This window comes from Erinaceus europaeus, chromosome 21 (assembly GCF_950295315.1).
Source record: "Erinaceus europaeus chromosome 21, mEriEur2.1, whole genome shotgun sequence".
NCBI classification, from domain to species: Eukaryota; Metazoa; Chordata; class Mammalia; order Eulipotyphla; family Erinaceidae; genus Erinaceus; species Erinaceus europaeus.
The window spans coordinates 26665946-26777944 of record NC_080182.1 but is presented as its reverse complement, the minus strand read 5'-3'; the positions used below and the strand labels follow the sequence as shown (position 1 = coordinate 26777944).

At 48.7% G+C, this 111999-nt stretch overlaps 3 protein-coding genes across 9 annotated transcripts; 1 reads left to right on the top strand and 2 right to left on the bottom strand.

The window, feature by feature from the left end:
* Positions 1-13366: 13366 nt before the first annotated feature.
* Positions 13367-19100, bottom strand: MYD88 (MYD88 innate immune signal transduction adaptor). Of its 2 annotated transcripts, none has more exons than XM_007517069.3 (5): positions 18625-19089; positions 16898-17032; positions 16156-16336; positions 15906-15997; positions 13367-15657 (listed from the first exon to the last, which is right to left on the bottom strand). In XM_007517069.3, exons 1-5 carry the CDS (start codon positions 19004-19006, stop codon positions 15503-15505), a joined length of 945 nt encoding a protein of 314 aa, XP_007517131.2. In that variant the 5' UTR covers positions 19007-19089; the 3' UTR covers positions 13367-15502. The 2 variants fall into 2 exon arrangements, with proteins under 2 accessions (XP_007517131.2, XP_060036597.1); XM_060180614.1 differs by having other exon boundaries at positions 15499-15657; positions 15906-16077; positions 18625-19100.
* Positions 19101-22441: 3341 nt separating this feature from the next.
* On the top strand, positions 22442-33236 carry ACAA1 (acetyl-CoA acyltransferase 1). 4 transcript variants are annotated; one of them, XM_060180620.1, is made up of 12 exons: positions 22443-22731; positions 22840-22970; positions 23904-23961; positions 26368-26447; positions 26734-26776; positions 29549-29647; positions 30582-30662; positions 31707-31897; positions 31989-32168; positions 32431-32486; positions 32576-32617; positions 32938-33236. In XM_060180620.1, the coding sequence occupies exons 1-12, from the start codon at positions 22523-22525 to the stop codon at positions 32995-32997; spliced, it is 1230 nt and encodes a 409-aa protein (XP_060036603.1). In that variant the 5' UTR covers positions 22443-22522; the 3' UTR covers positions 32998-33236. The 4 variants fall into 4 exon arrangements, with proteins under 4 accessions (XP_060036602.1, XP_060036603.1, XP_060036601.1 ...); XM_060180618.1 differs by having other exon boundaries at positions 22444-22731; positions 32576-32721; XM_007517067.3 differs by having other exon boundaries at positions 22445-22699; positions 22877-22970; positions 32576-32721.
* Positions 33237-33462: 226 nt separating this feature from the next.
* DLEC1 (DLEC1 cilia and flagella associated protein) lies at positions 33463-107095 on the bottom strand. 3 transcript variants are annotated; one of them, XM_060180615.1, is made up of 36 exons: positions 106659-107095; positions 104621-104765; positions 92193-92303; positions 89216-89400; positions 88776-88999; positions 86956-87034; positions 73245-73332; positions 72238-72411; positions 71491-71627; positions 69752-69844; positions 66660-66750; positions 65479-65641; positions 63227-63419; positions 62071-62129; positions 60277-60445; positions 59723-59816; positions 58880-59010; positions 58631-58789; positions 53932-54071; positions 48556-48709; positions 47314-47424; positions 45660-45790; positions 45152-45343; positions 43361-43431; positions 42890-43041; positions 41066-41184; positions 40590-40660; positions 37203-37402; positions 37035-37115; positions 36816-36941; positions 36640-36734; positions 36437-36521; positions 36066-36260; positions 34622-34783; positions 33660-34055; positions 33463-33582 (listed from the first exon to the last, which is right to left on the bottom strand). In XM_060180615.1, exons 1-36 carry the CDS (start codon positions 107040-107042, stop codon positions 33580-33582), a joined length of 5163 nt encoding a protein of 1720 aa, XP_060036598.1. In that variant the 5' UTR covers positions 107043-107095; the 3' UTR covers positions 33463-33579. The 3 variants fall into 3 exon arrangements, with proteins under 3 accessions (XP_060036598.1, XP_060036599.1, XP_060036600.1); XM_060180616.1 differs by lacking the exons at positions 104621-104765; positions 106659-107095 and adding an exon at positions 92509-92619; XM_060180617.1 differs by lacking the exons at positions 33463-33582; positions 33660-34055; positions 34622-34783; positions 36437-36521 and having other exon boundaries at positions 36091-36260.
* Between the last annotated feature and the right edge of the window lie 4904 nt (positions 107096-111999).

Here is a 111999-nt window from a genome sequence, read left to right as displayed (position 1 = left end):
ACCCAGAACTTGAACCTTAATCCTTGTGCATAATAGCATCTGTGTTCAACCAGGTGTACAACTGCCTGGCCCCTTTATTTTTTTTCTAGCAGGAATAAATTTCAAGATCTGGACCATCAACAGAATTGTCCCTGGAGGAGCCTAGTTTACATGAGTCCCCCTTTACCTCTCAGATCAGGGCATGCTTTTCTCTCTGTGGGGCTGAAACCATACCTCTCTGTAAGGTCCAGACCATGAGAGCCTCTGTCCTGGTGGAAAAACAGGAAAGGGAAGTAGACGTAACACTTGCTGTTTTCTGCTTGCTGACCTGTGGACAGAAGAAATCTAAGAGGGAAGACAAGGACAGCAGGCAGGCTTCCACGCTCCTAGTTTTTCGGTTAGGATCTGGTGGTTACTAGTGACAGGAGAACCAAGTGCACTAGGATGCAGAATCGCTGTTGTAATACTTGCTAAAACCAAGTTTTGTTTCTCCTTGACATCGAAGTCTAAGCATAGACTGGGGAAATAGCTCAGTCCATAGAATACCGAGTCTCATGTTTGAGATTCTCCAGTGAGATCACCATCATCATACATACCGCAATGGTGGTCTGTTTCCCTCTCCTCATGTGACACTCTTTCTCTCATGTGTAGTAAAAAATCTTTTTAAAAATATCTGAGAATAGGGCAGAGGGTAGACAGCATAATGGTTATGCAAAGAGACTCTCATTCCTGAGGCTCCAAAGTCCCAGGTTCAGTCCCCTGCACCACCGTCAGCCAGAGCTGAGCAGCAATCTGGTTAAAAGAAAAAAAAAAAAACTGGGGGTCAGGCGTTAGCTCAGTGGGTCAAGTGCACGTGGTGCAAAGTGCAAGGACCAGCATAAGGATCCCGGTTCGAGCCCCCGGCTCCCCACCTGCAGGGGAGTCGCTTCACAGGTGGTGAAGCAGGTCTGCAGGTGTCTGTCTTTCTCTCCCCCTCTCTGTCTTCCCCTCCTCACTCCATTACTCTCTGTCTTATCCAACAATGAATGACATCAACAACAACAATAACCACAACAAGGCTACAACAACAAGGGCAATGAAACGGGGAAAAATGGCCTCCAGGAGCAGAGGATTCATGGTGCAGGCACTGAACCCCAGCAATAACCTTGGAGGCAAAATAAATAAATAAATAAATAGATAGATAAATAAATAAATACACAAGCAAAACTGAGAACAGAGGGTCAGGAAGTGATGCACCCAGTTAAGTGCACACATTATCATGTGCAAGGACCCAGGTTTGAGCCCCCATCCTCACCTGCAAGTGGGAAGCTTCAGGATCAGTGACGCAGGTCTGCAGGTGTCGCACTTTCTCTCACCCTAACACCACCTCCCCTCTTAGTTTCTCTCTCTCCTATCTAATAAAAAGAAAGAGAAAAATAAAGGAAAAATGAGATATTTCAGTGGATAAAGCATTAGGCTCTTAAGCATGAGGTTCCAACTTCAGTCTCTGGTGTTGCATGTTACAGACTGGTGCTCTGGCTCTTTCTCTTTCATTGATCAACAAATAAGTCTTAAATAAAAGTCTGGGGGCTGGGCAGCAGTGCAGCTGGTTAAGGGCACATGGCACAATGCACATCGATCGGCATAAGTATCCCGGCTCAAGCACCCAGCCGCCCACCTCTAGAAGGATCGCTTCACAGGTGGTGAAGCAGGTCTGCAGGTGTCTGTCTTTCTCTCTTCCTCTCTGTCTTCCCCTTCACTCTTGATTTCTCTCTGTCCTATCCAGCAACAATGACAGCAATAACAACAACAATGATAAACAATAAGGGCAACAAAAGGGAAAAAATAGCTTCCAGGAGCAGTGGATATGTAGTGCAGGCATTGAGCCCCGGCAATAACCCTGGAGACTAAATAAATAAATAAATAAATAAATGTCTGAGTTGAAACAATCCTAGGACCAAGTGGTGTCTCTCTGTCCCTTTTCCTCTCTATCTCCTCCTCCCCTCACAATTTCTCTGTCTTTATCTAATAATAAATAAATAAATAAAATTTAAAATTTTGGGAGCCGGGCGGTAGCACAGCGGGTTAAGCGCAGGTGGCGCTAAGTGCAAGGACTGGCATGAGGATCCCGGTTCGAGCCCCCGGCTCCCCACCTGCAGGGGAGTCGCATCACAGGCGGTGAAGCAGGTCTGCAGGTGTCTTTCTCTCCTCCTCCCTGTCTTCCCCTCCTCTCTCCATTTCTCTCTGTCCTATCCAACAACGACGACATCAACTACAACAACAATAAAAAGACAACAAGGGCAACAAAAGGGAAGATAAATAAAATTACAAAAAAATATTTTTTTAAAAAAAAATATTTTTAATCCTTTTTTTTTAAAACTTTATTTTTTACTGGATAGAGACAGAGAGAAATTGAGGGGAAAGGAAGATAGAGATGGAGAGAGACACCTGCAGCCCTGCTTCACCACTCGTGAAGCTTTTCCTCTGCAGGTGGGGACAAAAAAAATTTTTTTTAATTAAAATTTTAATTAAATAAGCGAAGAACAGGCCTAGGCTGTCAGTTCACCTCCATGGAGTCCAGAGCCCAAGCGTTGCCCACATCTGTCTGCCACCACCAGCTGGGTGGATCCTCTAGCTCCCGACACACCCACATTCCTGCAACATGAAGTAATTGGGAAAGTGGAGGGTACACACCTTTTTGTTAAGGTTACTATCCAAGAGTAGCTTCTGCTTTCCTCCTGTTGCCCAAAACTCCATCACAGGCCATACGTAGGGCTTCAGTTAGCCATTGCTATAAAATACCGGCAACAATGCTAAGCACTTACTTCTTGTTCACATGCCTGCAGACCAGCTGGGGTTTGGCTAGTCTCTGTTGGACTCAGCTAGCTGGGCATGACTCCAGGATGCACTGTGAGTTAACATCTGCTCCATTTTTCTCTCATTATCTTGCCATCAGTGAGCTACCCAGGGTATTGGCTCCCGTGGCAGCGACATTGATGGTAACAGAAAATGGTGGGGGCTGGAGGTGGCACACCAGGTTAAGCGCACATAGTATGAAGTGCAAGGACCCACACAAGGAATCCTAGTTTGAGCCCCCGGCTCCCCACCTGCAGGGGGATCTCTTCACGGGCGGTGAAGCAGGTCTGCAGGTGTCTCTCTGTCTCTTTTTTTAGATGACTTGATTTTTTTATTATCTTTATTTATTTATTGGACAGAGACAGCCAAAAAAAATCCAGAGGGGATGACAGAGGGGAGAGAGACAGAGAGACACCAGCAACACTGCTTCACCACTAGCAAAGTTTTCCCCTTGCAGGTGGGGACCAGGGGCTTGAACTCAGGTCCTTGTGCATTGTAACATGTGCGCTCAACCAGGTGCACCACCACCTGTCCTCCCTTTTTAAAATTTCTTCAAATATGTTCTCTTTTTTAAATTTTCACTTATTATTGAGTAGAAACAGAGAAAAAATGAGAGGGGAGAGGTAGAAAGAGGGAAAGAGACAGAGAGACATCTGCAGCCCTGCTTCAACATTCATGAAGCTTTCCCTGTGCAGGTGGGGACCAGGGGTTTGAACCTGCGTCCTTGTGCACTGTAGTGGGTGCACTTAACTGTGTGCACCACCACCTGGCTCTTCTCTTTCTCCCTGTCTATCTCCCCTTCACCTCTCAATTTCTCTGTCTCTTTTCAAAATAAATAAAGATTTTTTTTTTTTAAAGGAAGGACCATAGAAGTGAAAACAAATGGGCAAGATAGATGATAGCTAGATAGGTAGATAGAGATAAACAGATAGTCAACCCATGGCTATGACCTTGGGAGAACTATTGCAGCTTCTGCTGGAGGGGGATGGGTAACCTTGGGAAGCCAACCACCCTAGATCCAAAGGGTCAAGGAGACAAGAGGATGACTGGAATCAGAGAGGAGAGGTGAAGGAGAGAGCAGCTTGTAAGCAGGTATAACTACTCATTACCAGGAGAGAGTCAGCCCTCAGCAACACCACAAGAAGGATGGCAAGGGAAGAAATATTCTCTTCCTGTTTTCTGATCTATGGGTGCCTCCCATTGGCCAAGGCCAACAGCAAAACAATGAGCAAGCAGAACCTGTTGTAATCTCTGAAGGTCTGTGTCTTAGGGTACAAGGATTGGTGGAGAACCAGGGGAGGAGATGTAGAGGAGAAGACAGATTGTATCTGTCTAGCACACTGGCCCCAAAACGAGTTCAAACAAACTGGGGATTTATGAGCTTACATATCTGAGAAGGCAGAGTGTAAATGATATAATCAGCACCTTGCTTTTCCCTCCACTCACAAGCTTCCTGTACCAGTCAAGCCATTTCCCCAGCCACAAAGGCAAATATTCACCTCATTTATATATGGGCTCTAAACAAGCAAACAAGTAGCCAGACTTATCGAAAAAGAGATCAGGGTTGGTGAAATAGCTCACTTGGATAGTGCACTGCTTTGCCATGTGCAAAACCCAGGTTCGAGCCCAGCCTCCACAGTACTGAAGGAAGCTTTGGGGCTGTGATCTCTCATTTTCTTTCTCTCTGCCTCTGTCTCAGTGAGACAGAGAGAGAGAGAGAGAGAGAGAGAGATACAGAGAGACAGAGAGATGAGCCAGATTTGTGGTTACCAGGGGCAGGAGTAGAGGAAGGGAATTGGATAAAGATAGTCAAAATGTACCAGGTTATAAAATAAGTTAAAAAAGCACTAGGAAATAATGTTCAACATGATGGCTACCTGTTGTAGCACTTGCTAAAGGGATCCTGGTTCGAGCCCCTGGTTCTCCACCTGCAGGGGGGTCACTTCACAAGCAGTGAAGCAGGTTTGCAGGTGTCTTTCTCTCCCCCTGTCTCCACCTTCTCTCTCAATTTCTCTCTGTCCTATCCAACAACAATGACAGCAATAACAGCGATAAAAAAAGGGCAACAGAAGGGGAAAATGGCCTCCTGGAACAGTAGATTCATAGAGCAGGCAGGCACCGAGCCCAGCAATAACCCTGAGGCAAAAAAGAAAGTTATTAGGGTAGATTCTAAGAGTCTCATCACAATAAGAAAAGCTTTTTTTGTGTATGCCTGTACAAGATGATAGATGTTAATCAAACCTATTTTATTTTGCCACCAAGGTTATTGCTGGGGCTCAGTGTCTATATGACTAGTCACTCCACTATTCCCTGGTGGCCATTTTTATTTATTTATTTTTTATATTCTTCTTCTTCTTCTTCTTCTTCTTATTGTTGTTGTTATTAATCTCTATCTGACGGTCAGAAATTGAGAGGGAAGGGGGTGATAGGGAGAGAGACACCTGCAGCACTGCTTCACCACTTGTGCAGCTTTCCCCCTGCAGGTGGGGACTAGGGGCTCGAACCTGGGTCCTTGCACACTGTAACATGTGCACTCAACCAGGTGCACCACCACCTGGCCCCTCCAAGTGACTAAGTACAGTTTATAGGAGGGACCAGGTGGTGGCACAACAGATTAAGTGAACACACTACAGTGCACAAGGACCTGATCCCCTGGTGGCCATTTTCCTCTCTCTCTTCCTTTCCTCTCTCTGTCTCTCTGTCTCTGTCTCTCTCTCTTTTCTGCCACCAGGGTTATTACTCGGATTCGATACCAGCACTACGAATCCTCTGCTTTCAGCAACCATATTTCTTTATTTTTTTAATTTATTTTTTTAAATTATCTTTATTTACTGGATAGAGACAGCCAGAAATTGAGATGGAAGGGGGAGAGAGAGAGACACCTGCAGCTCTGCTTCACCATTCATGAAGCTTTCCCCTTATAGGTGGGGACTGGGGACTAAGGTGGGGACCGGGGACTGGGGACTAAGGTGGGGACCGGGGACTGGAACCTGCGTCCTTGGAAACTGTAACATGTAACACTACCTGGCCCCATTTTTTCTTTTCTTTCTTTCTTCCTTTATTTATTTTTATTTTTTAATTGGATAAGACAGAGAGAAATTAAAGGGAGAGGAGACATAGGAAGAGAGAAGGACACCTGCAGATCTGCTTCACCACTCATGAAGCATCCCTCTACAGGTGGGGAGCAGTGGGGAGAGGGGGTTCAAACCTTGATTCTTGTGCTTGGTAACCTGCACAATATTTATTTATATTTAATATTTATTTATTTTCTCTTTTGTTGCCCTTGTTGTTTTATTGTTATAGTTATTATTGTTGTTATTAATGTCATTGTTGTTGGATAGGACAGAGAGAAATGGAGAGAGGAGGGGAAGACAGAGAGGGGGAGAGAAAGATAGACACCTGCAGACCTGCTTCACTGCCTGAGAAGCGACTCCCCTGCAGGTGGGGAGCCGGGGGCTCGAACCTGGATCCTTATGCCGGTCCCTGCGCTTTGTGCCACGTGCGCTTAACCCGCTGCCGCCGCCCGACTCCCGGTAACCTGTGCACTTAAGCGGGTGTGCTCAGCCCCCTTTCCCTCTCTTTTCTTGACTGAGCTAGAGATTCAGAGACAGAGAAAAGGAAACACAGCCGGCAGCACTGCCCCAGCATTCAGGAAGCTCTTCCCCGCCCCGCCGCCCCGCCGCCCCGCCGCCCCGCCGCCCCGCCACCCCGCCACCCCGAACAGAGATGTGTGGGGGTCAGGGAAGGGCCTAGGGCCAGGGCCTTGAGTGTCATGAGGTGTGTGTTCTGTCTGCTCTTTTTTTGTCTCCAGGGTTATTACTGGGGCTTGGAGCCTTCACTACGAATCCACTGCTTCTGGAGGCCATTTTTCACATTTTGTTGCCCTTGTTGTAGTTATTGTTGTTGTTATAGCTGTTGTTGTTGTTGGATAGGACAGAGAGAAATCGAGAGAGGAGGGGAAGACAGAGAGGACAGAAAGAAGATACCCGCAGACCTGCTTCACCTGCACTACGAATCCACTGCTCCTGGAGGCTATTTTTCCCTTTTGTTGCCCTTGTCATTGTTGTTATTATTGTTGTCATTGTTGTTGTTGGATAGGAGAGAGAGAAATTGAGAGAGAAGGGGAAGACAGAGAGGAGTAGAGAAACATAGACACCTGCAGTCCTGTTTCACTGCTTGTGAAGTGACCCCCGCCTCAGGTGGGGAGCCAGGATCCTTATGCCAGTCCTTGCGCTTTGCGCCATGTATGCTTAACCCACTGTGCTACCACCCGGTCCCCAAGTTTATATATATTACTACTATGCTATTTCCCCAAATGGAGGTTTCATTTTCACATCACTTATTTATTTTTTTAAAGATTTTATTTATTTATTAATGAGAAAGATAGGAGGAGAGAGAGAAAGAACCAGACATCACTCTGGTACTTGTGCTACCAGGATTGAACTCAGGACCTCATGCTTGAGAGTACAATGCTTTATCCACTGCACCACCTCCCGGACCACTTTTTTATAATACGTATCTTGAAAAAATTATAAATTCACAGAAAGTTGCAAAACTTCTACAGAGAAGTTCCTAGACCTTTCATAAAATTTGTCCCAAAGGATGATGCATCTTCTATAATTAGCACATTATCAATACCAGGAACATGACATTAGGACAATGTGTGTACAGGCCTTTGTCAGTTTATCATATATGTATATCACTGTGCCCACTACAATCAAGAGACAGAACTCTTCCAATACCTTGAAAATCCTTTTCCACTATCTATAGCATACCCACTAATCTATTCTTTTTTTTTGCCTCCAGGGTTGTCACTAAGGCTTGGTGCCTGCACCTCTAGTCCATTGCTCCTGGTGGCCACTCCATTTTTATTGGATAGAACAAAGAGAAATTGAGAGAGAAGAGGAAGATAGAGAGGGAGAGAGAAAGATAGACCCCTGTAGACTTGCTTCACCACTTGTGAAGCAGCCTCCCTGCAGGTGGGGAGTGGAGGGCTCAAACCCGGATCCTTGCGTGGGTTCTTGCACTTTGTACTATGTGTGCTTAACCCCATGTGCTACTGCCTGCCCCCATGAATAACTATTCTCTATTTCCATAATTTTGCCCACTTTCAGTATGCTGTCATTTTGATGTGTTTGTAGAGAATCTCTTTTTATCCAGTGTCTGCTCTAGGTGTAACGTTGTACGCACATGGGGGCCAGCTCGTGGTGCACCTGGTTAAATACACATATCATAAGGTACAAGGACCTGGGTTCGAGCCTCCATTCCCCATCTGCAAAGGGATGCTTCATGAGTGGTGAAGCAGGTCTTCAGGTGTCTCCCTCTCTCCCTCTCCATCTCTCTCTCCTCTTTCAATTTATCTGTCCTACCCAATAAAATAAAAAGGGGGGAATATGCCAGGAGTGGTGGATTTGTGTACTGCCTGAGCCCCAGCGATAATCCTGGTAGAAAAAAAAAAGTATGAACACAGTTTATTTTAGGTCTACTTGTGTCAACACTACCTGTCTCCATGAGATATAGAAACTTTTCTTCCCTTTAAATCCCTTTTTTTAAAAAAAAAAATCGTATTTTATTCCCTTTTGTGGCCCTTGTTGTTTTATTGTTGTAGTTATTATTGATGTTGTCGTTGCTGGATAGAACAGAGAGAAATTGAAAGAGGAGGGGAAGACAGAGAGGGGGAGAGAAAGACACCTGCAGACCTGCTTCACCACCTGTGAAGCGAATCCCCTGCAGGTGAGGAGCCGGGGGCTTGAACTGGGATCCTTACGCTAGTCCTTGTGCTTCGTACCATGTGCGCTTAACCCACTGCTCTAGCTCCCACTCTAGCTCCCGCCTCCCTCCTTTAAATCCCTTTACCCCCCTCCCCCATTTATAATGCATAATGGGACATAGCTCAACTGTTAGAGTAAAGGACTTGCATGCCTTGAGACCCAGCGTTACACCTACCGGAGTATTGCCCCGGCTTGTCCCTTCTCCGACCTCTGTCTCATGTGAAGCATTCTCTCTCTCTCTCTCTCTCTCATATGAAATAAGCAAATCTTTTAAAATAGCAAAGCACAGTGCAGTTATCTTAAATATTTCCTCTCCATAAACGGAGACGCTCATCAGACATTGCATGAGTGCTTAGCTCACTGAGCTGAGCTGTGCCTGGTGGGCTTTGATGTTCTGAAGGAGAGGAAATTATGGAAACTACAGAGTTCCTCCTCTCACTCAGCAGTCTCTTCATCCTTCCTCTTTATTTGTGTAGTTGCTTCAAGTAGAAACTTGTGCTTATCAACTTCCTTAATCTATCCTGCACACAACCACTACTAATTTTTTTGCTTAAACCATCGTGTACAGTGTACATTTATGTATTATTTATTTTTCCCAAACTATTTTTTTAATTTGTGATTAATAGTGGCTTACAAGATTACAAGGTATAACTATATACCGCACCCACCACCGAAGTTCTGTGCACCGGCTCGATCTCCCAGCAATAACCACCATTGCTCCCACAGTCTTAGAGACAGTTTATTTACTTCCCAGAAGGTATAATTTTTAAGACTCAAGTGGCAAAGGGATCATCTAGCCTACAGGCTTATTCTTTTGTTCTTCTTTCTTTCTGTTCCAAGATTCCTCTTAAATTAATTTTATCTATAGGCTACTTTCTTTTTTTTAAATTTTTTCTATCTATTTTTTCTTTTTTAAAAATTTTTTAAATTTTATTTTTAAGAGAGATGCAGAGAGAGAGAAACACCAGAGCACTGCTCAGCTCTGGCTTATGGTGGTGTGGGGGATTGAACCTGGGATTTAGGAGGCTCAGGCATGAGAATCTGTTTGCATAACCATTATGCTGTCTCCCCCGCCCTATAGGCTACTTTCTTGTTAACGTAGAGAAACAAAGTGAGGGAGAAACACCAAAGTACTAGATAGAACTTCTTCTACTGGGGGCCTGGCGGTGGCGAAGCGGGTTAAGCCCCACGTGGCGCAAGTACAAGTGCCCGGCGTAAGGATCCCAATTCGGGCCTCTGGCTCCCCACCTGCAGGGTGTTGCTTCATGAGCAGTGAAGCAGGTCTGCAGGTGTCTATCTTTCTCTCCCCCTCTCTGTCTTCCCTTCCTCTCGCCATTTCTCTCTGTCCTATCCAACAACGATGGCAGTAATAACAACAACAATGAGAAAAAAACAAGGGCAACAAAAGGGAAAAAGTAGCCTCCAGGAGCAGTGGATTTGTAGTGCAGGCACTGAGCCCCAGCAATAACCCTGGAAGCAAAAAAAAAGAAAAAAGTAAATGGTAGGGACTGCCCCACTCTCTGAAGAGAGGCTGGGTCAGTCTATTTTAAAAAAAGAACAGCAGCTGGCAAGGAAGTGGCTCAGTGTGGAGAACATAGGCTTTGTGAACACACGGCCCTGGGCTCCATCGCCAGCATATGTGACTGAACAGTATTTTGTCCTCTTGTGTCCCTCTCTCATAATTTTTTTTTTTTTTTACCAGAACATTGCTTAGTTCTGGCTTATGGTGGTGCTGGGGATTGAACCTCGGACCTCAGAGCCTCAGGCTTGAAAGGCTTCTGCATAACCATTATGCTGTTTCCTCAGCCCATAAAATAAATTTTTTAAAAGTATTTTATTTATTGGGAGTCAGGCAGTAGCCCAGCGGGTTAAGCGCACGTGGCGCAAAGCGCAAGAACCAGCATAAGGATCCCGGTTTAGCCCCGGCTCCCCATCTGCAGGGGAGTCACTTCACAGGCAGTGAAGCAGGTCTGCAAGTGTCTATCTTTCTCTCCCCCTCTCTGTCTTCCCCTCCTGTCTCTACTTCTCTCTGTCCTATCCAACAGTGACATCAATAACAACACCAATAATAACTACAACAATAAAACAACAAGGGCAACAAAAGGGAATAAATAAATAAACATTAAAAAATATGTTTGATAGGTAGGACAAAGAGCAATTGAGAAGGAAGGTGGACATAGATGGGAAGAGAGAAACAGAGGCACTTGTAGTGCTACTTCACCACTTGTGAAGCTTCTCTTTTGCAGGTGGGGACCAGGAGCTCGACCCTCCATCCTTACACATTCTAACAGGTGCACCACCACCGGCCCCTCAACGCTTACTCTCTGTGCCCATTGGTTTCTGGTTTTCTGATTTCTGAGATACAGGAGATTCCCTGCATGTCTTGCTGTGGGTCCCAGAGTCCCTGGTCTGTCTGTCTGTCTGTCTTCTCTCTACCTTTCAGGATCTCTCTATGCTTCTTTTGTATATAAGCCCCCCTGGAATTTTTTAAATTTTATTTTTATTTTTTTATTGTCTTTATTTACCTATTGGATAGAGACAGCCAGAAATTGAGAGGGAAGGAGGAGATAGAGAAGGGGAGAGACAGAGAGACACCTGCAGCCCTGCTTCACCATTTGTGAAGTTTTCCTCCTGCACAAGGACTGGGAGCTTGAACCTGGGTCCCTGCACATGGTAACATGTGCACTCAACCAGATGCACCACCACCCAGCTCCAAGGATTTTTTTTTTACTTGACAGGTAAAAGGGAGCTGTGTACATGCTTGTTATTATCTCAGAACCAGAAGTTCCCAAAGGCTTTTTTTTTTTTTTTTTTTTTTTTTTAGCTTCCAGCGTTATCACTGGGAGCTTGGTGCAAGCACTACAAATCCACTACTCCTGGTGGCCATTTTTTCCATTTTATTTGTTAAGACATAAAGAAATTGAGAGGCAGGTGAAGGGTAGATAACATAATGGTTATGCAAACAGCCTCTCATGCTTTAGGCTCCAAAGTCCCAGGTTCAAGCCCCTGCACCACCATAAGCCAGAGCTGAACAATGCTCTGGTTTAAAGGGGGGGGGGGGAGCACAGAGTGGTAGCACAGCGGGTTAAGCGTGCAAAGACCGGAACAAGGGTCCCAGTTTGAGGCCCCTGCTCCCCACCTGCAGGGGTGTTGCCTCACAAGTGATGAAGCAGGTCTGCAGGTGTCTATCTTTCTCTCCCCCTTTCTATCTTTCCCTCTCTCTCGATTTCCCTCTGTCCTATCCAACAACAGTAATGACAACAATATTAACAACAACGAGGGCAACAAAATGGGGAAAATTGCACTGAGCCCCAGCAATAATCCTGGAGGCACAAAAAAAAAAAAGAGAGAGAAAGAGAGACAGAGAGAAATTGAGAAGGGAGGGAGGAGATAGAGAGCGAGAGAGGAAGATACACACCTACAGATCTGCTTTGCTGCTTGTGAAGCTTCCCACCTGGACATGGGAGCCAGGGGCTCAGACACAGATGTTTGCACGAGTCCTTGTGCTTAGTACTGTTTGCGCTTAACAGGGTGCGCCACTGCCCTTCCCCCCCTCCCAAAGGCTTTCTAGATAATTATTTCTGCACTGCCTGGCAAACAACAGCCAGTGAGAGCAATGCTCCCCTGAACAGGTGTGAGCCCCTCCTCCCCGACCTCTCTGCCAGTCCAGCGGCACTGCTTGTGTTCTTTCTGCAATTCTTGAATTCTCCTTCTGGAATGTGAAACCATTCTAGTCTGGTTCACACCGGCATCCTCCAGTTTTCAAACTATTGCCAGTTCTCAGTTAGTCACTGTTTAGAATGCTTGGTGAATTAAGGTTCACAGAAAGTGCTCTCACAATGTTAAGGGTGAGAATTTTATAAGCCCCCCCCATTCAACCCCCAAGTCACCATTACTAGGAAACAAGGCTTTGAGCATAACTGCTAAGCATGACCATTCTTGCTAACAACTCATTTCAGAGGTCTCTGAGGTGGAATTAGGGTTCGCTAGATTCTTTTTTTTTAAAAATTTTATTTATTTATTCCCTTTAGTTGCCCTTGTTGTTTTATTGTTGTAGTTATTATTGATGTCGTTGTTGTTGGATAGGACAGAGAGAAATGGAGAGAGGAAGGGAAGACAGAGAGGGGGAAAGATAGACACCTGCAGACCTGCTTCGCCGCTTGTGAAGCGACTACCTTGCAGGTGGGGAGCTGGGGGCTCCAACCGGGATCATATGCCGGTCCTTGCTTTGCGCCACGTGCGCTTAACCTGCGGCGATACCACCTGACTCCCAAGGTTCGCCAGATTCTTATTGGAGCCCAGAAGAGCAGCCCCTGCCCACTGACAAACCAAATCCAGGAATCTGGCACAATTCAGAGATTACCAAGTTTGACAGGGGTGAGCACTGTCTCCAGTATATGGAGTTAAGGTGACCGACTAGTCCTGGGCCTGCCTGCAGCCCTGGGGCCTGTGAGGAGGGGGGCCCAGCCTCCAGGAAGTTCCTCTCAAATTTAGCAGAGCCAACCTTATGGATCAACTTCTTCTCTCCTCCTCCTCCCCTTCCTCCTCCTCCTCCTCCTCCTCCTCCTCCTCCTCCTCCTCCTCCTCCTTTTTCACCAGCCAGGGCTCTGCTAAACTCTGGTGTCTGATGGTACTGGGGGTTTGAACCTGGAATCTTTGGTGCCTCAGGAATGAAAGTCTCTCTTCATGACCATTATGCTATCTCCCCAGATCAGTGTCTCAGGAGAGTCGTATTCCAGGTTACTGCTTCCAAACACTTTCCAGACACAAATAAACCTGGCTGATTGCAAAGTAGAAAACCCTTTATTTAAAAATCTACGATATGGAAGGAGAAATATGAGACAAAGGTGTTTCTCAGTAACTGGAAACTCTTGGGGGATGGGTGGTAGCACACTGGGTTAAACACACATAGTACCAAGAGCAAAGACTCGTGCAAGGAACCTGGTTTGAGCCCCAGGCTCCCCACCTGCAGGGGGGTTGCTTCACAAATGAAACAGGTCTGCAGGTTTCTATCTGTCTCCCTCTCTATCTTCCTCTGCTCTCTCTATTTCTCTGTGTTCTAACCTATAAAAAAAAAAAAAAAGGCAAAAATGGCCACAGGAGCCAGTAGATTTGTAGTGCTGGCACCGAGCTCCAGTGGTAACGCTGGAGGCAAAAAAAGAAAAAAAAAAATAAAGAAAGAAACTTTCATAAAGCATAGAAAATAGATAGGCGTGAAAGAGACTTTCTTGATAAGACTCCGGGGTGGGGGTGGGGAGGAAAGTACAGGTCCAAGAAGGATGACAGAGGACCTAGTGGGGGTTGTACTATTGTATGGAAAACTGGGAAATGTTATGCATGTAAAAACTATTGTATTTACTGTCGAATGTAAAACATTAATTCCCCAATAAAGAAATTAAAAAAATAAAAAATATTAAAAAAAGACACTTTCTTGAAATTGTCTAGGGTGGGGGAAATGGTATAACAGACTCTCATGCCTGAAGCTCCAAGGTCCCAGGTTCAATCCCCTGCATCATCAACCTGAGCTGAGGAGTGCTCTGGAAAAACAAAACAAAACAAAATTATCTAGAAATCCTCCCCAGTATCTCCAAGTTGGTACAGAGAAGTGCGTGACAGCTAAATGCTTCATTCATTATGTGGTGGTGAGGGTCTCCAGTTCTTCCTGAGACCCCAGGAAAGCCATTTTGCTAGCTGGAGGTGGAACAGAAAAGACATGATCTCTATGAGATCTGGGGCCCTGAAGTTGACCCTGGGACATGGAGACTTGAGAACTTGGCACTTCCTGGAGGAGGATTTGCGGTAAGAGATGAACCCTGCCAGGAGGGAAAAGCAGCAGTGTCTGCGGTTCACTTGCTGCATGAGCCCAAGCAACTCTCTCCCTCACTGTGCTTTACAGAGGGCAACACATGTTGGCACATCAGGTTCTGTCCAGAATCTAGTTTCAAAGCAGAGAAGAAAAAGAGAAAAGGAACCTGGTTATAACCCCTCCCTCAGTGGTGAGACCTTCCCATCCAGCCATTCCCAGGGGCGGCCCCAAGGCCGCGTGCACACGAAGGCATCTGTGTGAGGGTATAAGGCTTCACGTGTCCGTGTAGACACCTCTCTGTGTGTTTGTTATGTGTCGCGTACCAGCAAGCTTGGGGGCATCGAACTCCTACAAACTAGTCTCAGCTAACAACTTTACAAGGTAATTAAGGCTGAGATGGATAGTGTGAAGGTTCCTTGTGAACATCCCAGGGAGAACAGTGCCCAGCTCACACTTCCAAGATGCCCTGGCCACAAGCCCAAACTTGACAACAATCCCAAAGACCGGGATTCCATCACAAGTCAAGCATGGGGACCATAGGCATCTTTGGAGGGAAAACAGAAAGCAGCCCCAGACACTCAGGTCTGCCTCCTGGGGATTTGTCAAAAGGATGGTGGGCAGAGTCTGGGAGGAGTCAAAGAGGTAGATGGGAACTGGATCCACTGGAGAGTCAGGCTTGAGACGAGGCTGCAGGAGGAAGAGGGATGTGAGCTGGGCAGGCAGCTCTATGGAAGCAGCTGCCATGCAGTGCTGTGGTCCCGGCAGCAGACAGTGCGTGGTCCACGCAGCCAGCCAAGATCTACCTCTCTGGGAGGCCCAGATCAGTGGTTTGAACACAGCTCCTGCCTGCTCTCTTCCTTAGTTCTCAGGTGGAGGAAAAGTCCTCAGATGCTCTCTCTCTTTGCCAGTTGGCCCTGATTTTTGCTGTCCTGACTGACAACCCAGTAAGAGGACACACAGCCTCCAGTTCCACGCAGGAACCAAGCATTGCACAAGTGCCTCTGGTGTTGGCTTCTCTGGGCACTGATGGGCAGCAGAGCCCCGGAGGGCTGCAGGAAGTGGTGTGGGCAGGCAGACGGATGCATGCACACCCTGGGACCTGGGGCTATCTTCAGGGCAAGGACAGGGCCTTGGCGAGGCGGGACCAGAACCAGGACTTGGTGCAGGGGTTGGTGTAGTCGCAGACAGTGATGAACCGCAGGATGCTGGGGAACTCCTTCTTCATTGGCTTGTACTTGATGGGGATCAGGCGCTTCTGATGGGCACCTGTGAGCCAAGGGGAGGACAGCTGGCATCAAGCCCTGCTCCACAGTGGGGTGGGGCCAGTTTCCAGTAACAAGCCTCCACCTTTGCCCCCCACTAAGCATGCAGGCATGTACTCACCCACACACTCAGGCAGGAGAGACCCAGGGGCTTTCCTTGGGCTCCCTCCAGGGCCCCCAATGAGGCAAGATGGTCACCCTGTGAAGCCTAACTCACCCAATCCCTTCTGGCAAGGGCAGGGCTCATTTTACCTGGAGAGAGGCTGAGTGCAAACTTGGTCTGGAAATCACACTCCTTACTCTGCAGGTAATCATCAGAGACAACCACCACCATTCGGCGGCACCTAGGGGGAGAGGGGGCATGTTGCAGGTGCTGTGGCATCTGTGTTGGCACCAGGAGGGATCTGCTGTGCTCAAGACCTGGCTGGGAGAAGCCCAGCATCTGGATCCCTGAGCTGGGCTTTGTGATCCCACCCACTTGCCCCCCTGCCACCTCGCCAACCTCTTCTCAATGAGCTCGCTGGCAATGGACCAGACACAGGTGCCAGGCAGGACGTCTCGATCGGACACGCACAGTTTTAGCCGGTAGTTGGTCTGTTCCAGCTGCTGAATCATCATCTGCACAAACTCGATGTCGCTGGGGCAGTAGCAGATGAAGGCGTCAAAGCGCTCGGGCATGTGCCCTGGGTGGGGAGCACAGGGTGGCGGTCAGAACTCTGCCTGGAGCCTTCAGCCCAGGCGGTCCTGGTTTAGAACCCTACACCAGTCATGCAATGGCACAGCTCAGAGAAAATGCCCTCTCCAGGAGATAAAAGGTGAGTATTCATATCCTCACTACCCTCTGCCTGGGTGGACCGTGAGGCACAACTGTGAGAGTGGCACAGCAACCCGGAAGTAGGCTCTTCTTCCCCTTTTCTGGGGAAGGAAATTGAGTCTCATGGAGGTGGACTCTGCCAAGGTCCCCAAACCCACATGCTTTCAGCATCCATTGCTTCTCTTTCCTCACTGGAACAATTTCACTGCTCCAGGACAACTTTTTGTCTCAGAGAGAGAGAGAGAGAGAACACAGCACTGAAGCTTACCTTGGTCTGTAGTGCTCCCATGTGGTGTACTAGGGCTCAAACCTGGATCAAGAATACTATGACAAAGCAGACACCCCACCAGATGATCTATCTTGCCAGCCTCTCAGCATCCATTCCCCTAATGCCACCATAATAGCCAGAGGAGCAGCACCGGGCACTTACCCAGGGGGTCATCGAGTATGGTAATGCCCGCCAGCTCTTCAGTCCGTGGCACACTGCTGTCTACAGCAGGCACCTGTAAGGGCTTCTCATTCTCCTCCTGCTGCTGCTTCAGGAGGTATTTCTGGCAGTCCTTTTCTGTGGGATAGAGGCGAGATCTGGCAGGCTTCCCAGGAGGGTCCAGAACTCTCCCCGAAGCCAGGTAGAATCCCAGCCTCTGCTGCACCTTCCTGGCCACTCATGTTTTTTTTTTTTTAATATTTATTTATTCCTTTTTGTTGCCCTTGTTTTATTGTTATAGTTATTATTTTTTTGTCACCATTGTTGGATAGGACAGAGAGAAATTGAGAGAGGAGGGGAGGACAGAGGGGGAGAGAAAGATAGACACCTGCAGACCTGCTTCACCGCTTGTGAAGCGACTCCCCTGCAGGTGGGGAGCCGGGGGCTCGAACCGGGATCCTTACTCTGGTCCTTGGGCTTTGCGCCATGTGCATTTAACCTACTGTGCTACTACCTGACTCCCCCACTCAGATTTTTTTCTCTAACCCCCCTGGTGCTTTCCACAGTTGAAAAGCTGAGAAGAGGAGAGCTCTTGCCTGTCTCTGACTAACAGGCAGGAGGTCAGAGGTGTTCTGGCTACCGGCGAAGCCACTGAGAACAAATTGCGCCTCTCTGATGCCCCCCCCAACCCAGCCCCCACCAGCAGCTCCTGAGAATGGAACAGAAGGTCTGTTTATTTATTTACTGGATAGAGACAGAGAGATAGAGAGGGATGGGAAAGATAGCGAAGAAAACAGAGAAACACCTGCAGCCCTGCTTCACTACTTGCAAAGGTTTCCCCCTGTAGGTGGGGACTGAGGGTTTGAACCCTGGTCCTTGCATATTGTAACATGTATACCACCACTTGGCCCCGGTAAAGTCTGTTTCTAGGGTCCACAGTTGACATGAGCAGGGGATTGGACACACAAGAAGGGAGGGGCGGGGGAGGGGCTGGTAGCGCACCAGGTTGAGCGGACATATTACCATGCAGAAGATCCTAGATTCGAACTCCCGCTCCCCACCTGCAGGGGGTTGCTTCACAAGTGGTGAAGCAGGTCTGCAGGCTTCAATCTTTCTCTCTCCCTCAGTATCTCTTCCCCTCTCATTTCTCTCTCTTACCAAATACAAAAAAATGGTTCAAGAGATGCTGTGGTTATGTACACTTCATGAGTGTCTCTTTCTCTCTCCCTATCCCCCACTCCCCTCTCAATTTCTCTCTATCCATCAAATTAAAAAAAAAAAGGCGGGGGTACCCAAGAGATGCCAAGGACAGACGTTTCAAGCAAGCAGGAGCCCCTGCACCCACACCTGGACACCTGCACTTAGTGTCAGCGGGAGGCAGGTACCTGCATTTCTCCGGGACATCAGTTTTCAGTCCCTTGCCTGCCCTGCTGATTTCCCTGGGTACCTCCCCACCTAGGACACCCCCCAGTTCTGACCCTGGCCCAATATCACGGCTTTCACCTACACGGTTTATCCCCCTTCTCTGGCTCTCTGGGCCTTCACCTCCTTCCTCCTCCAAGCCCTGTCATTCCGGCTACTGAAAGAGGGAACTGGTTTCTCACGGTTGCTACCCCACCCCCAGGCCTCCCCTAACACCTTCAGGCAGGAAGCACTCTCCCAAGTGCTCCCCAATCTGCCCCTGACCACCTGCCCAAAGTGGCAAGGAAAGGGGGGGGGGGCGTCCTCACCAATGCTGGGCCCCAGCTCCACCAGCACGTCCTCACGGCCCAGCTTGGAGAGCAGCTCCAGCAGGCGCGCCACCGAGGCTCCGGGGCGGCCCTGCCAGGCCTCCAGCAGGCTGCCCGTGGGGTCGGGCCGCGCCTCCAGCTGCCGGATCTCCAGGTACTCGAAGCCCATCTCCTCCGCCAGCGCGCTCCAGTCGGCCGCCACCGCGGTGCGCACGTTCAGGAACAGCGACAGACGGCGCCGCACGCGCATGTTGAGCGCAGCCAGGGGCAGGGAGGCCGCGGCGGGCGCGGAGGGCGCGGGGGCCTCGGGGGTCGTGGGGGCCGCGGGGGGCGAGGGGGCCGCGGGGGGCGAGGACCCCGGCTCCGGGACTGCGGCTGCCATGGCACAAGACTGCCCCCGCTTCCTCTTTCCCCTCCCAGCACACACACTATTCGATCGGGTTCCGCCCCGCCCCGCCTGGTCGGGTTTCGTTTTCCGAGAAGTGTCATCCCTCCCCACCCTGCAATCTGGAGCCCCAACTGAGGTGCGGAGGAGGGGCGCCTGCCCCTGGCCTGAGGTCTTAGGGGGAACTGGGCATCCCAGACCCGCCTTTGGAAGTCTGGGGAGCTCCACCGACCTAGTTTAAATGGTGGGAGAGAAAGTTTGCTGGGGCAGGCCTGGGCACCACTCCACACACCCTCCCTCCAAAATCTCTTGGGAGCACACAATTCTGCCCCTGTCAGGATATGTGGCCCTTGTGGTGGCACAGAGGATGTAAGTGTTGAACTCCAGAGCATGAGGACCTGAGTTTGATCCCTGATATCTCAAGTGCCAGACTGATGCTCTGATGTTCTCTCTCTCAAATAATTTATTTTTAATGAAAGAGAGACAAAGAGAGCAAGACTAGAGTGCTGCTCAGCTGTGGTTTATAGCAGTGCTGGGGACTGAGCCTGGGACTTCAGAGCCTTAGGATTTAAGGTATTTTGCATAATCACATGTTATCTCTCCAGCTCTCTGGTTCCTTCTTGTTAATAAGTAAACAATAAAAAATAAACAAGCATGAATAAGAGCACAGGGGCAGGGAGAAGGAGGTGAAAGTAGCATAACGGTTATGCAAATAGATTCAAAAGCCTGAGACTCCAAAGTCTCCAGGTTCAGTATCACACACTACCATAAGCCAGAGCTGAGCATTGCTCTAGGTAAGTATGGGGAAGCGACTGCTGTTCACTGCCAGGTGGCTGTGGAAAGGACATATAGGGGGCTAGGGAGATTGCATAATGGTTATGCAAAAAGACTTTCATGCCTGAGGCACCAGAGTTCCCAGGTTCAATCCCCAGCACCACCATTAGCTAGAGCTGAGTAGAGCTCTGGAATAAAGGGGGGTGGCAGGCGGTGGCACACCTGGTTAAGCGCACACATTGCAGCGCACAAGGACCCAGGCTCAAACCCCTGGACCCCACCTGGGTGGGGGGGAAAGCTTCACATGTGGTGAAGCAGGGCTGCAGGTCTCTCTCTGTCTCTCTCCCTTTTTATCTCCCCTCCCTCCTCAATCTCTCTCTGTCTCTATCCAAGAAAGAAAGAACATACTGCTTCCAAAGCCTAAGCTAACCATTGCCTTGCCCTCAAAAGATGGTGACCCTGACCTTGCCTTCCAGGATTGGAGGTCAAACTTGGCTGAAGAAACCCAGCATTACTCTCCAAGACCCAAAGGCGCACAGTGCCATTGGGACTCCAGGTGGCACAAAACTTTGCTCTTTGGGGCCGGGGCCAGGGGTAACACAGTTCTGACCTGGAGAGCCCTGGTTCATTCACCTTGCTCATTAATTCAACAGGTATTACCAAGTGTCAAGCATTTTCAGACACTCGGGACACAAAAGTATTTTCCTTGGTGGAGATACTAGTCTACAGGGGGAAGGACACTTAATAAAATATCCTAAATGAGTGTAAAATTGATTGTAAAATCTATGTAGTGCTCTCTCTTCAGATAGGGAACTTGTCACATTACTGTGCCTCTGTATATGACGCCTTTTGCTCTCCCACCTCTCCCATACCCTAGTTCTCTTCTAGACTTTCCAGGATAGCCCAAGTACATTGAGGGGAAGACTCAAGAGCACAGGGGGCATTTAGGCACTTCAGCTGGGTTTCAGAAGACTGGGAAGGAAGAAGATGTATTAGGACTGAAAAGATGACTCAACAGGTAGATTTTCTTTCTTTCTTTCTTTCTTTCTTCCTTCCCTTATTTTTTTTCTCCCCTCCAGGGTTATTGCTCCACGAATCCACTGCTCCTGGAGGCTATTTTTTTCCCTTTTGTTGCCCTTTTTTTTAAAAAATCTTTTTTGTGGTTATTATTATCGTTGTTATTGATGTCATTGTTGTTGGATAGGACAGAGAGAAATGGAGAGAGGAGGGTAGACAGAGAGGGGGAGGGAAAGAGACACCTGCAAATTTGCTTCACTGTCAGTGAAGTGACCCCCTGCAGGTGTGGGGAGGGCTCAAGCCAGGATCCTTACTCTGGTCCTTGCGTTTTGCGCCATGTGTGCTTAACCCGCCTGACTCCCTCTTCCTTCCTTTCCTTCATTGCCTTTAGGGTTACCACTGGGGCTCAGTGCTGGCACTATAAGTCCACCCAGGGGCAGGCCTGGGCTCCACTCTACACACCCTCCCTCCAGAATCTCTTGGGAGCGCACACAGTTCCTGGTGGCCTTTTTTTTTTTTTTAATTGGCTAGGACAGAAAGAAATTGAGAGAGGAAGGAAGATAAAGATAGACAGCTGGGAACCTGCTTCATCGCTTATGAAGTGAGGCCCTTCCGGGTGGGAAGGGGCTAAAGCAGGGGCTAAAACCTGGGTCCTTGCGAATGTCAATTAGTGTGCTTAACCTGGCTGGCTACCACCTGGCCCCATAGAATGCTATCTTTTCTTGCCATCCCGGGGTTGGAATGCCTGCAGGGCTTATGATGGGACAGTGCTCTATTGTGTCTTTCTCTCACACACAAAATATATTTTTAAATGAATAATTTTTTTAAAATTTATTTATTTATTAGCTAAAGACAGAGAGAAATTAAGAGGGGAGGGGGAATAGAGTCAGGGGAAGAGATAGACATCTGCAACCCTGATTCACCATTCATGAAGCTTTCCCCTTGCAGGTAGGGACTACGGGCTTTAACCCAGGTACTTGAGCAATGAAATGTGAGTACTCAACCTGGTGCTCCACCACCTGGCCCCAAAATAAATCTTTAAGAGAGAGAAGAGTCCAGGACTCCTCAGTAGAAACAACTGAGAGCAAGGCAGCCGATAGGAATATAGGTGAAAGGTTATAGGAGAAACTGGCAGTGACATTGCAAAACCCCACTGCAAGGGGCCCCCGGTTGGCGGACCCAGTTGAGCACACACGTTATCCTGAGCAAGGACCAAGGTTCAAGTCCCTGACCCCCACCTACGGGGCGGGGGTGGGGGTGGAAAGATTCTTCAGCTGTGAAGTAGGTCTGCAGGTCTCTCTCCCCTTGCCCTCTCAATTCTCTTTCCTATCAAATAAAGAAAGGAAAAATTATTTGAAAACTGCATACCAAATAAAAAAGAATATTTCTTTCAAGTAAAAAATAAAGAGAAAGAAGAGCGAGCGACGAGGTTTCCCGGCTGTGGTGGGCGGGGCTTAGGTAGCCCCTCCTGATGATCGTGACCCCGGCTCTGAGTGGTTCGCTTTGTGGCACGGGGTGGGGGTGGGGGGGGCGGGACTCGAGTCAGGATCATCTTCTTATTGGTTGCGGCGGGAGGTGGGCGGGGCCTCTTGAAGACCGGTCTCACCAGTCCCGCGGAATGGTGCGCGGTGTTTGGGGTGGCCGGAGCCGAGAGGCGGTTCTGCGCCTGCGCCCGGGCTGGTCCCCGTCTGCACGGAGGTGTACCCCCAGACAAGCTGCGCGATGCGGAGGCTGCAGGTGGTGCTGGGCCACCTGAAGGGCCGGCCCTATTCGGGCCCGGAGCCGGCGCTGCAGGCGGCGCCATGCCTGAGTGGGGCCTCGCCGGCGTCCCCCGAGGACGTGGTGGTGGTGCACGGACGACGCACGGCCATTGGGCGAGCGGGCCGCGGCGGCTTCAAGGTGAGGCCTCTCGGCCGGCCTGGGCGCTGGGTGTGAGCCCCAGGGTGGGCTGCGGGCTGGGGCATCTGCTCGGCTCCTATGGGTGCCGGAGCTGTGGCTGCTCTCTGGTGGGCGTGGGAGACGGGGGTCCTGCTAGCCAGGTGCACGATGAGCTGGGAGTCACCGTCCCCGCTGCAGGACACCACCCCGGACGAGCTGCTCTCCACAGTCTTGACCGCCGTTCTGCAAGACGTCAAGCTGAGCCCCGTGCAGCTGGGGGACATTTGCGTGGGTGAGTCTGACCCCCCCTCAGGCGGGGTGCTGGGTCCTCCGGCCCTCCAGCCCCTCCAGGGTCCCCTACTCCTCTCCCCCCTCCCCAGCCGGTGTTCAAGGAGTTCCAAGCAGGTGACTGCTATCTCTGTTAGCGCTGGATAGCGCGCATGCGCCCCCCTCCACTTCTCCACACTGGTGAATGTAATCATTTCATTTGGGTTGAAACTCACTTTAGACACTTCTCAGCCCTTTCTACGGAGGAGTGCTAGCTAGCTAAGGTTTCAAGAGACATTCTCATGCACTCTGCCAGCAACAGGGGCTTGGAGACACGGTCACAGCCTGTCTACCCCAGGACAGAACAGAGGGAGCGCTAACCACTGCCCCTCACTCGCAGATGGAGAAACTGATGCTTAAGCAGTTTGCAACAGACCTTGGACTTTAATCCAGACTTTTCTGATCTTCAGGACAGCCTTTTACCCCCCCACATCTAGTCCACCTCCAGCGTGAAAATATAATTTGATGTCTCAACAAATAGGTGCCACCCCCAGGACGCCAGCAGGGCTTGGCAGAGGACACTCGGGAGAGGTGTGCATTTTCAGAGAGACTTTTTTCCCTGACATGAGCGTCTTGTTAGGCTTCAAGCTTTGCATTTATTTCCCTTTCCATATCGCCTTTACAGACAAGCCATGTGCTCAGTATATCCTGATTTGGAAAAGGAGGGTGGTGGCCTGGGGAGCTCAGGATCTTCTTAAGGGTTGGGTGTAGCTGACCAAGACGAGTGCCGCAAAACTGGGTCCTTTTGGTCCAGAGTTAAAACTTCAGAGCCTCTAATGAGCTTGCCAAGAGCTTGTTTTTCTGAAGCTCTGGAATATCCCTTCCCTGCTAATCACAGCGGTTTGTACGCTAGTGCTAGACTGCTACCTGGCACTGAATAAAGGTTTGTTGTTCACAGGCAATGTGCTTCAGCCAGGAGCTGGGGCAGTCATGGCCCGGATTGCCCAGTTTCTCAGGTAAAACTTCTAGTTCTAGCTCTGGGTGGGTTATTTTGATTCTTGTCTAGGCCTCAAGACCAGAGAACTCAGCCTGTGGGTGGGAGAGATTGTGTTGGACACTAGGCTGGAAACAACCAGGGCCCTTGACACTCTGTCCTGTGAACCTAACCTTAGGCCAACTTCAAAGGAGGTTGTGTTACCTGGCTATGAGCCAGATAAAAACAAGCTTTTGGGGACTGGAGGAAAAAAAAAAAAAAAAAAAAACGAACTCTTCCATAGCCTGAGTTTTAGCCAAATTCAACATGCTGCTTTGTCTCTTGTGTAAGCGTGGACTCTATCCTTTTATGCCATTCTAAATGCCAGGTAGACACAGCTTTCTGCCAGTTGTGCAAGCTGGTGCATCTAAGGGTATCCTATCAGAGATTTGAAGACAGGGTAGCCCAGGAGGTGCCCTAGCACATTTGCCCATCACTACTTGTCATCCTTAAGAAGAGAGAAGCACTTTATTTTCAGGTGTGGATTTAAGATCCACTTAGCTGTGGACTTCCGGCTAGCTGTATAGAGAAGAAACAATAGCACACTAGCCAGTGAAGAAACAGACATAAGCAAAATCTGTAGGGGCTGGGAGCAGTTCAGGTCTGACACTCCAGCCTTATTTCCTCACTTTCACTGCTCCTCTTCTGTTGTCATTCCATCCTTTTGGAGTGCTGTCCCTGCCTCCTCTCTGCCCTAGTTGTAAGCCAGGTCCAAACAATTTCATAATTTTGGCCTGACTTCCTCCAGCTTCCCCACTTAACGTAAACTCCCTCCCTTTCTGTGCACTTCCTCGTGATGTGGCTTTGGCATCCACCTTACTGTTTCCAATCTCTCTCTGCTATTGGTTCTTCTTCTTTTTTTTTTTTTGGCCTCCAGGGTTATTGCTGGGCTCAGTGCCTGCACCGTGAGTCCACTGCTCCTGGAGGCCATTTCTTTTCCCCCTTTTGTTGTCCTTGTTGTTGTAGCCTTGTGGTTATTATTATTGTTGTTGATGCCATTGTTGGATAGGACAGATAGAAATGGAGAGAAGAGGGGAGACAGAGAGGGGGAGAGAAAGATAAGACACCTGCAGACCTGCTTCACCACCTGTGAAGCGACTCCCCTGCAGGTGGGGAGCCGGGGTCTCGAACCGGGATCCTTCAGCCAGTCCTTGTGCTTTGCGTCTTCTCCTTTTTAATATGGCACCAGGGATTAAACCTATGGCTTTTCTCATGTACAACTACCACTATTGAACAGAAATCAAGAGGGAAGGGGCAGATAGAGAAGAAGAGAGAGAGACACTTGCAGCCCTGCTTCACGAGTGGTGAAGCTTTCCCCCTGCAGGTGGGGACCGGGGGCCTTGAACCTGGGTCCTTGTGCACTGTAATGTGTGCGCTTAACCAGGTGTACCACCCTCCCCCCCTTTTTCATTATTTCTTTAGGAGAGAAGAGACACACCAAGCATCACATTGGGTTTCCATGTGGTGCTTTCCCTTGGCCTTTATTGATTCATTTTCTGTGGAGCAATAGATTGGGCATCTCTACTACTGTAGGCATTTCAGTATCCTCCAGGGCCTTCATGCTGAGATATTTCATGAACACTTAGTGGACTGGGTGAAGGGCTGGCCTGGGAAGAGCTAAACAGGCTGCATAGGCCTGAGAACTTAGCTACTGGAGTGGATCTCAGTGAGTCCTGGCTAGGGCACTAGCCTTGGGCTCCTTAACCTTGGCTGTATACCAGAACCACCAACATGCTTTCATTCCTCGAGTTCTGAGTTTGTAGATCTCAGGAGGGCCTTGTACCCTTCACCTGGGCAGGTTACTTGGTGGGTGTTGGGGGTGGCAGCCCCACCAGCTTCCAGGGCTAGGACCAGTGTGACAACCTAGGAGAGCCCACACAAACAAGCATGGCCATAACACATGATACCATCAGGTCTCTCCGTCCAGCTGGGAATGGATTTTCCAGAGAGAAAGGAAACGGAGCTAGCTTTGTCCTCACTAATGTTAAGGATAGGGGACAGCCTCAGTCTTCAGACGTTTCTTTTGCCCTCGTGCTATGCCCTGGTACCAGGCCCTCTTCTCTGTTCTTTGAGGTAAATGGATGTATAACTTCCAGTTCTTATCTGTATGGAGAAAGGAGGGCCTATGTGACCCTACCTTCCTTTCCTTGCCTGTAGGTTGTGCTTGATCTCTTTGGAGAATCACAGGCTGGAAGGGCCTGTGCTTGAGAGTCCCAGGGGAGCGAGCACCATTACAGACCTGGTCTGGGAGCCAGGCCTGCTGGCTTTACCTCCCAGCTCTGTTCTGCCCAACTGGGGGTGGGATGTGGGGGAGGCAGTCATGTTGGCCAGGAACACAGGCCTGCTTGTCCTTGCGAACCTGTGTAACTGGTCCCACTTTGCATTTCAGTGACATCCCAGAAACCGTGCCTTTGTCCACTGTCAATAGACAGTGTTCGTCAGGGCTGCAGGCGGTGGCCAGCATCGCCGGTAAGTTGTGACGGGGTGGGTGTCCACTGTGATGACCTGGCTCTGGTCTGACTTCAGGAGTTTGGGCCAGAAAAGTCAAGGAGTAAGGATTACTGAGAGGACTCTAACCACAGAAAGCCAAGGAGAGTTCCTTGCTACTGACCCACCTCTTTCCCTGACATATCTGGGTCTTTTCTCTAGAGATTGGGGCTGAGTCCTGTCTAGAGACCAGGTGGGGGAGAGGCTCCCCTGTTCCCAGAATGGATGGACTCTGGTGAAGGATGTTTATGAAATGCTTTTGTTGCAGGTGGCATCAGAAATGGGTCTTATGACATTGGCATGGCATGTGGGTAAGAATTTCTTTCTGCCAGAGCTTATTAACCTACTTGCACCAGTGAAACTAATTTTACCTCCAGTGTGTCCAGAGGCCACGATGTCAGGATTCTTCCCTGGCCCCTCCTGGCAGCCTGCTGGGAGGAGATGCCCACAAGTGCAGCCCAGAAGCAACCCCTGGCTCTGGCTGCCCCAGAACTGCTCATACCTCCTGGCACGAACAGGGAAAGGAAATTAGCTTCACAGGCTGAAAAATGTGGGCAGGTCTTTTGAGGAACTCTAGCATTTGGGTTTCTTTGTGACCCTTGTTGGTTCATAAGGCTCAGGAGAGAAGTTACACTTCTGGCTCCCCAAAGCCACACGGCCCCTGCCTCCTCCGTAGCTAGTTGGTCCATTTAAATTTATTTTTTTTGCTAGTTGGTTCATTTTACATTAGGCCTCTGCCCCCATGTCTCCTACCCTGGTATAGAGCTGGCAACCTCCAATGGCCAGTCAGGTTCTGAGGGAGGTGGTTTGGTGACTGTCAGCTATAGCTTCCATCTTGGGCTGTGGCACATGGAGCTGCAGAAGTTGTGTTGGGCAATACTTCCAGGGAGGGTCCTGGGGCCCAGGTTTGGGGGCTGCAGGCTAGGTGGCTGGTGTTAGGAGGCCAGCCGAGCGAGGGCTCTGTCAGGCTCTGGGAGGCAAGCAGCTCCTTCTACCTTTAATTCCTGTTTCTGGTGTTTATCTTAATGGGAAATATTGCCATTGTAAATAAAGCCAAAGACAACGTGACAAGGACTTTGATCAGGCAAGGGGCATTGCCTGATCTGCCAGTTGCTCTCAGGTCCCTTTGTCTACTTGGGGAGCGGGGGTGGATAATTGGAGAAGGGCCAGGGCCTTCACGTGCTTCTTTAAGTGCATCTGGTTAAAGACCTTATCACAGGGATATACCACATACTACAGTGCGTAAGAACCCGGGTTCAAGTCCCCGGTCCCCACCTGCAGGGGAAAAGCTTCACGAGTGGTGAAGCAGGGCTGCAGGTGTCTCTCTGGCTCTCTCCCTCTCTATCCCCTTTCCGCTAGAAATTTGTCTCTAATAATAAATACATAGAATTAAAAAAAAAGGAGGGGGGTCCTTATCACTAGGATACTAAGCTTCAGTCTAGGACTGACCCGTGTCACAGGCTGACTGTCCTCCACACTTAATATATTGGTTGCTGGAAAAGTCATGACATTTCTTTAAAAGTCATGACTTTTCCAATAACCCATTATATGAGTTTCACATGAGGCTGGGGAGAGGAAGGAACCAGAGCACCACTCTGATACTTGTAGTGCCAGGGTCGACCTGGGAACTTACAGCATGCAACTCTAATACGCTCTTGCCAGTTGAGCTGTTTCCTCAGCTGCTATAGTGAGCACTGCTCACTGCTGGCTTGTGGCAGGGATGGAACCTGGGTTACCTGGCTCCTCGGGCCTGCAAACCCTGTAGTCTCACACATTAACCCCCCCCCCCCCCCCCCCCGCCCAGTTAAACTGGCTTTAATTATGAAGACTCACCCAGGACGTCCTAGTTCAGAGTGGGGTTCTGGAACCAGACTACCTAAATTTGAATCGTGACTGAGTGACCATGGATGAGTTACACAGCCTCTCTCAGCTGTTAAGAGCTCAGCCTTAGGGCGGAGGGTAGATAGCATAATGGTTATGCAAACACTCTCATGCCTGAGGCTCCAAAGTCCTAGGTTCAGTCCCCCAAAGCATAATGGTTATGCAAACAGACTCTCATGCCTGAGGCTCCAAAGTCCTAGGTTCAATCCCCCGCACCACCATAAGCCAGAGCTGAGCAGTGCGCTGGTTTAAAAAAAAAAGAGCTCAGCCTTGTTGAAGTTGATGGGAAGATTGACAGAAGCAAACACTCTAGGGCATAGATCATGTGACTGGTCCCCGCCTCCTCAGTACCTTTTTTGATCATACTGTCATGACTTCTCAGCTTCTAGCACCTCCTGTCTGCCCAGGGCAGACGACCTTTTGATCTTCAGCTTTGTGATTACTTTCAACTTTTCCCCATTTTTTTTTTTTTTTCCTTCCCATTTTACCATAACGCTGCTCAGCTCTGGTTCATGGAGGTGCAGAGCCTGGGAGTTTGGAGACTCAGGCAGGAAGTCTTTTTATATATAACCTTCAGGCTATCTCCGCTGCCCTTTGTGGTTTATTTAAATTTATTTTTTGCCGCCAGTGTTATCACTGTGGCTTGGTGCCTACACGACAAGTCCGCGACTCTGGGCTGCTTTTTCTTTCTTTTTTGATAGAAATTGGGGAGGAGGGTAAGAGACACCTGCAGCACTGTTTCACCACATGTGAAGTTTCTTCCTTACAGGTGGGGACTGGGGGCTTCAACTTCTGTCCTTGTGCGTGGCAACGTGTGTGCTCTACCATGTGCACTACCACCCAGCCCCTTTGTACTTGCTTTTTTTCCTCCCCTCTGACTGTGTTACCCCTGAAGGCAAGCCCCAGCCAGGCTTCTGCGTGTGCCATGCTGTGGGCATAGTGGTTGGCTGACAGGCTACAGGAATGGTTGTGTGAGGGAAGCTTGGCCTGGGAGTGCAGACCATGCAGTGCTTTCTGTCCTGGTGGAGATAGCCAGCGGGGGGGCTCAGCAGCCTGCACCCCCAAATTTGTCTTGCTGGCCTATGCCCTGCCTGGGGTTCCCCAACAGTCCATTGTATTTTCTGGGGAAATCCCCAGGTTCCTTCTCAGCACTTGCCCTTGGGGAATCCTCCTTGTGATCACTTGCTCTTCCTCCTGCTCAGGGTGGAGTCCATGTCCCTGGCTGACAGAGGGAACCCTGGGAACATTACTTCCCGCTTGGTGGAGAAGGAGAAGGCGAGAGATTGCCTGATTCCTATGGGGTGAGTGCCAACCCATAGCTCCTGCCAGGGTGCAGGAGCACAGAACTTGGATCCTTTTGGGTCCAGCAATGCCAAGCTCTGGCCTCTTGGCCCCAGACTTGGTCTCCCCTGCAAGACCTCTGGTAGCAGGACTTAAAACCGCTCTGGACTTCCCTTTGCTGAGGCCTACAGGCTCTCTCTCTCTCTGATCCTGCATTTCCAAACTCCTTCCACCCTGAGGGGACTCCGTTATACAAGGGATGAAGGCAGCTGTACTTTTCAAAACCTGGGAGGTCCAGAAGGTTGAAGCAGAAGGCTTTTTGATTAGCAGACATGCCAAAGGGGGCCCATGGGCCTGGCCAGATGCAAGGGTGGAAGTATGTCACTTTTGCACAGCACCTTAGCTCTGTCCCCAGGGACCCCTGGCCCTTTGGGCTGCATGATATTTGAAGTAGAGGGGGGCTGCCTTGGCTGCCTCCATGTCCAGTGATCATATGCCTGAGGGAAGACTGAAACCAGTCAGAGGATTGTGCTTTCCAGCTCCCAGGATGGGCTCCAGCCAAGGCAAGTGAAAGCCTAGGTTTCATTTTACTGTCAACTGTAAACCACTAACCACCAGCCCCCAGTAAGGGGAGGGAAGCCTAGGTTTAGCCTTCCCAAGGGGGCTTGGGGACTATCTCCCCCACTGGAGCAACCTTCCTTGAAGTGCAGGAAAAACAGCCAAGAGTCGACAGCGGCCATCCCACTCCTTTCCTGGTGTGCAGCTTCCCGGGACCTGGCCACCCGACTCCCCGTCCGTGCCCCCCCCCCACTCCACCAAGCCACCACCCTTGTTCTGGGCAGGCACAGCTCTCTTGCCCTCCCACCTGCAGCCCCTGGGGCCCAGGGTCCCAAGAACAGCCCTGTGTTCTGGTCCAACCCCCCAGTGCTGTGTGCTTTGCTGTCTGCTCTCTAGGATAACATCAGAGAACGTAGCTGAGCGGTTTGGCATTTCCAGGGAGAAGCAGGATGCCTTTGCGCTGGCTTCACAGCAGAAGTGAGTGTGGTTGGGGGAGGGGTGTTTTAATGCAGGAAAGTAAGGTTTTGAGACTGTCCAGGGTCTCAGGAGACAGCAGCCAAGAGATGCTTTCTAGGCCTCGTGCCTCCTAGGAGGGAGTGGTGGGCGGCACCGGCAGTCCTGTGTTCTACTAGTCTGTGGACTTAGTGTCTTCTCTCAAGCTGGGCCTCAGCTTCCCCATCTGTTGGCACTGGGATGTCCAAGGTAGCCAATATAGGAATACGGGGATATTCCCATCTATTGATACTGATAGTGAGGGCCAGGACTCTAGCTGGTTTTGGTCAGGTGACTAGACAGGGGAGCCACAGCTTCTCTGGATAGCAGAATGTGGAACCAGCATAGGCTGTGGGTCACAGCCTGAGGTGGGGGTGACATCAGAGAAAGCCCCAGACTTAAAGCTCTGGGCAGGTGCAGGCTGAAGCTAGTCAGGGGAGGAGGGATGGACCGGGGTCTAGGCTGGTGGGCTTCTCGGAGGGAGTGGTTCTGAGTTCTTTGGGGCAAGGAAACTTGAGAATTTGTTGTAAGCTGTGAGTTGGATTTCCCCAGAGCACGTCATTTTACGTGACTTGAGGGATCACCCTCAACGTCTAGTGTTGGAAAACTGTTGAGGTCTTCAGGTTCGTCAGGGAGCTTGCTGTATGTCACATTAAGTGGCAGCGGGGAAGCAGACGAGAGCGAGCTGCCATAACCCAGCACACAGGCTCCTGGGGCTCTGTCCTTACTTCAGCATGGGAACCAGCAGGCTGTGTCTCTGTGAAGGGCTCAGAGGGGCGCCACCATCTCCAGATCTTGTCCCCTTCGAGGTTGGGGTTGGGCAGGTGGTGATGAAGAAGGGCCCCAAAGGCCTCGGACCTCCCACCCCAGGGGCAGGTGGGGAGAGTGGGGAACCCACCCTAGTCCCTCAGAGCTCCCCACAAGGTGAGCATGCGAGCAGCCAGTAGCAGCCTGAGCTTGTGCATCTGCCCAGATGGGCAGCAGTTGAGGGCCACGGGGCCTGAGCCTCTCTGTCCATGGTGCTGGCAGGGCAGCCAGAGCCCAGAGCAAGGGCTTTTTCCAAGCTGAAATCGTGCCTGTGACCACCATGACCCGAGATGACAAGGGCAACGAGAGCACCATCACCGTGAGCCAGGATGAGGGGATCCGCCCCAACACGACCATGGAAGGCCTGGCCAAGCTGAAGCCTTCCTTCAAGAAGAATGGCTCAAGCACAGCTGGTGAGTGTTCCCCACAGGAAGGGTGGGCATGGGAGGGCTGGTCCTCCCCACCGTGCCCTGCGGGCCTCCTTACACTTCGACTCGCCTCTAGGGAACTCCAGCCAGGTCAGTGATGGGGCAGCTGCCATCCTGCTGGCCCGGAGGTCCAAGGCAGAAGAGCTGGGCCTTCCCATCCTTGGGGTCCTGAGGTCCTATGCAGTGGTCGGAGTGCCCCCCGACATCATGGGCATTGGCCCTGCCTACGCCATTCCTGAGGCTTTGCAAAAAGCAGGTGAGGCTTTTGCAATATGTCTTTCAGACTGGACGTTTTGATCCAGCCTGGATCCCTCTCTTGTTCTTCATGCTGTCGCAGGAGGGGAATCAAATCGTGGCTGCTATAAAGGCGGGTCAGGCTGGCACCCCAGGTTCTTCTAGATCTCCAAGCTGGGACCCACTCATCCATCTGGAATGGGCAGGCCAAAGGTGGGCAGGGCCCTGGGCAGCCTGCTGAGTGGCCACTGGGTCAGCCCAGGACTTTTCCCCTTTGCCCGCAGGGCTGACGGTGAACGACGTGGACATCTTTGAGATCAATGAGGCCTTTGCGAGCCAGGTGAGTTTTGCTCTGTACATCGGTCGGTTGCTGGGCAGCACAGCTAGAGACCTGGGGGGCAGTAACTGGGGCTTCTCTGCTCCTCGCAGGCCGTCTACTGTGTGGAGAAGCTGGGAATCCCACCTGAGAAGGTGAACCCGCTGGGGGGTGCGGTGGCCTTGGGCCACCCATTGGGCTGCACTGGGACTCGGCAGGTCATCACACTACTCAATGAGCTGAAACGCCGTGGGCAGAGGTGAGGCAGAGTCTGTAGAGGGGTCTCCTGGGGAGGTGTACATGCATACACATACCTGTGAACGTGGGGGTGGTGCCAGGGTGGGCACTCAGGACATCAACCGCTTACCCCTTCCTGCCACTGAAAGCCCAAGTTCACCCAGCTCAGCCAGTCTGAGAGAGCACCATGGTTGGGGTCGTGCGCCGTCCCCCAGTCAACACCGTTTTGCTTCCACAGGGCATACGGGGTGGTCTCCATGTGCATCGGGACTGGGATGGGAGCCGCTGCTGTCTTTGAATATCCGGGAAACTGAGCCCAGCAGGCCCCAGGCACTACCCAAATGGTCCTCTAGCAACAGGAAAACAGCACTACAGAAATGAGGTCATGTGGGGAAATCGGAAGTAGCGATAGTGGACAAATGGAGGCACTGCTGCTAATTCGGGAAGTGGAAGCACGGATGGAAGCCCGGGCGGGCTGACCGTGTGATTCCTGTGGGAGTGGAGGTGCCAGAGGTGTAGTAAACGAGTGTTAGCAGACCTCAGTGGCCGTGGTGTTTTCTGACGACTGGTTCTTACCATGGTCTCCATGATGTTGTGGCCTGTCCATTGTTAGCTCCGAGGACACAGGATGCAGGGCCTGCACTGCAATGACTTCCAGAAACAGGGCCTTCCATCCTGTGTCTCCCTCCCTCCCCAGCAAGAGACCCGGGTCCGAGCACTGGGCCACGTTTATTTCCAACACTGGCTGAGTGAAGACAGAGACCCCTACTGGCGTACCATGTATTTCTCATCATTAGAGCCTTTGCCCCGCAGCCTCAGCATGCACACCTTCTCCCCGAGCACGCCTTCCACCACCAGCGTGGACTCGTACAGCTGACTGTTACTGCGGGGGAGGGGTTATGGTTAGGACGGGCTCCAGGTGGGGGGCAGAGACAAGGGGGATGGGGGGGGGGGCTGTACCTGGCCTTGAAGAGAATCTGAAGAGGGATGGAGGTTGGAGGAGCATTGACAGACCGTGCCTGCAGCAGCCCGCTGCTTGGGGACACCCAGAAAGCTGCGGGGTCCTTGTCTGGCTTCTGCTGGCCTGCTCAGAGGGGAGGTGGCACACGGGAGGGCTGGTGGCTCCACACGCTGCCCCAGGAGCCTCCCTGTCCCCCTGCATGGCTGGGATCCAGCATCCCAGGGTTTGGGGGGTGGCCTACCCATCAGCACGGTCCAGTAGCTTGTGCAGCCGCTCAGGTTCAGCAGGTAGACCTCTCGCACCCGGCCCTGGTTCACGAAGCAGGTTCCGAAGTCCACCCAGCTGGTGGAGAGCTGCAGCTCGGGCACGGCCACGACGGCCCGCAGGGGCACCACCTGGAGGACAGAAGCCATGGTCCGGACGGTCCTGTTCATGCTGAACTGCTCCGAGCTGGGTCTCTACACGCCCAGTTTGAGGCTTCTGAGGGGTGGGTGATGGGGCCGTGCGCGTAGCATCGAAACCAAGGGTGCTGAACCCTCATGGGCTCTGGGTCGAGACGTCCCCGTAGCCTCTAGCTCAGCCCTCATCCCACACCCTGATGAACTGATGGAACTAGGATGGTACCGCTCGCCCGTGAGTCCCCCCTCAGGTGCTCACTCCACCTGCCTATCAGGTCACTCCCTCAGCCTCTGGATGTGGTCTCCCTTCTCTGATTTAACAGGAGCTGTCTCACAGCACCTCCTCCACGAAGCTACCCTGACTTTCTACCTGACAGCTCCTTACCTAGCTCTAAGCTCTTTTAGACAGGTAAGGATGGAGGAGCCTTGTCCCCCTGTGCAAGGCCTCTTCCGGGGTGAAGGGGACCTCTGGGCCAGGTTTCAAGGCTCCTGCCCACCTCCCCTGGCCCCACCATGGAGTCCAGCTCCATCCGCCCCTCACCGTGGGGACAGATGAGACTCACCTGCATGGTCTGGTTGTTGTACTGCAGCAGCAGGTTCTGAGTGAACACCATCTCTTTTTCGCCATTTGCTTTCTTCTGAATCTCCACTCCGGGCAGCATCTGGTCAGCTGGGAGCTTCTGATAGGAGAGCAGCTCCAGCGAGAGCGAGAAGGACACGTTCACCTGAGCAGGCGTGGACGAGACTGTCACCGCAGGCTGCTGCTGAGGTGGTGGCACCCCCAGAGTTCTGTCCTTCCCACCCACCCATGGCCTCTGCAGAGCCGCCCAGGTCCCACCTCTGTCCCTGACCCACGCAGCCTGCCGCCCAGACTGACACGGCCCTGCCCAGCCGGCAGCCCAGCTGTACCCTCCTGCCCTACCACCCAGACCCCTATCAGCTGCTCCCATTCCACACGTGTTCTGGCCCCTGATGTCAGTACTGTAGCAAGGTTGCCTCTGCCCTGCAGCTGGGGGCCCAGAAGGGAGAAGATAAGCAGACCTCCCTGTACCCCTCACACGACCAGATGTGGACAAGCCCACGGGCACAGAGCGGGGCCTCTGACAGGTTTTCATTAGGAAGACATCCATGGTTACTTGCTGTAAGGAGCATGAATGGATGTGAGGCTGTCAGGAGACTGGGGGTGTAATTTGGGCCCCACAGGAAGGGCCTTAGTTCTAGACCAAGATGGAGCTATGGGACATGCTGAGGGAGATTGAGGAGGAGGCAGCAGGGCTTGGCGGGTGGGCACTGTGGAGTGTCAGGGTGCTAACTTGGGCAACGTGGGGAAGGTAAAACACACTGCTGAAAAGAGGCACAGATATGGGGAGGAAGACTGGGAGCCACGTCTGCAAAGACTGAGTTGGAATCGAGAGCGTGGCAGAAAATTCTGGTCTGGAACCAGCTGCTGGGCCACTGAGTAAGCACATGGTGGGAGTAATGGATGCCATGTCCTTTTGTGGGGAAACTGGGCTTCCCAGAGAAGTATTAAACCATAGGCAAGGATTAACCATCCCTACATTTCACTCAACTGAAAAACATGAAAATATCTGCTGATGCCACAGACCGGGGAGCTCTAGTTGTCAGCTTATACCTTTCAGAAGGGGGCAGGTGGGGGGCAGGGGGAGAGAGCATAACAGTTCCACAAAAAGACTCCTGCATGAGGCTCTGAGATCCCAGGTTCAGTCCCACACCACAAGCCAGAGTAGAGCAGTGCTCTGGTTAAAAAGGGGCTGGGGGCTACAGGTAGTGAACAGTCGAGACTGCGCTTGACTGTTCGTCCCCTCGCCAGGATGAATGACGTCTTTAGGGGGGGCCCCCATGCAGAGGGCTGGGGTGGGCTGCACATCACGAGTCTACAGCAAGTGCCTGCATGTGCAGTTTGTGTCAGGACTGGAGTGGGTTGAGCTGTCGGTGTGTGTGAGAGGGAGCTGGGTCCAGGCACGTGCGGGGTTCCCGGGCACTGACCAGCATGTTCTCCTGTGGGGGGAGCACCAGCTGCTTGTCCTCTGCCGCCGTTCCCTGGATGGGGGCTCCGCGGCTGTGCTTCGCCCCTTCTTGAGAGACAGAGAACGGCTTGGAGACCAGCAGCCGGAAGTAGTGGGGGATCTCCGTGTTGTTGGTCAGCTTCAGGTGCTGGGTGGTCACCAGCTCAGCCAGCACCTGGTGGGGGGGATGGGGGAGCTGGAGAGGCAGGTCTTTATTCCGGGGCTCAGGTGGGGGAGAGGGTGCTGGGGGGGGGGGACTTGGGCTCTCAGACTGTCCCCGAAAGGGGTCTGTGGGGACACAGCATCCTGGCTGTGGTCAGGTGGGGCTGGAGAGAGAGGCAGCAGACTCACCCCAGAGCAGGGATGCTCGGGGATAAGGTCGCTGGCCTGGTGCCGGAAGACCATGCCTCTGCCGTAGTCCAGCTCCATGCTCAGTCTGCCGGGGACAGGCACTGTCGGTGGGCTGAGCCTCCAGGGGCTACGGTGAAACTCCCCCTGTTCCCCCACCCCCCAGCCCCAGACGTAGAGGAGACCCAGGCCACTGGCCCACTCACTGTGCAGGCCTCACGCAGCCATGCAGGTCCAGCCTCAGGGGGCCCACAGCGAAGTCCTGCCCACGGCGCCTCTTCCCAGGGAGTTCCCTCTCCACCTACCGAGAAGAGGGCCTCAGTGCTGGTGGCCCCTGGCGGGCGGGGACCCCTCGCATAGGCCCCCATGGGGGAGGGCTCACCTCATTGTCCAAGCTCATGAAGCCCAGGGCGTAGCCAGCGCAATCCACCTTGTGCAGGATCTCGGGGCCAAGCACGAGAGGTGTGAAGGAGATGCTGATGGAGCTGCTGCCCCCCGCAGGGACCACCTGGCATGGACAGGCAGCCTCAGCACTGCCCTACCCCCTACCCTGTGGCGGCACAGGTGCCCTGAGGCAGCTCCCTGCCCCACCTCAACTCACCAGCTGCCTGGGGCTGATCTGGTACAGGCTGGAGGGCACCCCCTCGTGCTCCTGCAGGATGACTGAGATGACCTTCTGGGCCTGCCATCAAGGAGTTGTTGAGGCTCCCACCAGTCACACCCCTGGGGGGCAGCCCACCCTTGCCCTCTCCCCTCCAGCCCTGCTTACAGATGGGGCATCGGGGCTGTAGTCTGACCCACTGGAGGGACAACTTGGGGGCCCAGTCACGCTCCCTGGGGTCTCAGGGGACAGGAGCTCGTTTCCCAGGTGGTCCCGCAGCGGGAAGAGGGGGCCGTAGAACACCAGTAGGTCCAGCAGCTTGTCCTCCCTGCAGTCCGGACTGTAGGTCTCCCAGTCCAGGCGGATGTCTGAAGGGGGAGGGTGCTCAGAGTGCAGAGCCGGTGGAGCATCCCTGGAGCCCCTCCCACAGCTGCCGGTCTCTGATACTCACTCGGCTGGAATGGGGCCTTGTTGGCTCTCTGACACCACTGCCAGGCCGTGTTCCTACTGCTCTGATGGGGGAAGCTGGGTGCCGGGGACCGAACCCAGGGCTTCATGCGTGCACGGCATGCTCTTTGCCCATGGAGCTCCATCCCCAGCCCTCCGGGCAATTCCTTTTATATCATTATTATTATTTTCCAGAGCCCTGCACAGCTCTGGCTTATGGCAGTATAGGACTAAACCTGGGACTTCAGGGTTTCAGGCAGGAAAGTCTTTTGAGTAACCATGATGCTGTCTTCTCTGCCCCCCTTTTTTCTTTTTAGACTTTCTTATTTATTAACATGGGGGAGAGTGGAGAGAAAGGGAGAGAGGGAGAGCGAGCGAGCAAACACCAGAGCATTATTCTGGCATCTGTGATGGCGGGGATCAAACCTAGGACCTCCAGCCAGGATCCTTATGCTTTGTGCCACGTGCACTTAGCCTGCTGCACTACCGCCTGACCCCCCCTTTTTTTAAGAGAGAGAGAGACACCATAGCAATGAAGCTTCCTTCAATGTGGTGGGGGCTGGACTTGAACCTAGGCTATGCACAGGCAAAGCAGCATATCCAAGTGAGCTATGCTGCTGGCCCTGGGTCCCACTTTCAAACCTGTTCCCAACCTAAGCTGGGTCCACACTCTACTCGCCACTGATCTCTGACTCATTTTCCTTCCCAATCTGCACATTGGCCTGTCCTCCCTAAAGCCCACGTGAAGTCCAGCCACAGCCTCCATTTGATCTGCACCTACCCCCCCCACGGCTTCAGCCACTTTCTGCTCCCCAATGGCAAAGGTGGGTCCCCTCACCTGCCTACCTCAGCCAGTGACCTCTCCAGTATCACCTTCTCTCTCTCCCCCCTCCATAGCAAGCAAGCTTGCAGGATAAGTTGTCCGCCATCGCCAGATCTCACCCACCCCCCAGTTTACACCCGATTAGTCACTAGTTGACCTTGGGACACTTGGTGAACTCCCACCCAGGGGTCCCTGCTTTGTGTTTCTTTGGAGTAGTGCCTGCCACCTGCTTCAGCACCCCCCCCCCCAACACACATAGTTGTTGTCACACAGTCTGGCTAGAGAAGAGTGCTTGTGACTTTGAGTACCATGAAGGGAAGGAAGCCAGGAAAAGAAAGCAGAAGAGAAATCCCTAACTGAGCAAAGTGAAAGAAAAATGAAATCACTGAAAGCAAAATAAAGGAGAAAATAAAGTGAAATCAATCATAAAACCCAAAGGCAAAAATACATGGACCGGCCTTTTTTTTTTTCCTCCTAAAAGATAACAAAGAATTGAAACACATGAACTTGGGGGTCCAGGCAGTGGTGTACCCACTCAAGTGCATACGTTAACAGGCGAGAGGACCTAGGTATGAGTCCCCGTTCCCTACCTGTAGGGGGAAGCGTCACAAGCAGTGAAGCAGGTCTGCAGTGTCTCTCTGTCTCTCTCCCTTATCCTCTCTCAATGTCTTTTTTTTTAAATTTATTTATTTATTCATGAGAAAGATAGGCAGAGAGAGAAAGAACCAGATATCACACTGGTACATGTGCTGCTGGGGATTGAACTCAGGACTTCATGGTTGAGAATCCAGTGTTTTATCCACTGTGCCACCTCCCAGACCACTCTTCTTTCTTTTCTTTCTTTTTTTATACCTCTAGGGTTATTGCTGGGGCTCAGTGCCTGCATTATGAATCCACTGCTCCTGGAGACTATTTTTTTCCTTTTGTTTCCCTTGTTGTTTATTGTTGTTGTTGGTACTATTGTTATTGCTGTCGTCATTGTTGGATAGGACAGAGAGAAATCAAGAGAGGAGAGGAAGACAGAGAGGGGAGAGCAAGACACCTGCATTCCTGTTTCACTGCTTGTGAAGCGACGCCCCCTACAGGTGGGGAGCTAGGGGCTCACACCAGCATCCTTATGCCGGTCCTGGCTTTGCCCCATGTAGGCTCAACTCTTTGTGCTACCACCTGGCCCCGCCCACTCTCAATTTCTTTACCCTATCAAATCAAACAGTTAAAAAAATTTTTAAAGGAGGGAAAAGGAGTCAGGCGGTAGTGCAACGGGTTAAGTGCAGGTGGCACAAAGCACAAGGACCAGCATAAGGATCCCAGTTCGAGCCCCTGGCTCCCCACCTGCAGGGGAGTCGCTTCACAGGCGGTGAAGCAGGTCTGCAGGTGTCTGTCTTTCTCTCCCCCTCTCTGTCTTCCCCTCCTCTCTCCATTTCTCTCTGTCCTATCCAACAATGACAACAACAATAATAAAAAACAAGGACAACAAAAGGGAGTGAATAAATGAATAAAATAAAAAAAGGGAAAAAATGTCCTCTTGGGCAACATCTTGCATGCCCTCATGGGGTCCGGAGACCTCCCCACAGAGCCCAGCACACAGCTTCCTCTTCAGTCAGCGCAGGCCACACTGTCCCACCAGGCAGGAATGGCCATCTCAGCAGAGCTCCCTCTGCCCTGCTCCCTCTGGGTCCCCAGGTCCCCATGCACTGCGCCTGGCAGGCTGCCCACCTGCAGGGGAGTCACTTCACAGGCGGTGAAGCAGGTCTGCAGGTGTCTGTCTTTCTCTCCCCCTCTCTGTCTTCCCCTCCTCTCTCCATTTCTCTGTCCTAGCCAATGACATCAATAATAACTACAACAATAATAACTACAACAATAAAAAAATAAAACAAGGGCAACACAATGGAAAATAAATAAATATTAAAAATGTTAAAAAAAACTTTATAAAACATTAAAAAATCAGTATGACATACCAAGGTCAAATCAAAATGGATGAGAGACTACAAACTCTAAAATTTGTTTGTTTACTTATTTTCTGTCTCTTACTTGACAAGTCAGATAAACACTGAGAGGGGTGGGGAGACAGAGAGGGAAAGATAGACACTTTTAGATCTGTTGTTCACTGATTCCCGTTTACATGCCAACCTCACAACGGCTTGGCGACTCTTCACCTTGGACCTTTGGGAGTCTCAGGCCACCTGGACTCCTGAGTCCTGACCTTGGGGCGTCTGCTCTCCCAGCCCCACCCTCCTCACTTGGCATGGCACAGCCTGGAGCAAGAGGACTACTGAGCGTCTTACCACAGGGACTGGAGTTGTTCAGGCGAATGGTCCGGATGATTGTGACTCCTCCTGAGACCTGTGTGCCAAACCTGGAGGTGGGACAGCAGGCTGAGTGTGACCACAGCCAGCCTGCAGGCACAGCTGCTTCAAGGGGGGGGGGGGTTTGGGGGAAGCCCCACACTAGCCTGTCAGCCTAGAGTCTGTCAAGGCTGGAGTTCTGCCCCAGAGTGCCTGTAGGTCTGTGATCCAGGGTTACCCACCAGCCCCTGAGCACCCCTGTTCTCAACTGGCTGATCCCAGCTCTGCAGTAGTGAGGCATGCTGGGACTGGCACTGACCTTGGCCTTGCTGTAACCCTTTCAAGGCTCCCTAAGATGCGTGGGTGGCAGCCCTGTCATCCTGGGGCTTTCTTTACAGGGGTCCTGGGCCAGCTAGAGAGCAACAGGTCAGTCAGGGGCAGCCCATGGAGCAGAGGATGTGGCCAAGGAGGGCTACCTGATAATAGGCTCCTTCTGGAATTGGTCAGCGATGCGGTAGGTGGGCCTCAGGGAGCTGATGGGACAGCCCACTGCCACCAGGTACACCGGGATGACAGTGGGTGCCTGGTCTCCCACCTGCAAACACGCTGTAGTCAGTGGATGCTGCCACATTCCTTGGGCCCCAGCCCCCTCAACACAAGACCTGTCTTTCCCCAGCCAGCCTGGGGGCTTCACAGCTTGGTCATTTTCATGGGGGCCTCTTGGAAAGGGGCCCACACCTCCATCTCCCTCGCCCTCTTAGCTCTCCTGCAGCCCGTGACCAGAACACTTTTCAGGGCTGACCACCAGTCACCTCTTAGTGCCCCTTGGGTCAAAGTCTGTATCTTTGAAATGGAAAGTGACCACTGCTCTCTGCTAATAAAAAAATCACTACGAATTATTTATTCATTTATTTCAATCCTGATTCCACAAACAAGAGATAAGCAGTGTCTGGAAAAAAAATCTATAATAAAAAGAAATAGAGGGAGTCAGGCGGTTGAGTGCTCCAGCGGGTTGAGTGCACATGGCGTAAAGCGCAAGGACCAGCGTAAGGATGCCAGTTTGAGCCCCCGGCTCTCCACCTACAGGGGAGTCGCTTCACAGGTGGTGAAGCAGGTCTGCAGGTGTCTATCTTTCTCTCCCCCTCCTCTCTCCATTTCTCTCTGTCCTATCCAACAATGACGACATCAATAATAACTACAACAATAAAAAATAACAAGGGCAACAAAAGGGAATAAATAAATACAAAAAAAACCCAAAATAAAAAAAAAAAAAACAAAAAAGAAAGAAATAGACTTGGGGCCTAGTGGTGGTGCACCTGGTTAAATGCACACGTTACAATGTGCAAGGACATGGGTTCAAGCCTCTGGTCTCTATCTGCAGGGGAAAGCTTCACAAATGGTAAAGCAGGGCTGCAAGTGTCTCTCTGTTTCTCTCCCTCTCTGTTCCCCCCATCTTCTCAATTTCTCTCTGTCTCTAATAATAAATAAAAATATTTAAAAAAAATAATAAAATAAAAAGAAATAGACTTTCTTTTTCTTTTCACGAGAGGGCAATCAGAGCACCTCTAGGTTATAAACGGTGCTGAAGAGTGAGCCCAGGGTTCCCTGTGGGCATCTCACCATCTATGGCATTTCCCCTGGTGCTGCCATGTTGTGCCAGGGTTTGTACCTGGGCCCTCACGTATGGTAGGGCATGTACCCTTCCAGGTAAGTCACCTTACTGCCCTCATGACGGCACCCTTTTATACACTCATCAGCCACCACCTCCACCTCAACACTGCCTTTCCCTCCCTGCTACTGTTAGCGAAGCACTCTTTGTGCAGTGACGGTCCTTTGCCGTGTATCAATGCCAACAACTTCAAGCAAGTGGCCCCTATAACCAACCTGCCCGGAATCTCTCATGGCACTCTTCTGGGCAGTAACTGAGTAAGTCACGGAGCGGGGGACACATGTTACAACCCAGCCCATGGGGACCCACACACAGCAAGTGCTCCATTCATGCTGGGTGACAGTCAGTGACCAGGATGATGGGACTATGACTGACTCCAGTCCAGGTGAGGCTGTGGCTCCATCTGGCTGTAGCCCAGCCCAGACAGCCAGCTCCTCTGCTGGAGGAGGTGTGGGAGGTCCCCCCCATCCCCCGCCCACCAGGACCTCCCTCCTGCCTCGGCTGTCTGGGCCAGGATCCCAGCAGTGGCTGCTGACAGGGCAGCCCCTGAGCAAGGTGAGTGGAGGGCCAGGTGCTGGAGCAGCGTGGGCCTGGGGGGTGGGTGGGACCAGCCTCCTTCCCGTGTTCTTACTGTGCAGATGAGCTTGTCCCAGTACTCGCCCCACATGTTCGCACAGCCTGTGATGTTGATTCTGAGCTGCTGGTGGGCGCCCAGCAAGCCCTGGGCCACGTGGGGGAAGAAAGCTGCGCCTTTCCCATAGGACAGCATGTTTTCCATAAAGACTGGTGGGGGGGACCAGTATGGGGCTCAGGATTCCACCCCCACCCCAAGACAAGCCACCTTCCAGCCTCTCCTTGGTCAGACTAACCCACACCTCCTCCTGGAAGTCCTCCTGGGAGTTCCTGGGGGGAAGGCCCCAGTGGGAGGCCTCCCTTCTGAGCCATCACTCAGGCCGTGTGCAAGCCTTCTGTTCTAGCCAGGGCTGGGCACCTCAGGGACCTTGCTAGAAAAAGCACTGAGCTGAGTCTCTGCACCCCACCGCCCCCCACCCCCACCAGGGCAGCACCTACATCCTCGTTGGGCCACTGGCACCCCCCTTACAGTGCTCCTCTCGCTTGGCCAGCTGCTTCTGCATCCTCGCCGTCTTCAGCAGGGAAACCGGAATGTCAGGCCTTGATAAGATGGAACATGGGAACAGCATCAGGCCATCTGCGGCCTCCTCAGGCCTGGCCCCCACCCCTGGCCTCCAGCACCCAGCCAGGTACTGGCAGAGGACAGTGGCCCTGCATCCCCACCTCCCATGTATCCTCACTGCAGGCCGCTGGCTGCCCCCAGGGATTGCTCCCCAAGAAACCCAGGAGGACTCCCCAAGCTCTCTGTCCAGAAGACCCAGGTCATAGATCCAGCTCACACTCTCGCCTCTATCCCAGCCTGTGGGCACGCAGTGGCCAGCCTGCCAACACCTATCCACCTATCCAGCATGGCACATGCGCTGATTCTCCTGGGAGGAAGGGCCAGTGTCCCCCCCTGTCACCAGCAGTGCCGGTTAGGCTGGACATTAGAAGGTGAGGTGCCTGCAGTGTCTGCAGGATGCTTGCAGCGGGCTCTCTGGAGGACGGTCTCGTAGCTTCTGCCACACCACTCTACGGCCCATTTTTTCATTCTTTTATTTTTCAGATAAAGAGGGAGAGAGAGGGAGTCGGGCTGTAGTGCAGCGGGTTAAGCGCAGGTGGCGCAAAGCACAAGGACCGGCATAAGGATCCCGGTTCGAACCCCGGCTCCTCACCTGCAGGGGAGTAGCTTCACAGGCAGTGAAGCAGGTCTGCAGGTGTCTATCTTTCTCTCCCCCTCTCTGTCTTCCCCTCCTCTCTCCATTTCTCTCTGTCCTATCCAACAATGACGACAACAATAATAACTACAACAATAAAAAACAACAAGGGCAACAAAAGGGAATAAATAAATAAAATAAATTAAAAAAAAAAGAGGGAGAGAGAGAGGCAGAGAGGAAGAGAGATACCACGGCACCACTCTGCCATGTGTAGAGCTTTCCCTGATGCTGCCCATGGTGCTTCCCTGTGGTGCTGGGGCTTGAACCCAGGTCCTTACACAGGCAGGCTATGCGCTCTGCTGAGTGAGCTATGTCCTGACCACTTTCTGTTTTATCCATTAGGCATCCACAGGGCAGTGGTAGACTTTGTGCCCTCCCACTGTTCCTTGATCACAAGCTGGCTTTTTTAAATTTAATTTTTTAAAAAAATTTTCTTTTTGACTCTAGGGTTATTTCTGGGATTCCATGATGCCTGCATTATATGAGTCCCCTGCTCCTGGAGACTATTTTTTCCCCTTTTGTTGCCCTTGTTTTTGTTATTATTATTGTTGTTGTTATTGCTGTCATTGTTGGATAGGACAGAGAGGGGGAGAGAAAGACAGACACCTGCAGACCTGCTTCACCGCTTGTGAAGTGACTCCCCTGCAGGTGGGGAGCCGGGGGCTTGAACCGGGATCCTTACGCCGGTCCTGGCGTTTCACGCCATGTGCGTTTAACCTGCTGCGCCATCAGCCAGTCCCCACATTGGCTCTCTTATGACCATCTCTGCCCACATGGCTTCCTCCACCTACATACAGGTAAAGCCTGACCTACGAGGAGCCCTCCTGAGGAGGCCGGGCTGAGGAGAAGGGGCAGAAGTGCCAGCCTCTCCCACAAGCCCTCTCCCAGGCCAGGAGCCAGCAGCAGGCACCATCTTCCCACATGCCTCCCTGTGAGAGCACAGCTTTGCACTTCTCACACCACCCACTCTCTGGCCACCTGAGCCACACAGAGCCTCCACCCCAGCTGCCACTGGCCCCCGCTCCCCCATCCCAGGAACGGCCTCTGACTGAAGCCAGGCTTACAGGCTGGGTTTCCGGCTCAGGCTGTCTTGGGGGCTCCGGAAGTACTCAAACTCGAGGGTGAAGGGGGCCAGTATCGGGGAGAGGTTGGTCAGGGTGACCTGGCGGGTCACCAGGGTCCGCAGCGGCACCGTCGAGCCAAAGTCCAGGCGGAGCTCCTCTGGGTGGCCGGGGTACACATCTGAGAAGGGAACACTACCCCCGCCCTGGGTGTGAGGTCACAGGCCGCCCTGGACCCTGCCCAGCGAGCTGCCTTGGGCAGGGGTGCAATAGCTGCCCAGGAGGCAGGCTTCAGCCTCGCGCTCCCTCAGCAGTGGCTGCCTCACAGACATCCACCTGTGACACCGAGAGGCCTCAGATCCAATCCCCCAAACTCTCCCTGGCCAGAGGTGCACTGACCTGCCCCCCAGGAAAGCCCACAGTATCCACAGTCCTGTCCCCTGCCACCTTCCTCTGTGTGGTTACCTCAGTCCTCAGGCCTTGGCCTGGAGAGGGGGAGCAGGGAGCTCACCTGCATTCAGAACTCTCTTCAAAGACTTCAATGGTCACATTCAGCCCCTGGGGCTTCCCGGAGATGCCCAGGACCAGTGGCTTATCCATGCCGGTTATGTGGCAGGGGAAGGCCAGGTCTGTCAGCTCTTCCTGTAAGAAAGGCCGACAGGGGCCGTCCCTACACTCAGTCCTGGGGCTTTGCTTCACCTCAATGGGTCTTCCATAGCATGAGCCAGTACTGTGTAGGGCGCCACACAAAGGCCTTCTTTTTAAAAGTTTTTATTATCTTTACTTACTTATTGGATAGAGACAGCGAGAAATTGAGAGGAGAGGGGGAGATTAGAGGGGGAGAGAGACAGAGAGACACCTGCAGCACTGCTTCACCACTCTTGAAGCTTTCGCCCCTGCAGGTGGGGACCAGGGGCTCAATCCTGGGTCCTTGCACATTGTAACATGTGCGATCAATCAGGTGTGCCACCACCCGGCCCTGCTTTCCCCTGCCCCCCTGAATTTTTTTTTTTTTTGCCTCCAGGGTTATCGCTGGGGCTCTGTGCCTACACTATGAATCCACTGCTCCTGGAGGCCATCTTTATTCCATTGTTGTTGTTGCTGTTGTCGTTAGATAGGACAGAGAGAAATTGAGATAGGAGGGGAAGACAGAGAAGGGGAAATATAGACACCTGCAGACCTGCTTCACCGCTTGCAAAGTGACGCCCCTGCAGGTAGGGAGCTGGGATCTTTGCACCAGTCCTTTTGCTTTGTGCCATGTGTGCTTAACCTGGTGCACTACCTCCTGGTTCCCTGAATGATTTTTTTCCCTCCAGGGTTATTGCTGGAGCTCAGAGCCTTCACCACGAATCCACTGCCCCTGGAGGCCATTTTTCCCATTTTGTTGCCCTTATTGTTGTTATTGTTATAGTTGGATAGGACAGAGAGAAACTGAGAGGGGAAGACAGAGGGGGAGAGAAAGACAGACACCTTGTGACCTGCTTCACCACTTGTGAAATGACCACCCTACAGATAGGGAGCCAGGGGCTTGAACCTGGATCCTTACACTTTGCGCTATGTGCACTTAACTCACTGTGCTACCGCCTGGCCCCTGAATTTTTTTTTTTTTTTTAAAGATTATTTACTTTCATGACTGAGATCAGAGCAGTGTTCAGTCCTGGCATACAGTGGGCCTCATGCACTGTCAGGGCATGTGCTCTACCCACTGAGCTCTCTCCAGGCCCCAATGAGTACACTTAAGTTTTTGTTGTTGTTGTTTGTTTATATTTATTTATTTATTCCCTTTTGTTGCCCTTTTTTATTGTTGTAGTTATTATTATTGCCATTTTTGGATAGGACAGAGAGAAATGGAGAGAGGAGGGGAAGACAGAGGGGGGAGAGAAAGGTAGACACCTGCAGACCTGCTTCACCGCCTGTGAAGTGACTCCCCTGCAGGTGGGGAGCCGGGGGCTCGAGCCGGGATCCTTATGCCGGTCCCTGCGCTTTGCGCCACATGCGCTTAACCCACTGCGCCACCGCCCGACTCCTACACTTGAGTTTTTAAAAGAGTGAGAATTCTCTCCCCAGCACAAAGGCCGGGAGAGGATGCGAACAGACAATCCCTGCTGACACAGGTACATGGTGCAGGGTCCCTCCTGGTCACAGGCCCTCAGCGCCACACTCACCTGGGTGTTAGCAGTGAACTCCAGGTGGAGCAGGCGTTCTTCGCTGGGGCCCAGCAGGCCCTGTCTGGGGAAGACTTTGATGGTGCAGGAGCTTGCTTGGTGCCCCAGGAGCTGGCAGACACAAGGGTGTTTTGGGGTTACATGCTGGACTCCCAGGATGCACTGGGGCATGGGGTCCCAGCTGGGCACTCATCTGGCCTCTTAGGCAGGGGCCTCAGCCCAGAGGGGTTCCTGGCTAACAGCTGCTCTGGGAGGTGGGGGGCTACCGGCTACCTCTGCAGCACAGGTCGGGTCCCTGCTGTATTATGGCTCTGGGAAGAGCCACTGCTGGGTGTCCACATCTGTGTGGACAGTCCTGGGTCGCACTGGCTTTCAGGTCTAGCTGTGTTCACAAGACTTTCCTTAGGGCTGGGCAGAGGCACACCTGGTAGTGTTCACATGCTACAATAGTCAAGGGCCTGGGTTCAAACCCCTGGTCCCCACCTATAGGAGGGAAGCTTCCTTGGCCATGAAGCAGTGCTGTAGATCTCTCTTTCTTCCTCTCAATTCTGTCTCTATCCAAAAATAAATAAGTAAAACAAAATACATTTTAAATGGGAGGTGGGGCTTATGGGTCCTGGTGCACCTAGGCTGGAGGGTGTTCTGCAGAGAACTGAGAAATTTTACACACACACCAACAACTATAATGCTGTTCAATGTAAACCATCACCCCCAATACAAATAAACACATTTTAAAAAAGAAAGTCTTTAGAGAAAAAACCAGGGGGCTGTGTGGTGGTGCACCAGGCTGAGCACATATGTTACCATGTGCGCAAGGACCCAGGTTTGAGCCCCCGTCCCCCACCTATACAGCTGTTTCACAAGCAGGGCTACAGGTGTCTCTCTTTCTCTCTCCCTATCAACTCTCAATATCCCTCTGTCTTATCAAATAAAACAGAAAGGAAAGAAAAATAAAGGGGGAAAAGTGGCTGCTTAGAGTGGTGGATTCACAGAGCCAGCACCGACCTCCATTGATGACAAAAACAAACAAACAAACCTTCTCAGGAAGGGAACTGGAATTCCAAGGAGGCAGGGTGAGACTGGAGTGCTGCTCCTTCAAGAAGTCCAGCTTTTCTGACCAGTGTGTAAGTCTGGGGGAAGGGAGCCTAAACCTCTGTTCTGGGGCATCTGGGAGGGCAGTACCCCCATGTCTGAGACCTGGTGCCCATGGTGCAGCCCAGTGCACAGAGTGGGCTCACTCACCTTACCCCAGTAGAACTGGGTGGGCAGGAGCGTGCCATTGATGAGCGTGATGACGGCCTTTGTGGGTACGCCCACATAGAGGTTGCTGACCTCCACAAAGCTGTTGAGCAGGTACACGTGGGGCTTCTGCACTTCTGCATACACAGGCAGATAGCTGGGACACAGGAAACAAAAGGCACACGGGTCACAAGAAAAGGTCTGGGTGGGGATAGATAGCATAATGGTTATGCAAAGAGACTCTCATGCCTGAGGCTCTGAAGTCCCAGGTTCAATCCCCCACACCACCACAAACCAGAGCTGAGCAGTGCTCTGGGAAGAAGAAAAAGAAAAAAAAAAGAAGTGCAGGGCTGGCCCTGCTCACAGGTGACAAGATGTCTACACAGAGACTCCCAGGGAGAAGACTCCAGGGCCAGACACACGGATGACGCCGCCCTGCGCCGCTTTTCTTACATTCTTCAGAGAGATGGAAAAAGAGAAGAGACAGAGAGTGAGGAGAGACGCCACAGCACAGCTCTGCCATTCTTGGAGCTTCCTGAGTGCCAGGGCTTGAACCCAGGGCCTTGTGAGCTATTTACCAACCCTAAGAATCTGTTATGTGTCTTCCTTCCTCTTTCTTTCTTTCTCTGATAGACACACACAAAGAGGGAGAGTGGGGAGGCAGGGAGGGAGGGAGGGAGAGGCACCAAAGCACTGGTGGGGGTCAGGGTCAGGGTCAGGGTCAGGCACTTGACAAAGTGCCCTATCCAAGGGGGCCACTTTGCCGACCCTGCTGTTTCTTTTATCTTTTTGCTGTCAACAAGGATTTACTGCTCTAGCTCAACTTTTTCAAGCAGTGAGGGAGGGGAGGAGGGAGAGGTGGACACCACAGCACCAAAGCTTTTATTCAGACGGAGAGGGAGGGTGGGGGAAGGAGAGAGCCACCACAGTACCAGAACTTTTGTTGGTACCAGAACTTCCATGTGGTGCTGGGGCTCAAAGGTGGGCAGCAGCCATGGCAAGGCATATGCCCTACCAGGTGAGCTATCTCTTTGGCCCCTTGACACAGTTTTTTCTTTTCTTTTCTTTTCTTTTCTTTTCTTTTCTTTTCTTTTCTTTTCTTTTCCTTTTTTTTTTTTTTGCCACCAGAGTGACTGCTGGAGCTCAGGGCCTGCATGGCAACTCTATGGCTCTTGGTGGCCACTCCCCCAACCCCTTTTTCTTGCTTTTCTGATAGAGGCAGAGAAAGAGACAGAAAGAGACAGATAGAAGAGACACCTGCAGTACTGCCCCACCACTCACGAAGCTCCCTATCACATCAAGTAGGGGTTGGGGACTTGAACCCAGGCCCCCTGCGTGGTGGTAACCTGTAAACTCAACGCAATTCTTATCTAACTCCTGTTGAGAACTTACAGAAACATGTGAGAAAAGCCCCCAACAGATAATCCTCCAAAGAAGACAATGGCAAATAAGCACCAGAAAGATGTGAAGCAGAGCAAACCCTCTGTGAACTCTGGGAAGATGAGCTCTAGGAAACGGGGAACAGCCAGTGTTGCTGAGGATGCAGGGCGGCGTCAGTGAGCATCTGGAGAGGGGCTGGGGACTGACACCTGCTACGTCTGCATGTTGGAAGAGGATCCATTGAACCAGACCGTGCGCTATTTGCGAGAATATCAGAACAAAGAAGTGAATCAAGGTTATTTCAATGAGAAAGAAATAAAACAGCAGGATGTGACCAGATTAACTGGAGGAAAAAAATGAATTAAACTATTATTATTTCAGTACCACCAGGTTATCCCTGGGGCTCTGTGCCTATACAACGAATACACTGTTTCTGATTTAATAGGACAGAGAGGAATTGAGAGGGAAGGGGAGATAGAGAGGGAGAGAGAAAGAGACATCTATCTGTCGCACCGCTTTACTGTTCCTGAAGCTTCTCCCCTGCAGGTGGGAAAGGTGGGCTTGAATCTGGGTCCTTGCACTTGGTAACGTGTATGCTAAACCAAGTGCACCAGTACCCGGCCTCAAGAACGGAACTATTTAAAACCCCTGGTGAGGGTTCTAGAGAGATTCCTTATCAAGGGAATGAAGCATCACAGGCTGTGAGAGGGGTGCAGGAAAGGGTGTGTGTGTGCGCGCGCGTGTGCGTATGTGTGTGTAAAGGCCAGCTGACAGGTTAGCATGGCCAGGCTACTCCTAAGGAAGAATGTGGTGTGGGCCTGCAGAGAGGCAGAGAGGTCAGGGCAGGGCAGATCTGGCTGAGCCTCTTAACTATGTGTCTCGGCTGTTTTCCCCTCTGGCTCTGGCTCCTTCCTCTTCCAGGAGGGTTGGGAAGCTGGCTCTGTACTGAGGGTGCTCCCTCCCATAGACTTCACTCCTTGGGAAAGGTCACTCTCCATGCCTACACCCACCTAGAGGAAACCTAGGCGGAAGCTCAAAACCACCTGTTCCTTAAGGAAATCAATCCCCCTGCATTCAGAAACAGGGATTGTCAGAGAGGAAAGCAAAACAAAAGAACAAACAAATAGACAAAGTAAAGGGCACCAAATCCAAGCCTGACAAAACAAAAATGAGCTTTCAGGAAGGGAACTGCTTGTTTATAGAGCGGGGCCTCACGTGCCAGCTTTTTCCTCTCCAGGACTCCGTTTCAGAAAGATGAGATAAGAGTGGTGGGACAGAGTTGGGGAAGAACCCCCCTATGTGGTGTTGGGGTTCAAAACTGCATTGTGTGTATGCCAAGGCACAAACCTTCCCCACTGAGCTCTCTCTGGATGTCCTGGGGGAGAACCTGAGGGGTCACTGTAGGCACAAAATACTAACAGATTACTATTTTTACTTTTTACTTTTCTTTTTTAAGATGTTATTTATTTATTCATGAAAAATGATAGGAGAGAAAGAACCAGACATTATTCTGATACATGTGCTGCCGGAGATGAACTTGGGACCTCATGCTTGAGAGTCTCCAAAGCCTTATCCACTGCGCCACCTCCCTGACCACCCACTCTGTTTTCATATATGTGAGAACTCTTTCTTTTTTTTTTTTTAATATATATTTTTTAATATTTATTTTATTTATTTATTCCCTTTTGTTGCCCTTGTTTTATTGTTGTAGTTGTTATTGTTGTTGTCGTTGTTGGATAGGACAGAGAGAAATGGAGAGAGGAGGGGAAGACAGAGAGGGGAGAGAAAGATAGACACCTGCAGACCTGCTTCACCACTTGTGAAGTGACTCCCCTGCAGGTGGGGAGCCGGGGTTCGAACCGGGATCCTAATGTCGGTCCTTGTGCTTTGCGCCACCTGCGCTTAACCCGCTGCGCTACAGCCTGACTCCCCATGAGAACTCTTTCTTTCACAAGGGAAGACATTGACTTGTTTGGTGTTTGTTGGTGAGTACCACTTTTTTTTAAAAAAAAATTTTATTTATTTATTTTCCCTTTTGTTGCCCTTGTTGTTTTTTTATTGTTGCTATTGATGTCATCGTTGTTAGATAGGACAGAGAGAAATGGAGAGAGGAGGGGAAGACAGAGAGGGGCAGAGAAAGATAGACACCTGCAGACCTGCTTCACCACCGGAGGCTCGAACCGGGATCCTTACACCAGTCCTTGCACTTCACGCCATGTGCACTTAACCCGCTGCATTACTGCCCGACTCCCAAGTACCACATTTCTGTCTCCTTTCCCTGAGATGCACACCTGAGATGCCAGGGTGTGTGCATGTATCTCCCTAGTGTTTCTTTGTGAGCGGACACAGAAGAGCTATTGGTGGGGCTTGCGAGGTGGTGCAGGGGATAAAGTGTTTGACTTTCAAGCATAAAGCACTAATTTTAATCACAGGCATCACCTGTGCCAGAGTGAAGCTTTGGCTTGTTCTTTATCCCTCTCTCGTGAATAAGTAAATAGACCCTACAAAAAGAAAGGCTACTGGGGGAGTCGGGCTGTAGTGCAGCGGGTTAAGCGCATGTGGCGCAAAGTGAAGGACAGGCAGAAGGATCCCGGTTCGAGCCCCTGGCTCCCCACCTGCAGGGGAGTCGCTTCACAGGCGGTGAAGCAGGTCTGCAGGTGTCTGTCTTTCTCTCCCCCTCTCTGTCTTCCCCTCCTCTCTCCATTTCTCTCTGTCCTATCCAACAACGAAGACAGACGACAATAACTACAACAATAAAAACAACAAAGGCAGGGACCGGGTGGTGGCGCGCCTGATTAAGAGCACGTGTTACAGTGAACAAGGACCCGGGTTTAAGTCCCCGGTCCCCACCTGCAGAAGGAAAGCTTTGCAAGTGGTGAAGCAGGGCTGCAGGTGTCTCTCTCTCCCTATCTCCCCTACCTTCTCGATTTCTGACTGTCTCTATCCAATAAATAAAGATAATAAAAAATAAAAAATAAAAAAACAACAAAGGCAATAAAAAGGGAATAAATAAATAAATATTAAAAAAAGAAAGGCTGGGTGACAGAGCATATGCATATTTAACCTACAAACAACATATTTTTAATTTTTTTTACTGCCAGAGTTATTGCTGGACTCAGTGTCAGCACTATTCATCCGCCACTCCTCAAGGCCATTTTTTCTTTTCTACTTTTTTATTAGAGAGGAGAGATAGAAAGGGAAATAGACTCCCTGGCTATCTTCCCCTCCCTTCCCCTCTCAATTTCCCTGTCCTATCCAAAAAAAAAAAAAAAAAAGAAAGAAAAAGAAAGAAAAGAAAGAAAAAGAAAGAAAGGGAGAAAGGTAGACACCTGCAACCTGCTATCACACTCATGAAGCTCTCCCCTGCAGGTGGGTAGCCAGGGCTTGGATTTGGGTCCCTGCGCATGGCAACGTGTGTGCTCAGCCGTGCGCTCCACCGTCTGGCCACTAAACAATATATATTTTTTGCCAACCGAGTTTTGTTGGGGCTCCATGTCTGCATGACTTCACTGCTCCCAGAGGACTTCATCTTTTTTTTTTTTTCCAGATAGAGAAAAAATGAGAGACACCACAGCATAGCTCCAGTGCTCAGGAAGCTTCCTTCCCCTGTGCAGGTGCCCCTATGTGGTGACCAGGGGCTTTAACCTGGGTTGTCACACCTGGCAAAGTGCATAATACTCCTGGGGAACTGTCCTCAGGCGCTGAGGTGACAACCACTGCTAGGAGCTGTTCTCATAACAATTACGTGAATGGGGTTGTATTGATTTACATCCCTTCACTACACACGCACTACAAGAATGTACCCCATAATGTTACCAGTGAATTATCTCCGGGGAGCTACTTCTCTGTGGTTTCCAAGTTTTATAGGCCAAATAAGCACCAGTCAGCCCCTTTCTCCTTTGAAATGTCTAGAGATACTTAATCACGCAGGCTGTTTAAATACAGAAGCTGTGACTTTGCGCCGGGGGCAGCGGACCCGCTCTCCCCAGTCCCCCTCACCTCCAGGCCCCATTCACCACCATCAGCTCCAGGACGGTTTCCAGGCGTTGGCAGGACAAGGCCTCCAAGGTGATGTTTACCTTGCACTGCCCCAAGGGGAGCATGTGGCCACTGGAGGGCTCGATATCGAAAGGTGACACCTGTTTGGGAGGTCAGTGGAAAAGAAGTGTGAGGAGGGAAAATGGTGTGGACAGTGCCCAGTTAGGGCCCCTCCCCGCTGCCCCCACCCCCACTTTCACAGAGTCATCTCAGAAGGAGGCAAGTCAGTGGGAGAGCATAGCCAAGCAGGAGCCCAGGTGTTCTGAGGACAAAGGCTATGTCTGGAGCTGGGGAGACAGCATAATGGTTCTGCAAAAGACTCTCAGCCCTGAAGTTCTATGCTTCCAAGTTCAGTTCCCAGCACCACCGTAAGCCTGAGTTGAGCTAAGCTGGGGGGGGGGGGGGAGGGGAAGAAGAGAATGAACAAAAGAAAAAGTACTAAACAAAACAAAACAAAGTTACATCTATCCTAGTACTACTAGCCTTTCTTTTTCTTTTTTTTAAATTTATTTCTTTATTGGGGAATTAATGTTTTACATTCAACAGTAAATACAATAGTTTGTACATGCATAACATTCCCCAGTTTCCCATTTAACAATACAACCCCCACTACGTCATTCATCAACCTTCAGGTTCTACTTGTGTTTTCGTTTCTGATCTTCTGCCTGAGAGTGAGATCATCCCATATGCATCCTTCTGTTTCTGACTTATTTCACATAACATGAATTTTTCAAGGTCCATCCAAGATCGGCTGAAAACGGTGAAGTCACCATTTTTTACAGCTGAGTAGTATTCCATTGTGTATATATACCACAACTTGCTCAGCCACTCATCTGTTGTTGGACACCTGGGTTGCTTCCAGGTTTTGGCTATTACAAATTGTGCTGCCAAGAACATATGTGTACACAGATCTTTTTGGATGGATGTGTTGGGTTCCTTAGGATATATCCCCAGGAGAGGAATTGCAGGGTCATAGGGTAGGTCCATTTCTACCCTTCTGAGAGTTCTCCAGACTGTTCTCCACAGAGGATGGACCAATTGACATTCCCACCAGCAGTGTAGGAGGGTTCCTTTGACCCCACACCCTCTCCAGCATTTGCTGCTGTTACCTTTTCTGACGTACGACATTCTCACAGGAGTGAAGTGATATCTCATTGTTGTCTTGATTTGCATTTCTCTGACAATCAGAGACTTGGAGCATTTTTTCATGTGTTTCTCGGCCTTTTGGATCTCTTCTTTAGTGAATATTCTGTCCAAGTCCTCCTCCCATTTTTGGATGGGGTTATTTGTTTTCTTGTTGTTGAGTCTGGCAAGCTCTTTATATATGTTGGTTATTAAACTCTTATTTGATGTATGGCATGTAAAGATCTTCTCCCATTCTGTGAGGGGTCTCTTGGTTTGGGTAGTGGTTTCTTTTGCTGTGAAGAAGCTTTTTAATTTGATGTAGTCCCATAGGTTTATACTTGCCTTAGTCTTCTTTGTAATTGGATTCATTTCATTGAAAATGTCTTTAAAATTTATGCGGAAAAGAGTTCTGCCAATATTTTCCTCTAAGTATCTGATAGTTTGTGGTCTAACATCCAAGTCCTTGATCCACTTGGAATTTACTTTTGTATTTGGTGAAATACAGTGATTCAGTTTCATTCTTCTGCATGTTTCAACCCATTTTTCCAACACCGTTTGTTGAAGAGACTCTGCTTTCCCCATGTAATAGTCTGGGCCCCTTTGTCAAAGATTAGATGTCCATAGGTGTGGGGCTCACTGGTCAGTGTGTCTGTTCATGCTCCAGTACCAAGCAGTTTTGATGACAGTGGCCCTATAATACAGTTTGAGATCTGGGAGTGGGATGCCTCCGGTTCTGTTAGCCTTTCTTTTTTTTTTCTTCTTCTTCTTTTTTTCCCTATTCTTTATCCCTCTGGGAATATGGACCCAGGGCATTATGGGATGCAGAAGATGGAAGGTAATTACTTCTGTAATTACTTTCCCGCTGAACATGGGCGCTGGCAAGTTGATTCATACTCCCAGCTTGCCTCGCTCTTTCCCTAGTTGGGTGGGGTTCTGGGGAAGCAGAGCTCCAGGACACACTGGTGGGGTCGTCTGCCCAGGGAAGTCCAGTTGGCATCATAGTACCTGCCTTTCACCTCCCCCCCACCCAATTGAGGATGGTGTATTCCTTTATTTTCTTAAGTATATTTTATTTATTTTAATGAGAGAGACAGAGAGGGAGAGAGAGAGAGAGAGAGATGCCAAAACCACTGCACAGTTCTAGCTTATGGTGTTGCTGGGATCTCAGAACCTCAGGCAGGAAAGTTTTTTGTTTTTTTTAAAGGCACGAGAGTCTTTTGCAGAACCATTATATGTTCTCCCCTGCCAGATGTATTCCTTTACTGTTGTTCAACTTTAAAACTTGTTTGATTGCTTTTTAGGATTTACTTGTTAATGAGAGTTGAAGGGAAGAGACAGAGAAGCAGAGCAGCACTCTAGCACCTGCAATGCCAGGGATCAAACGCAGGACCCCATGCTTGAGAATCTAACACTTTACTGCACCACCTCCTGATCTGCAGTTTTTCTGTTTCTGTTTTTTCCCCACAAGTCTGGGCTCCAGGCAGTCTGTTCTAGCAAGAAAAGCATGACCCTGTCGTTAGGTTTAAGCCCAGCACCACCTGGTGGCAAGCACACAAACTGCAGGCACCATCCTCAGGAAGGTGGCTGTCTCCTCCCCTAAGGAAGCTGAAAACCACCTGCCCAATTCCGCTGCCCATTTCCTTCCAGACTCAGGCTGCTCTGACAGAGGGAGAAACCTGTGTCCTGGCAAGAAGGATGTGAAATGACATTTTTACAGCACTAAGAGATAGGAATCATGGGCCAGGTGGTGGTGCATCTGGCTGAGTGCACGTTACAATGTGCAAAGACCAGGGTTCGAGCCCCCAGTCCCCACCTGCAGGGGGAAGCTTTGCAAGTGGTGAAGCAGGGCTGCAGGTGTTTCTCTGTCTCTCTCCTTCTCTATCACCCCCCCCCCTCAATTTCTGGCTGTCTCTATCCAATAAAGCTAATAAAAATTAAAAAAAAAAAGAGAGAGATAGTAATTGTCACCTCAAAAATATTCTATCCTGGGGGTCGGGCGGTGGCGCAGTGGGTTAAGCACATGTGGCGCAAAGGACAGGGACTGGCGTAAGGATCCCGGTTCTAGCCCCCGGCTCCCCACCTGCAGGGAAGTCGCTTCACAGGCGGTGAAGCAGGTCTGCAGGTGTCTATCTTTCTCTCCCCCTCTCTGTCTTCCCCTCCTCTCTCCATTTCTCTCTGTCCTATCCAACAACGAACAACATCAACAATGGCAATAATAATAACCACAACGAGGCTACAACAACAAGGGCAACAAAAGGGGGAAAAATGGCCTCCAGGAGTGGTGGATTCGTGGTGCAGGCAATAACCCTGGAGAAAAAAAAAATTCTATCCTGCTAAACTAGCCTTCAAATATGAAGGAGAAATCAAAGCTTCCCAAACATACAGAAACTAAAGAAGCTGACTACCAACAACCCTGTCTTGTAAGAATTACAGAAAGGAGTCCTACAAGAGAAAGAGTAGGAACTCTCACTCCAAGTGAGGCCATCTGTGGTAAAACCGAAATGGGAACTCAAACACCAGCAACAAAAAGAACAAACAACAGGAGGACAGAGTGACGTGACCGATGGGGGTGAACCAAGGCCAACTATCAAAGACCTAGACGTTGGAACACAGACTCTAACATCTCAGTCTTTACCTCAACTTGGCTGGAAGCAGGAGGGAGAGTGTTGGATGGGGCTAGGTTAGGAAGAGAGAGATGAGCACGGGATGACTCCACCTGCAGGTGGAACTTGGGAGACAGACTTAAAAAGAGACAACACAGGACAGAACTTGGCCTGGAGCAGGGGGTAGAATACACCAAAGCAAAGGACACAGGGTCTGGAACAGGGGACCTGGGGGAGAGAGGGTGGTTGGGGTTGCCAAGGGGGGGGTAAGAGTATGTAAAATACACCGGTTATGCAGAACTGGGAAAGCTTACACATGACAAATTTGCTATAATTCACTAACCGCTCCCCAATAAAATTTAAAAAGGAGGAGGAGAAGAAACCTGTATCCTTTTTCTGCCTTGGATAGTAGAGAAAGAGACAGGACAATCCAGTTCTGGCTAAGTTCTGAGATAAAAGGGACCCCAGGGAGTCAGGCGGTAGTGCAGTGGGCTAAAGCACACGTGGTGCAAAGCACAAGGACTGGCCTAAGGATCCTGGTTTGAGCCCCTGGCTCCCCACCTGCAGGGGAGTCGCTTCACAAGTGGTGAAGCAGATCTGCAGATGTCTTTCTCTCCTCCTCTCTGTCCTCCCCTCCTCTCTCCATTTCTCTCTGTCCTATCCAACAACAACGACATAAATCATAACTACAACAATAAAACAAAGGCAACAAAAGGGAATAAATAATAATAAATATTAAAAAGGGACCCCTGGCGGCTCAGAGAATTGGGGGTACAGGGAGACAAGAAACACCTGGGGGGGGCTTCTCCTCTTCTGGCTACAGCAGAATGCAGTAGCTCCAGTGTCACAACGCACACGCGACAAAGGCAAACTTGGGCTCTGGGTGGAGTGGTGGGGCGGGGGCAGCTGGGGAGCCTGTGGGTCCCACTCACGTGCTCACACCGCTCCTCCAGACAGTCCTGGCTCTCCCTCAGGGACCACGTGGCTGGGAGCTGGCTCACGTTCTGGATCTGGATGCAGCTGGTAGATTTCTGGCCCAGGCGGAGCAAGCCGAAATGGAGGGCTGAGACACTGATGACGAGAACAGGCCCCTAGGACACCAGGAGGGGTCTGTCACTGGGCCGCCAACCAGCAGGGAGAGGGTCCCTGCCTCCCCCGCCTCTCAGCCCTGCCTGCAGCACCTTGAAGGTCGCCTCGATGTGCAGCACTGCTGGTGACGGCGAATTCTTGATGTCACACAACAGGTCCAGGCTGGCTGGGCCGGGGACACTCCCGGTAATGTTCAACTCAAAGTGCTCAACCTCACTGGGCTCTGGGGAGGACAGGTAGAGTGAGGGGTGGAGGATAGGAGTCTCTCTCTGTGGTCGGGGCGGTGGCCCACCTGGTCAAATGCACACCTTGCCATGCGCAAGGACCTGAGTTCCAGCCCCCCGTTCCCCACCTGCTGGGCGGGGTGGAGGGGAGCTTCATGAGAAGTGAAGCAGGGATGCAGGTGTCTCTCTCCCTCTCTATCTCCTCCTCCCCTCTCAATTTCTCTTTGTCCTGTCAGAAGGAGAAGAGGAAAAAAAAAAAGAGGAAAAGAAATAGCTGCCAGGAGCAATGGATTCATCATGCAGACACCAAGCCCCAGCAACAACCCTGGTGGTGATTAAAATATATATATATATTTAACTGGGGCTGCGTGGTGGAGCACCTAGTGTAGCTCACACGTTCCAATGTGCAAGGAGCCGGGTTCAAGCCCCTGGTCCCCACCTTCAGAGAGGCAAGCTTCACAAGTGGTGAAGCAGTGCTGCAGGTGTCTCTCTGTCTCTATCTTTCCCTATCTCCCCTTTCCCTCTTGATTTCTGTCTCCAACAAATAAATCAAATATTTTTTAAATTAATTTTTTAAAAGCCTCTCCCTTCTGGCCTCGCTGCTTGACACTGGCCCACTGGTGCTGGTGACAGGACAGGACCCTTCAGCTGGCATCTCCTGCCTCAGGCAGCACCGAGCAGGTCACCACCCCTCCCACCACCCCCAGGTACCTATGGCCCCTTCACAGGGCTCCACTTCCACAATGTGGCAGTCACTGATCTTCCTCCATGTGTATCTGATGGGTGACTTGCTATTGTTCCACATCTGAAAAACACACCCTGGCTCCCCAGGTCCTGCCCCTGCATGTTCCATCTGAACCCGCAGGGCTGTGAGGCTTTGGGCTCCCCAGAGGGCCTCACGACACCCTCCCAGAGGGTTCCTGGCCCTCCCACAGCACTGATACCAGCCCCTCTGTGGGAATTGAGAGTTCTGTGTTCTGCCCAGGGATGCTGGACTGAGTTCCTCAACTAGGTCTTTCAGAGGAAGCTGGAGACACTGGTAAAAACTGAGGTAGACCCAGCAGTGTGCTAGCTGAGTTGGGCTTGGAGTTTCGGGGGCCCTGCCAGCTATGGGGCCCCATAGGCCAGGAACCCTCTGGGAGGGTGTCGTGAGGCCCTCTGGGGAGCCCAAAGCCTCACAGCCCTGCGGGTTCAGATGGAACATGCTGAAGGCTTGGGATGGCCACCACCTGGGCCAGCAAGGGGTAGGGGAGACAGCAGCCCACCTTAAATTCTTTCTTCATGGTGATGCCAATGTAGTTCTCCCCAGGGATGATGAGGGCATAGGGTTCTAGGAGCACCTGGAATGGTTCCACTGAGCCTTTCACCTCCACCTCCAGGACGATCACGTCGTCCATGAAGAAAGACTGGTCCCTCATGGCTTCTGGTCCTGAACTGAACACAGCCTTCCCTGAGCACAACTCCTGAAAGACCCCAGCCCCACCCCCAAATGGCTACTCTGGTGAAAAGAAAACCCATTCAGGGGCTGGAAGACAGCTCACCTGGCAGAGTGCGCAATTTATAACACACGGCACCTGGGTTCGAGTCCCAGGCCACCACATGGCCAAAGAAGTGTCATGAGTGGTGAAGCAATACTGTGGTGTTCCTCCTTCTCTGTCTTTGTCCCCTCTCTGTCTCTCACTCTTGGTCAGGGAAAGAAATAAACAAAGGGAAATTTCCCATGCTAGTAAGGTAACATACCGGGGAGGGTGCCGCTTTGCCCTAATACAACTAGGGCTGAGCCTGGCCACTGCCAATGGGGAAGGCTTTGGTGCAGTGGGCTCTCTCCTTCTTCTTCTAAAAATCTTTGTTTTATTTTATTTTATTTTTATTATTATTTTACCAGAGCACGGCTCAGCTCTGGCTTATGGTGGTACAGTGGATTGACTCTGGGACTCCACAGCCTCAGTCATAAAAGTCTTTCTCTTTGCATAACCATTATGCTACCTACCCCACCTTATTTATTTGCTTTATTTTAAAAAGACATATATATATATCAGAAAGACCAGAGCACTGCTCAGCTCTGGTTTAGGGTGTTGTGGGGGATTGAACCTGGGACTTTGGAGCCTCAGGTATGAAAGTTTTTTGTATAACTACTATGCTGCCTCCCCAGCCCTACTTCCTTCTTTAAAAAAATTAGAAGGAGAACCAGATCATCACTCTGCTATATACATTGCCAGGGACTGAACTCAGACTCTCATCCTTAAGACTCCAACACCTTATCTATCCACTGTGCCACTTCCTAGGCTGCTCCTCCTGCTTCCATCTGAAAAAAGTCAGTTCTGAGTAATAAAGTCCCAGTGATGAGAAAAAGAAAGGGGGGAGGGGAATAAAGGAAGGAAAAAAAAGGGGGGAGAGAGAAAGAGAAAAAAAACTAGGGAGTGGGTGATGGTGCATCTGGTTGAACACACGTTACAATGTGCAAGGGCCCGGGTTCAAGACCCCAGTCTCCACCTGCAGGAAGAAAGCTTTGCAAGTGGTGAAGCAGTGCTGCAGGTGTCTCTCTGTCTCTGTCCCTATTAACCCCTTCCCTCCCTCAATTTCTGGCTGTCTCTATACAATAAATAAATAAAGGCAATACAAAAAAGAGAGAAAGGAAAACTCTTCTAGCTCAGAGTGGTGGAGCACATGCCTTGGGAGTATGAGGTATTGGGTTCTATTGTTGGAGTCCCCCAGAATACACAGGGGAAAAAAAGGAATGAAAGGTTCCCCTCTTATAGCTTCCAAATCACTGGCATCAGCTGAAGTCCTGACAGTAAGTAGCTCAACCCCAGGTCTGGCTCAGGCTGCCCCCCCAGCTACCTCCAGAAGCCCCTAGACTCAGACCTCAGTGTAAGGCCCTGGAGCCCCACGAATGCTGAGCCTAGCTCCAGGACGCCAGGTGCTCTGGCCCATAGTCCAGTGGGCTGTTTCTGGCTCTAGGTCGGGCTGCCCTCCTTGTCCGAACTGAGGGGCTGATAGCCTCCCCAGGGTCAGGGCAGGCTCCCTCTACCCCTCAGCCAGGGCCCCACCCTGCTCACCTCATGGGTTCTGGGATATCCTCCAGCACCATCTGGAGCACGCTGTGAAAATCCCTGGGCTGCAAGACAAACACAAACTGGAAAAGGGAGCAGCATGGCAGGAGAGCCTCCTCCCTAGGTGGAAACATCTGAAGTGTCAGAAAAGCCAGTCGCTCTGCCCTGGGGGGGTGTGGGGGAGTGGAGGGGGTGCAGCAGCCAACACAGTAGACCAGGACTGGGGAGCAACGGTGACTGGAATGGGGAGGAGCAGTACTGCCTTGGGTGGCTCCTGGGCCGCAGACTCTCTTGATGTGAGGTGAAGCAGAGCAGCTTCTCACTACCTGCAACCCCCTCACCTGCGGGAACCTGCACCTCCTCTCTCTAGGGGCTGCTGTGGGATGGGCAGGGAGGGAGCTGTCTTTACATAGAAGAAACGCAGGCAGTCCAAGAGGCGGTGCTGTGGATAATGTTCTGGACTCTCAAGAATGAGGTCCCAAGTTCTATCTCTGATAGAGGTTGCATGTGCCAGAGTGATGCTCTGGTTCTCTCTCTCTCTCTCTCTCTAACAAATAAATCAGAAAGGATACTAACTACATATAAGATAAAAAATACTTAGTAAAATAAGATAGGGGACCGGGCAGTGGTACACCTGAGTAAGCGCACATGTTACAGTGCACAAGGACCTGGGTTCTAGACCCTGTCCCCACCTGCAGGGGAATGTTTCATGAAGGGCGAAGCAGATCTGCAGGTGTCTTATCTTTCTCTTTCTCCTCTATCTCCCCCCGTCAATTTCTCTCTGTCCTGTCAAATAAAAATAGAAATTAAAAATTTAAAAAAAGGAAAAAATGGTTACCAGGAGTGGTAGATTCGTAGTGCAGGCACCGAGTCCCAGAAATAGCCCTGGAGGCCAAATAATAATAATAATAATAATAATAATAATAATAATAATAAATAAATGAACTAGAGAAGGCACCAGCGCCATGGAAACAGGCCCCGAGTCTCTGAAGATGAGATGTGGGTGGGTTTAGGATCCTACAATCACAGCCCCCGGTTCCTCTCTCAGCCAAGTAACAACCTCAGCAGGCCACCAGAGATCTCAGCGTGCCCAGCTCTGGCTTCCATGTCACTGAAAGAACCCGGATGGAAGGTGCAGGCTGACAGGGTGGACCCAGCCGACCTCATGAGGAGAAAAGCTCAGGATGAACTCGTGGTCCATGTGGGGGCTGAGCAGGCCCTGCTGGGGCGTGATGTAGAAGGCGCTCTCCCAGTCCGGGTGGTACTTGATGCTGTCCAGGCTGAAGGTTTCCCAGGGCAGGAGGGGCTTCAGGTTGGGCTTCATGATCTGCCAGTGGAAGGCCAGCTCCACGTGCCTGTCAGGGCAACCTGGACGCTAGGGAGAGAGGGACTCCGAGGCCCCCTCCACATGCTCCAGGAGCTCCCAGCCCATGGCTCCTCTGGGGAGGACCTGGGTGACTCTGGGCCTCTGGAAGCTGCTCCCAGGATGTTGCTGTTCTTGGGATAGTGGGTGAGAAGAGAAGCCCTACGCTGAGCAACCCCAGGTCAGGTGGCTAGGTAGCCGGGTACCTTCTCTCATGGGCTGGGCGGGACCTCCCCAGAGGACTGTTCCTGACATGGCAGCTGCTAGTTCCATGGAGCATTTGCACTGTGGCTGCTGCCACCACAGAGGTGGGTTTTAGGTTTTATTTATTTATTTATTTATTTTATTTATTTATTCCCTTTTGTTGCCCTTGTTGTTTTATTGTTGTAGTTATTATTGTTGTTGTCGTTGTTGGATAGGACAGAGAGAAATGGAGAGAGGAGGGGAAGACAGAGAGGAGGAGAGAAAGCTAGACACCTGCAGACCTGCTTCACCGCTTGTGAAGCGACTCCCCTGCAGGTGGGGAGCCGGGGTTCGAACCGGGATCCTTATGCCGGTCCTTGTGCTTTGCGCCACCTGCGCTTAACCCGCTGTGCTACAGCCCGACTCCCAGGTTTTAATTTTTTTAATATTTATTTATTTATTCCCTTTTGTTGCCCTTGTTGTTTTATTGTTGTAGTTATTATTGTTGTTGTTGTTATCATTGTTACTGGATAGAACAGAGAGAAATAAAGAGAGGAGGGGAAGAAAGAGAGGGGGAGAGAAAGATAAAACACCTGCAGACCTGCTTCACCACCTGTGAAATGACTCCCTTGCAGGTGGGGAGCTGGGGGCTCAAACCAGGATCCTTATGCCAGTCCTTGAGCTTTGCACCACTTGCGCTTAACCCGCTGCACTACCGCCTGACTCCCTCAGGTTTTAATTTTAATCGTTGTCAGTTAAATTTAATTAATTATTTAACTAACTTTTAGTTTTTGTCCCCAGGGTTATCACTGGGGCTCGGTGCCTGCACCACGAATCCACTGCTCCTGGAGGCCACCTTTCCCCATTTTGTCTCCCTTGTTGTTGTTGCTGCCACTGCTATTGCTGGATATGACAGAGAGAAATGGAGAGAGGAGGGGAAGACAGAGAGGGGGAGAGATAGACACCTGCAGACCTGCTTTACCACCCATGAAGTGACCCCGCTGTAGATGGGAAGCCAGGGGCTCAAATGGGGATCCTTGTGCTTCGTGCCATGTGCGCTTATCCCACTGTGCTACCGCCCAGCCCCCATCGATGTCAATTTAAATAGCCACACAGACCTAGTGGTGACCATGATGGACAGTGTGGACCCAGGTCCTTCCCCCAGCCCAGGGAAGGAGCCTCCCTCCTGCTCTTCCCTCTGAGGCACAAGGGTAGGGGTCAGGGAGGGAGAGGGGAAGGAAGAGTAGGAAAAAATTAATTAAAAAATCCAACTATGGGGATGGGGTGGTGGTGCACTAGGTTAAACACATGTTCCCATGCTCAAGGATCTGGGGCTCCCCCCTTGCAGGGAAGGATATTTCTTGAGCAGTGTAACAGAGTGTCTCTCTCCCTCTCTATCTCCCCTTCCCCTCTCAATTTCTCAGTGTCCTATTCTATAGAAATAGAAAGAGTAGGGAGTCGGACAGTAGGGCAGTGAGTGCTAGCGCAAGTGACGCAAAGTGCAAGGACCGGTGTAAGGATCCCAGTTCAAGCCCCTGGTGAAGCAGGTCTGCAGGTGTCTCTCTTTCTCCCCCCCCCCCGTCTTCCCCTCCTCTCTCCATTTCTCTCTGTCCTATCCAACAACGATGACAACAGTAACAACAATAGCAATAACTATAAAACAACAAAGGCAACAAAAGGGAATAAATAAATATTTAAAAAATAGAAAGAGTAAAAATATGACAGCCAGAAGTGGTGAATTTGAAATAAAATAAAATGCCCAACTGTGAGCTGCTCCCACCCTAGCTTAAGAAATAAACGTTTACTGCAAACCACCTGAAGAAAATGACCCACTTCAAAGCAATGTGGGGATGGGTGGGGTCACTCACGTCGCATTTCTAATAACCAGCTGCTTCCTCACTGTGGACTGAAGGTTTTCCGGCTCGAAGCGTATGAAGTGCTGGGCTGTTAAGTCTGTGAGCTCCCCAGGCTCTGGCTGGCTTTTGTCACCAGAAATATAGATCAGATCCAAAGCGACCAGCTGCCCGACTCCTGGAAACACGTGGTAGTTGCACTGGGGCTTAAGTCGGGGGCCAGAGGCTGGCACAGACGCCCTGCTCTTAGCTGCGCGCCGCTGGCCCTGATGGCCCCCAGAAGTGAGACAGGAGTGGGGGTCATCACACAGATCCACATTCCCCCGACTATAGGATCAGAAGGAGCTGGTTTTGAGAACATAATGAGCACTCAGTGCTTGCTGACTGAAACTGTGGGTGGGTGGGTGGGTGGGTAGATGGACGGATGGGTGGATGGGTGGGTGGGTGGGTGGGTGGATGGATGGATGGGTGGGTGGGTGGGTGGATGGATGGGTGGGTGGATGGATGGATGGATGGATGGATGGACGAACAGATAGGGCGGTGGAAAGAAAAGAAGGATCAAGGGCACTGGGACATTCAATAAACTCCTTTTTTTTCCGTGCCACCAGGGTTATCACTGGAGCTTGGCGCCAGACTATGAACACACTGTTCCAGGAGGTCATTTTTTCCCCATTCTGTTTTATTGGATAAGACAGAGAGAAACTGAGAGGGGAGGGAGAGGTAGAGGAGGAGAGAAAGACAGACACCTGCAGACCTGCTTCAGCACTTGTGAGGCGTTCCCCTCAGGTGGGGAGTGGGGGCTCAAACCCGGTCTTATTGCATGTATGTGTTTAACTGGGCGCACCACCACCTGGCCTCCAGTAAACTGTTCCTTGAACCTAGAGGTGCCTCCAGTTGGTAGTGGAAGAGTTACTGGTGGTTCCCCAAAGGAGATGAGGTCAGTTTCCCTCGCCAGGCTAATCTGTCTGTCCATAGAAAACTCCTAGGAACTGTCCTGACGGTCACACTGGCCTATCTCTAGGGTCTGGTGAGCGTGCAAGGGCCCAGACTAGACGGCCAGTGCCTGGTGGCTGCAGCAGCCCCTCCATGTGCTCTTGACCCAGAGTGGGCACAGCTGTGCCACAGTCAATGCTACTAAGATTCTGTCTAGAGCTGGGTGCCACCCACCCCAGCCCCGGAAGCACGCAACCACCCACCTTCAGTCACCAGCTCCTTGACCTGGCAGTTGTCACACACCACGATGAAGGTCTGCTCTGCTTTCCCCAGCTCTGTTGGCAGGAACAGGACCTAGGGGATTGAAGCCTGGTTCTGCTGGCAGCCATGAGGGGTTCCCGTACTCTCCTTCCACCCAGCCTACACTAAGGCAGACACCCAAGCCCCTTTGCTCCTTGCTTTTCCCCAACTAAGGCCCTGCACATATGTGATTCCACTGCTTTTTTACCCCTCCCCCTTTTTAATTTGAGAAAGAGAACTAGAAAAGGAGAGGACCCCAGCACAATTCCACCATCCATGGAGCTTTCCTTGGTGCCGAGAAAGTCCTTCTATGAGCCTGAATTAGCCTGGTTCCAACCCTAAGAGCCAGACTTTGCTTGGGCATCTGATGAGCACATGAATAAGAGAACCCCATCCCCAGCCACTCAACACTAGAAAGCAGCTGATAAAGGAGGCCCTCTTTCACACTGTGTCAGAGAAGCCCAGGAGTGGCCCAGGAGGTGGTACAGTGGATAAAGCCTTCACAGGCATCAGGTTCTGAGTTCAATCCCCAACACTGTATGTGCCAGACTGATGTTCTAGTTCCTCCTCTCTCTCTCTCTCTCTCTCTCTCTCTTCTCACAGTAAATACATACAGGGGCTGGGGAGGGGATAACATAATGGCTCTGCAAAAGACTTTCATGCTTGAGGCTCCTAGGTTCCTGTTTCAATCCCCAGCACCACCATAAGCCAGAGCCAAGCAATATTCTGGTCTTTCTATCTATATCTCTTTTTCTCTCATTAAAATAAAATGTTTAAAAACAAAGAAAATCAATACATATATAAATCTTATGACAGTAGTCCCCAATCTTCAGCTGCACAGAAGAATCAATGGGGAGCTTTGAAAGTCCTGCACCCAGGCTACCTGCCAGACCAGTAACTCAAAATCCCAGGACTGGGGCCCAGACATCCTATGTTGGCAAGTTTCTCAGGGGGTTGGGAGGGCAGCTACACTGTGCAGCTGAAAAGTTACTTGGCTCTCATTACTCAGACATGGTACAGGTGGAAACCCCTTCCCATAACTGGCTAGTCGGGAAGGCCACACCTGCTTGGTGGCAGCCCAGGTCACAGGACAGCACAGATGAGACTACTGGACCAGGGCAGGGGGTGACTGGGAAGCCTGGTGCAGCGGGGTCAGAAAGACGTCAACTTTTCCCAGAAGGCTCTTCTGCTGAGAACTCTAATGTATGACGAGCCAAAGGGAGACCAAGGAAAGAAGAAGCTCACAGATAGGAAGTCAGACTCTAGAAACTTCTACAAATTTTTAACATAAGGCCCAAGGAAGAGAGGCCTTACTGACCATGTAATAAGGATGAAACAGGAAAGAGAAGAAAGCCACTAGCACCCAGCTACCAGAATGGAGGGGGGAATGTGCTCAAAGATTGCAGTGTAGACAAGCTTGAGGACCACAGAGAAAGGATAAGGCAGGAAAGGTCATGGGGCATATACTCAGTGGAGTACTACTCAGCAGTTACAAATAGATTGTATTAATGTGGAAGCAACCCAGGTGTCCAACAACAGATGAGAGGCTGAGAAAGTTGTGGTCTATATACACATTGGAATACTACGCAGCTATTAAGAATAATGAATCCACCTTCTTCACCTCATCTTGGATGGAACTTGAAGGCATCACGATAAGTGAGATAAGCCAGAAAGAGAAGGATGAATATGGGCTGATCTCACTCATGGACAAAATTGAGAAATAAGTACAGAAGGGGAACACACAGCAGAACTTGGACTGGGTTTGGTGTATTGCACCAAAGGAAAGGACTCTGCAGGGGGAGGAGGGCTTTCAGGTCCTGGTGCAGGATGGTGGAGGAGGACCTAAGCTGGGGTGAGAGTGTTCTGCAGAGAAATTTTACACATGTACCAACAACTGTATTTACTGCTGACTGTAAATCATTAATCTCCCCCATAAGCATATTTTAAAAAAATACTCTTGTGTGTGGAACTGGCAGTGATTATGCACAGTGAAGTAAGGAAGTGATGGATAACTACTAAACGATTTCACTCATATGTGAAATATAGAGAATTGAATGCATGAATGTGAAAAATATATAATCAATCCATATCTGTGACATTGAGAGAACTACAATGGTTACTGTTAGAGGGGACGGGGCTATGGGGGCACAGAACTCTGGTAATGGGAGTGGTGAGGATTATACCTTTATTATCTTATAGTCTTCTAAATCACTAATATATATATATAAATAATAGGAAAAGAAAAAGAAAGGCTACGGTAGTGGGCTGGGGAGACGGCATAATGGTCACACAAAGACTTTCATGCCTGAGGCTCAATCCCTGGCGCCATCATAAGACAGAGCTGTGCAGCACTCAGGTCTGTGTATCTTTCTCTCTATCTCTCTCTCACTGAAAAATAATAAATAAAATATTTTGAGAGTGGTGGCTCACCTGTTGAGCGCATGTTACCATGCACAAAGATTTAGGTTCAAGCCCCAGGTCCCCAGGAGAAACTTTAAGAGTGGTGCAACAGTGCCGCATGTGTCTCTCTCTATCTCTTCCTTCCCTCTCAATTTCTCTCTGTCTCTCTCCAATAAATAAAATATTATCAGATACATTAAATTAAAAAAAAGGAAGGTAGGGGCCAGCTGGTGTCACCTGGTTAAGTGCACATCTTACCATGTGCAAGGACCAGGGTTCAAGTCCCCAGTCCCCACTGCAGGGGAAAAGCTTCATAAGCAGTAAAGCAGTGATACAGGTCTCTTTCTCCCCCTGCACTTCATCTCTCCCTCTCTAGTCCCCTTCAATTTTTCTCTATCTTATCAAATTAAATAACGTTTTAAAAAAATCTCTAAAAAAAAAAAAGTGAGGGCTTTCTGCACTTCAGTAATCACACAGTCACCTGACATCACCCCACAGAGGAGGGGAGATCCTCTTTCTATACAGAGGCCATGAAGGCAAGGAAGGGCCTTGGAGCAGAATGAATGTTTGGGTCAGGAAATCACAGAGGAAATGAAATCATGCAAGCAGTCGAGAGAGTGGAGGAGGAGCTCTCCGCTGAGGTCTGCACACCTACCTCCACTAATATGGTCTGCCCTGGGGCCAGCTCAAACACTGAAGGCCGGATTCCAAAGGGAGGCTGCTCAACGAAACCAGAGATGGCGACAGCCTTAAGCAAAAAGCAGAAATCTGTGAATCCAGTGCTTGAACTACCAGTGCCTCTCCTCTAATCACCTCCTTCGTGATTTGAGGGCTCCGGAGAATCATCCTGCTAAAGAGGAGGCTCCTTCACCCAGGAGGATTTGTCCCCCAGCCACAGACCAATGGCCACCATCTCAGAGCGCCTCTAACACATGGCTTGCTGGGAGGAGTATGAGGACGGTCCCCAGCAAGTGTCCAGACACAAAGCAGGAGGCCTGAGAGAAGCCTTCACCCACGAGTTGAGCTCCCAAAGCATCCCCACCACCACAGCACCCTTTGTGGCTGGTGACAACTCCCTAGTTTGCCTCCACACCTGACCACACTTGAGTCATGAGGGCAGCTGCCATCTTGCCAACAGGCCATAGCATGGCAGCCACACAAGAAACTACCCAATGTGTCAGGGACACAGCTGTGCCTATAGGGACCTGGTCAGCGACAGGACTGAGTGAAATGTGTGCCTTGGAATTGTGTCCTCCGGAACTGTCACTTGTTTTTAGGAGACATGGGTACAGAGAAATATGTACACAAAAAGACAACAATCAACCCAACAGTGTGTCAGCACTCTGCTGCTCTAGAAGGCGGGGGTGGAGGTGGAACATGGCAGAGAAGAAAGGAGGCATGTGGGACCTGTTTCCCAACAGTAGCCAGCAGGGCCAGAGTGCATTTGGGCCTGGGATGTGCATCTAATTTCCTGAGACCGGAAAAATGGATTTTTTATTTTTCTCCCTCTGGAATCTCCCTATTTCTAAAGGTTGGCTTTAAATGCATTGCATTTACTGCCCCATGAATATGCCCACAGAACTCAACTAAGGAGCACTCCATTTGTGGCCCCTGACACAGTCAGACACTTGCAATGGCAGTGAGTGGTGGAGTGGAGAAATGCAGTGACAGGTGAGCCTGGTCTTGAAGGTTGGGGGGGGTACGTGGTACAGGGCCACGTGGGCAGCTGGGGTAGGACAAGGATGACTGGTTCTCATCCAGTGGCAGTTGGATAGAGGGGCTATAAAATGGTTTTCTGGGTGCAGGTGGTGGTACATCTGGCTGAGTGTACACATCATTATGTGCAAGGACCCAGGTTCAAGCCCCACTCCCCATCTGCAGGGGGAGTCCCCCTCCCCTTTTTATTGCCACCAAGGTTACCACTGGCGCTTACTGGGCATGAAGCCACCACTCCCGATGGCCAGTTTTCCCCTTTCCTTTCTCTTTTCTCTTTTTATCTAATTGGATAGGACAGAGAGAAATTGAGAGGGGCAGTGGGAGATAAAGAAGAAGAGAAAGACAGCCACTGGTAGACCTGTCTCACCACTTGTGAAGCCTCCTCCCTGCAAGTGGGAAGCGAACCTGGGTCCTTGCATATTGTAACGTGTGCCTAACCGGTGTGCCAACTCCCAGCTCCCAGGTGTCTCTCTATTTCTTCCTCACCCCTCAATCTCTCTCTGTCCTATCAAATAAAATAGAAAAAAAGGCCAGTAGGAGTGGTGGATTTATAGTGTTGGCACTGAGCCCCAGTGATAACCTTGGTAGGAATAAAAAATAAAATAAAACGGTTTCCCATGTCTCCAATCCGACGTGTGCTCTAGCAAGGACGGGCCCTTTTTCCAGGTGAGCACTCACCCTGAAACTTGGCGGCGGCCAGCTACTCTTGGGCATGATGCAGAACTTGCCGACGCTGAAGCCCACGTTTCTGCAGAAGAATCTCGTCATCTTCACTCCCCCGATGAGGCAGTAGCCACACTCCAGCACTGGTGACACTACAGTTACAGGGAGATAACAAGTCACTCCGAACAGGCCCTGCACCCCTGCTATCATGCTTTCCTGATACCAGGGCTCTGCAAATCAATGGCAAGGATCAACCAAGTAACCAGACAGAGAGGGTGAGGGAGGCCATGTCCTGACCCTTGCTCTCAGGTGGCATCAGTGCCATGGGGCCCTATGAGCCCTTGGATAGAGCAGAAGGAGTTTGTAGCCACGGGGGACTGAGGCCTCAGTCAGAGCCAGATTGCAAAGCTCTGGGGGGTTACGCTCAGAGACGCAACCTCTAGCCCAGGCCCAGGTGACGACGTCTGTAGCTGAGGAGCCCAGTTAGAGCCAGCTTTCTCTAAAGAGCCACACCGCAGGCACAGAGGCAGCATCTGCTGACAGCTCCAGGCACGCCTTCCTGGCTTCAGAGAGGCACAGGCCCAACTTGGTGGCCTCCAGAAGCTGGTCAGGCCTATGCGGGACTGCCAGCACCCTCCCTACTGTGTGCCACTCAAGCCGATCTCCAATGGCAGCAGGACAACCAGGGCCCGACACTGAAAGACTGTGCAGAAACTACTAGTACAACCCAGAAACTCCCCGCAAGGGGTAGCGTCTACTCACACGTCAGAACTGGGGGTGGCCTCCGGGCTTGCAGGGGGATCAGGAGTGTGTGGGCCGACTGGGTCTCGACTAAAATAAAATCATCAAAATCCCCAAGGCAGTCGGGGAAAAACTGGACAGTGTACTGGCAGGTTAATCCAGGAGCCACCATTCCCCCTTGTCCTGGGAACATCCCTGTGTATGACAAAAAAAAATAAAAATACTGACTGAGGATCTGAAGACCCACCTCCAGGGACTCAGGTAAACAGCAGGGTCTAAAAGGGTGATGGAGGACCAAGCCTGGCCTGAGAGCTTAGAACTGACTCTGTGGGTGGTGGGGAGACACCTGAGGTTTCTGAGCGATGGGGACGTGACCAGAACTGTCCTTATTTTTCTTTTTCTTTTCTTTTTTCATTTTTTTTTTTTAAACCAGAGCACTGCTCATTTCTGGCTTATGGTGGTGCTGGGGATTGAATCTGGGACCTGGGAGCCTCAGGCATGAAAGTCTTTTGCCGAACCATTATGCGGTCCCCGGCCTGATCAGAGCTGTTCTTGAGAAAAACATTGTGATGTGGCAGTAAGATGAAGCCTGGCTGGGAAGCCAGGACAGTGGTTCAAAGGAGGAAGGAGGAGGGAAGGCCTCAGGGTGAAGGGGCAAGGAGACACAGAGCCAGAGGTTGGAAGAGGGGCCTCAGAGAAGGGAACAGGGGAGTGCTGGAGGGCTCCCTGGGTCTGCTGGCAGAGGACACAGAAGCAGGAGTCCCTGGGGGCCAGGTGGTGGCTCACCAGTTTAGGTGCACACATTACAGTGCTCAGAGACCCAGGTTCAAGCCCCTAGCCCCCACCTGCAGGGGAAAAGCTTCATAAGTGGTGAAGCAGGGCTGTAGGTCTCTCTCTCTCTCTCTCTCCCTCCCTCCCTCTCTACCTCCCCCTCCCCTCTCAAATTCTCTCTGTAGCTATCCAATAGTAAATAATATTGTTTAAAAAAAAAAACAGGAGTCCCTGAGGGTCAGTTCTGCTGAACTCACCCAATCCCAGAGAGAAGTAGGGTGTGGAGGGTGGGAGGACTCGCAGGTGGCGGCTGGTGGCGGTGGTGTTCTGCAGCGAGATCACCATCTGTTCAAAGGTAAAGGAGACCTCCTTCAGACAGTGACAAATAGTGAGTTCTGGACTTCCTTTAAATGATCTAAGGGGCCAGCAAACAGCTCACCTGGACAGTGTGCCTGCTTTGCCACGTCTAGGACCCAAGTTCAAGTCAGTCTCCACCACACAGGGGAAAGTTTTGGTGTTGAGGTGTCATGCCCACTTCCCCTCTTTGCCCCCTCCCTTCATTCTGCCTCCTCTTTTATCTATCTCTCCATCATTCGTCCTGTCCAGCAGGTTAAATCCTGCTTTCTCTTCCCAGGCTGGGAGACCTTGCAGGACGAGGCCTGTCACTCACACACTGCTAGTCTCCAACAGATCCCAAGACAGAACAGTGAGTGGCTCAAGACAAACATCTTTTTTGTTCCTATGGAGTTGGGAGCTCGTGCCTGTGCAACGTCACCATTCTGGGCCACTTCCCCAGTCAGACCGAGGGACAGACTGGGGTGGGGGTGGGGGTTGCCACAGTTCCAGAGCTGTGACATCTGTCCACCTTCATCTCTGCACCTCTACTTTGTGAAATATTACACTGGGCAGATGTAGAAGTGATACTATAGCCAAAGCCATGTTTCAACCACTCAGTTTAAGATACAAAGAACTAAAAATACAGGTGTGCACCACCATAGCCCTAGCCCCAGCCAGGCAAGTCTTGGTGCCTCGGTTTATATTTCTACATCAATATCTAATCTAGTTTTGTTGTTTTCCCTTTTTGCCATTGGGGTCACTGCTGGTGCATGCTGCCAGCATGGTGACTACATGGTGCCTGCATGTTTCCACTACTACCAGTGGACGCCCTTCTTCTAAGACAGAGGGGGAGAGAAGGGAGAGGAAAAGACGTGCTACATAGGGAGAGGAAAAGACGTGCTACACAGGGAGAGGAAAAGACGTGCTACACAGGGAGAGGAAAAGACGTGCTACATAGGGAGAGGAAAAGACGTGCTACACAGGGAGAGGAAAAGACGTGCTACACAGGGAGAGGAAAAGACATGCTACACAGGGAGAGGAAAAGACGTGCTACATAGGGAGAGGAAAAGACGTGCTACACAGGGAGAGGAAAAGACGTGCTACACAGGGAGAGGAAAAGACGTGCTACATAGGGAGAGGAAAAGACGTGCTACACAGGGAGAGGAAAAGACGTGCTACACAGGGAGAGGAAAAGACGTGCTACATAGGGAGAGGAAAAGACGTGCTACACAGGGAGAGGAAAGGACATACTACAGCCCCATTTCACAGGGTGAAGTCTCCCCCATGCAGGTGCTCCCTATTATGGCCTAGGACTCAAACCTGGTCTTCAGCTGCAGCAAATACATGAGCTACACCCAGCCCTTCTGTCCAGTCTTTGGTCAGCACACCAGAACGCACCAATTCACCTGTGAACCAGACTTCAGTGTGGAGGGATGCACATCGGAGCTTTGATTTTCCATTTCTCTATTATTAATGATGATGCACATCTTCCCCTGTGTTTGAAGTCTGGGCTTCCTCTGGAATGTGAGGTGTCTGTTCATATATATATTCCACCTTGCCATTGTATGTATGCTTTAAAATGTTTTTACACTAATTTATAGCAATCGTTTAAATATCTAGGCACTGAGTTTTCCTATGATACACATTGCAAGCATCTCTGAGTTTACAGCTTATATTATCTTTTGACTATAACTTCTAAAATTTTAAGGAATATTCATTTCTTTCACGTGAGATACAGAAATAAGTCAGGTGTCAGCCTGATGCATGCAGTGCTAGGAGCCAGGAGGCTCAGACATGGAATACCTGTGATATATGTAATACCAGCTGAGCTCTTAAAAAATTAATAACGTGAGTTTTTATTCACTCTTATGGTTTGTGCTTTAATTTTAAGACATGTTTCTATATTTTCTTCATATTTCATCCTTTTATCTTGAACTCTTTTTTCGAAATGAGTGTTTAGGGGTATGGAGTGAGGGAGGGAGTAAACTTCACCACACAGCAAGGATACTAACTCAGTTCTGCCTTTTTACCCCTCAGAGCACTGCCTAGCTCTGGCTTATAGTGGTGCCAGGGAATTGAACTTGTGACTTTGGAACCTCAGGCATGAAAGTCTTTTGCACAGCCATTGTGCTGTCTTCCCCGGCCTAACTCAGTTCCACCTCTGAATTCAGGTCTGCCTGTGTGCAGGGCTAGGCCTAGCGGCAACACATACTGCTTCCACGGCACAGGCTGCTGCTCTCTCACGCACAGAACTAGCTACTTTCAGCCACTGCTGTCACAGAAGATGGAGGTGTGTTCATGAGAAGGAGTGCCCCTCACGTCCTCACAAGGAGGGCCTCTGCCCAGTGAGAGGCAGGAGCCAGCAGCTGATAAGGCTCCTGAGAATGTCCTGTAAGATGAAACATCTGGGGGTTTACAGTCAACAATATATATACCCCTTTCCCATATTAGGGAGCTACTCTCTTCCCTGATCCAGCTTTCTGGTCCTTTTCCAGCCATGATATCATCTCCCCAGACAATAACTTGGATGCACCTGCATATCAGATTTCAGGCTCAGGGAAAAAAAAAAACTAGGCCCTTTGGAATATAACTAAAAGATGCCTACTAGCTATCTACCAAATGGAGTAACCCCTAACTCTTCATCTGCACTATTCCAGCCTTTAAGTTCATGACTGATCAACAATTTGTTTGGCTTTGTATGTTAACTCTCTTTTCGGCCACCAGGTTCCAGATGCTAGCATGCTGAGACCAGACTTCCCTGGACAGATAACCCCACCAATGTGTCCTGGAGCTCTGCTTCCCCAGAGCCCCACCCTACTAGGGAAAGAGAGAGGCAGACTGGGAGTATGGATCGACCTGTCAATACCCATGGGGAAGCAATTACAGAAGCCAGATCTTCCACCTTCTGTATCCCACAATGGCCTTGGGTCCATACTCCCAAAGGATTAAAGAATAGGAAAGCTATAAGGGGAGGGGATGGGATACGGAGCTCTGGTGGTGGGAATTGTGTGGAGTTGCACCCCTCTTATCCTATGGTTTTGTCAATGATTCCTTTTTATAAATAATAAAAAAACAAAAAAATGAAACATCTGACTGAATTTCAGACTAAACCACTTCATGGTGGACAGCTTGTCAGAACACTGTGGTACTGGCATCCCTGTCTTCCACCCCCCCCCCCCCCAACATACACACACACTTCTACCTGGATAAACCACACAATCTCACCTCAGGCTCTGCTTTGTGGGGAGCCCAGGCTGTGATACTTGAGGGTCTTAAGACAGCAGGCCCTTGGGATGCCATTCTGGAGCTGGTTTTCTCACCAGCCTAGGCGCAGTAAAAAGGAGAGCAGGAGATGAGGGACTCGGCTGCTCAGAAGGCTTTCAGCCATGACCAACTGAAACCAGGCTTTGAGACATGAGACTTCAAAGTTTGGGGTCATGATAATTATAAGGATGGCGCAGTGAGCAGGCTTCTGAGGTAGGAGTGGAAAGCTTGCAGGAGAAATGACAGACTCAAGGCAGTCAAGTGCCAACTCCTAACCTGCTGTGAAGACGTTCCCTGCACTCCTGGTTACACATAATTGGCTCCTGGAGTATGTGTGTGTGTGCGCGCACGCACATGTGCATGTGTTTTAGACAGAAACAGAGGAAGAGTGAAAGACAGTGCCAAAGCTTCCTCCAGTGAGAGGGGGTCAGGTCCAAACCTGGGCGGCGCACATGGCAAAGCAGCACACTATCCAAGTGAGCATTCCACCAGCCTTATGTGTCTTCTGTTTTCCTTGACTTGCTGTCTTTTGCCTACTAACTTTGCACTTACGTTTTCTATTTCACTGCTCTAGCTACTGTGCTGCCTCCTGAATCAGATGCCTTTTTAAATTCATCAAAACTACAGAACACAAACGCACGCACGAGAAAGTACAGGGACATAGAAACCCTCTGGTTTGCTAAGGGACAGGTCTCACTCCTGCCACAGTTCTTAGCCTCCGACACCCGCTGGGTGGGCTCTGCTCTCCTCCTGGGGACAGAGACGCTCTGGCCCAGCTGTAAAAGGCTGAGGGAACAGGTGGGCATCTGTGCTCTGAAGCGAAACTGACTTTGCTCATTTTTCATAGCTGCCTCTCTGCCTTTGGTGCCCGGTAACATTAGGCTCTGTCACCTATAAGCGGGGTGGCTTACGAGGGAGACTGACCTCTAATTTGTCCTGGAGGCTGGACCGATCAAGGCCAAGATGGCAGTCATGGTGGGGTTTTGGTGAGGATGCTCTTCTTAGTCCACAGCCTGGCAATTCCCACTGTCTGTAGTGGTGTGGGGCTAGGGGTCACACTGCGGCCTCTCAGGCAAGGGGCCTGAGTCCCCTTCACCAAGGTTCCTCCCTTGTGACTGCCACACTTCTGATGCCATCATCTCTGAGGCTCTGGCTTTGGCACATGCATTTTGGGAGGACAAAAACATTCAGACCAAAGCAGCCCATTACCTATAATAATGAAGGCATGCTTCATTCTTTTTCTCGTCTCTGAGACAATTTGCATGTGAGAGGGACTGGTGGCATACACCTGTGAAGTAATCTGGGCCTGATATTGCTTTTGTCAGATTCTTTAAAAAGCTATTTTCACTACCGTTCAGTTACATAGAGTTCAAAATAGGCCAGGTGTTGGGCACACTTCTTACTGACTGTAAGCAAAAGGAATTATGGGACATGAATATAATCAGTGTAGGGCTGATGGCAGGCTGACATTGTGAGCATATGACAGATGTACATAAACCCACAAGGGGTTGTGGGTGTGGGAGATTACTTAAGCAAGCCACTGGTGGAAGATCAGCCTTCTCAGCCTTTTCTCGCTTTTTGCCTCTTCACTCTTGGGTCCCAGGTGAGGCCATTTCTCCTGAGACCAGCACATTATGAAGCTGAAAGCTAGTGAATGTTTAAATGACTCATGCCTTGGGGCTAGGTGGTGGTGCACCCGGTAGAGCACACACTACTGTATGCAAGGACACAGGTTCAAGTCCCCGGTCCTCAGCTACACATGGGAAGCTTCTTGGGTGGTGAAGCAGGTCTGTAAATCTTCCTCTTTCTCCCTCTCTAGTCTGTCTCTATTCAAACAAAACAAAACAACCCTCATGCTCTTGCCACATGACTAGCTAGTCTTTTTCTCCCATTTCTCCACCCTGGTTTTTATGTGCCTAGTAAATCTGCCGTTTTGATTCACCCTGAGAAAAAGCCCACAGGTGTTTTTATTTTGCACAGCAACCAGGTAGGGCAAGCCCACCGGGCAGGACACGTGTGTTACATGTGTGGCCCCGGCTCAACCCCTGGCACCACGGAGAGGGGCTATGTGGCACTGGAGAAGCTGTGGCATCTCTCACTCTCTGTGTCTTCCCCGCCTCTCCATTTAAATGAAAAAGCAACCCAAATAGTGAGATCACATACCTTATGTGAGGTCTTGGCGAAAAAGATAAAAATAACAAAGAGGGAGAGTTGAAGAGTTCCTCCAAACTTTGAAAATCAAAGCACTGTCCTCTTTCCCTGGGACCCCCATACCCATCACCTCCTATTTCCTAAGACAAACACTTATTCTTCCTTTTGCTGATCACTTGGGCATTTCTTTCTCTGTCTCCAAGAGAGTGCTACTTTGCAGGTGTAGGCACTAATTCAGGATGTTCTCTTTTTTCCTAATATCTGGTATATTATATGATGTGTCCTTGCTATTCTTCATATTTTGAATTATGTCACACTACGAGTTAGGCCAGTAAGTAATATTTACAGTAATGCTATTTGCAATTGAAATACAAGCTTTGTTTTCCCTGGAGTTAGTAATTAACTAATTAACTCAGTGCTGTGTACTTATCAATACTTTTAACCCCTCCCCAGATGTTCAGGAGTATGGAGACTTCTAGCAATGTCACTCTCATAAATAGACTTCTCCTAGAGTTTTCTGGTTTCATCCTATCTGAACTGATTACTTGCCACTTCTACTACCAACTATCATACATTTTGAGACAGATTTTTTTTCTTTTAAAGGTTTATTTTAAGGGCTAGGTGGTGGCACACCCAGTTGAGTGTATATGTCCCCATGTGCAAGGATCTGGGTTCAAGCGTCTGACCCCCACTTGCAGAGGGAGGGGCTTCATGGGTAGTGAAGCAGTGCTGCTACAGGTGTTTCTCTTTCTCTCCACCCCCCTTTTAAATTAAAATACCTTTATCTGTTCACTGGGCAGAGACAGCCAAAAATCGAGAGCGAAGGAGGAGACAGGGAGGGAGAGAGACAAAGAGACACCTACAAACCTGCTTCATCACTTGTGAAGCTTTCTCCCCTGCAGGTGGGGACCAGGGGCTTGAACCCCGGCCCTTGAGCATTGCAACACCGCAACATCACAACATGTGCACTCAACCAGGTGTGCCACTACCTGGCCCGTTCTTCTCCCTCTCTATCTTCCTCTCCCCCTCTCAACTTCTCTATGTCCTATAAATACGAGGGGTGGGGGAGGAGGGAAAAATGGTTGCCAGGAGAGGTGAAATCATCATGCAGGCACTGAGCCCCAGTGATAATTCTAGTGGGAAAAAAACCCAATTTTCTCTATTACATGTATGTTAGAGAGTTTCACACGAGAGAAATACAGATACATAGAAAGATGACAATCAGAGCACCCCTCCAGTGCATGTGCTGCTGGGAACCAAACCTGGAACCTCAGGCATGTAGGGCCAGTGATCAACCACTGGGGGTGGGGAAGCTTCTTAAGCGGTAAAGCAGTGATGCAGGTATCTACCTCCCCCTTCCTTCTCCATTTCTGCCTGTCTCTATCATATTAATAAACTAATTAAAAAGGCATGTGCACAAATTTTTTGACACCTCTTGCCTGGCCAGCTGAGGTCTATGTGCCTTCCTGCCAGTGGGCCAACCTTAGTGACTCACTCGCAGCCTCTGGCAGACAGAGCAAGCAGTGACTTCCTCAACTGTGTGGCAGAAACCTCCCAGGTCAGGTCATCAACATCTTTCTTGCTGGGGTCCTCACCTAGAGGCTCAGAGACTCACTTTGAGGCATGAGGCCAAAAGGCCTGTGCACTGTGAAGTGGACCTGCTGTGAAGTCCAGGCCCAGGCCCAGGCCCAGGCCCAGGAGAAAACGTGTGTGGGTGTGTGGACTCTTGCTGTTTGCTGACGCCCAGAATCAGCTGGTACATGAGTGAGGATGGGGCTAGCAGCATCCTGGCCCCTGGCTTTCAAGTCACCCTTATGCAAAGACTCCTCCTAGTCTCTAACATCAAGGAACAAGCTGTGCCCGTAGTGTCCAGTTTGAATCTACGATTCAAATAATCTGTACACCTGGTCAAAGTGTGGTTTGAAGTTTCTAGACTTTAAGGGAATCTGTTTTGCAGCACGAGTAACTGGAAAGTCCCGTAACCATGATTAACCTGGGGATTTCCTTCATCTCTCTTGCCGTGCCAGAACTCTTTTCTCTCAAATATTATGTCTTCCTTTTCGGCCAGGAGAACAAGTGCTCTAGGAGTTTCCCAAGATAGGGACCACAAAAATGTTGAAAGACTTTGCAAGTTGAAAAATGTTTCCATCCTTCATCTTTCTTTTTGAAAATGGTTTTTGTATGATCTTTATTTATTTATTGGATAGAGACAGTTAGAAATTGAGAGGGAATGGAGTGATAGGGAGAGAGACAGACAGAGAGACCTGAAATCACTACTTCACCACTTATGAAGCTTTCCTCCTGCCGTTTTGTTTTAAACCAGAGTATTACTGCGCCAATAAAAGTTGTCCTTAAACCACGTCAGATCAGACCAACCTCCAGTGCCATCATAAACCAGAGCTGAGTAATACTCTGGTTTAAAACAGCAACAACAACATGCCAACAAAGAACATTTTAAGTACTTTTTGTCCGCTCATTTTTATATCACTTTTTTTTTTTTTGCCTCCAGGGTTATTGCTGGGCTCAGTGCCTGCAATAAGAATCCACTGCTCCTAGAGGCTACTTTTCCCCTATTGTTGCCCTTGTTGTTTATTGTTGTTGTTGTTGTTGTTGTTGTTGTTACTGTTGTCGTTGGATAGGACAGAGAGAAATCAAGAGAGGAGGGGAAGACAGAGAGGGAGGAGAGAAAGACAGACACCCGCAGACCTGCTTCACCGCCTGTGAAGTGACCCCCCCCCTTGTTGGTGGGGAACCGGGGGCTCGAACCAGGATCCTTACGCTGGTCCTTGTGCTTCGCGCCATGTGCGCTTAACCCTCTGCGCTACCACCCGGCCCCCTATATCAGGTACTTGTAACCACACTCTTAAGCTCCAGATCACTGCACCTGTAGAATACAGGCCTCCTAATGTAAAATCAGTGCTAAGAATCTTGGATTGAACATGGCATCTCTGGAGTTCTAGCTCCAAAGGTCACTGAAAGCCACTGAAGCAGAGATGTTCAGAAGAAGAATGTTACCAAGATGCTTCAGGCGACTGTGAGAAAAAGGGAGCTTTGAGTATGAATGGGAGAAGGCATTTGAGAAGTCAGTTGTGATTTGAGTGCCAAGTCATGATTAAAAATAATAACAATGGTTTGAGCCCCAGCTCCTCACCTGCGGGGGAGTCACTTCACAAGCAGTGAAACAGGTCTGCAGGTGTCTTTCTCTCCTCCTCTCTGTCTTCCCCTCCTCTCTCCATTTCTCTCTGTCCTATCCAACAACAATGACATCAATAACAACAATAATGGGAGTCGGGTGGTAGTGCAGCGGGTTAAGCACAGGTGGCGCAAAGTGCAAGGACCCGCGTAAGGATCCCAGCTCAAGCCCCCGGCTCCTCACCTGCAAGGGAGTTGCTTCACAGGCGGTAAAGCATGTCTGCAGGTGTCTATCTTTCTCTCCCCTTCTCCATCTTCCCCTCCTCTCACCATTTCTCTCTGTCCTATCCAACAACAATGACATTAATAACTACAACAATAAAACAACAAGGACAACAAAAGGGAATAAATAAATATTTAAAAAAAAACAATAGTAACTACAATGGAAACAAAAAGGAATAAATAAATATTTTTTAAAAATAATAACAGGGAGTCGGGCCATAGCACAGTGGGTTAAGCACAAGTGGCACAAAGCGTAAGGATCCCAGTTTGAGCCCCAGCTCCCCACCTGCAGGGGAGACACTTAACAGGCGATGAAGCAGGTCTGCAGGAGTCTATCTTTCCCTCCCCCTCTCTGTCTTCCCCTCCTCTCTACATTTCTCTCTGTCCTATCCAACAACAATGGTAACAATAATAACTACAACAACAAAACAAGGGCAATGAAAGGGAATAAATAAATATTTTAAAAAGAAAAAAATAATAACAATAATATATGTATATAGATATATGGTTGGTATTATTAAAATGCCAGTTTGGAGCCAGGTGGTGGCATACCTGGTTGGACACACACATTATAATGCAGAAAGACTGGGAGATGGATGGGGGCACCCTGAGTTAAGTGCACATAGTATAAAGCATAAGGACCCGCACAAGGATCCAGGTTCAAGCCCCTGGCTTCCCACTTGCAGTAGGGAGACTTCACAAGCAGTGAAGCAGGTCTGCAGGTGTCTGTCTGTCTTTTTCTATCTATCTCCCTCTCTATCTCCCCTCCTTTCTCAGTTTATCTCAGTCCTACCCAATTAAAAAAAAAGTAAAAAATGGCCACCAGGAGCAAATGGATTCATAGTGCTGGCACCAAGCCCCAGCTATAATGGGGTGTGTGTCTGTGTGTGTGTGTGTGTGTGCGCGCGCACGCGCGCGCAAAAAAATAAAAAAAATTTAAGAAAAAGCAATAGAGAAAGACCCAGTTCAAGCCCCCATCCCCACCTGCAGGGGGAAGCTTCACAAGTGGGGAAATAATGCAGCAAGTATCTTTCTCTTTCCCTCTCCCTTCCCTCTCAATTTCTGTCTATCTGAAATAAGCCAAGTAATTTTAAAAAACTAAAAAGACTTATCTATTAAAAAAAAAAAAAAGAAAATGCCACTTAACCTCAGCTCTGTCTGCTGAGAATACTCCTGCAGCAAAGAGCAGGCTTCGTGCTGCTGCCTTGGTTTCTAAATACCCTTCTCCACTCAAGGAACCAGAAACTCATTTCAGAACCAGAGTGAGTACAAGATGAGCAAAGAACAGGCTGCACTGCCAGAATGGCAGGAAGTGACCCCCCCAAAAAATGCTAGGTCATGTCAAAAGAACACAGGAGACAGGTTGTAAGGCTCCACTGGACAAACCTAGACCAACGTCAGAAGAAGCAAACCAGATGTTGTATGTAAATGAGATAATGCATTTTAGTCTACATTAGCAACTTCAGTTATCTCGAGTGATTCTAACAGATGAGCCCTGGAATAGCAATCAATTAACAGAATGAGTTCTATACAGTTGTTCATGTATCTTACTATACCTAGATATTTTGAAAAAGACAAGCAAACCTGTCAAGGAGAGAAAAACCAACTGCTAACTAAGATTAATGAAACTGCTGTTTAAGGAATATCCTCCTGACTAGAACTGCGCTGGCCACATAATTATTTCCAAATCTGTCTTACGTTTATCAGTGCCCCCATATATCTGTCCTCCTTTACTGCCATTATAGATCCAAGTGTTTAAATGTTGCTATATCACGAATAGCACATTGATATTTAACAACTACCCTACACCAGAGACTGCAGTCCCAAGGTTCTATCACAGCCTTTGGGAACTTTTGACCAAACTGAGGGGAAATTGAGACATTTTCATGAGGAAAATGGAGCAGATGAAGCTGAGCAGAGACAGAAATACTAGCAGAGAACACTGGGAGGTTGTCATTTATATCTCATAATGAATTTTGCAAGGTTTTCTGGAAGTATCATTTTAAGGAAGAAAAAAAACAAAAAGAAAGATAACTGATGTGTGCAGCCCAGGAGGTGGCACAGTGGGTAAAGTATTAGACTCTCTAGCATGGGGTCCTGATTTTGATTTCTTGGCATCAAATGTGCCAGAGTGATGTTCTGGTTCTCTCCCTCTCTTTTTCTTTCTCATAAATGATTTTTCCCTATTTTATTTGATATGACAGAGAAATTAATAGAGGAGGGAGCAGTAGAGAGGAAGAGAGAAAGAGAGAAAAGAGAGATACATGCAAACCTGTTTTACCTGCTCTCATAAAGCTTCCCCCCTGAGGGTGGGGAGTGGGACCTCAAGACTGGGTAACGTGTGTACTCCCACCTGGCCTCAAGAAATATATCTGAAAATAAATAGATAAAGCTGATATGTTCTGACACTTTTACTCAGGCTGCTCAAGGACAGTTGAGCTTTTTGCTACCCTCTCCCCAAATGCAAACAAGACCCACCATTCTCAGGCAATATATTTTCTCTCCTCTTAGGTTCCAAATTTTGTTTTTACTTTTGTTCACTTACAACAGTATCTTGACTCTTATTCCCCATGTGAACACACAAGTAACTAACTTCTCTGACTCATTTCTTGACAACAGTTCTCTAAGTGAGCCTTCCAATCCATGAATATAGCGTATTCAGTAATGTGCTGATGTCTGGTGACCAGCTGAGGCGGGGGAGATGGGGATGGTTGCCTTGTTGCCTTGCCAGTGTTTGCTGATCACCTCACACCACTGAGAAGGACTTTCACTAAAAAGACTTGTAACACAAGTGCTGATGAGGATGCAGGGAAAAAGAGGTGGGGTACCATACTCCCAGAGGGGTCAAGGATGGGGAAGGTGACCAGAGGGCTCTGAACCCCATTTCTATCAAGATGAAAGCCATCTGTCACCAAGGAATCTTGTTTTCACACCATCACTGAAAAGGAAGTAAATCTGGAAAACACCAGAGAGCCAGGTACTATTATTACTCTCTCTCTCTCTTTTTTTTTTTTTTTTTACTATTATCTTATTCGTTCGATAGAAACAGCCAGAAATCAAGAGGGAAGGGGTGATAGGGAGAGAGACAGAGAGACACCTGTAACACTGCTTCACCACTCGCAAACGGGTGGGGTCAGGGGCTCGAACCTGGTTCTTGCGCATTGTAACATGTGCATTCAACCAGGTGTGCCACCCCAGCACTATTTCTCTTATCTGAGAAAGAGGAAAAAAGAAAGTATCCTTGGAAGTAATAATAGGTGTAGGTGTGATTTAGAAAGGAAGAGAAGGCAGGATTGTAGAAAAAATGGGTAAAACACAAGATGGATGGATAGATGATAGATGATAGATAGATAGATAGATAGATAGATAGATAGATAGATAGATAGATAGATAGCTAACCCATATCCGTGACTTTGGGAGAACCACTGCAGTTTCCAATGGAGGGGATGTGGACACAGAACTCTGGTGGTGGGAATGGAATGGTGTGGAATTGTATACCTATTATCTCAGAATCTTGTAAATCAATATCAAATCACTAAAAAAAAAAGAAAGAAAGAAAAAAGAAAAGTTAAGAAGATAGCCCCACACTAAAGATGCTCATGTCTGAGGTTCCAGAGGCTCCAGCATCAGCTCCCAGCACTGTTATAGACCGAATCTCTCATAAATAAAATATTTTTTACTGGTTCGAGCCCCTGGCTCCCCACCTGCAGGGGAGTCGCTTCATAGGCAGTGAAGCAGGTCTGCAGGTGTCTATCTTTCTCTCCCCGTCTTCCCCTCCTCTCTCCATTTCTCTCTGTCCTTTCCAACAACAACATCAATAACAACAATAATAAAAAAAAAAAACAAGGGCAACAAAAGGGAATAAATAAATATTTTAAAAAATTTAGTATTTTTTAAACATAATTAGTACAAAGGGCGGGATGCATTGGATCGACCTTCCCGTGGTGCATCCCGTGAGTACCCATTCATTGGGGAAACTGACGATCCTTCCTAGCCGACTGAATCCACATGGATCCCAGTCACTTTCAAAACCATTAACTGGCTACGGAAGAAGGGCAAACGCTAGAAGAAGAAAAAGTACAAAGGGCTGGGGAGACAGCTCAGCCAGTGAGAGCACAGAATTGAACACCTGAGGTCCCAGGGTCACAGATCTATCTCCGGCACTACCATACATCAGAGTTGAGTAGTGCCTGAGTAAAAAAGATATCGGAGTTCTGCTTTCTCTCTTATGAAATATTTTACTTATTCATTAGTGATGAAGAGAGAGATGAGAAAGAGAACCAGGGAGTCACATATAATGCTGGTGACTGAACTCTGGACTTCATGCTTCTAAGTCTAGCCACTATCCTAGCTCTGGGCTGCCTTTTTTTTCAAATTCATTTTTAGGGACAAGTGGTGGCGCACCTGGTTAAGCGCTCATATTTTTAAAGACCAGGCTGGGAGGGATGGCATAATAATTATGCAAAAAGACTTTCATTCCTGAGATTCCAAGATTCCAGGTTTAATCCCAGGCACTACCCATGAGCCAGGGTTGAACAGTGTTCTGCTTAAAAAAGAGAAAGGGAAATAAGGAGGGGGATGGGGGAGTGGGTCAGGGAGATAATTCAGCCCATTTTAGCCTGGCAAGACACAGAAATTGCATGCCTGAGGCCCCAGTGATCACAGATTCAATCCCCTCCTCCCCACCACCACTATCAGAAACCAGAGCTGCACAGTGCTCTGGAAAAAAAAAAAGATAAAATTAAATAAAAATTTAAAAAGGATGAAGCAGATGCAGTCAGATCTATAAGGAAAGAATCCTACCTCATAAACGGGTCCAATTTCATAATCTGTGAAAAATCCAATTGATGGCTTAGCTAGAAACACTGGAGTCTCAGCATAGCTGTGGGAGGGCATGGGGTGGGGTGGGGGAAGGAGAAAGGCTGTCAGTAGTGACGGAATACTACAGAGAGACCAATTCATATAGAATAAACACATCCGAGCCTTCAAAGGTACCCACCATGTGCCACTTGTTAGGCTTTGCAGTCATGAGAGATTAAATAAATAATTCTGCAGCATGACCAGGTAATTATGAAGAAACAAATAGCTTTCATTTTGCATACTTTACTTCAACATATTGGGTTGTCAGAAAAGTCACAGTGGGAGTCGGGCGGTGGCAGGTTAAGTGCAGTGGTTGCAAAGCTCAAGGACCGGCTTAAGGATCCCGGTTCAAGGCCCCAGCTCCCCACCTGCAGGGGAGTTGCTTCACAAGCAGTGAAACAGGGCTGCAGGTGTCTCTCTTTCACTCTCCCTCTCTGACTTCCCCTCCTCTCTCCATTTCTCTCTGTCCTATCCAACAACAATGACATCAATAACAACAACAACAATAACCACAACAATGTTAAACAACAAGGGCAACAAAAGGGAAAATAAATATATATGAAAAAAGACCAGTCTTTAAAAAAAAAAAAGAAAAAAGAAAAGTAATGGCATATTTTTTCTTTTTAAGAATGTATTTATTTATAAAATGGAAATATTGACAAAACCATAGGATAAGAGGGGTGTCACAATGTATTTTTTTCTGTTCTCCTATGCAAAAAATAGATGGTGACTTTTCCGGCAACACAATATACAGGGAAATCTCAAGAAGTTCAAAGGTCAATGCTGAGTTATTTAGCTGCTATTTTTCCTGCAAATATTAAGTCTTTTCTAACTTCTGTCAACACATAACTTCTTTGTTGAGGTCTGGGAGGTGGCACAGTGGATGAAGCACTGGACTCTCAAATTTGGGGTCCAGAGGTCAATTCCCAGCAGCACATGAACCAGAGTGAGGCTCTGGTTCTTCCCACCTTCCCTGCTGCATTCTTATATAGACTCATTTGTCTAACCAAGAAATGCTAGTAGTTTTAGATTCACTGAAAGTGAAATATGGGGGCCAGGTGGTGGTACACCTGGTTAAGTGCTCACATTACAGTGTGCAAGGACCTAGGTTCAAGCCCCTGGACCCCATCTGCAGGGAGAAAGCTTCACACGTGGTGAAGCAGGGCTACAGGTGTCTCTCTTTCTCTCTCTCTCTTTTTCCTTCTCTATCTCCCTCTCTCGTTTCAATTTCTCTGTCTCTATTCAGTAATAAATATATAAATAAAAAAAAAATTTTTTTAAGTGAAATATGAACCCACGAAGCAACTCATTTCCCTCATGAAGATAATCATTAAAATATAAGCAAAGGTCATCTAAAAGAAAAGTCACATTTTAAACTAATCATTTATAGTAAATCAAATATGAAAACATTCATCCAAACAAATAGCTCAAAGTGGAAGGAGCATGTAGTATAAGTGACTCCCCCTCTTCCTTTTGATCCAGACTGTTCAGATGTAAATAAGGACCAACACACCAACCTTATCACTCAACACCTCACTCTGGCAGCTCAGAAAAAGCACAAACCCAGGACTCTGGGGGACGGGGTGTGTGTTCAAAAGGGCTTATCTGTGGGTATCCCTGAAGTCCTGCTCTTTTCTTACACTGACACCCAGCTCCCCTCCATGAATACAGAATCCTCCGTTGGCCAGACCAGACTCAGGGCCTTATGGGTTTTACTCGAAAGGGTAAGATTTTCCAAGAACACAACTCAGGGAAAGTCGTACCTCTGCTGTTCCAGATCTAGGCTCTTCGATTCTCTTCTCTGTGCTGGTTTCTTTGGAGGAAAGATAAGGGACTTGCCTCCGTGCGGGGTGTTAGGGGGGAAGAACCGAGGGTTTTTCAGAAAGTAGTTCCGATTCTCCATCCTGGCAAGCAGAAGTCGCTCTAGCTCTCTCTGTGGCACACGTAAGTGGTTCATCCAGCGTTTGTTCTTCGGTTGGCTTGCTTTCTTTGAAACACAAACAAGGACAGAGTCAGAGACAGAGGAAGTGTGTGTCCTGACTTCTTGGCCAACTGCATAACCAACCCACAGACGGTCAAGGAGAGTCTGTGTTGCTGTGGACTAAATGGGACTTCTTGTTCCGTCTGAAACTCCTTCCCCTTCGCCCCCCCGCCCCAGGCACGCTGCCCACATCCCCTCACTGTACACGGCTCCGGCACTAACCGTGGTACTTTCTTTGGTCCTGACTTTGGCCTGTACAGAGGAGTCCTTGGTCAGGCTGCCTATAGAGTAGTCTGATATCTCTTCACACTTAGTGATGGCCTTCCTGAATGGAGCAGCTGCTTTCTGGGCAATGGAACGCTTCTCATAACTGTAAGTTGGTTTGGAAGGTCCAGGACTGGAGATGCCTATGACACCCAAGAAACAAACTGAACCCCCAATTCATGGTGAGGAAGCAAGACATTTTCACATGACTTAAATAAATAACTAAATAAACAAACAACCACCAATGCCACACTTGGTTTGATGTTTTCTCCCTTCACTTTCATTTTTCCCACAGGAGATATAAATTGCTTTACAGCATACTGATCGTTGAAACTTACCCCATGTACTAAGGCCTAGGATTGAAATATTAAAGTGTTTATTCAGCTACTGAATACAAAAATCGTGACTAGGGGCCAGGTGGCGATGTGCCTGATGGAGGGCACACGTTACAATGTTCAAGGACCCCAGTTCAACCCCTGGTCCCCATCTGCAGGGGGAAAGCTTAACGAGTACTGAGTAGTGCTGGAGGTGTCTCTCTGTCTCTGTCTCTCTATTTCTCCCTCCCCTCTCAATTTCTTTATGTCTCTATAATAATAAATAAACATAACTTAAAAAAAGAAAGCTTCACAAGTGGTGAAGCAGTATTGCAGGTGTCTCTCTCTTTCCCTCTCTCTCCACCCTTCCTCTCAATTTCTGCCTCTATTCAATAAATAAATATTTAAAAAAAATGAAGAACATGAATAGATCAGTCACACATACACATGCATGTAAACATACCCAATATCAGTGAATGTGCTTTTAAAAGGCTTGCACAAGTGGCCTGGGAGACAGTGCAATGGGTGGAGCAATGAACTTGAAGGCTGTCCCAAGTTCAAGCCCTGTCACGGCCTATGCTGGAGTGATATTTTGGTGCTCTCTCTCTCTCTCCCATGTTAATAAGCAAATACTAAAAAAGAAAGGAAGGAAGGAAGGAAGGAAGGAAGAAAGGAAGGAAGGAAGAAAGAAAGGAAGAAAGAAAGAAAACTTAAATAAGGAATGAAAGTTCAAGTGCAAGGACCCTCGCAAGGATCCTGGCTTAAGTCCCCAACTTCCTGCCTACAGGGGGGTTGCTTCACAAGTGGTGAAACAGGTCTGCAAGTGTCTTTCTCTCCCCCTCCCTATCTTTCCCTCCTCTCTCAATTTCTCTCTGTCTTATACAACAGCAGCAACAACAATAACAACAAATAAAGCAACAACAACAACAATGGGGGTGGGGTGGGAAGAGATAGCCTCCAGGAGCAGTGGATTTACAGTGCAGGTACTGAGCCCTAGTGATAACCCTGGAGGAAAAAAAAAAAAAAGAATGGAAGTTCATGTTAGATTACTTATACCTATAAGATCATCTCCCAAAAGATTAAAAGAGAAATACTGTTGCTAGGAAGAATACAATGAAACTGATACTACTATGCATTATCAATACATGTTAACTTCATTCTCATTTATCTGCCTAAGGTAGTGTGTTTCTAATTAATTTTAGAATAGTGAAGTGGGGGCCACGTGGTAGTGCAACAGGTTAAGCACACATAATGCAAAGCAAAGGACCAACACAAAGACCCTGGTTTGAGCCCCTGGCTCCCCACCCACAGGGGGGATCGCTTCACAACTGATGAAGTAGGTCTGCAGGTATCTTTCTCTTGCCTCTCTGTCTTCCCCTCCTCTCTCAATTTTTCTCTGTCCTGTCCAACAGCAACAATAACAATAATAACAGCAACATCTAGGAGTCGGGCTGTAGCGCAGCGGGTTAAGCGCAGGTGGCACAAAGCACAAGGACCGGCATAAGGATCCCAGTTCGAACCCCGGCTCCCCACCTGCAGGGGAGTCGCTTCACAGGCGGTGAAGCAGGTCTGCAGGTGTCTATCTTTCTCTCCTCCTCTCTGTCTTCCCCTCCTCTCTCCATTTCTCTCTGTCCTATTCAACAACGACAACAATAATAACTACAACAATAAAAAAAACAACAAGGGCAACAAAAGGGAATAAATAAAAATAATAATAAAAAAATAAATAACAGCAACATCACCAACAATAACAACAATGGGAAAAAAGATGGCCTCCAGGAGCAGTGGATTTGTAGTGCAGGCACTGAGCCCCAGTGATAACCCTGGGGGCAGAAAAAAAAGGAATACTGAAGTGGCCTGGTATCCCATGTCACTTGGTTCTGCCGCCTCTCTCTGGCCTTCCCTCTGTGTGGTTCAGGCCATCAGTGGAACCCCTTCTTCAACAGCACCCTCAGTTCTTTGAATCCCAGTCTTCTCATCCCTGACACCTTCTTGGTTCCCACATGAAGAGATCATCGATTAAACCCACAGACTAGGGTTGTTGCGAGCTTGTCTTCCCAGCCTGGCACTGCCAGGCCATTCGAATGCTTGGCCGTCAGATCCACCTGGTGCCTCTTCCAGAACACACCTCTCAGCACTAAGCCCACAGCACAGCCTCCCTCCACTTGTTCTCAGCTCTGTGTCTCGTCTCACAGGGAGTGGCCCCCACTCCGACACCCTGCCCATTACTCCCTCCATGTTTGAAGAAAGCACACTGCTCTGTTCCAAGGGGATCTGGGAAACCCCTGGGGTCAGGCTCCGACACCATCTGGAACACTTGCTTATTTATGTCTTCAGGCCCTCCTTTCTCTCGGTTTGTTTGTTTGGTTACATTTCAAACCCTTTCCATGTCTCTTGGCCTGAGACTACAGATGGTGCGTTAAATGGAAACTTTGGTCTCATAGACGTTAGGGAGCTAATGAGAGGGTGGCCAGTGCAGACTTGACCTTAATCCAGTAGTCATTATGGAAAATAAGGAGGAAGGGAAACTCTCAGGAATGAGGAGATGGTGGTGAAATGGCCAATGTGGGTTAAAGACAGTTCCTGGGATGGGAGAGGCTGAGAGACCACCGTCGCCTTACCTTTCGGTGGGGAGCAAAATGGCACTGGGTCGTTGTAGTAGTCATCCGGGGAGATGAGATGATGCTTCTGTAGCAACTCATTGTCCACACACCACCTGAAGATTGTCTGCACTACAAAGAAGGGGCCAAGGACAAAGGGGTTTCAAGCCAGACTGACAAGGAAGGAAGAGCCTGCACCCAAACGCCGTTCATCTTCTGAGGCTAAACCACACACTGCAGCTCTTCCTCAGAACCCTGCGGCAATGCTGAGACTGAAGAAACTCACTCAAAAGTGTTTGCCAGCCCAAGTCCATCGTGGGCCGGCAAGACAGCTCACCTGGATAGTGCGTCTGCTTTGTCACGCACACCATCCAGGTTCCAGCTTGATCCCATTGCACTAGGGGAAGCTGGGGTGCAGCTCACTTCCTCACCCCACCCCACACCCACTCTCTTTCCCTCTGCTCGTATCTCTATCTGAAAAACTCAGTCTGGAGCAGCGAAGTTCTAGAAATGACCAAAGAAAAGAGGTTAAGGGACAGGGCGATGGAGCACTAGGTTGAGTGCACACATCACCGTGCACAAAGACCCAGGTTCAAGCCCCTGGTCCCCACCTGCAGTGAGAAAGCTTCATGGGTAGTGAAGCAGGGCTGTAGTTGTCTCTCTATCTCTCTATCACCCCTTTCCCTCTCAAGTTCTTTCTGTTTCGATCCAATACATGAATCAATCAAATAAAATTTAAAAAAAGAGGTCAGTCATTGGGTAAGGCTGTGTCATAGAATTACATGTGATTCACAGAAAAATCTCTAACAAGATGGACTTGAGAGGCGCCTGGCAGGCTGAATAGTGAGTGCAGTGCCGCTGCCTCCTGTGACCTGCACCCCTTGCCACGTGACTTTTCAGGCCCTGATACTACAGACCGGATGCACCTTGTCCTCCTTGACTTTGGCCACATGACTTCCACTGACCAGTGAGAGAGAGGTCTCAGGAGGGTTGAAATGCACCTGTGCAGCTGAGCTTTCCCTCTCAGGACTTTGTCATCACTGTGGACAGTCATACTGGGGTCCCTCTTCATCTACGACCCCAGTATGACTCCACATGGAGCAGAGCTGAAGTGGTCTGGCTAGAGGCTAGCCCCACCTAGATCAGTCAACCTCCCACTGACCCACTGATGCATGAGAGGAGATCTCACTGAATATAAGATCGTGCAGTCAGCCATTAATATCTATGGTTGAGGGGCTGGAGCAAGAGCTTTATATGTACCTGGGAGGGTGTCCACTTAGCTATGGACACAGCCCAGGTTCAAGCCCCCGGCACACCATATGTCACTATGGCACTGGGGGAAGATTTTGTCCTATGATCTCTGCCTCTTCCTGCCCCCACCCCCTACACACACACACACCCACTATTTCTTTTTTCTATGTGAAAAAGCCAGCCTGGAGCAGTGAAGTCCTAGCAAAGAACAGAAAAATAATATCTAACTGAAACAGACAAGAAATAAAAGCAAAGGTCTGTTATTCAGATGTATGCAAACAACTAAAGCTGGAAAGTGACCTGTGCTGGGAAAGGCAGGGTGGAAGGATTTTTTCAACCATTCAAAAAACAGGAAGTAGAGATATGGACAGAATATTCACTGAAGAGATCCAAAAGGCCAAGAGACACATGAAAAAAATGTTCCAAGTCATTGATTCTTAGAGAAGTGCTCAGTGTTATGTCTGCAAAAGCAGGCGCCAGTCTATGTATCAAATCTCTGGAGACCAGATGAGCTTTGGAAATCCCCACACTGACCTTGTGGCCATCCTCCTCCCCAGGGAAAGGTGAAATTCCTACACGATCCTGTGCTCCTGAGTACGGCTCTCTGAGGGCTGGGCTGACCCATGCCCCCCAAAATAATTAGGACATGTTATCAGGGAGAGAAACACGACGATAGCACATGCTGTTCTACAGAATTCTGATCCCACCGCCTCTGTCTAGAGCAGGAGAAGTTACTCTTGTTCTTTGCCTCATGAAGTTTATATTAATTAGCGAAGAAAGGATTCAGGGGAATGTCCTCACCATCAGTCATCTAAATTATAAAAGAGGTTCTCTCATCACTTCATCCCATCCTAAGAAGCAGGGGCCAGACTGGTGTCCAGGAAACATTACTAAGGTCTCTATTTCTGCTTCTCTGGAAAGAACCGTTAGCAGGAGGCTGAGGAATTAAGGCAGAGATGGTGGCTGATGATAACAAATATGATTTAGGTGTAAAATAAAATGATGAGGAGTTGGGCTTTAGCGCAGAGGGTTAAGCACAGGCGGTGCAAAGCGCAAGGACCGGCGTACGGATCCCAGTTCGAGCCCCTGGCTCCCCACCTGCAGGGGAGTTGCTTCACAGGCGGTGAAGCAGGTCTGCAGGTGTCTATCTTTCTCTCCCCCTCTCGGTCTTTCCCTCCTCTCTCCATTTCTCTCTGTACTATCCAACAACGACAATAATAACTACAACAATGACGACAACAATAACTACAACAATAAAACAACAAGGGCAACAAAAGGTAATAAATAAATATTTTTTTTAAATAATAAAAATAAAATGATGGCCTCTCCTCTCCTCTCCCGGATCAACTAGGAATACCAAAGGAGACCACCCGGACTGAAACAAGACAGGACTAGAATGACCACAGGAACCCAGTAAATCACCCATGAGTACAAACACGCGTGGCTGGTGACAGAGAGGAGAGAGGGGCCTAAGGAGAGATTAAGTGACTGCTAACAGTTCAACAGTTTATCAGTGGAGACACCACCTCCAGTCTGCTCCACAACAAGGGGACAGCTGAAGGGAGGAAAGGACTCCCCAGAGACTCACCAAGTGCAACTCTGAGTCTCCATTGCTACTACCCTCAGAATCTGGAGCAGCAACAGGGAGGGACACCAGGGGACAGAGATCTAACTGGGAAACTCAGGAGAAGACCTATACCTCGGTGGCATAGCTGAGGGGCTGTGAAAGTCTCTTTGCATAACCACTGGATTATCTCTGCCACACCCTGCTTTATCTCTTGGTCAGGAGTCAGTGATAAAGCTAAGAAGCCTATTGACAGTTTAAAAGCCCTCAGGCTCCCATAGCCTACAGGGAAGAAAAAAAAAAAAGAGGCTTTTACACCACTAAGCTCCAACTCAGGGATTGAAAAAACTGTTAGCTTCCACCAGAGTAAACCCTTTAATTAAATTACTTAGACACAAGTCAATCCAGGCAATAGTGACCAATAATTTGAAAAGTACTGATAAAGGGAACTCATAACATAATATATAAAATGGTTAAAACAACAAGAAAAAATATTGGAGACTCGAACCAGGACAAGAGTCCAGCTAAAAGTCCTCCAGAGGGTGAAGCACAAAACAACGAGTTCAACATCCAAACATTAGCTAAGGAAATAATAACAGGAGTGAGTAAAGAATTTGAAAAAATTGTAATGAGAAATGCAGGAACAACAAATGAGAATATGGAAGAAAATTCTAATTATCTCATGGTTATTAGAGAGCTGAAAGCTGAAATCGCTGAGCTAAGAAGGCAACTAGCTGAACAAGCTAAAACAGTATCAGAGCAGGGCAACAAAATAGATGAACTCCAGAAAGCAGTAGAGGGCAGAGAGAATAGAATCTATGAGGCTGAAGACAGAATTAGCAAGATTGAGGATGAATTAGAGACAACTAAAAAAGAAGTAAGAGATCTCAAAAAGAGATTAAGAGATGCTGAAAACAACAACAGAGTCCTATGGGATGACTTCAAAAGAAACAATATACACATTATTGGCTTACCAGAGGAAGAAAGAGAAGGAGAGGAAGAAAGCATTCTCCAGGCCATAATAGCTGAAAATTTCTCTAGTCTAGACAACACCAAAGACATAAAGATTCAAGAAGCCCAGAGGGTCCCAAACAGAATTAACCCAGACCTAAAGACACCAAGACATGTCATACTTAGAATGGAAAGGAATAAGGATAAAGAAAGGATCCTCAAGGCTGCAAGAGAAAAACAAAGAGTCACCTATAAAGGAAAACCCATAAGATTAGCAGCAGACTTCTCCATACAAACACTACAGGCCAGAAGAGAATGGCAAGATATCTATCGAGTGCTCAATGAGAAAGGCTTTCAGCCAAGAATACTATATCCTGCTAGACTGTCATTCAGACTAGATGGAAGCATCAAAACCTTCTCAGACAAGCAACAGTTGATGGAAGCAACCATCATCAAGCCTGACCTGAAAGAAGTTCTGAAAGGTCTCCTATAAACAACCAGACCACCACAAATAGGACATAGGTCAAAACACTCTAAAACTCTACAAGAATGGCATTAAAATATCTTCAATCTTTGATATCAATAAATGTCAATGGCCTGAATTCACCTATTAAAAGACACAGAGTAGGAAGATGGATCAGAAAACACAACCCAACAATATGTTGTCTACAGGAAACTCACCTAACGCAACAAGACAAACACAGACTTAAAGTGAAAGGATGGAAAACTATCATACAAGCCAATGGCCCACAGGAACAGCTATTCTCATATCTGACATGATAGACTTTAAAATAGATAAGATTAAAAAAGATAGGAATGAATACTACTTAATGCTCAGAGGATCAGTCAATCAAGAGGACTTAACAATTATTAATATCTATGCACCCAATGAGAAGCCAACTAAATACATCAAACTTCTACTGAAGGAGCTACAGCAATATATTAACAGTAATACAATCATAGTAGGGGACTTCAACACCCCACTATCTCAACTTGACAGATCATCCAGGAAGAAAATCAGTAAAGACATAAGGGAGCTAAATGAAGAGATAGATAAACTAGAACTATTGGACATTTTCAGAGTCATTCATCCCAAGAAACAGGAATACACATTTTATTCAAATCCACATGGATCATTCTCAAGGATAGACCATATGTTAGGCCACAAAGACAGCATCAGCCAATTCAAGAGCACTGAAATCATCCCAAGCATCTTCTCAGACCACAGTGGAATTAAACTAACACTTAACAATCAACAAAAGATTAGTAACAGTCCCAAAATGTGGAAGCTCAACAGTACACTTCTTAACAACTTCTGGGTCAAAGAGGAAATCAAGGAAGAAATCAAAATGTTTCGAGAGTTCAATGAAAATGAAGACACAAGCTATCAAAATATTTGGGACACAGCTAAAGCAGTCCTAAGAGGGAAGTTCATAGCTATATAAGCACACATTAGGAAACAAGAAAAGGCACAAATAAACAGCCTGATTGCACATCTTAAAGACCTAGAAGAAGAACAACAAAGGAATCCTAAAGCAACCAGAAGGACAGAAATCACTAAAGTTAGGGCAGAAATAAATAACATTGAGAATAAGAAAACCATACAAAAGATCAATGAAAGTAAATGTTGGTTCTTCGAAAGAGTAAACAAAATCGACAAGCCTTTAGCCAGACTCACAAAACAAAAAAGGGAGAAGACCCAAATAAATCAGATAGTAAATGAAAGAGGAGATATCACAACAGACATTGCAGAAATTCAACATATCATGCGAGGCTTCTATGAACAACTATATGCCACCAAGCTAGAGAACCTGGAAGAAATGAATGATTTCCTAGATACCTACCAACTTCCAAAACTAAGTAAAGAGGAAGTGGATAACATGAACAGGCCCATCACAGCTAGTGAAATTGAAACAGTTATCAAAAATCTTCCCAAAAATAAAAGTCCTGGACCAGATGGTTTTACAAATGAATTCTACAAAACTTTCAAAGAAGAACTAATACCTCTACTTTTAAAAGTCTTCCAGAAGATTGAAGACACTGGAATACTCCCTGCCAGCTTCTATGAAGCCAACATCACCCTGATACCAAAAGCAGACAGGGACACAACCAAAAAAGAAAACTACAGACCAATATCTCTGATAAACATAGATGCGAAAATATTGAACAAAATTCTAGCCAACCAGATACAGCAGTATATCAAAAAGATTGTTCATCATGACCAAGTGGGGTTTATCCCAGGCATGCAAGGTTGGTTTAATATACGTAAGTCAATCAATGTGATCCACCACATCAACAAAAGCAAAACCAAAAACCACATGGTCATATCAATAGATGCAGAGAAAACCTTTGACAAAATACAACATCCCTTTATGATCAAAACACTACAAAAAATGGGAATAGATGGGAAATTCCTGAAGATAGTGGAGTCTATATATAGCAAACCTACAGCCAACATCATACTCAATGGTGAAAAACTGGAAACATTTCCCCTCAGATCAGGTACTAGACAGGGATGCCCACTATCACCATTACTATTCAACATAGTGTTGGAAGTTCTTGCCATAGCAATCAGCAGGAGCAAGGAATTAAAGGGATACAGATTGGAATAGAAGAAGTCAAACTCTCCTGATTTGCAGATGACATGATAGTATACACAGAAAAACCTAAGGAATCCAGCAAAAAGTTTTTGGAAATCATCAGGCAATACAGTAAGGTGTCAGGCTATAAAACTAACATTCAAAAGTCAGTGGCATTCCTCTATGCAAACACTAAGTTAGAAGAAATTGAAATCCAGAAATCAGTTCCTCTTTCTATAGCAACAAAAACAATAAAATATCTAGGAGTAAACCTAACCAAAGAAGTGAAAGACTTGTATACTGAAAATTATGAGTCACTACTCAAAGAAATTGAAAAAGACACAAAGAAGTGGAAAGATATTCCATGTTCATGGGTTGGTAGAATTAACATCATCAAAATGAATATATTACCCAGAGCCATCTACAAATTTAATGCTATCCCCATCAAGATCCCAAGCACATTTTTTAGGAGAATAGAAAAAATGCTACAAATGTTTATCTGGAACCAGAAAAGACCTAGAATTGCCAAAACAATCTTGAGAAAAAAGAACAGAACTGGAGGCATCACACTCCCAGATTTCAAACTATATTATAGGGCCATTGTCATCAAAACTGCTTGGTACTGGAACATGAACAGACACACTGACCAGTGGAATAGAATTGAGAGCCCAGAAATGAGGCCCCATACCTATGGACATCTAATCTTTGACAAAGGGGCCCAGACTATTACATAGGGAAAGCAGAGTCTCTTCAACAAATGGTGTTGGAAACAATGGGTTGAAACATGCAGAAGAATGAAACTGAATCACTGTATTTCACCAAATACAAAAGTAAATTCCAAGTGGATCAAGGACTTGGATGTTAGACCAGAAACTATCAGATACTTAGACGAAAATATTGGCAGAACTTTTTTCCGCATAAATTTTAAAGACATTTTCAATGAAATGAATCCAATTACAAGGAAGACTAAGGCAAGTATAAACCTATGGGACTACATCAAATTAAAAAACTTCTTCACAGCAAAAGAAACCACCACCCAAACCGAGAGACCCCTCACAGAATGGGAGAAGATCTTTACATGCCATACATCAGATAAGAGTTTAATAACCAACATATATAAAGAGCTTGCCAGACTCAACAACAAGACAACAAATAACCCCATCCAAAAATGGGGGGAGGACTTGGACAGAATATTCACTAAAGAAGAGATCCAAAAGGCCGAGAAACACATGAAAAAATGCTCCAAGTCTCTGATTGTCAGAGAAATGCAAATCAAGACAACAATGAGATATCACTTCACTCCTGTGAGAATGTCATACATCAGAAAAGGTAACCGCAGCAAGTGCTGGAAAGGGTGTGGGGTCAAAGGAACCCTCCTGCACTGCTGGTGGGAATGTCAATTGGTCCAACCTCTGTGGAGAACAGTCTGGAGAACTCTCTGAAGGCTAGAAATCGACCTACCCTATGACCCTGCAATTCCTCTTCTGGGGATATATCCTAAGGAACCCAACACATCCATCCAAAAAGGTCTGTGTACACATATGTTCTTGGCAGCACAATTTGTAATAGCCAAAACCTGGAAGCAACCCAGGTGTCCAACAACAGATGAGTGGCTGAGCAAGTTGTGGTATATATACACAATGGAATACTACTCAGCTGTAAAAAATGGTGACTTCACCGTTTTCAGCCGATCTTGGATGGACCTTGAAAAAATCATGTTGAGTGAAATAAGTCAGAAACAGAAGGATGAATATAGGATGATATCACTCTCAGCCCGAAGTTGAAAAACAAGATTAGAAAAGAAAACACAAGTCGAACCTGAAATGAAATTGGAGTATTACACCAAAGTAAAAGACTCTGGGGTGGGTGCGTGGGGAGAATACAGGTCCATGAAAGATGATGAAGGACATAGTGGGGGTTGTATTGTTAAATGAGAATCTGGGGAATGTTATGCATGTACAAGCTATTGTATTTACTGTTGAATGTAAAACATTAATTCCCCAATAAAGAAATAAATTATTAAAATAAATAAATAAATAAAAATAAAATGATGGTTACTGGAAAACTCTTCTCACTGATTTTTGTTTCCTGGTGCTCAACCTTCCATTTCATTAAAAACAGCAACAACATCTGAATCACCTCAATCTCTACTCAAAAGAATCCTACCAAACAGAGGGTGACTAGCTGATTCCCAAAGTGCAGGGACATCAGTAAAAATCTCTTTTTAAAACATTTATTATTGGATAGAGACAGAGAAAAACTGAGAGGAGGGGGATAGAGAGGGAAAGAGACAGAGACACCTGAAGTCCTGCTTCATCACTCGTGAAGCTTCTCCCGCTGCAGGGAGGGAGGGACCAAGGGGCTTGAATCCGGGTCCAGGAGCACTGTGATGCGTACGCTGAACCAGGTGCACCACCGCCAGGCCCCTCAGCACAACCTCTTAATAATCTATTACAAATAACCTCTGCTCTGCTGTAGTGGGAGTGGAAACAGCCAGAGATGTGAAACCAAGGCTGAGTGCCCACTGTCTGAAGGAACCTGCCCCCCTGGTGTGGCAGGTCTGACAAGGACAGGGACTCATGCATCCAGTCACACCCTCCGCGTAGTCACCTACACCTTTACGACACTTCTGGAGAACCTTCCTCCTCTTTCAGATAAAAGAAAAGAGACGGGTTTTGACAGTGAACATGCTCAAGTTCAAAGCTGTGGGATTGGTAGGCCAAATCTTATTAGTCAAATCTAGAAGTTAAGGAAACCAACCCTTTTTTATTTTTTATTTTTCTCAGAGCACTGCTCAGCTCTGGCTTATGGTGGTGCTGGGGATTGAACCTGAGACTTCAGAGCCTCAGGCATGAAAGTCTCTTTGCATAACCATTATGCTATCTACCCCCTCCCCGAAACCAAGATTTTTTAAAGAACAGGCGGGGCCAGGCAGTGGCATACCCAATTTAGCACACATATACCATATACCAGGACCCAGGTTCAACCCCTGGCTTCCCACCTGCAGGGGGGGATGCTTCAAAAGTGGTGAAGCTGGTCTGCAGATGTCTCTCTGTCTCTGTTCCTCCCCTCTCTAATTCTCTCTGTCCTCTCAAGTAAAAAAAAAAAAAAGGAAAAAAAGTCTGCCAGAAACATCAATAAACCTGGTGGCAACAAAAAAGAGGAAGAAAGAAAGGAAGGATGGAAGGAAGAGAAAGAGAGAGAGGAAAAAAGAAACTGGGAAAGACAGACACTGTTTTGCTATGAGCTCAAACCAGATTCAACTCTGACTCACCACACTGAAGGAGGTTTCAGTGCTACAATCTCTTTCATTCTCTCTACCTTTCTGCCTCTCTATACCTAAAATAATAACAATAAAATAATTGTTTTAATTGGCAAATAGGGGGTGGGAGATGGTTTGCCTGGTGGAGTACATGCTTTCCCATTTGTGAGGATCTGGGTACAAGTCCCTGCTACCACATAGGCCACCATCAAGGGGAAGCTCCATCAACAGTGGAGCAGAGGGGAGGTGTCTTGCCTTCTCTCTCTCTCGCTCTCTCTCTCTGAGTGTGTGTGTCTCTACCTGTGCTTTCTGTCTGAAATTAAAATAAAAAGAGAGAACTCTGCCAGGAGATGAAGAATCATGTAGGCACAAGGTGCAGGTGGAACAAGGTTAAAAAAAATACTGGAGAGGGAGAGTAGAATGGTTGTGCAAACAGACTCTCAAGCCTGAGTCTCCAAGGTCAGGGAAGACAGCATAATGATTATGCAAAAAACTTTCATGCCTAAGTCCCAAGTTCAATCCCTGGCATCAACCACACACCAGTACACCAGAGCTTTGGTAAAATAAATAAATAAATAAATAAATAAGTAAAATACACTGGCCAAAGGGGGGAATCAATTTGGCCATAACTAGGAGTAGTCAAAATAATTGCTAAAATGTTGGTCTCTATAGAAGTACTCCTGTGGCCACTGGTATTTCATTTAAAGTCCCCAGTAAAATATCAGGGATTGTGTTAGCAATTTCTTTTTCTTTCTTTCTCTCTCTCTTTCTTTCTTTATTCCCTTTTGTTGCCCTTGTTTTATTGTTGTTACTGATGTCATTGTTGTTGGATAGGACAGAGAGAAATGGAGAGAGGAGGGGAAGACAGAGAGGGGAAGAGAAAGATAGACACCTGCAGACCTGCTTCACCACCTGTGAAGCGACTCCCCTGCAGGTGGGGAGCCGGGGGCTCAAACCGGGATCCTTACGCCGGTCCTTGCGCTTTGTGCCACTTGCGCTTAACCTGCTGCACTACCGCCCAACCCCCAAACATTTATTCTTAAAAACTAAAAAGTAAATTTATGTAGCCAAAAAATGAGGTTTTTTGTTTGTTTGTTTTGTTTTTGTCATGATGAACTATGGCCAGAAGCTTCACAGGAGTTATTTCCTGAATACAAGGACTTGAGTAGACTTTAAAAACAATTTTATTCATTTGTTGATTTATTTTTTAATATAATTTTTATCTATAAAAAGGAAACACTGACAAAAACCATAGGATATGAGGGGTACAAATGTTTACCAAAAGCTATTTCATTAACACAACAAGAGACACTTTTATTTTAACATTCTCAACATTGCCATGCCAAGGCTTTTGTGAGCTGTGCGCCAAGAACTGTAGATGAAGACCAAATATATATGAGAAAGACTAAATAAACATTTTTGTATAATCACAGTATCGCACATAAGATTCAGCAATCCGGGGGCTAAGGAGACAGCATAATGGTTATGCAAAAGATTTTCACATCTGAAGATCCAAGATCCGAGGTTCAGTCCCTACCACCAGCATAAGCCATGGCTGAGCAGTGCTCTGGCAAACAACAAGATTCAGCAACCCCACATCTGTTTATATACTCAAAAGAATGGAAAGCACACATGGCACGAAGTGCAAGGACCCACGTAAGGACCCTGGTTTGATTTTTTTTTTTTTTTTTTTAACCAGAGCACTGCTCAGCTCTTGCTTATGGGGGCCACCTGCATGGGTGTCGCTTCACTGGCGGTGCAGCAGGTCTGCAGGTGTCTTTCTCTCCCCCTGTCTTCCCCTCCTCTCTCCTTTTCTCTCTGTCCTATTTAACAATGATGACATCAATAACAACAATGATAATAACTACAACAATAAAAAAACAAGGGCAACAAAAGGGAATATATATATATATATATATATATATATATATATATGAATTGAAAGCAATGTCTTGAAGAGATATTTATATACCACATTCACAGAAGCATTATTCACAATAGCCAACAGGTAGAAAACAGCAAGGGATGACTAGGTAAGAAAAATGGGAACATTACATACAATGGAATCTGACTGTCTTACAATGGAAGAGAATTCTACAATGTGCTACAACATGGATGAGCCCTGAGTCCTGTGAACATTACCCTCATGAAATAAACTAATATCTCTCTCTCTCTCTCTCACACACACACACACACACACACACATACACAAATACTAAGATCTATTTGTGTAAGGTAGTCAAAAAGCAGAGACAAAGTAGCTGTAAGGGAATGAGGAAGGGGAGAGAAGAAAGCTATTGTTTGATAGGTGTAAAGTTTCGATTTTTCAAGATGAAAAAGTGTGGCGGTAATGGTTGTCCCATGTCATGAATGTGTTTGATCTCATTAAAGTGCACACTTAAAAATGGTTAAGATGGTGAATTTTACATTAGGTGTATTTCCTCACAACAATAACAAAAAAGGGGAGGTGGGGGAGTATCAAGAACATAAGAGACAGGAAACAATAAGGAACAGTCTCAAACAAAAGAATCTAAATGAGGCCCGACAATAACACTTGTCATGATTTCCGAGACAGGATTCTGAATCATCAAGAGCTACTGTGACCCAGTGAGCGAAAGCTGAAAGGGGCCTGTGGATAGGGAGTTAGTGCTGTAGCATGCTGACGTGCTGGCTTGGTGGGCTGGGTGCTGGCTCCATAGGAAAGCATCTTGGTTTTGGAGAGCCTGGCACACTGTGTTTTGTGGTAATGGAACACACCTTGCCCTCCAAAAGGACCGAGTGGGCAGTGGAGTCACAAAGTTAACAGGTGGGCAATCAGGGAGAAGGCCTTCCTCATACACACCTGGAGGCATCTTGATGAAGGATTCGAGAGCCTGCAGTTGGTGCATGGCCCGCTCTTTCTCTGCAAGTGACCGTGCGTAGGCCTGAATGATATGCCTCTCCAGCATTTCAACCTCGTCCAGCCGCTTCTTATAGACGTTCCGAACCTGGCCGGTGGGGGAGCAAATGCACAGAAGTAGGGAGAGATGGTGTTGAGGTACTCAACCTCAACCCGGAATAGGGCTTCTACCATAAAACAATAGTCACAGAACTGTAGGGACATCGGATCTCACTTAGTAACTGTGGCAACTGAGATCCACAGAGGAGTCGAGTCTCCCGACTCTTGGCTTCACTGGAACGAGTTGCTGCCCAAAGACTGAAATACCAAATACAAGTCAGCACACCAGCAAGGCTAGACAAAGGTTTGTGCCACCCAAAACGCCTTCAAGGAAGCACTTGTTACCTCGCTGCAAAGAGTGTAATGAAGGAACCACCTACAATGGCAGCCCTGCAGAAACTACCTCTGCTACCAGCATTTGAGTGGGTTCACCTGAGACTCCCTTCAAGGGGTTCCTTATGGTCAGCTGCTTCCTGCAGGTGAGGAAGCAGACTTGCTGTTCCCCAGACTGGGCATGCTTCTCACAGTCTGGGCGCCAGTGCCTTGGCTAAGGCTGTGGTTAGGGGATGATCATGTGCAAGGCCCCAGGTTCAAACCCCCAATCCCCACCTACAGGGTGGAAGCTTCCTGAGAGGCAAAGCAAGTACTGTCTCTTCTTTTCCCCTCTCAATTTCTGTCTTGCCAAATAAAGGGGGTGGGGGGTGGCCACTGGAAGCAGTGAATTCATGGTGCAATCATCAAACCCCAGCAATAACCCTGGTGACAATTTAAAAATAAATATAAATAAAGACTAGTAAGTGGGCCAAGGAAGTAGGTCCTTGCAGTAGGGTACATACCTTGCCAGATGTACTGGTGGTGGTTCTAGCCCTGGCTCCTCATGGGAGTGGCATAACATCTAACACAGGGAGCTCTGGTGTTTCTCCCTCTTTCTTTCTTTAATTTTAAAATTATTTTTATTTACTTATTGGACAGAGACAGCCAGAAATTGAGAGGGTAGGGGGAGATAGAGAGGGAAGGCAGACAGACACTTGCAGCCCTGCTTCACCGCTTGCAAAGCTTTCCCCCTGCGGGTGGGGACTAGAGGCTCAAACCCAGGTCCTTCCGCAGTGTAACATGTGTTCAATCAGGTGCACCACCACCTGGCCCCCTCTCTTCCTCTTTCTATGTCTCTCTCTCTCTCTGAATGAAAAAAGTTGTCCTGTCCTGAGCACTGAAATGGAAGGCCCCATTTATTTACACACACTTAGTGACTCAAAAGGTGGGCACCCCAAAGGGGTCTGACTTCTTTCCCTTTCTTTTTAATATTGATCCACAAAACTATAAGATAACAGGGGCACAATTCCACACCATTCCCACCACTCGAGTTCCACATTCCCCATTCCCTCCATTGGAAACTACAGTGGTTCTCCTGAGGTCACAGAAATGGGTTGGCGATTATCTTTTTTTAATATATATATATATTTATGCCTGTTTGTTCTACAGTGCTGCCTTCTCTTCCTTTCACACCTACACCTACTGCTACCTCCAAATATCCTTCCTTTTTTTTTCTCTCTCTCTCTCTCTTCTCTTTCTGGTCCTGATGGAGTTGGAGTTCAGAGCCCTCTGGTCATCTTCGCCTAACATTTCTCCCCTCCTGGGAGTATGGACCAAAATTCTTTATGGGGTGCAGAGGATGGGAGTTCTAGCTTCTGCAATTGCTTCTCCGCTGGACATGCAGGTGGCTCCACAGGGATCTTTTATGGAACCACTTTTCAGTCATCTGCCCCAGCGGTTTTATTTATATTTGCAATAAATATTGTGTATATACGTATGGCGGGGGGAGGCAAAGGCACTACGGTTTATCGCTTGTGCGTGCAGGGTGCAGAAGCATGAGCGGCCAGTGTCCCTCCACCAGAGACACAGTCACCCGACACCTGACACCCCCACCCCGGGGTGGCCTCACCTTCTGCAGCTCGTCCACGAACTCCTCGTGGCGCTCATCGTCGCTGCCGCGGGCCTTGATGAGACTCGCGCTCACCTCCTCGCCGATGACCTCGGCCGAGTACAGGTTGCGGAAGACGCCGGTGAGCAGGTGCGAGATGTCCTGGGTGCGCAGCGACGTGGGGCGCACCCGCAGCAGGTGCGGCTCCGGGAGCGGCGCGAGGCGGCGGGGCCGGCCCTCGGGGCTGTACTGGAAGCCATCGGAGTAGGCGAGGGACGACAGCCAGATGGAATGGCTCGGGCTGAGGATGCGGGCCAGACGCGGGGTCGGCGGCCACTTTGAGCCCCGGAAAGCATAGGACCCGGAATGGGCCAGCTTCTGCTTGCTGGGCGACCCGGTCTCCATGGCAACTGAGACGCGAGGCTGATTTCCCTGCCCCACTTCCTCTTCCGGTTCTGCCTCTTCCGCTTTCCACCCACCCCCACCCCCGGGGTGGGAGGGAGAGGCGTGTGCTGTGGTCGCCTGCCAGAGACGAGGGATGGGGGTGTTGAAAGGATTAATTTGCAGCTTTGTCCTTGACTACATTCATTCATTCATTCATTCATTCATTCATTCATTCATTCATTCATTCTTTCTTTCTTTCTTTCTTTCTTTCTTTCTTTCAGTCACTCATTCATTCTGTTGTTCAGCAATTCTGTCTTTACTGATCTAACATTTAACACTGTAGTAAAACCATGTTTCAGGTTTGTGCTGGGAACTGGAGAGGTCAAGGGAAGTCTAAAACAAACAAAAATAAAATAGTAAGACTCATAAAGAGGAGCTGGCTGGTGGCACACCCCGTTGAACTTACAATGTGCAAAGACCTGTGTTCAACCCCCAAGTCCCCCATCTGCAGGGGAAAAGCTTCATGATCAGTGCTGCAGGTGTCTTCTCTTTTTCCCTCTCTAGCTCCCCCTTTCCTCTCTGTCTCTATCCAATATATGAATAAAATAAAAGAAGCTGATGAAGGGCTGGGGAGAGAGCGAGATGGTTATGCAAAAGACTCAGTCCCAAGCACCTCCACAGGTTAGAATTGAGCAATGCTCTTATAAGAAAATTAAGTTGGAATCAAAATTTTAAACTGATAGATTGCTTTGTTTTAAAAGTTGCTTGTGTGCATGAGAGACCCACGTTAATGAGCAGAGCATGAACAGGAAAACAGTTGCTGTTCGGTGGGTTAAGGCCAAGGGGAGGTAAATGTCGGTTGTCATGGAGCCACAAAAGACAGGAACTTGGTCTACACAGTGAGGGTGAATAGTAGCTTTCTGGAAGTGAATACCAAATAGAGATTTCAAAGAACTAGCAGAGTCAGTAGCATTAGTCATCAAGGAAGTAGAAATTAAAATTATAATATGATGCCAACCACAACTTACTCCAGAGAGTATGTCAAGAAACTAATCAATGAGTGCTGATGGGAATGTGGGACAATTTAAACTCCTGTGATTGTAATGAGAATACAAACTAGTACAGCAGCTCTGGGAAGCAGTTTGACAGCTTTTTATAAAGTCACAAATGTAGCAATCCCACTTCTAGGTATTTTTCTCAAGTGGCATGAAAACTTATATGTACAAAACCATCCTGCATACAATTGTCTGTGGTGGCTTTAGTCATCATCGCCCCCCCAAACTGAGAAAAATTCAAAAATCCTCTTCACTGGTGAAAGGGCAAATTGCATAAAGAGTATGCAATGGAATACTTGCAGCAGTAAAGCAGAAGCAGACTTGCAGTACATATAAGGTCACAGATGAATATCAAATGCACTAAGCTAGGTAAAAGAAACCATTCTCCAAAGGTTACATAGATACTAAATGACCTCATTTATAGGACATTCTGGCCAGCATAAAACAAAACAAATCTGAAATTGTCAGGAGCTGGTGATGGGAAGTCGTGTAGGCTCCCAAAGAGGAGGAGGGAATGTCTTGTTGTGAGGAAACTAACTCTTCTGTAGTTGATTGTAGTTACAAAAGTATGGGGGTTCATGAAATCTCATAGGGCTATAAAATATAAAGGATATTTTTTCAATTTCTTTATTGGGGGATTAATGTTTTACATTTGACAGTAAATATAATCATTTGTACATGCATAACATTTCTCAGTTTTCCACATAACAATATAACTCCCACTAGGTCCTCTGTAATTATAAAGGATAAATTTTATTGTAAAATTATTATTTGAATTTCCTGTAAATGAGGGGTTTTTAGTAGCCAAGAGAGAAGAAAAATGTTTGTTTGTTTTTCTGGAAAAGAATTCTCTGCAGATATGTGGACCCCTTTGTTCAAAAGCTGGGAGAGAGCTCTGCATAGGGAAGAAAATGTAGACAAAAGTTTAGAAGTGGGATTTAAAAGAGTTGAGAGAGAGGACCGTTGAAATAGCTCACTTGGGCAGTGTACTGCCTTTGCCGGGTGTGTGACTGAGGTTCAAGCCTAGCCCCCACTGCATTGAAGGAGGCTTCGGAGCTGTGTGGTCTCTTTTAACTTCTCTTTTTCTTTACGTCTCTCTCTCTCTTCCTCCCTCCCCCCCACTCTCTCTTTTCCTGTGTTTATATCTAAAACAAACAAACAAACAGACTTTGAGGGGGAGGAACTAGTAGGCAAGAGTCAGATTATAAATGGGTTTGTATCAAATGAGGGGATTTAGGTCTTCATCTGGGTAGTTCTGTATTTTAACTAAGCACTGGTTGCTATGAGACAGCACACTGGAGACAGGTCAAAGGCATTAAGGAGATGATCAGGAAACCACTGCAGAGATTAGCAAAGCCATCACAGGAGCTTGGATTGGGGTGAGATAAACTGCTAACAACAAGTACAAAAGGTTAATTGGTCCTCATGGACAAAGGGAATGAGAGAAGACTCACAAGTGCTCTTCGCATGTGGCCAGGTGGGTGAGAATGTCCACCATGGGGGTGGAGAAGAGGACCAATGGCACACAGTGCCACCCACTTTTTACTCCTGAGGTGTCTGCCTGAAACCCACTTCCTGAAACAAGTGCTTCACTGCTGCCCACAGACCTGGGCCTCTTCTGCTTCTCTGGGTTGGGCCTGATTTTCTCATCACTTGGATTCTGAACCTCTTTCTGTCTTCAGACTGTGACCAGCCCCTGGACTGTGTACCTGAGAAGATTCTCCCTCCCCCAACTGTATTGTATCTCTGTCCACGTGGCACTCCCCATGCTTGTCCTCCTGGTACCTCGGGTGCCAGAATTATTTGCCTGAATGTCCTGAACCCACTGACAGGGCCAATGTGGGTCAAGTGTTTCAGGTGTGTACTCTAATGTGGCTTATATACAGGTTCGAGAACCTTAGCCAGATGCCAGGACCTTGGGATTCTGGAGGAACAGCACTCAGACACCTGGAGATGAGAGAATTTCAGGTGTGTCCTGATCAGAACTCAGTGTAGAGTATTTACTGATAAACACATCAAAAGGAACAGGAAGATCAACAATGATTTTAGGTAAAACAATCTAGGAGCAATTGTCAAAGCACAAATTACTTTCAAGGTGTGGGAAACATCAAGAACGTGTTAAACCTCGATTCCAATAGTCTTTGAATGCCATTAGTGAGGTAAAATTCTCTGATGCTTGTATTGTGCACAAACCCCAAACCCTTCAGGAAAGTTTCGAGCCAGAGGTCCGAGTTACAGACACGCATTTTGCATAATCACAAGGCTGTGGGCTGCTGCTGTAACTCTCTGGCACTCTTCATTCCTTTGCCTTAGTGGGGGAGGAACCTGTGACCAAAAGCAGTGTCTGTAGCCTTACTCACTGAGCACCTGCTAACAATCAGCCAGACACATTTTTTAAATTTTAATTTACTCCTTTTGTTGCCCTTGTTTTATTGCTGTAGGTATTATTGTTGTCATCATTGTTGGATAGGACAGAGAGAAATGGAGAGAGGAGGGGAAGACAGAGAGGGGGAGAGAAAGATAGACACCTGCAGACCTGCTTCACCGCCTGTGAAGAGACTCCCCTGCAGTTGGAGAGCTGGGGGCTCAAACCGGGATCCTTATGCCCATCTTTGCGCGTTTTGCCACGTGTGCTTAATCTGCTGCGCTATCGCCCAACTCCCTAGCCAGACACATTTTGTAAACATGGAGGCTTTAAGTAAAATCAATAGAATTTCTACTGCCAACAAATACCAGCAATAGCTCAGCTCGTGGAGTCTCCCTGGTCCCCTTCTCTATCTGATAGAAAGACTGGAAAGTGGACTCTTTTCTTCACCTTTGGCCCAATCCTTCCAGCCTCCAGTCACTGGGAGTATGATCCAGCATGGGGTGAGGGAGTCTCCCTTCATCTATGGCCTCTCCTACCCTCTGGCTCCAGCCTTGTTGTACTTTCTCCAAGAGAAGCTAAGTTCCCCCCACACACACCTTTTTTTTTTTTTTTTTTGCCTCCAGAGTTATCGCTGGGGCTCAGTGCCTGCACTATACGAATCCACTGCTCCTGGTGGCCATTCTTTTCCATTTTGTTGTTATTGTTATTGCTATTGTTGTTGTGGGATAGAACAGACAGAAATTGAGAGAGGAATGGAAGACAGAGAGGGGGAGAGAGAGACAGATACCTATAGACCTGCTTCACCTCTTGTGAAGCAACTCTCTTGCAGGTGAGGAGCCAAGGGCTTGAGCCAGGATCCTTACACTGGTCCTTGCACTTTGAGCCATGTGCGCTTAACCTGGTACACCACCACCTGGCCCCCTCCAAGGCCCTTTCTAACTTCTTCACTGGTCATTGCCATTCTTCAATGGAAGGTTCTCCCTCAGCCTTCGAGCAGAATCTGCCATCACCTGTTTCCTCTGAATGACACCCTTTCTTCCTCTTTCCTAGGTCTCTCTCTCTCTCGCTCGCTCGCTCGCTCTTTCTCTCAGACTGCCATCTTTTTGTCTGAGAAGCTGGATTCTACCATGTCCAGCATTTAACTTCTGTTTGCTCCCTGCCTGAGCAAATAAACACATGGGTGAAACCAGTAACAAAAGGCTCAGGTGACCTCTGGAACCTGTGCTGTTCCCTCCCCTGTGAGAGGTCCTCAGCACAAAGGGAGTCTGGCCCAGGGCAAAGCCCTGGCATCACCCCAGCCCCTTCTCTTGCTCCCAGGACTCCACCAGCACTTCTTCCTCTTCTAGAATGTTTGCTTGTCTCTAGTTATCACAGCTTGACCTTTGGGGCATTTTTATTTATTTTCATTGAGGAAATGTTGTTTTACAAGATTGTAGTCCTGATTTCTTTTTCAACATTTAAACTTCAGAAGATACATATCATTATCTTTAAAAAAAAAAAAGTACATTAAGAACAAAAAGTGGCTCTCCTCAGGGCTGGCAGGGTGACTCATGTG

Excerpts from the sequence above, each read along its gene's own strand:
- MYD88 (XM_007517069.3), bottom strand. The coding sequence starts at position 19,006 with ATGGCAGCCGCAGTCCCGGAGCCGGGGTCCTCGCCCCCCGCGGCCCCC. Across the intron at positions 17,033-18,624 it reads GGAGCTGGGGCCCAGCATTG|AAAAGGACTGCCAGAAATAC; the intron begins GTGAGGACGCCC and ends TCTATCCCACAG. Across the intron at positions 16,337-16,897 it reads CATACTCGATGACCCCCTGG|GGCACATGCCCGAGCGCTTT; the intron begins GTAAGTGCCCGG and ends CTCCCCACCCAG.
- DLEC1 (XM_060180615.1), bottom strand. The coding sequence starts at position 107,042 with ATGGAGACCGGGTCGCCCAGCAAGCAGAAGCTGGCCCATTCCGGGTCC. Across the intron at positions 59,011-59,722 it reads GCCCTGTGAAGGGGCCATAG|AGCCCAGTGAGGTTGAGCAC; the intron begins GTACCTGGGGGT and ends TGTCCTCCCCAG. Across the intron at positions 43,432-45,151 it reads CTGAGCCGGAAACCCAGCCT|GCCTGACATTCCGGTTTCCC; the intron begins GTAAGCCTGGCT and ends CATCTTATCAAG.
- ACAA1 (XM_060180618.1), top strand. The coding sequence starts at position 22,523 with ATGCGGAGGCTGCAGGTGGTGCTGGGCCACCTGAAGGGCCGGCCCTAT. Across the intron at positions 22,732-22,839 it reads GGCCGGCCTGGGCGCTGGGT|GTGCACGATGAGCTGGGAGT; the intron begins GTGAGCCCCAGG and ends CCTGCTAGCCAG. Across the intron at positions 26,777-29,548 it reads GACATTGGCATGGCATGTGG|GGTGGAGTCCATGTCCCTGG; the intron begins GTAAGAATTTCT and ends CCTCCTGCTCAG.